Raw genomic sequence first — 144,179 nt, 5'->3', positions numbered from 1 at the left:
TAAGCTGACTATCACAAAAATAACCATAGTTGAGCTAAATGGTACAAAGCAAGAGTATGGACTGTCATGGAATCATACAACAGGGCACTTGCATACCTAAGAGATGATTTGGATGGAAGGTTTTGTATAATACATACTCCCTCTCCTTCTTTCTCAAGGATACTGGATGGAGGTCCTTGCCCCTCTAGGAGCTACAAGTATTTGAAGCAAATCTTCAGACAGATTTTGGGGCTGTGTGCCCAATGAACCTAGAGGGGATCCTAGAGTCCCTGAGAGTGGAAGAGAGACGCTCTTGGAAAGATGAAAGCGATAGAAGCAGGTCCCCAGGGCTGAGATCAGAAAATAAGACTCTAACAACCTCATACTTAGGATGTATGTCAGGATGGCTATTATCAAAAAAGCAAAGGAACAAATGTTGGCAAGGATGTGGAGAAATTGGAACTCTTGTATATTTTTGATGCGAATGTAAAATGGTGTAACTGCTATGGAAAACAGTATGGAGGTTCCTGAAAAATTGCCCAAAAAATTACCATATGATCCAGCAATCCCAGTTCTGGGTGTTTATCCAAAAGCATCAAAATCAGGATCTCAAAGAGATATTTGTACTGCCGTGTTCACTGCAACACTACTCAGAAGGAATCAGCCACATGCCAGAAGGAAAGTCTGACTTTCAACTGTTGACAACAACAAGGATAAACCTTAAGGACACTATGCTAAGTGAAATCTAAAATAGCCAAACTCACAGAAGAGAGTAGAATGGTGGTTGCCAGGGGCTGGGATGAAGGAGAAATGGAGTTGTTGTTCTACAGGTATAAAATTTCAGTTATGCAAAATGAATAACTTACAGAGTTGTAGAGATCTGCTGTACAACACTGTGACAGTAGTTGACAATATGCAGTTCAAAATTTGTTAAGAGGGTGGATCTCATGTTAAGTGTTCTTACAAGGGAAGGAAGGAAGGGAGGGAGGGAGGGAGGAAGAAAAAGAGAGAGAGAAAGAAACAGTAAAAGAAAAGAAAAGGAAAGGAAAGAGAAAAGAAAAGGGAAAGAAAGAAGATAGGACTTTAGACCAGGGGTTGACTAACTGTGGCCTACGGTCAAATCCGGCCTGCTGCCTGTTTTTGTAAATAACACTGTACTGTAACATGGCCACACTCATTTCTTTACATATTGTCTGTGGTTCTTCGGCACTTCAACAGCAGAGCTGAGTGGTTGTGATAGAGGCTGTATGACCCACCAAGCCTGAAATACCTGACCACCCTGTGCAAGGGTGTCAGCTGTTGGCTGTCTTCGGATTCTCCACATTTCTGTTCTTATTCTCCTACAGGAAAACTTGAATCCTTTCCCTTCTGCTTATTAGTTTGTCACTCAACCCAAGGACTGGGCTTAGCCGTTTTTGGCCACAATTCTAATTCACATGCACCTAGGTTGCTACCTGTAGTCACTAGACACACGTGACTATTAAAATGCAAATTGAAAGTATTATAATTACCTTAGGGCCTTCACAAAAGGAATTTTGCCACCCCTTGCTTTGGATTCCTCAGTATTCTCATCACCACACCAGAATGTCTTAAACACCTTTATCTGGGCTGCTGTGGAGGGAGGAGGGCCAAAACCTCAACAAAAGTCCATGTGCTAAGAACATCAGAGCGCACTCATAAGCACCTCCTGTGAGCCAGGCTCTGCTTTGGAAATATCAATGCATTTAAGCCCTCACATTAACTTTTGGAGGTAGGAATGATCATACTGATTTTACACATGAGAAAACAGAGGTTCAGAGATGTAAAGTAAATTGCTGAAGTGGCAGAGTCCTATTCGAACTTAGATCAGTCTGCCTATGCATGTTATCACTACATCCAACTTCCCACACTGCCTGCTGCTTAAACATTTCTATAGAATGACTGGGAAGAATTCTATCACTTTGGATAAAGAGAGGATCAGTAGGAAATACACCAAGTGAATTCATTCTGCATAACAAACAGTATCAGGCTGCCCGCATGGCCCAATGTCACTGTGTTGGTTGGTTCCTTAGAGACTTGGAAGCTTGGAGGGTCAGTTACCACTGGGTTCTTTTGGAATTCCTGTAGCTGTGTGCTGCAGTAAGGGTGCAGGGAGGAGGGGAAAGTTTGCCTTATTATAAGACCATCTTCCTGCCAGTTTATCGTTACCCCAGCAATCACATCATAAAAATTCATGCTCCTCATTCAGACAAGGGAACCAGGATTGGGAGGCAGTTCTGGAAACTACATCAACAAAGGAAATTTACAAGACCTGAGGATGTTTAGTTCAGAGAAGAGAAGCAAGCTAGCTGTGCATTATGTCTTCAGGAAGCCCTGCCATATTGAGAAGAGCAGCCTTCTGTGTGTTCTGTCAGAGTTGAGAATGTAGAACAATAGTTCGAAGTAAAATGAAAGACTTGGGCTCAAAGTTTGAAAGAATGTTCCAACAACTGGAACCATCTAACAATGCAATGCGCTTTTGAGATGGGCTCACTCAACACTGGAGATGTCCAAACAAGAGCTAATGACACTCGTCAGGGATGCTGTGGCATGGATTTCTGAAACGTGTGATGGTTAGACTAGGTCACCTCTACAGCACCCTCCAATTCAAAGAGCCCACGATTCTGTGAACAAGAGATCAGCCTGAGGACCACACTGGGAAAAATCAGTGCTTTGAACCAAATATGTTCTTTCTAACTCCTTCCACATCCTAATCACATCTCACTAAAAGCTAGTGGCTGTTTTCAACCAAGCCCCAGTCACCTCTGGGCATATTCCAGGACTAACTGAATATTTATGACATACCTATAAGAATGATTTTTCAGTTTGTCAAGTGAAACTATAAGATCTCTGGCTTTGGAGGAGGCAGCAGGGAGTGGGTGGTCAAAATAATAATATTAGCTAATATTTACATTAACTTTGCCATTTACGGGGGAACTTACGATCCAGTTAATCTTCACAACAGCCCTGTCGGACATGTTAGTCGTTATCATCCATTTGTGCAGGAAGAGGCTGCCCAGTTCCCCCACAGCTGCAAATGGCTACAGACCTAGTGAGTGACACCTTGAAGGCAGGAGGGGCCACGTTGGTGGACACCATTTTAAGCAACGTCCTACAGAGACTAGCTGAGAGTTTAGGATTATTAGTCAGGATTTGTTTCCAGTTTTTGTAACGAAGGTGGTCATTTTGGCTCATGAAACCTGGCAGAAGAGAATGCATTGCTCAGAACACCGTATATTTACAGTATGTAGTTTTTACAAAACTACCAGTTTTCCAGTGCTTCAATTATGGGAATGAGTTTCACTTTCACATTCTGAGGAGGCATTCAGCTTGGGAGGCTAGAAACTGCAAGAGATAGTTACCAAGGCTCATGCCGTTGAATTATAGGCTGTCTTTATTGCTCATTGCTCACATCAGCAGCATTGGATTTTGTATCCTGTTTACCCATCTGGTCTGGACTGAATCATCCCCTCTTCGGTCACAGCACTTGCCTTTGGAGGCTCCCGGAAGGGAAACAATGAGCAACTGTTAGTTAACCTACGTGAGGACGAGAGGATGCTTGCAGACTGTCACTTGGAGAAACCCTCCAGTGTTGCTGGGGTCCTATAAGCGTGATGAAGGGGCCTGTAAATAACTGGGGATGGCCATCTTTGCTTCTAAAAATGAAAAACATCCCTCATCAGAAACATGCCTTCAACATGTAAGGAAGGCAAAGCTTTTAGGTAAAGAATTGGGTAGACAGGTACAGGGTAAGGCAGGGGGAAGCATTCCAGGCAGAGGATCCACTTGAGTAAAGGCAGGAAGGCATGAAAATGAAATGCCTCTTCTCTTTAACCAGAGGACAGAGTGCATACAGGGGTTCACAGGAGGCTGAACAGGTGGCTTTTAGTTTATAATATGATGCCTCTCCAATGGCAGGCTCCAGAGAGCACATTTAATGCTGGGGTCCAGTGCTTGTCAAACATGCATCAAAATCATCTGGAGGGCTTGTTAAAGCATAGCTTTCTGGTCTCCACCTGCAGAGTTCCTAATTCAGTGGGTCTGCAGTGGGGCCCAAGAATGTGCATTTCTAACAAGCTTCCCACCGATGCTGACACTGCTGGTCCAGGGACCACTCTTTGGGGACAACTTCTACAGCTAGTCAGCAGCTGATAACTGTTCTGAGTAGGGAAGTGAGGTGATCAGAGCTGAGTGCTTACTGTCTTTACCTGACCAGTTTGAAGGGCCGATAATTCTGTGAGAAGATATGTAAGGAAAGGAATTTGTGAGAGAAGGAATTAGCCCAAGCAGTGAGTATATGTTCAGTGGTGAGATCTGATTCAAAGCATCTCATTTTTCACCCACCTGGCAGTGGGGACTAAGGGAGATGAACCACATGACCCATGGTCCTCATAGGAGAACAATGGAATATCAAAAGTTCTTTAAGTTACCAGATAAAGCGTGTCATTTATAAAGCTCTAGAATGGAGTTTTTAACCCCTGAAATGCATTTTCTTTTCTTTTAAAGTATAGTTGATTTACCATGTTGTGTTAATTTTTGCTGTACAGCAAATTGATTCCTATATGTATATGTGTGTGTGTATGTGTGTGTATATATATATATATATATAAAATTCTTTTTTATATTCTTTTCCATTATGGTTTATCACAGGATACTGAATATAGTTCACTGTGCTATACAGTAGGACCTTCTTGTCCAAATGCATTTTCTTAGTGTCAGTTTTTCTAAAGACACTGACCATGTTAGTCATCAATGACCCCACTGGCTGGCAGAAGGAATATTTCATGGCTTTTCTTCCTCTACTCTTGATCTCTTAGGTGTGAAGAAGAATGACAGATGATGAGATTTAATCTAAAACGTCTTGAGTTTCACTTCCATCACAGAAATGGCAACTAGAAAAACACAGGAAAGGCCCAAAGATCTGCCTTGTCTAAGAAATCCTGACATGGCCCAAAGAGGAAAGTCAACATGGTGCACTTCCAGGCTCAACATTAACAAAGATGCTGCCCTAACTAAGGTGGGTATGTGGGTATTTTTAGGGCAAAGCAGAAGGAGGAAAGAAGGGGGAAGGTTTTCTACTGGTAGTAGGGTTGGGAGCAGGTTATTCTTAAATCCTATCCTATTGGCCTGTCACCCTCCACACTAAAGTATTATTGATGATTGGAACTTAATACATGGCTTCATTTTGTATTTTATCAAGGTCTTCTTGAGTCAAGTGCTATAGCCCAGTCTAGCTAGAGAACATTGTATTCTAAGGTTACACTGCAGAAGAGATGACACCCTGACCCAGCAATTGGAGGACTTGGGTTTTTTCCCCTGGTTCTGAAACTCTGAATTTGGGCAAGATCTTATCTTCACTGGACCTCAGATTCTTCAGGTGAGAGAGGACAGAAATTGTACCTGGTTATCTGTATGATCCCTGCCATGACTGGTCTTCAGCAACTCTGTACCACCTATGCTGAAGCCAGCTTTACGGAATGAGAGTGCCCTGAGCAGTGGTCACGGCGCCATCGCCCCCTGGACAGCTGGTTTTACCTGAACCCTGCTAAGTTTAATTCCCTGGTGTCATTAGCATTTATCTCTGTGCTGGCCAAAGAAGACCACGGTGGGAAAATTTCAGTATCAGCTAGTAAGAAAATGATCTAGGACACTAATGATCTCAACTGGTTAGACTGAATGAGGAACACCATCAGTCACTTTAAGGGATTTCCAAGAAGGCCACAACTCGACTCTTCCCATTCAGATCACTAAGGTTGGCCAATCCCATACTCAGCTCACACTCAACACTTTCTCTCCTTACCCATCACCCCAACTCTGTTCACTCCCCTGTATTACATGTGCATGTGTCCGTTTCCCTAGCCACCCATCACAATGTCATTCTCTGTGAGGACCAGGGGCATAGTTCATTCTTCTTTACCTAATCTTAGTTTTCTCTACCCACCAAGTCTGGGGAAACAATTAAGGGCACAACTGTAATATCTTTGAGTCCTGATTCTCCACCCAGAGTCATTGCTGGAAGTCTAAGCTCCCCGTGGGTCCCCACCATTCCCAAACATGCCCCTTGACTCCACTTCCCAAGGATGATGGTCCTTCTCTGTAACTCCTCACTACTACCACGGGAGGAAGAGGAGTCCACAGAGCTCACTGCTGTTGGCAGCAGGAGACCAGGGCCCTGCCTCTGCCTGGCCTACTGCTCACCATGGGTCCGCTCTCACAGTGTTTGCTCTTGTCTCTCATCACAGAAGGGGAAGCTTCTTTTTTCACCAGTGATAACAGTTCCTATGAGACTCCTCCTACCTCCCAAGGAAACCTGCTATTCTTCATTTGCAGCTCTGTCTGCAGGTGAGCAGAGCATTCCCAGAGCTAGACAAGAGGGTGTTGAATGATACACCTTCTCATGTCTTACGCCCACCAACCATGGTAGAATGGGTAAGAATGTAAATTTTCTCCCGCCTCACAATAGGTTCCTTCTCTACCTAAGGGTATTAGGACTTTAGTTTTAGTCAGAAAGTGGCAGAGTTACAATGCAGGGCCCAAGCATTTAAAGCCTAGTTATTCAGAAGCCGGTTAGGGCCTAAATCCGTTCAGTTTTAGGCAGAAACTTGCTGAGGTAGGATCCAGGGCCTAAGCATTTTAAAGCCTAGTTATTCAGAAGAGGGGGGCTTCCGGGAAGATGGCGGAAGAGTAAGACGTGGAGATCAACTTCCTCCCCACAGATACACCAGAAATACATCTACCTGTGGAACAGCTCCTACAGAACACCTACTGAACGCTGGCAGAAAACCTCAGACCTCCCAAAAGGCAAGGAACCCCCCACGTACCTGGGTAGGGCAAAAGAAAAAAGAATAAACAGAGACAAAAGAATAGGGATGGGACCTGCACCAGTGGGAGGGAGCTGTGAAGGAGGAAAAGTTTCCACACACTAGGAAGGCCCTTCACGGGCGGAGACTGCGGGTGGCAGAGGGGGAAAGCTTCGGGGCCGCGGAGGAGAGAGCAGAAACAGGGGTGCGGAGGGCAAAGCGGAGAGATTCCCGCACAGAGGATCAGGGCCGACCGGCACTCACCAGCTCGAGAGGCTTGTCTGCTCCCCCCGCCGGGGTGGGCGGGGCTGGGAGCTGAGGCTCGGGTTTCGGTCGGATCCCAGTGAGGACTGGTGTTGGCGGCGTGAACACAGCCTGAAGGGGGCTAGTGCGCCACGGCTAGCCGGGAGGGAGTCCGGGGAAAAGTCTGGACCTGCCGAAGAGGCAAGAGACTTTTTCTTCCTTCTTTGTTTCCTGGTGCGCGAGGAGAGGGGATTAAGAGCGCTGCTTAAAGGAGCTGCAGAGACGGGCGCGAGCCGCAGCTTAAAAGCGCGGACCACAGAGACGGGCAGGAGACGCTAAGGCTGCTGCTGCCGCCACCAAGAAGCCTGTGTGCGAGCACAGGTCACTATCCACAACCCCCTTCCGGGGAGCCTGTGCAGCCCGCCACTGCCAGGGTCCCGGGATCCAGGGACAACTTCCCCGGGAGAACGCACGGCGCACCTCAGGCTGGTGCAACGTCACGCAGGCCTCCGTCGCCGCAGGCCTGCCCTGCACGCAGTGCCCCTCCCCCGCCCCCCACCTGAGTGCGCCAGAGCCCCGGAAGCAGCGGCTCCTTTATCCCCATCCTGTCTGAGCGAAGGACAGATGCCCTCAGGCGACCTACACGAAGAGGCGGGGCCAAATCCAAAGCTGAACCCTGGGAGCTGTGCAAACAAAGAAGAGAAAGGGAAATCTCTCCCAGCAGCCTCAGAAGCAGCGGATTAAAGCTCCACAATCAACTTGATGTACCCTGCATCTGTGGAATACCTGAATAGACAAAGAATCATCCCAAATTGAGGAGGTGGACTTTGAGAGCAAGATTTATGATTTTTTCCCCTTTTCCTCTCTTTGTGAGTGTGTATGTGTATGCTTCTGTGTGAGCTTTTGTCTGTATAGCTTTGCTTCCACCATTTGTCCTAGGGTTCTATCCGTCCGTTTTTTTTCTTAATAATTATTTTTTTATTTTAATAACTTTATTATATTTTATCTTACTTTATTTTATTTTACTTTATCTTCGTTCTTTCTTTTTTTCTTCCTTCCCTCCTTCCTTCCTTCCTTCCTCCCTCCCTCCCGCCTTTCTTTCTTTCTTTCCTTCCTTCTTTCTACTTCTACTAATTCTTTCTTTCTACTTTTTCTCCCTTTTATTCTGAGCCGTGTGGATGAAAGGCTCTTGGTGCTGCAGTCAGGAGTCAGTGCTGTGCCTCGGAGGTGGGAGAGCCAACTTCAGGACAATGGTCCACAAGAGACCACCCAGCTCCACATATTATCAAACGGTGAAAATCTCCCAGAGATCTCCATCTCAACACCAACACCCAGCTTCACTCAACGACCAGCAGGCTACAGTGCTGGACATCCTATACCAAAAAACTAGCCAGACAGGAACACAACCCCACCCATTAGCAGAGAGGCTGCCTAAAATCATAATAAGTCCACAGACACCCAAAACACACCACCAGACGTGGACCAGCCCACCAGAAAGACAAGATCCAGCCTCATCCACCAGAACACAGGCACTAGTCCCTTCCACCAGGAAGCCTACACAACCCACTGAACCAACCTTAGCCACTGGGGACAGACACCAAAAACAACGGGAACTATGAAGCTGCAGCCTGCAAAAAGGAGACCCTAAACACAGTAAGATAAGCAAAATGAGAAGACAGAAAAACACACAGCAGATGAAGAAACAAGATAAAAACCCACCAGACCTAACAAATGAAGAGGAAATAGGCAGTGTACCTGAAAAAGAATTCAGAATAATGATAGTAAAGATGATCCAAAATCTTGGAAATAGAATGGAAAAAAATGCAAGAAACATTTAACAAGGACCTAGAAGAACTAAAGATGAAACAAACAACGATGAACAACACAATAAATGAAATTAAAAATACTCTAGATGGGATCAATAGCAGAATAACTGAGGCAGAAGAACAGATAAGTGACCTGGAAGATAAAATAGTGAAAATAACTACTGCAGAGCAGAATAAAGAAAAAGAATGAAAAGAACTGAGGACAGTCTCAGAAACCTCTGGGACAACATTAAACACAACAACATTCGAATTATAGGGGTTCCAGAAGAAGAAGAGAAAAAGAAAGGGACTGAGAAAATATTTGAAGAGATTATAGTTGAAAACTTCCCTAATATGGGAAAGGAAATAGTTAATCAAGTCCAGGAAGCACAGAGAGTCCCATACAGGATAAATCCAAGGAGAAATATGCCAAGACACATATTAATCAAACTGTCAAAAATTAAATACAAAGAAAACATATTAAAAGCAGCAAGGGAAAAACAACAAATAACACACAAGGGAATCCCATTAAGGTTAACAGCTGATCTTTCAGCAGAAACTCTGCAAGCCAGAAGGGAGTGGCAGGACATATTTAAAGTGATGAAGGAGAAAAACCTGCAACCAAGATTACTCTACCCAGCAAGGATCTCATTCAGATTTGATGGAGAAATTAAAACCTTTACAGACAAGCAAAAGCTGAGAGAGCTCAGCACCACCAAACCAGCTTTACAACAAATGCTAAAGGAACTTCTCTAGGCAAGAAAACACAAGAGAAGGAAAAGACCTACAATAACAAACCCAAAACAATTAAGAAAATGGGAATAGAAACATACATATTGATAATTCCCTTAAATGTAAATGGAATAAATGCTCCCACCAAAAGACACAGATTGGATGAATGGATACCAAAAGAAGACCCATATATTTGCTGTCTACAAGAGACCCACTTCAGACCTAGAGACACATATAGACTGAAAGTAAGGGGATGGAAAAAGGTATTTCATGCAAATGGAAACGAAAAGAAAGCTGGAGTAGCAATTCTCATATAAAACAAAATAGACTTTAAAATAAAGACTGTTAGAAGAGACAAAGAAGCACACTACATAATGATCAAGGGATTGATCCAAGAAGAAGATATAACAATTGTAAATATTTATGCACCCAACATAGGAGCACCTCAATACATACGGCAAATACTAACAGCCATAAAAGGAGAAATCGACAGTAACACATTCATAGTAGGGGACTTTAACACCCCACTTTCACCAATGGACAGATCATCCAAAATGAAAATAAATAAGGAAACACAAGCTTTAAATGATACATTAAACAACGTGGACTTAATTGACATTTATAGGACATTCCATCCAAAAACAACAGAATACACATTTTCCTCAAGTGCTCATGGAACATTCTCCAGGATAGATATTTTGGGTCACAAGTCAAGCCTTGGTAAATTTAAGAAAATTGAAATTGTTTCAAGTATCTTTTCTGACCACAACGCTATGAGACTAGATATCAATTACAGGAAAAGATCTGTCAAAAATACAAACACATGGAGGCTAAACAATACACTACTTAATAACGAAGTGATCACTGAAGAAATCAAAGAGGAAATAAAAAAATACCTAGAAACACATGACAGTGGAGACATGATGGCCCAAAATCTATGGGATGCAGCAAAAGCAGTTCTAAGAGGGAAGTTTATAGCAATACAATCCTACCTTAAGAAACAGGAAACATCTCGAATAAACAACCTAACCTTGCACCTAAAGCAATTAGAGAAAGAAGAACAAAACAACCCCACAGTTAGCAGAAGGAAAGAAATCATAAAGATCAGATCAGAAATAAATGAAAAAGAAATGAAGGAAACAATAGCAAAGATCAATAAAACTAAAAGCTGGTTCTTTGAGAAGATAAACAAAATTGATAAACCATTAGCCAGACTCATCAAGAACAAAAGGGAGAAGACTCAAATCAATAGAATTAGAAATGAAAAAGGAGAAGTAACAACTGACACTGAAGAAATACAAAAGATCATGAGAGATTACTACAAGCAACTCTATGCCAATAAAATGGACAACCTTGAAGAAATGGACAAATTCTTAGAAATGCACAACCTGCCAAGACTGAATCAGGAAGAAATAGAAAATATGAACAGACCAGTCACAAGCACTGAAATTGAAACTGTAATTAAAAATCTTCCAACAAACAAAAGCCTAGGACCAGATGGCTTCACAGGCGAATTCTATCAAACATTTAGAGAAGAGCAACACCTATCCTTCTCAAACTCTTCCAAAATATAGCAGAGGGAGGAACACTCCGAAACTCATTCTACGAGGCCACTATCACCTTGATACCAAAACCAGACAAGGATGTCACAAAGAAAGAAAACTACAGGCCAATATCACTGATGAACATAGATGCAAAAATCCTCAACAAAATACTAGCAAACAGAATCCAACAGCACATTAAAAGGATCATATACCATGATCAAGTGGGGTTTATTCCAGGAATGCAAGGATTCAATATATTCAAATCAATCAATGTGATACACCATATTAACAAATTGAAGGAGAAAAACCATATGATCACCTCAATAGATGCAGAAAAAGATTTTGACAAAATTCAACACCATTTATGATAAAAACCCTCCAGAAAGTAGGCATAGAGGGAACTTTCCTCAACATGATAAAGGCCATATATGACAAACCCACAGCCAACATCATCCACAATGGTGAAAAACTGAAAGCATTTCCACTAAGATCAGGAACAAGACAAGGTTGTCCACTCTCACCACTCTTATTCAACATAGTTTTGGAAGTTTTAGCCACAGCAATCAGAGAAGAAAAGGAAATAAAAGGAATCCAAATCAGAAAAGAAGGAGTAAAGCTGTCACTCTTTGCAGATGACATGATACTATACATAGAGAATCCTAAAGGTGCTACCAGAAAACTTCTAGAGCTAATCAATGAATTTGGTAAAGTAGCAGGATACAAAATTAATGCACAGAAAACTCTTGCATTCCTATACACTAATGATGAAAAATCTGAAAGTGAAATCAAGAAAACACTCCCATTACCATCGCAACAAAAAGAATAAAATATCTAGGAATAAACCTACCTAAGGAGACAAAAGACCTGTATGCAGAAAATTATAAGACACTGATGAAAGAAATTAAAGATGATACAAATAGATGGAGAGATATACCATGTTCTTGGATTGGAAGAATCAATATTGTGAAAATGACTGTACTACCCAAAGCAATCTACAGATTCAATGCAATCCCTATGAAACTACCACTGGTATTTTTCACAGAACTAGAACAAAAAATTACACAATTTGTATGGAAACACAAAAGAACCCGAATAGCCAAAGCAATCTTGAGAACGAAAAACAGAGCTAGAGGAATCAGGCTCCCTGACTTCAGACTATACTATAAAGCTACAGTAATCAAGACAGTATGGTACTGGCACAAAAACAGAAAAAGATATCAATGGAACAGGATAGAAAGCCCAGAGATAAACCCACGCACATATGGTCACCTTATCTTTGATAAAGGAGGCAGGAATGTACAGTGGAGAAAGGACAGCCTCTTCAATAAGTGGTGCTGGGAAAACTGGACAGGTACATGTAAAAGTATGAGATTAGATCACTCCCTAACACCATACACAAAAATAAGCTCAAAATGGATTAAAGACCTAAATGTAAAGCCAGAAACTATCAAACTCTTAGAGGAAAACATAGGCAGAACACTCTATGACATAAATCACAGCAAGATCCTTTCTGACCCACCTCCCAGAGAAATGGAAATAAAATCAAAAATAAACAAATGGGACCTAATGAAACTTCAAAGCTTTTGCACAGCAAAGGAAACCATAAACAAGACCAAAAGACAACCCTCAGAATGGGAGAAAATATTTGCAAATGAAGCAACTGACAAAGGATTAATCTCCAAAATTTATAAGCAGCTCATGCAGCTCAATATTAAAAAAACAAACAACCCAATCCAAAAATGGGCAGAAGACCTAAATAGACAGTTTTCCAAAGAAGATATACAGACTGCCAACAAACACATGAAAGAATGCTCAACTTCATTAATCATTAGAGAAATGCAAATCAAAACTACAATGAGATATCATCTCACACCAGTCAGAATGGACATCATCAAAAAATCTAGAAACAATAAATGCTGGAGAGGGTGTGGAGAAAAGAGAACCCTCTTGCACTGTTGGTGGGAATGTAAATTGATACAGCCACTGTGGAGAACAGTATGGAGGTTCCTTAAAAAACTACAAATAGAACTACCATATGACCCAGCAGTCCCACTACTGGGCATATACCCTGAGAAAACCATAATTCAAAAAGAGTCATGTACCAAAATATTCATTGTAGCTCTATTTACCATAGCCCGGAGATGGAAACAACCTAAGTGTCCATCATCGGATGAATGGATAAAGAAGATGTGGCACATATATACAATGGAATATTACTCAGCCATAAAAAGAAACGAAATTGAGCTATTTGTAATGAGGTGGATAGACCTAGAGTCTGTCATACAGAGTGAAGTAAGTGAGAAAGAGAAAGACAAATACCGTATGCTAACACATATATATGGAATTTAAGAAAAAAAATGTCATGAAGAACCTAGGGGTAAGACAGGAATAAAGACACGGACCTACTAGAGAATGGACTTGAGGATATGGGGAGGGGGAAGGGTAAGCTGTGACAAAGCGAGATAGAGGCCTGGACATATATACACTACCAAACGTAAGGTAGACAGCTAGTGGGAAGCAGCCGCATAGCACAGGGAGATCAGCTCGGTGACCGCCTGGAAAGGTGGGATAGGGAGGGTGGGAGGGAGGGAGATGTAAGAGGGAAGAGATATGGGAACATATGTCTATGTATAACTGATTCACTTTGTTATAAAGCAGAAACTAACACACCATTGTAAAGCAATTATACTCCAATAGAGATGTAAAAAAAATAAAAACTAAGAAAAAGGGTATTAGGATCACGCATTGTCTCCCCTCCTAATATATAATTATGAAATGTTGACAATATTAGGGCTCAACTTAAGTCCCAAAATTCTTCTATTTTTCCCCAGAAAGGCTTAGGAGATTCTCAGATAAAATAACTGCCAATAGTCTGTTCTGAGTTCCTGGAAAGGTGTATCTTCATTACATTACTTCTCTGTGGTGCCTTTCACAGCACTTGGATCAGAGAAGGTAAATGTTTGACAAGGAAATAAAGGTGTCAGATAATTCACTCTCATTTTGGAAAATGCAAAGCAAAGCTCAGAAGTGTAGGGCCATGGGGTATTTAGTTTGTAGGAAAAAGTGAGTAGAAGGAAGGGTGAACAAAGTCTCACAGTGGGTCTCCAGTCGTCACAGCCCCTAGAAGAGTGCCGAGCACAGGGTCGCCACTTACTGATTGGACTGCCATCACAGACTGGGGACTTCCCTGGCGGTCCAGTGGTTAAGACTGGTGCTTCCAATGCAAGGGGCGTGGTGTTCGATTTCCTGGTCGGGGAACTAAGATTCCACATGCTGCACTTTGATAAGCGATCACAGACCGAAAACCAGAAAGACAGCATGGACCTTCCCATCAGCCTTGCAGGGGAGAGTACAGATTTTGCCACCTTAAAAACATTTCTTCATGCTCAAACACCTAGTCTGAAAAATATCCGTGTCCACTAAGTATTCTTGCAGGACTGTTCAGATGAGAAAGTCAATGAAGGACCTTTTCAAACTTAACCCAGCATCTATTCCCTGAGTGCCCACGATGTGTCAGGCACTTTGCGGGGGCCGGGGCCGCAGAGAATAATGACACGGTTCCCTATTTCTTGGGGCTCACAGTTTGGTGGGGAAAATGGGCATTAAAAAAGAAATTTCACATGTGACGAGGGTTACCAAAGGATCCTCAGAAGTGCTCAGAAGTTGGGCAGCCGGTTCTTTGCTATGGAATTGGCATCTCCTGCCCATCCAGGGGGTGGTACCTAAGGGCCAAAACAGAGACTGGAGGGGGGAAAGCTTCGGTTGCTCCACGAACCATCAGCTACTTGTAAAACAGAAATCAGAGCAGGGGTTTCTGTCAAAGTCAGGCCAGGAAATAAAGGACACATCATACATACAATGAAGCTATAACCTGTAAGGTCCCCATACAGGCTGAGATGCATTTCCCCAAGCGGCAGGCAGCTCTGTTCAGTGTCAAGGCCAGTAACACCCTGGAGAGCTGGAGGCTTAGCCTTCCTCTACCCTCCACCATCTACAGCAAAGCTGTGAATTCCAGAGTAAATGAAGAGGACCTGTAAAGCAGTGGGCTGCTGTCACAAAGCCCACGTGCTGAACTTCTCCAGGGGAACAGAGCCATTGCCGAGTCCTTACTCCTCTGTGAGAAACAAGGCTGTGGATTAGAAGCAACAGAACATTGGCAGCAGGGAGAAATGAAAGTGGAGAATGCGAAAGGTCCAGGAGAATAAGAGCTCACAACACTCTAGCTAACAGGGGAAAAGGGCCAACTCCATGTGTCTCAACCGCCTTGAGACTATCATTGACTGACAGCATTATTGCACAATTTCTGGTATAGATCAAGTCATTAAAATAAAAATTATATTACATTAAATATGTAATATTTAAGAAATCAAGACTATACTACAAAAGTTTAAAATCTAATTTTTAAACATCTAAAAATTAATTTTTTTACTTGAAGAGGTAAATTTTAGATACCAGAAAAAACATGGTATTTGGAATACACCATTGCCTGAGAAGGCTAGAAAGTTGGAAAAATAGAATGTTACTGTATATAAGAACTGGCTCTAAATTTCTGCCTTTTTGTGCATCCTTACCTAAGTAACTAAGTATTAAAGTGGTGATTACAGCAAATAGGAAAAAGAAAGTCTTACACATACAACATTGATGGTGATTACATAATATAGAAATTTGGAAAGTATTCTGGATGTTGTAAATAAAAACTCCTCTGAAGAGCTGATGATAGGCCCTAGGGAATTCTGGTCCTAACAAAGCACCAATAAAACCAGCAGCTACTCCCCAGGTATCAAAGGCTATGATCTCCCCCAGAGGGGTTGCTGACAGCCTGGCCTCTGAAAGAGCTACCAAAATCAATACCAATCACTAGACAATGACATTCAGAGGACATCCAACACTAGAATGATCGTGTCAGGGCACCATTTGCCAGAGCTAAATGCTTGCATTTCCAAACGGCAAATCCTTTTCAGGAGCAGATGTATGACCATGAAGGCCTGGCTGTGCGGAGAGCCATGGAAACTGTTTTGCAAGCTGCTATCATTAAGCAAGTAATAACACTCCTTAAGCCTGCTTCAGTGCATAATTAAGACAGGTTTCAACTCATCAGCCACCACACCTATTGTCTGAAAGCGTCACAAAACGGGTAAGAATGCATGCAATAAAATGAACTAGGGCAAAGTTAACAGCTTCCAGGTAAGCTATGTTGGCAGAAAACTGGGCCTTCTAGAAGCAGCACAACAGAGGCACAATCCACAGCGCCCCGTGACACCACCTGCCTTCAAGGATCTGAACAAGCGGTCGGGTGGACACATAGGGGGCTTGCTGCATCCCCAAAGTACAGGAGGGGAGAGGGACCTGGAAGTGTGATGAGTCTGCCCCAGAATATAAATTCATTCCTTTCCGGAGCTCCTCCACACAGCTGGGAACTAGGAATATGCAGCGTTCTACACAAAAAAGGGTGGGTTCAGCTCAGATAGCATTTCTGCCAAAGGCCAAGGAAAAGCCACTGCATGGTGTCCACCACAAGCAGCCTCAGGGACATCCTTGGGGTGAGTGTGGGTATCACCAACGCTGCGCTAGGCACCACGCACTCTGCATCCCTTTTCAGCTAGGAGCTGCCTCCTCTAGCAGTTTCCACTCCTTTGCCCTCGGAAATCTGAAAAGAGTGGCCAGGAGCCGGTGGGGTGTAGTGGAAAGGGTATGGCTTTGGAGTCAGGTGGACCTGAGTTACAATCCTGGCTCTATCACTTACTTGCTGGCTCACCTCTACCCTTTCCACCCACCTCTCTAGGCCTCAGCTTCCACATTATAAAGAGGGATTAATAATACTTAATCTTTCACAGCTGTTTTAAGAATTCAAGGTAATATCTACCAGAGGGATTGGCATAGAGGAGTTGGTCAATAAAGAGTAGCTATTATTATTACTAATAAATTATCACATGGGGTGTATGACTACGTAGGGATGATTAGAAGAGAGGTGGGAAGAAGAGACATTGGCACAAACAATGAAATAGGCTTCACTTTGAAGAAAGATTTTTCAGAGCACCACGTAGCTCTCCTATAGAAATCCTGCCTCCCTCAAAGGTATTACGCGTGTATAAACACTCTTTACTTTCTTTAAGCAAGTTTCCCACAGCTTTGTTTTCTGCAGCAGGCAAGTTTCATCCTGTTTTCATGGGTAGGAGAAACTGAGGTACAAAAGATCACCTGATTCTCTGAGTGACTCAGAGGAACCACCCAAGCATGAACCCAGGGGTATCACAGTCTCCACTCCTTCTGGACCCAAACTGTTCTAACAAATGATTCATATTGGTAGAAATCCCAATTAAAAAAAAAAAATTAGTCCTACAATGGACAGCCCTATGTTTGGGGCAACCAGGAAGTTAATGTGCAGAAGACCCAGGCTGGGCTTCCACAGTGCATGCTCCAGCACCATCCTGTGCCAACCTTTCCTCTCTCGGTTGTGTCTGGTTCTCAAAGGAGTTGAGCAGAAGCACAAACAGACGGAACCCGCAGTATACCTTCCTCCCTATGGCCTTCTGGCCTCAACCACAGGGCGCCGTGTCCACGCCAGGCATCTGCCTATCCTCAGATCCTGGCTCTTGGACCCCACTCACCGGTTCGTAGGCACACACCTTTCCATCCAGCAGGCTTGTTCAGATTAGGTTCACCCAGCCTGGGCTGAGAACAGGCAGAGTGCCCTGGTTGTTGTTGTAAAAGGAACCAGCTTCATCAGAGGCAAGCCAGCTTCCACCACTTTGTAGAATTTGACATCGGGTTTTGTTTCCTGCTTTGTTAGGTTATTCCCCTACCTCTTTGCCTCCTGCATACACAGCCCTGGAAAAGGGCCTTTCCTTGTGAAACTTGGTAGCCTCACAAAGTCCGGAGGGGGATGAGGCCAAATGGCTATCACAGAGCACTGAAGAAACCCCTTCTCTCATGCCCTTCTATTAGACGGACAGTTCGTGCTTCCACTGGAAGAACTCGAACCTGGGATTCCTTGCTCATTTAGTTGGGTAGTGTCCTTATCTTGTGTATATAAGAGCATTGTACAAGGGAGGCACTTATAAATAGGCACCAGGTTTTGTGCCCAGGAGAGTGACTGGAACATAATAGGGACAAAAATGTCTGCTGAATGAATGTTCATTTTATTGGTATACCTAAGCTCTTTTTTTTTTTTTTTTTTTTTTTGCGGTACACAGGCCTCACACTGTTGTAGCCTCTCTGGCTGCGGAGCACAGGCTCCAGACGCACAGGCTCAGCGGCCATGGCTTATGGGCCCAGCCGCTCCGCGGCATGTGGGATCTTCCCGGACCAGGGCACGAACCCACATCCCCTGCATTGGCAGGCGGATTCTCAACCACTGCGCCACCAGGGAAACCCATACCTAAGCTCTTATTTCATGTCTTGCTACTTTTTAATTGTACATTTAAGTGATGATATACCAGCTTTTAGAAATGCAAATTCAAATTAAGTTCCTTCAGAGAAACCATTAGAATTTAGCTGTGTTGAGGAGAGCAAACTCAAGGACCCAATCACCTATCTCACTAGTAATTTTCCCTGTGAACATGACGCAGAGCTCTGTCAACTGTTATTCTATTTCAGAGACCACAGGCATTCCTCTGTAGTCAGGGAGAGGAAAGCAATGCAACTTCTTGCAACAAGTTCAAAAATCCAAAGAATCTAGCAACCTAGAAAGGTCTCCCCAGGCCTGTACGACTTTGCTGCCAAGGTCACCAAGACAATAGCAACATAACACATATCAGGGACATTAGCTGGCTGGAGAGTTTGCTGTTAAAATACCTGTGGGCTCGGTCCCTGGTACCTTCTCTTTCCACTTTTGCTCAATCTACTGCAGCAGTTCAGAAGCTCTGTGATACGGAACTGCTCGCTCTGCCTGCACATTCCTCATGCCAATCCTCTTTGTAAATGTTTGCTTTAAATATAATCTGCAGCTTTACTAAGATTATGTCCTGAGCACATTTTTTTTTTGTCATCCATATCTGTGCTAAGAGAGCTGATGCCTTCCTGCACCCTCAAGTCTTGCCTCCAGATTTATTCCTCAGGCTTTCCCCAGGCCTTTCTGTTCTGATGCGGGCATTTCAGAGTCAGAACGCTGCAGAATCCTTGAGCGCAAGGATCACTCATTACCCTTCCTTTGTATCTTCTATGTGCCTCACACATAGGAAGCACTTGATAAATATTTTTAGCAAACCAATTTATTCATTGCTCCCTGAACTCGTGAAGCACATTCCCATCCCTGCACTCTTGCTGAAGCCTTGTCTCCTGCCAAGAATGCGCTCTCTGCTCCTTCCCATTTATGCAAATCCTGACTGTCCCTTGGGACCAAAATTAAGCCCTCTGAGCTCTCACAATTAACATACTATTTTTAAAATTAGTCTGGGTCTACATCTCGTCTCCTCAACTAATCTGAAGTCCTGTAAGCTCTGTCTGGGCTGAAGCAAACTGACAGAACCAAAACGAGGTGAGAAAGGGGGTCCAGTGCCAAAGCTTTGCCTCAAGGGTGATGTCAGGGGTCTCTGCAAATCAGACACTGGGATAGCAAATGAAAGATGCCTACTTGGAGGTAGAAACTATGTAAATGATTTAGACTCAAAGGCAAAAGCAAAGGAACAGAACGGGTGCAGAAGCTGAGGTTAGGATGTGGTCAGTCCAGAAGGATGCCCTAGGACAAGGCTCATTGGCCCTGACACTGATATTGGAAGTCCAGGTCCTGCCCCCTCAGGCAGGAGGACTTGGCCCTTAAAGTAGTCCTCCCCAGCTGTGGCACTGACACTGCCCAGCAGGAAGTGCTGAATCCCTTATTAGGACACTTGCAACCTCACCCAGGATCTAGCACAGTGCTATACAAACGGCAGGAAGGAAGGGAAGCAAAGAGGACAGAAGGGAGACGAGTGGACCATTGGTCCACTCCCCTCAGCCAGTTCAGAAGGCCAGAGCGAGCCCAGGCATCCGCCATCCTCTCACACACCCAGTTGTTTTCATGCTTTGGGGATTGCTTTGATCTCTCTGGAAGCTTTTGAGTTCCTCAGGCATGGGGACGTTATCTGCTCTTTTTTGTATCTACCACTGAGGAACAGGTACTGGTTCCAGCCTCCAGGGTGGGCAGGGTGTGGGCGTGCGGTCTCACTGCACTGCTCACAAGGGGCTCTGGGCAAGATTCTGCTTCCAGTTAAGCAAGGGCAGCTGGGACACCTCTGTGGGTTCAGCCACTCTGCCTTTTCCTAGTTTCCCACAGTTGTCTCTTTCTCCATCCCACCCAAAACACACAAGGTCAACCATGCCAAGAGGGGAGCAGAGTCCCGCCTCCAGCAGGGCTTCCCCAGGCCTCTGCCTATTTAGGGATGGGGGTGGGGGACTGGGTCCTCATGATGCTTCCCATAGCCATCAGCAGCGGGATGGGGCCTCACCCCAGGTCCAGTTTATGGACCCATCCAAGCTCTGCCAAACTCATGACTGCCAAGTGCACCAAGAATGGACATGGTCTGAGCATGACTTGAGGCTGGGCCTGCCCTGTCTCCCTCCTTACTGTTTTTCAAGGCAGAATCACACCTAGGGGAGGGGACTGTTAGCATTGTAATGGCTTCTCCCTCTAATCACATGCAAAGTTGAAAAACTAACTGTATCAGGGGAATTCTGAGCAGTAAAAACAAAACAAGGTTAAAAAACAAAACCCAAACCCCTCATAAACAAAAGAATGGGAAGTTCTGCTCCATTCTGTAAAATCCGATTTCAGATCAACTGAGTGAAAAAGGAGAAGATAGTCCGCGTTACAGAAGAGTGAATCCAACAGCCAAGCAAAATCCAAATGGCAAAATGAAGGAGGTGCGTGGTTATTTTTATAATCAATGTGAAAGAGGCAGGACTGCCAGAGAGAGAGGCTGATGGGCCACAGCCACAGAGAAGCAGCTCGCTGAGCAGACAGATGGCTGGGGCGCACCTTTCCTGTTCCGGGCCCTGAGTGTTATTTCTGAGCAAACAAAAGATTGTCTCTCTATCAACAGTGTTGACCCAGCACTTGATGCACACAGAGGCTCCCCCTCGGAACCTGGACCACAACCCTGTGGGTAGGCAGCACAGGGACTGTTAAATCCATTACACAGATGAGAAAACCAAGTCCTAGAATGATTTGCTCCAGGTCTTCAAATATAAAAATGAGATAACCAGAACTTGAATCTGTCTGTTACAAAGCCAAGGTTAGAGCTCCCTGCACAGGCTCAGGGGTCCTGGGACCTCTGCTGGAAGGGAAGGAACTCGGCTGCATGGTCAGTGTGGCCCCCTGGGCTTTTTCACGCCTTCTAAACAGGAAGTGAGAGTACAGACTCCTGTCCAACCTCCAACCTGCACTATTATTCCAGTGAACCCCCAGGCTCAACAGACTTTGGATGGCTGTGAACTGGCCCTCAACCAAAGGCATGAGTTCAGCCACACTCTCCTCTGCCAAAGCTGCTTCTGGTAAAACAAATCTATAAAGAGAGATTTCTCCTAAGGAGGCCCCACCCAGCTCAGCCAAAGGGAGAGAATGGGTGGGTGACAGGGCTTCCTATTTTAGGAAATCCATCAGTTCTCTATCAGCAGAGCCTGGGCCTCCAGCCAACAGGTCCCTGGAGGGAGGAAGAATGAGGACTGGGGTCAGCTGTAGAGAATGAACGCAGGTCCCCAGCAGCGGGCTCCAGGGAGGGGCGGTCTCAGCCCCTCTCAGCTCTGCTACAGTGAGGCTGCTACGGCCTGGCTCCCCTTCCACTTCCGCCAGGCAGAGGCATCGCTTCCCGCAGCCTGGCCTGAGGCCGCTGGGGAAGGGGAGGGGGTGTTGAGGCTGTGCCCCTCCCCCTAGCAAAGTGAGAAGATGCCAACAGGCCCACATCTGTCCTCTACCACCTGGAAGAAGTGGCCCCCTGCTGTGTGACCCTGGGCAATTTCCTCACGTGGAAAAAAGCAGCGACAGCAGCACGTCCTTCATAGAATACTGTGGCACTCACCTAGGAACCACTGTCCCCTCCTCCCAGCAAATACTCTGAATCCTGTGGCCTCAGCCCCTCAAAGATCTTGTTCTGTGTCATCAAATACAGTTTTCCCTAAACCCCAAACACACTTCTCTCTACCCCAGCCACGTACTCCTGTGTGTAGCTCCAGCAGTCCCATTTCCGGCCCTCAGTTGTACTGAAGATTTCATCTACCAAGCACTTATATGCCAGCACCAACTGCACTGGGGAAGAGTCACGGGATGTTTGGGGCAGTGTGGCGGAAGGGAGAAGCCCCGGGTACAACCCTTTTACTTTATCATCACCTAATTAGGCTGCCACCTACTGCTCCCACCAGCACACAAGAAGTGCTAATTTTGCAAAGGAAAATTTGGTGCCTAACCTCATTTCTATCTCCAGATGTAGTATATTTCTCCTCTCGGGGTGTTTTCAAAGTCTTATTCTGCAGATTTCTGATGTTAATGTGTTATCTTTCTTTAAGAACTTCCCTTGGCTCAGCACCCACCCTTCCCCCCCCACCCCCCGACCATTCATCACAGGACTGAAGCAACCTCAAGAGCAGAAGGCAGACTGCTGGTCCAGCAAATGAGTGTGGATGCCCTCTCCTCTCAGACCTCTTAGCTCAGCTAAGGAGGACATCAGTTACAAGCTGGGGGCCGCAGCCGGAGGAGTGAGAGTCAGCAGCTTCCAGAGAATGAAGCAAGACATTTCAAGTCAAAATCTCTGCACGGGGGCTTCCCTGGTGGCGCAGTGGTTGAGAGTCCGCCTGCCGATGCAGGGGACACAGGTTCGTGCCCCGGTCCGGGAGGATCCCACATGCCACGGAGTGGCTGGGCCCGTGAGCCATGGCCGCTGAGCCTGCGCGTCTGGAGCCTGTGCTTTGCAACGGGAGAGGCCACAACAGTGAGAGGCCTGCGTACCGCCAAAAAAAAAAAAAAAAAAATCTCTGCACGGGCCCTGGGCCAGGGCAGCATAGTGCCATGCAATTACAGGGAACAATCTAAAAAAATCAATCTTGAACGGGCAGCCGGTGCAGTGCCTCTGAAAATAGACAACCTCTGGGTCCTCTCCTCTGAGGAGCTGGCATCCACTACCTGCGGCAGCACAAAGAAGCGAACTTTCTAAACCAAAATAGTATCCTGGGTCTGAGAAACAATGAAGGACAAATGCCAGAGCTCAGGAAGAGTTTTATGAAATCCTAAATCACCTCTGCAAAGAGAAGCTAAAATAAGGTAAACCTGCTGCAGGCCTGTCAACCCCCATCATCACTGTGCTCCTATTAACTAGTGATCGTGACAGGAGGAGCTGGTGTTGTGTCCTCATCATCACCATCATCCCCTTCATCATCATGGCCCACCTTCACCGCTGGACGCAGCTCCTATTCAGCCCCTGGGCCTGCCTGCAGGTTTGATGAGGCAAAAGAGGAGGCTAGATTTGTTTAAAGAGGTCGGTGTGGGGATGACAAGAAAGCAAGATAAAAGGAGAGAGATGCAGAAGCACCAATTCCTAGCAGACAAGGCCTACTACCAAGTATTTGAGACTGGGCTGATTCCACCAGAGCCGTGAAGTGGTGGGTGAACCAAGGCAAGGGTTTTGCTTGTCTGCTCCCCTACCAGCACCTGCCTCCCTGGGGTCCTGGAGTTGGAGCATATTTTGAAAGAACCAAGGGACACTAAGTTCCCAAGACCCTGTCTCACAGTTATTTCCTTTTCTGTTTCAACAAGGGCACTATTTTGTACTTGTTTAGTGATTCTTCACAGACAATTTTCTTCTGGACTGAGGCTGGTTTTATCAGATAATCCAGGCATCTACTGGGTGCCCACCAACATGTCCTACTAGGAAATGAGAGCTGTAGGAGGGTTGATTTATGAACTAAACAAAGGAACAACAAAATATCACACACCCGGAGGCGACGGATCTGGGGACAGGAAGGCAGGACTAACTCAGGAGGATTCCCCTTCAGGACAGGCAAAGAATTCTGAACTTCCCCACCATGTGGGAGCCCCTCTATTCCTATGCTTCTTTTTTTCTTTTTTTGTCTTGGAATTTTATTTTATTTTTTTATTGAAGTATAGTTAATTTACAGTGTTGTGTTAGTTTCAAGTGTACAGCAAAGTGATTCAGTTATACATATATATATTCTTTTTCAGATTCTTTTCCATTATAGGTTATTACAAGATATTGAGTATAGTTCCCTGTGCTATACAGTAGGTCCTTGTCGCTTACCAATTTTATATAGGTAGTGTGTTTATGTTAATCCCAAACTCCTAATTTCTCTCTATCCCACCCCCATGCTTCTTGCTCTGAGGCAAATGTCCTGAGAAGACATCCCAGGATTTAATAACCAAGCAGCATGTGTGCCTTTCTCCATTGCTGGGGCCTGGCCTCCCGAGTTCCCAGCAAGCAGAGGTTCCACTGAAAGGGAAAACTCCCCTCTGATGAAATCAGCATATTCATCAGATGCTAATACAGTCCTGCCTGAGCTGCATCCATCACACCTGGCTCTCTTCCTTTTTTCCACCTCCCAGAATAGGGAAGGGTTACTTTTCTGCTGGGCCCACAGCTGATGAGCTTCAAGGTACAACGTGACATTAAACTCCCTGGTGGCAGTCCCTCATCGTGGTTGCCGGATGGTGCCCTGCAGGGCTACTCAGCTCCCTACTCACACCCAGCCTGCAGCTCCTTCGGCAAAAAGGCAGAACCTCAGTACAACTGGAGGTAATGAGCAGGGGCATTGAAATCTCATTTCAGTCAATATATTCCTCATCAACCCCAACAAGCATTCGACTTACTTATATACTCCCTGTCAACCCTGGAGAGCAGAGGTTAAAATAAAACCTCTGAAGGGCAGGACTGGTGAATGGAGAAACGAATACAGAGCACCCTGCCAATCCATAAGGCAGAAAATAAACCCCTGGCACATGGCAGGTACTCAGTAAATATCTGTTAAATGTATAAATGAATGAATAAAAGTAACTCAAGTATGGTTTAGGCCTCTTGAGGGACATTTTCTGAAAAGACACTGTTGGTATTAATAATTGGTACACTTGATGTGACATTTTCTGCCTTCCAAAATGCCTTCCTGTGTTATCACACTTGGTCTCTGCAACAAGAAAGGGCCCTAGAACTGGGCTGGGAAATCATTTCCATTTTGCAGCTGAGAAAACTAAGGCGCAGAGAGGTGATCTACCTGAGTGACTCAGCACTTGGGTGGAGGTTATGGAGGGGAAGCCCTCTCCTACCTCCTCTAATGGCTCAGCCACAGGCCTTCCTTCTCCCCCCGCCCCGGGCAGGAGCCACTGGACATCTGAGAGGGGGCAGGGGACTCAGGTGTGCACCGAAGCCCTGTCCATGCCTCGATTCACTGGAGCCTCGAATGATGAAATATTTATTTGGTGATAAGAACTTGCCCTTCATATCAAGTGGCGGCTCTTGCTTGGATTACCTTACAGTAAAGTAGACCCACTGTCAGTGTCTGCTGCCCCGAGTTGTTGGAAGGTCACTCACTCCAGCTTGCACCTATGCCGCGGAGAACAGCTCCCAGCTCAACCTCAGGCAGGGAAGCAGAACCACCAGGGGGAGATTCCTAGCTCTGAGGAGTCAGAGACAGAGCACAGGCCCTGCGCCCCTGGGCCCAGCCATACCCCCTCCTCAGGACAGCTGGCTTCTGGCCTTTCTGCTTCCCTTTCCTCCCTCAACCATGACTCCTGGGACCTGACCTGATCTTTCTGCAAAGCACCGTCACTTCCCACAGCAACCCACAAGATTCTCTCCCTGACAGGACTGCCTATTGAGCAGAAGACAGCCTTACTGTTGGGAAACATTCAGGATAAAAAGCATTAATTACAAAGGCTGAAGAAAGCCGACAAATTGTTCACAGTCACCGTCCCAGTGACTTCATTTCTAACTGACGTTTAGAGTCCCTTTGGCCTCTAGCTCCTGATGATAGGTTTCAACACGCTTCCCTCTTGTCAGCTCATCAGCCCGAACCCGCCATTAGGCATGAGTGTGCGCTATGCCCACAAGCTCTGGTATTCTGCAGAATCCCAGGCTCAGCCGGCTTTAGAGTACCTATGAGAATTAAATGAGATAACATGTAAGAAGCTATAGGAAATGTAGCTATATGGCAATCAGGTTAGTGGTCACTGTACTGACTGACCTCCATCTGACTCACCTCCACGTGTTCTCAGCCCCAGGAGCTGACCCCTGAGGAAGGCACCATCCTGAGCACCCTTGCTGGCTGGCTTCCGGTTTGGCCAACATGAGGCAGCAAAAACGGGCAGGGATTTCTTCCCCACTCCCTCCCTGCCCTGGAGCCCTGTCTCTGGAGGCCCTTCCTCCACAGCCGCAGTCCCACTGGGTCAGGCACCAAGACTTCCTTCTTCCCTTTGCCCTTTGGCCTTAGGGAAGTAATGGCTCCCCCAACGCAAGTCTTCAGGTACCTCAATGTTCCGTATTTGTTCCCTCAACCCTGCTTGCTGCTCTGTGGATGCTTTTATTAAAGTCTTTCTATTTGAACCACCTGGGATAAATTCTGTATTCCTGCCAGGCCCCTGACTGATAAACTCAGAGACATCCACATCTGTGTCTAATCAGCTAAAAGGCCCAGCCTTGGCCTCATTCATCACTGGGAGCAGAGAAACGATAGTGTCCAATGCTGGTTAAGGTATCTTCAATGCAGAGCTTCCAAACCCCCAGCAAGGCCAGCTGGCCTTTCCTCCCTCCTCTCATCTTTCTAGTGGCCTAGCTGCATGGTCTTATAAAGCAGCTCAGCGTGGGCTGCCAGCAGTCTGACATCAGGATGGAAGAATACAGAGGCCTCAGAGGTTCTGAATTTTCTGCAATCTAATGATTCGCTGATCCTCTGGTGTTTGGCAATAGCTATTTCAGTTTCAAGATGCTTAAATCACTTCTTTGTTCTTTCTGCTGTGTAACTGGGGCACCATTATGAGTCTGGAGCAATTGCTGTTTGGGGTAGAGGCATTTTTATTGGCAGGGGTGGGGAATTATGTGGGTTGTTTTGCTTTTGTTTTTTTCCTTGTTCTGGAGGAGTCAAATCATTCACTTGGAAGAAGGTCAAGTTTGTTTGGGATTTTCTCCTGCAAGAGGTCCACAGCTGACCCCTTCTTCAAATGGCGCTATTTCTGTCTCTCTGTTTCTAACTTTACTTCCTCCTCTGGCTTCAGGGCGGGTGTCTAGTTTGGGAGCTCCAAGTCCTCTCCTCCTCTTTTGTATTTATCTCCCTCCAACGTCCAGGTAGTTGCAGGCTTGGCTGCCAAATGCCATTCATGACATATGTATTTACTGAAGGCCTGCCATTGTGCCAGGTGAGTCGCTGGGCACAGGGAAAAAATGGTGACCAAACACTGTCCCTGCCCTCCAGGATCTCACAGTCTAGCAAGAAGGGAAGACAAGAGGAAGCTCAGGGAAGTAACAGGAGCACCAGGGAGGGGGTACGGGGAGGGTTAGGGGGGTCACACTGGGCTCTGCCTCCTGATAATGAGTGTTCAAGGGCAGAATCAGGTTCACAGCCTATTTTCCACACCTCAGAGGAAATGTGCTTCATAAATAAGTAACCACACCTGAGTTACTATGCAAATAAGCTCAACTCTGCTCTTCAACAGCCAGGTTCACTATTTTTTTTTTTTGCAGTACATGGGCCGCTCACTGCTGTGGCCTCTCCCATTGCGGAGCACAGGCTCCAGATGCGCAGGCTCAGCGGCCATGGCTTACGGGCCCAGCCGCTCCACTGCATGTGGGATCCTCCTGGACCGGGGCATGAACCCGTGCCCACTGCATCGGCAGGCGGACTCTCAACCACTGCGCCACCAGGGAAGACCCAGGTTCACTTTTCCACAAGCTATTTCTCTCCAGCTTCCATGCTCTGTGCTATATTTACTGTATGCAACCCATTTATCATGGTCTGTCATTACTGAATGAGACAGTCAGCCTCAAGAAGAAAGGACAAGATTACAATTACAGGAAAAAATCTGTAAAAAATACAAACACATGGAGGCTAAACAATACATTACTAAATAACCAAGAGATCACTGAAGAAATCAAAGAGGAAATAAAAAAATACCTAGAAACAAATGACACTAGAGACACGAAGACCCAAAACCTATGGGATGCAGCAAAAGCAGTTCTAAGAGGAAAGTTTATAGCAATACAATCCTACCTCAAGAAACAAGAACCAACTCAAATAAACAACCTAAACTTATACCTAAAGCAATTAAAGAAAGAAGAACAAAAAAACCCCAAAGTTAGCAGAAGGAAAGAATTCATAAAGATCAGATCAGAAATAAATGAAAAAGAAATAAAGGAAACAATAGGAAAGATCAATAAAACTAAAAGCTGGTTCTTTGAGAAGATAAACAAAATTGATAAACCATTAGCCAGACTCATCCAGAAAAAAAGGGAGGAGACTCAAATCAATAGAATTAGAAATGAAAAAGGAGAAGTAACAACTGACACTACAGAAACACAAAAGATCATGAGATTACCACAAGCAACTCTATGCCAATAAAATGGACAACCTTGAAGAAATGGACAAATTCTTAGAAATGCGCAACCTGGCAAGACTGAATCAGGAAGAAATAGAAAATATGAACAGACCAATCACAAGCACTGAAATTGAGACTGTGATTAAAAATCTTCCAACAAACAAAAGCCTAGGACCAGATGGCTTCACAGGCTAATTCTATCACACATTTAGAGAAGAGTTAACACCCATCCTTCTCAAACTCTTCAAAAATATAGCAGCGGGGGGAACACTCCCAAAATTATTCTATGAGGCCACCATCACCCTGATACCAAAACTAGACAAAGATGTCACAAAGAAAGAAAACTACAGGCCAATATCACTGATGAACATAGATGCAAAAATCCTCAACAAAATACTAGCAAAAAGAATCCAACAGCACATTAAAAGCATCATATACCATGATCAAGTGGGGTTTATCCCAAGAATGCAAGGATTCTTCAGTATATGCAAATCAATCAATGTGATAGACCATATTAACAAATTGAAGGAGAAAAACCATATGATCATCTCAATAGATGCAGAAAAAGCTTTCAACAAAATTCAACACCCATTTATGATAAAAACTCTCCAGAATGTAGGCATAGAGGGAACTTACCTCAACATAATAAAGGCCATATATGACAAACCCACAGCCAACATTGCTCTCAATGGCGAAAAACTGAAACCATTTCCTCTAAGTTCAGGAACAAGACAAGGTTGTCCACTCTCACCACTATTATTCAACATACTTGTGGAAGTTTTAGCCACAGCAATCAGAAAAGAAAAAGAAATAAAAGGAATCCAAATCGGAAAAGGAGTAAAGCTGTCACTGTTTGCAGATGACATGATACTATACATAGAGAATCCTAAAGATGCTACCAGAAAACTACTAGAGCTAATCAATGAATTTGGTAAAGTAGCAGGATACAATATTAATGCACATAAATGTCTTGCATTCCTATACACTAATGATGAAAAAATCTGAAAGAGAAATTAAGGAAACACTCCCATTTACCACTGCAACAAAAAGAATAAAATACCTAGGAATAAACCTACCTAAGGAGACAAAAGACCTGTATGCAGAAAACTATTAGACACTGATGAAAGAAATTAAAGATGATACAAACAGATGGAGAGATATACCATGTTCTTGGATTGGAAGAATCAACATTGTGAAAATGACTCTACTACCCAAAGCAATCTACAGATTCAATGCAATCCCTATCAAACTACCAATGGCATTTTTCACAGAACTCAAACAAAAAATTTCACAATTTGTATGGAAACACAAAATACCCCGAATAGCCAAAGCAATCTTGAGAAAGAAAAACGGAGCTTGAGGAATCAGGCTCCCAGGCTTCAGACTATACTATAACGCTACAGTAATCAAGACAGTATGGTACTGGCACAAAAACAGAAATATAGATCAATGGAACAGGATAGAAAGCCCAGAGATAAACCCACGCACATATGGTCACCTTATCTTTGATAAAGGAGGCAAGAATATACAATGGAGAAAAGACAGCCTCTTCAATAAGTGGTGCTAGGAAACCTGGACAGCTACCTGTAAAAGAATGAAATTAGAACACTCCCTAACACCATACACAAAAATAAACTCAAAATGGATTAAAGACCTAAATGTAAGGCCAGACACCATAAAACTCTTAGAGGAAAACATAGGCATAACACTCTATGACCTAAATCACAGCAAGATCCTTTTTGACCCACCTCCTAGAGAAATGGAAATAAAACTAAAAATAAACAAATGGGACCTAATGAAACTTAAAACCCTTTTGCACAGCAAAGGAAACCATAAACAAGATGAAAAGATAACCCTCAGAATGGGAGAAAATATTTGCAAATGAAGCAACTGACAAAGGATTAATCTCCAAAATTTACAAGCAGCTCATGCAGCTCAATATCCAAAAAACAAACAACCCAATCAAAAAATGGGCAGAAGACCTACACAGACATTTCTCCAAAGAAGATATACAGACTGCCAACAAACACATGAAAGTATGCTCAACATCATTAATCATTAGAGAAATGCAAATCAAAACTACAATGAGGTATCACCTCACACCGGTCAGAATGGCCATCATCAGAAAATCTACAAACAATAAATGCTGGAGAGGGTGTGGAGAAAAGAGAACCCTCTTGCACTGTTGGTGGGAATGTAAATTGATACAGCTACTATGGATAACAATATGGAGGTTCCTGAAAAAACTAAAAATAGAACTACCATATGACCCAGCAGTCCCACTACTGGGCATATACCCTGAGAAAACCATAATTCAAAAAGAGTCATGTACCACAATGTTCATTGCAGCTCTATTTACAATAGCCAGGACATGGAAGCAACCTAAGTGTCCATCGACAGATGAATGGATCAAGAAGATGTGGCACATATACACAATGGAATATTTCTCAGACATAAAAAGAAACAAAATTGAGTTATTTGTAGTGAGGTGGATGAATCTAGAGTCTGTCATACAGAGTGAAGTCAGAAATAGAAAAACAAATACCGTATGCTAACAAATATATATGGAATCTAAAAAAAAAAAAAATGGTTCTGAAGAACCTAGGGGCAGGACGGGAATAAAGACACAGATGTAGAGAATGGACTTGAGGGCACGGGGAGGGGGAAGGATTAGCTGGGACGAAGTGAGAGTGGCATGGACATATATACACTACCAAATGTAAAATAGATAGCTAGTGGGAAGCAGCTGCACAGCACAGGGAGATCAGCTGGGTGCTTTGTGACCACCTAGAGGGGTGGGATAGGGAGGCTGGAAGGAAGACTCAAGAGAGAGGAGTTATGGGGATATATGTATATGTATAGCTGATTCACTTTGTTATAAGGCAGAAACTAACACACCATTGTAAGGCAATTATACTCCAATAAAGATGTTAAAAAAAAAAAAAAGAAAGGACAATTTGAAGGGTCTTTACCTGGCCCCCTGAGCCTGAGTTCCCTTCAAGGGCCAAAGTTTACCCTGGCCCAGTCTCATGCAAAAAAACAAACAAAAGACAAAGGCTACAGAAAATACCAATAGTGATAGCTAAATCCTCTAAGATTAAGAAAAGGGGAGGGGGACCAGTAGAATAAAACCAGCAGGAAACCACTCTTGCTGCAATGGACTCCCTGAGCATTTCAGGAATTTGGTTACAGCTCAACACAAGCCCTGATTCACATTCACTCACCTCACAGGAGAGCCTCACAGGCAGAGGCTAAGTGCAGCCGCAAGATGGGCTGCTAAGAATTTTCTGATTTCAGTTCAGACTGGTTTCCAAAATGTTCTGGGGATTCTAAACTTTCACTCTCCCAGACATTTCAGAGTGTGCCATAACTAATCCCACATCTTGCATTTATTTGGGAAAGGAGGCTCCAATCTCCTATGTGGGTGGGATAGGAAGTGAAGACTGTGGAATCTGGAATCCCTTTTGGTTCCCATTTTCCTTTGTGAAAATCCTTCAAATTAAAAAGTCATTGAATGTTGGAGTTAAAAAGAGATGTTGGGGATCACTTAGTCCAATGGCCTCTCCTCGTTTTAGACAGCTAATCGAGAAAACAGGCCGTGATCAAAGTCTCACAAGCTAGGGGCTGAGCTAACCCAGGCTCCAGGCCAGCTGCACTACTGTCCTGGGAATTCACGCACAAGGTATTGGCAGAGGGCAGAGGGGGAATATGTGGCTATTAAGGGAATAATGGAAAAACTCCAAAGAGGAAGAAATCAGCTGACACATAACTTGCCATCCAGGCTGGCTGTCAGGAGGCTCAAATTGGAAGCAGGTGAATCTGCCTGATGAGAGTTGAAGGAGGGAAGTGAGGAAGTGGGGGAAGGTGGGAGGGAGGATAGAATACATTTCAGAATCAACAGAATCTGAGACTGCATTTACTCTGTGTACTAACTAGGGTGACAAGGGTTGGATGGGAACAAGATTAAGGGAGATATGTTCCTGGAGGAGGGAAAATGCTTCTTGTATTAATAGGTAAAGGGTAAAGACAAGTCTCAGATGTGAGTAGAAGGTAGGGAAAGCTGCCTGTGGTGAACACAGGGATGCACCCCCAGGTCCCCTTACTTTTATGGAGGGTTTATTCCCCATGGTGGGAATGCTGCTAGAAGAAGACCTCCAGCTGTCAAACCCTCTTTGGGGACTGCCTGGGCTAAAGGAAGCTGCTCTGCCCAAGGTCTTGCCTTCTTCAGGGGCAGTGACTCATCCACAGGTAGATAAAGGCCCAGCCCTCTTGCCTCAACAGGGGACACCTGAAAGGGTCCATTCCAGCCTCTGAACTTGCCATGTGGTCAGCTGAGCTCTTTGTTGGGATTGCTACAGAGCTTACCTTCTCCCTCTGCTGGATCCTACTTTCTCCCCCCTCCTCCCATAGTGTTGAGACCATGGGTGCCACCCTAGAAAATAGCCTCCATCTCAGAATCAGCTTGGGGGAACCCAAGTGGCAGCTCTGATTACAGAGTAAACATACAGAGCCGCACTGAAAGCAGAGAGAAAACCTCCATCTGTTGAATCTGGCCAAGTAACTCACACCTGTGGAAAGCACATGGCCCAAGTCCCGATTTAGAAAATGCAGTTAAGGCTCTGTCTAGGTGACAGGCTGTCACCTCATCGCCATCCACGTGCCTGAGCAGTGAGACCAAAGAGGCCATTCCTCCCCTTGCAGGACCACACCCTACCTGAGCCAGGCAGCCAGAATCCAGTACAGGCAATTCTTAAAGACGTTTAAAGACGATTCCAAAGCCACCCTGGAGCTGGCACCTCATGTAAAGTTGATAAACCTTAATTAACTATCAGAAATGTTCTCCTACAGTAAATTTAAATTCCTCGCATCCTGCATGTATTGATTTCTTTCTGCTATCTTAGGCAGAGGTAGAAAACATAAGCTTATCGGTTTAGTGACATCTCACGATTCATCTTCAATCTTTTATTCAAGGTGAATGATCCCATTTCCACTATTTTTTTTTTTTTTCTGCAAAAGGTTATACTTTCCATCCCATCATCACGTCTGTGGCCTTCTGTAAAGGCCACAAAGGAATCTCTTTCAAATCTTGGTCAATTTAATGGCTATCAATTTTTCTTCTATTAGAGTCAGCTTTATCATCCTGCGTGGCAAATGGCACAGTAACAAGGCACCATCAATAAGTCAACAAGGGCACAGTCCTTGGTTTCTACTCTTCAAAGCCAGCATTCCCACAGCCTGAAGAACCTAACAGGGCTTCTAACTGAAGAGGTGGGAAGGGATCAAGAGGTGGGAAGAAAAAAAGAACTGAGGCTGCATGGTTCCTGGGAACAGAGAAGCCACTGTGCCCCCCAGAGAATGGGAAGGGGTGGGGGGATTCTGCAGAACACAGCCAGAGGCGGGCAGCTCATGTTGGGGGGTCGCATGCTTCTGCCTATGAGAAGAATCTGAGCACATTAGCTATTTCTTTCTTGTCAAGAATCCTTGAGATATTTAGATTTGAGTTACGAATTGAAAGTGAGATAAGCCCTATTTTATTTGCTTGTTTCCCTGCACTTATCTCAGGATGCTTCCTGGATCTGTACAGTAAATAACGATTTATGTAGGAGAGAGAAATAAAGGAGGTACATTCACTTATCTGGCTATCTTTGATCCACTGAATAATTATTATGTTTAACTCTGGATTGGTAGGGTTTTTATACTCATTAGGAAAACTTAACACCAGTGGTTTTCAACCACTTGGCAAGGCCTAGAGACGTTTCGGCTCGTCTTGACTGGTTGGGGTGGCGAGTAGGGAGAGCTACCGCCATCTAGTGGATAGAGGCCAGAATGCCGCTAAACATCCTACGGGGCAAGGACAGCCTCACACAACAAAGAGTTTTCTGTCCAAAATGTTGATAGTACTGGGATCAAGAAAGTCTGACTTACAGATGATTCCATGTCCTCCAAATGTATTCACCTCTTCAAGAGGCTTCAGGCATTGTGGTTTCTCCTCCTCTCCACACAATGGGCCTGGAGAAATTACAAGCTGCTTGACCCACAAGCTCACTGTCTTATTTTTGATGGAGGCAGAGCTGAGGAACAAAGACAAGAGAAACCCAACTGTGAGGTGAAAGCAAGCTTGACCTTGGCTCATGGGCTCCCTTCAAAAGCTATGTTTTATGTTGGGATCTCTGATTAGACAGGCTGAGTCAGAAAATAACAAGGAATTCTCAGAATTACTTCCTAGGTCAGGGTCTTGCTTTCAACTCTGTAATAATCCCACCCCCCACTTTGAATCAAGGATTGAACACTGTGTAAGAAGAATAACCAGGTTCTCTCTTCAATTGGTTCTGAAACCACCTCAATGATTTTGAGAAAACAGACTTTCTACAATCTGGCAGTAAATTGACCAGCCTGGGATATTTTTGTGTATACATTCCTTACTTTTCTAAAGAATAGACTGAACATGCCAGAATTTTTCAAAGCTGAAATTATGGTATAAGCAACAGCTTTGCAGACAGCCTGTGCTTCAACGTGCAGTAGCAGAAACAGAAAAGTCAGCCAGGCCACGCGGGTCTGGTCAAGTGTATAACAGTGTGGGATTGCTGCATAACGGGCAGGATCCCACTACAGTACAGCCTTTGAAATGTCTTGAAAAGAAATCTTTTGTCTAGCAAACAAAGCCCTCAACTCCAGGCCCAAATTCACCCCACTCACTCCACCCTCATCCCTACTTCAACTTGAAAAGCTCAAGAAGAGAAAAAGCACTAGAATTTAAAACATTTGAATGTAGAGTAACTTTTTTTTCTTTAAAGGGCCATCTTCTTATGATTACAAATACTTCTGGGAGGATGACAGAGTAGGAGGCACCAGGAATCTGTCTCGCCTCCTAAACAACAATTGCTCCGGCAGAACCTGTCTGACGCAACTATAGGGACTCTGGAGGCTACTGAAGGCTTGCAACTTCCAGGCGAAGGCTTGGACAGTAAAGTGCAGTTAACTTCAGTCCATTTTAGCTCTTAGTACAGTAGCAGCTACCCATCCCACACCCACAGCCCCATGGCAGGCAGCTGTGCACCTGTTCCTGGAGCAGCTTGCACGTAGCTTGCAGGAGCCAAGGTGGTCAAGAAGAACCATGTCTTCCAGACATAAGGGATTTGTGCTCTGAGTACTGATTGCTGCTCCAGATCTCTAGTTGCACCTCCCTCCACTGTTGCAAGTCCCTCTCCGCTCCAGCTGAAGTGACCTCTGGGGATTTAAAGGGCCAATACTCATTCTTTTCCTCCTTCCATTTTTCTCCTTTTCCCTTTTTGGGGGACAGATATGAAAGAGTAGGACATTCGAAAGCAATTCCATATACAGGAGAAATTAGAAAGTCATCATGCACACTCAAAGGAAAGCACGGGCTCAGAAAAGATCTGAGAAAACATTAAGTTTACACCTCAAGCAGATCCCTGGCACAGAGACAACTTACAACAATCAAAACAGAAACAAAAACAAAAACAGAAACAAAACCAGAAAACCCTGGGGAAGGGAGAGAAGCTGATTTCCAGAGTTACCAAATTATTAGATTCAAATGTCCAGTTTTCAGGAATTCCCTGGTGGTCCAGTGGTTAGGACTCTAGGCTTTCATTGCTGAGGGCCCAGGTTCAATCCCTGGTCGGGGAACTAAGATCTTACAAACCATGCAGCACAGACCAAAAAAAAAAAAAAAAAAAAGTTCAGTTTTCAACAAAAAATCACAAGGCATATAAAGAAATAGGAAAGTATGGCCCATCCAAAGGAAAAAAAGAAAATCAACAGAAACTATCCCTGAAACAGAACTGATTTCAGATCTACTAGACACAGACTTACTTAAAACTGTCTTAAAGTTGCACAAAGAACTAAAGGGAGAGGTGAATAAAGACAAGAAAATGATGGCTGAATGAAATAAAAATATCAATAAAGAGATAGAAAACCTAAAAATAAACCAAAAAGAAATTCTGGAATTGAAAAGTACAATAACTGAAATGAAAAATTCACTAGAGGGATTCAAAGGCAGATTTCAGCAGCAGATAGAAAAATGGAAATATTGAGTCTGAGGAACAGAAAGAAAAAAAAACTGAAGAAGAAAAAAACCAGAGCCTAAGGGACCTATAGGACACCATTAAGGGGACCACCATATACATGTGGGAGTCCCAAAAGAAGAGAGAGGGAAAAGAGAGAGAGAATATTTGGTGAAATAATGGCTGAAAACTCAGATTTGATGAAAGACATGAAATAAATATCCAAGAATCTCAGTGAACTCCAAACAAGATGAACTCAAAGAAACCCACACTGAGACATAATATAATCAAACTTTCAAGAGACAAAAACAAAAAGAGTATCTTGAAAACAGCAAGAGAGAAGTGATTCATCATATATAAGGGATCTTCAGTAAGATTATTGAAGATTTCTCATCAGAAACAAGCTTTGGAGGCCAGAGGCAGTGCTATTCAAAATGCTAAAAGAAAAAAAAATAAAAAATGTCAAGTAAGAATCCTAGATCCAGCAAAACTGTCCTTCAAGAGTGAGGGAAAAATTAAGACATTCTCAGATAAATGAAAGTGGACAGTTTGTTACCACCAGACCTTCTCTGAAAGCAGTGCTCCAGGAGTCCTGCAGGGTGAAATGACAAGACACTAGACAGTAACTCAAAGCCATATGGAGAAATAAAGATCTCAATAAAGTAAACACATAAGCAACTATAAAAGTTCATATTATTGTAACGATGGTTTGTAACTCCCCCTTTTGTCATCTATATGATTTAAGAGACTAGTACATTTTTTTAAATTATTAGTCAAAATGCTAGTATTATTGTTACTTTGGTTTTTTTTTTTTTTGGCTGCATTGGGTCTTTTTTCTGCATGTGGGCTTTCTCTAGTTGCGGTGCATGAGCTTATCATTGCAGTGGCTTCTCTTGTTGTGGAGCATGGGCTCTAGGCGCTTGGGCTTCAGTAGTTGTGGCTCGCAGGCTCTAGAGTGCAGGCTCAGTAGTTGTGGCGCATGGGCTTAGTTGCTCCGCATCATGTGGGATCTTCCTGGACCAGGGATTGAGCCCATGTTCCTTGCATTGGCAGGTGGATTCTTAACCACTGCCTCACCAGGGAAGTCCCTGTGACTTTGGTTTGTAACCCTAAATTTTGTCTTCTACATCATTTAGGAGACTAATGCATTTAAAAGAATTATTAGTTTATGGTTTTGGGCACACAGTGTTTAAAGATGTAATTTAGTGACATCAACAACCAAAATGGGTGGGGACAGAGCTATTAAAGTAGCATGGTCTTTTTTTTTTTTTTTTTGGTAGTAAAATACACATAACAAACTTTACCATCTTAACCATTTTTAAGTGTCCAATTCAGTGGTATTAAATACATTCATAATGTGCTACCATTACTACCACCCATCACTATAACTCTTTCATCTTGTAAAACTGGAACTCTATACTTATTAAACAATAACTCCCCATTCTGCCCTCTCCCTAGCCCCTGGAAACCACCATTCTACTTTCTGTCTTTATGATTTTGACTACTAAGTACCTCGTATAAATAAAATCATACAGTATACGTCTTTTTGCTACTGGCTTATTTAACTTAGTATAATATCCTCAAGGTTCATTCATGTTGTAGCATATGTCAGAATTTTCCTCCTTTTTAAGGCTGAATAATATTCCATTGTACACATATACCATATTTTGCTTATTTATTCATTGGTCAATGGACACCTGCTTCCACATTTTAGCTATTTGAATAATGCTGCTATGATCATGGGTGTACAAGCATCTCTTCAAGACTATGCTTCCAGTTCTTTTTGGTATATACCCCAAAGTGGAATTGCTGGGTCATATAGTAATTTTTTTTTTTTTTTTTTTGCGGTACGCAGGCTCCTCACTGTTGTGGCCTCTCCCGTCGTGGAGCACAGGCTCCGGATGCGCAGGCTCAGCGGCCATGGCTCACGGGCCCAGCCACTCCGCGGCATGTGGGATCCTCCTGGACCGGGGCACGAACCCGTGTCCCCTGCATCGGCAGGCGGACTCTCAACCACTGCGCCACCAGGGAAGCCCCATATAGTAATTTCATGTTCAATTTTTATGCTAAGTGAAATAAGCCAGTCACAAAAAGACAAATACTGTATGATTCCATTTATATGAGGTACTTACTCAAAAATCATAGACAGAAAGTAGAATGGTGGTTGCCAGGGGCTGTGGGGAGGAAAGAGGGAAGTTACTGTTTAATAAGTATAGAGTTTCAATTTTATATACAAGATGAAAAGAGTTATGGAAATGGATGGTGGTAATACATTATGAACGTATTTAATACCAGTGAACTGGACACTTTAAAATGGTTAAGATGTATTTTACCACAATTAAAAAATTAGGGGGAAAAAAAAACAGAATGGTCCTTAAATTACCAAAGATTGCCAACAGAATGCTATATTTTAAAATGTGACTAGCGGGATTTCCCTGGTGGCGCAGTGGTTAAGAATCCGCCTGACAATGCAAGGGACACGGGTTTGATCCTTTGTTCGGGAAGATCCCACATGCCGTGAAGCAACTAAGTCCGTGCGCCACAACTACTGAGCCTGCACTCTAGAGCCCGTGAGCACAACTACTGAAGCCCACACGCCTAGACCCCATGCTCCGCAGCAAGAGAAGCCACCACAATAAGACTGCACACCTCAACAAAGAGTAGCCCCCCAGCTCACTGCAACTAGAGAAAGCCCGCGTGCAGCAACGAAGACCCAATGCAGCCAAAAATAAATAAATAAATAAGATTATATGTAAAAAAAAAATGTGACTAGCAACAACCAGACCAGCATCACGTCTTCCCCATAAAAGCAATTCAATTCACTGAAAGAGGTGAAAGTCTTAGTGGCATCTCTATCGCCATCTACTGAATCGAATTTGTACTATATTCTAGTAAATCCTAACCAACGAAAGGTCTTTGTAATATATGTGCTTTCATTTAAATTCTAGCCACTGGAGCCTCTTGGTCAACGTTTTGCCCACTCTCATTATTGATCCTATTATCAGCACAAACCTGTTTCTGGATGTTGTGTTCAGGAAATGATTATTTTAAGTGCTCACTCCAGAGAAGCTGGGCAAAGATTGCATGCAAACTTTACATGCAGACTATTTGCTCTCTGGTCAGGGTCTGCAATTCAAAACCCATGATCGTTAAACCATAAACACCTAGATCTTTAAGCAACTTGGCAGGGATCTTTGACAATTCAGTCCCATTGCTTCCAAAATGTACACTGATTCTCTGTTTTCAAACTGTGTGAGCGTGTGTGTGGTGAGGAAAGAATTCAGGAGGAAATGGATGGGAGTTTTTTTGGTTTTGGCTGCGTTGGGTCTTCATTGCTACGTGCGGGCTTTCTCTAGTTGCGGCGAGTGTTGGCTACTCTTCGTTGCGGTGCGCGGGCTTCTCATTGCGGGGGCTTCTCTTGTTGCGGAGCACCGGCTCTAGGCGCACAGACTTCAGTAGTGTGGCACGCAGGCTCAGTAGTTGTGGCTTGCGGGCTCTAGAGCACAGGCTCAGTAGTTGTGGCACAGGGGCTTATTTGCTCTGCGACATGTGGGATCTTCCCGGACCAGGGCTCAAACCTGTGTCCCCTGCATTGGTAGGCAGATTCTTAACCACTGTGCCACCAGGGAAGTCCTGATGGGAGTTTATTATTAGACATCTCCATCTGCATATAACCAGAGTTCAAGGGTGACATGCACTTCGTGTTAAGCACAAATCCAACTAAAGCTGGCCTTATTTATAATAGTACATACTGTATGATTTGACCCAAGAAAACAACATAACAGAATATAACTCATGCAACTGTTCCTTGGATGAAAAAGGTGGATCCTCTTCAGAGGCCTTAAGATGTCAATACACATGAGAGCTTGAAGGTACAGTTTGCACCGATTTTTAAAACTATAATATTGCTTCTTTACCAACCTTATGGTAATAGAGTTGGAGAATACTGATGGATTAATTCTTTAGCATGAGAGAAAAAGATGTCAAATTTACTTAAGAAGCATGTTTCTTTTCCTCTTTCTACACACAAATTACATCTGTGCTACTTTCCAAGTTCCTCTGTGTTAGAAATCAAAATGGCCTCCATTCTGGACCAGTGATACATATTATAGTAACTGTAACTTGTAGGTTAAAGAATCCTGCCTTCTATTGCCAGGACATCAGTAAATTGGGCATTCTGTAGCAGCTTTTTCTGAATCAGAAAACATGGTAGCATTTTATTTCCTTTAACCATTCAAAAAGCTTCATTTAAAGTCAATGGAAACAAGAAATTAAATCTGGCCTCCTGAGTTTAGGAAAGAGGTTTTAAATTGGTGGTCTATAGGTCAAGTGTAGTCTGTAGATATGTGTTCTGTGTGGCCTACACAGTACTCTGAAAATCAGGATTGCTCTTGTCAAATCTACATTTCCAGCTTCTGATAGGGTAATTCTAAGTCCATAATCCTGCACGACAAAATTGGCTGGAACCTACCACAATTGTTCCTTTTAAAAAGTCCCTAGATCCCCCTATGCCTGGCTGTGAACCATCTCACTCATTTACAGTAGGACCAGACATCTATAGATACTTGAGAGTGACCTTTTATTTGGAGGCTAAGAAAAGAATATCAAGGAGAGACTGACATAGATTCCCAAGGTATGGAGGGTACCTGTAGATAACTGACAATTAAAAAGAAGCAAAAGGAAATTGCTAAGTAATAGTATCTTTATTATGTATCTAATTTTTTTTTATTCAAGAACATAACAAATTGCTACTACTAGCAAATTGACAACTTTCTATGGGTTCAGTGGTGCTATATTGGTTTACCTTTGTTAAAATGCTGTTTTTTCTGAGAGGGAATGAAAGAAATTATGAGCCTTCTGTAAAATGGGAAAAGTTGAGGGGAATTCCGTGGGCAGTCCAGTGGTTAGGATTCTGTGCTTCCACTGCAGGGGGCATGGGTTCAATCCCTGGTTGGGGAACTAAGATCCCTACATGCCACGTGGTGTGGCAAATAAATAAATAAATAAACAAACAAATAAATAAATAAATAAAATGGGAAAAGTTAAAAAAAAATCATGAGGCCTGTACTCTGACTTTTAACTTATGTTTTAGCAATCTAACAGAATTAAAGGCAACTGAAAAATAACATTTTCATCTGTTAAGGTTAAAAAAGTGATTGAAAATAACGGTTATTTTCTAATTATCCAGGACTTAGAAAAAGTTTTAAATGTTAAGAAAATTTTTTGATTAAATTTGTTTCAGAAAATCTCTAAACCTTTGCAAATGAATGAAATTAATGGAAATTCATTTTGATAAATGCTTGACTACAATAATTAAACAAAAATGTAACTAGTACAATTAAATCTTTCAGACTCTGAAAGAAACATTTTCCTCCCTTCTGTTGCTGTGGTGGACAGAACACCTAATTTGAGTCAGAGAAACTTAGTTCATCATGGTCCTTGCTATGTGATCTTCGGCATGTTACTTTGCCTTCTGAATTACCTTTTCTTCACCTATGAAAATGGGGATAATAATATCTATTTCACAAAATTTTTGTGAGGATTTAATAAGAATACATATTAATAGTACTAGCACAGTGTCTGGCACAGAGAGAACACTTTAAAAATATTTGTTCTCTTCATACAAGGCAGGCAAAGAGGTGCCTTGTATAAAAATGAAAAAAGCAATGGGGGGGACTTCCCTGGTGGTGCAGTGTTTAAGAATCCGCCTGCCAATGCAGGGGACATGGGTTCGAGCCCTGGTCCAAGAAGATTCCACATGCTGCGGAGCAACTAAGCCCGTGTGCCACAACTACTGAGCCTGTGTTCTAGAGCCTGCAAGCCACAACTACTGAGACCACATGCCACAACTACTGAAGCCCACAAGCCTAGAGCCTGTGCTCCACAACAAGAGAAGCCACTGCAATGAGAAGCCAGCACACCACAACAAAGAGTAGCCCCCGCTCAATGCAACTAGAGAAAGCCCGCGCACAGCAACGAAGACCCAATGCAGCCAAAAAATAAATAAATAAACAAATAAATTTAAAAAAAAAGCCATGGGAGATGAATAGGTAAAACACAGAGGACTTTTAGGGCAGTGAAACTATTGTGTATGATACTATAATGGTGGATACATGTCATTATAAATTTGTCCAAACCCACAGTATGTACAACACCAAGGGTGAAGCCTAATGTAAACTATGGACATTGCATGATAATGATGTGTCACTGTAGGCTCATTCATTGTAACAAATGCACCACTCAGAGCGGGGTGGGTATTGATAACAGGGGACGCTATGCATATGTGAGGACAGGGGGTATATGGGAAATCTCTGTATGTTCTGCTCAATATTGCTGTGAACCTACAACTGCTTAAAATAATAAAATCTACTTTAAAGCCATGGGTTTAGAAAAATATGACAAGTTTTGGATATTTCTAACCCAATGGAGAATTTCTATTATAGCTATTTCATTACAGCTGTCAGAGAACAATGTCATAAATCAAACATTAATGCAGTGTTGACCCTGAAAATTATAGCTACTAGTATGACCTAATACCCATCAACATACAACCTAAAAAATAAAGCAGGAATCCAACAGAAATGCACATATATGTTCATGAACAAGACATGTACAAAAATATTCATGAAAGCACTATGTGTATGTGCTACGCTGGAAACGTAGATGTCCATCTATGGTAGAACTGTGGTATACTTACACAATGGAATAATAAATAGTGATGAGAATAAACAACTGCACATGACATGGATGAATACCACAAAAATAATAAAGAACCAAACACACAAAAATAAATACATTATGATTTCATTTATCTAAAATTCAAACTCAGGCAAAACTCATCTAAGGTATGAGAAGTCAGGATAGTGGCTATCTCTGGGAGGGGGATAATAATGACTGAAAGGGGGCTTCTAGGATTCCACGGGTGTTATTTCTTCATCTGGGAGTTGGTTACATAAATGTGTTGACTTTGTGAAAAATTATTGAGCTGCACAGTTATAACTTGTTCAATTTTCAGAATTTATTATTGTGTATATGTATATATCAATAAAATTTACCAACAAAATAAAGCTAGAGTAAAGCTAATTCACAAGATTGGCATTAAATATGAAAGATTCCAGGTCCAACTTGGTATTTATTCATTGACCTGCTTATTGCAACTTACTTTGTACCCAATACTGTGTTTGATTTTGGTGATATAATGGTAACTGTTATGGGTTGAATTGTATGTGCCCTCCCAAAATTCATAAGTTGCAGCCCTAAACCCCAGTACCTCAAGATGTGACCTTATTTGGAGATAGGGTCTTTAGAGTTAAAATGAGTTCATTAGGGTGGGTCCTAATTCAATATGACTGGCATACATATAAGAGGAAATATGGACACACATAGAGCACATAGAGGGAAGATGACATAAGAGATATAGAGAAGGTGGTCACCTATAAGCCAAGGAGAGAGGCAAAGGTCTGAAGCCAATTATTCCCTTACAGTCTTCCAAAGGAACCAACGTTGCCAACACCTTATATCAGACTTCTGGCCTCCAGAACTGAGACAAATTTGTGTGGTTAAGCCATTCAGTTTGTGGTACTTTGTTTCAGCAGCCCTAGAAAACTAACAGAGTAACCTTCCCCCATTTTCCACACCCTCAAAATGTGCTGTCCTTGCCATCAATAAAAAGTACTGTCCCTGACTGTAACCATGATAATAGCAATAAAGGACAGCCTAGAAAAAAGAAATGTGACATAATTAAGGAAGTCATAAAAGGTTTCCCTGAGGAATTTTTAACCAAGCTAAAGCCTGAAGTAAAAGAAATTATTAACTAGGTAAAAAGAAAGGGATGAGCCTTCCAGGTAAAAGAAACAGCATATTTTCAAGCCCCTTACAAGAGGAACAGAAAAAATACAAGTGTCTGGCTCAAAATAATGTGTAATACGGTAGGAGATGAGTCTGGAGATCAGCTGGAATTCAGATTATGCAGAATTTGTTAGGCCATGTTAAGGACTTTGGATGTTATCTCAAAAAGCAATGACATGAGACAACTATTTAGTGCATGATAATATAATGAAATGTGAAATACTCAGCATCACCTATGAAGCATACTTGCCAAAATAGTTGAAACTAAATCTAGTTAAGTTTTTACAGCTAGCTTCCATTTACAGGAAATATGGGAAAAAGAAAAACAAGTTAAATAATACCATAAGGAAGCAATCAGACAAATTTAAAATGTGGAACATTCCCAGTAACAACCAAGCCAGTCCAGTCAGTCAATGGCAAGAGAGAGAAAAAGAGAGGAAGAATACCCTATATGCAGAGACACAACCACCAAAGAGAATACATGGACCTTGTTTAGCTCCTAACTGGAACAACTCAACTGTAAAAAGGCATGTTTAAGCAATTTGTGAAATGTGAATACAGACTGGATATTAGATAATACTAAGGAATTATTTTTAGTTATTTTTACAATATTCTGTCTCTTCCCACTGAAGCTGTAATCTTGATAGCAGAGACCATACACAAAACAGGTATCCAGAACATGCTGGGTTTGTTTTTGTTTTGGCCGCACTGTGCAGCATGTGGGATCTTAGTTCCCTGGCCAGGGAAGCGCAGGGTCTTAACCACGGGACCGCGAGGGAAGTCCCCACAATATGTTGCTGATGCTGGTGTTGAATCCTGGTATTTACAATTTAGGCAGAAGGTGAAAAAGCACTGGGAAATCATCTGTGGAACTACTGAATTTTTGAGTTGTGAATGACAAATGGAATTATCTAGCCAAAATAAATTCATGAGGAAAAGGACACAAAAATAGATCGTGGTAGAGCTGGTCTAGCACAGGCTCCTATGCCACGAGGCTCATGTTATACCTCTTTCAGTGCAGCTTATAGGGAGGTTCTCACAACTTCCAAGCCCTGTACAGCTCACAACTCAACTATTTCTCCTTCCCCCACTTGACTTTATATTCTTGCTCTTCCTCCCAACTCCATCTCCAGGCATTTTAATTTAGATTCACTTGACAAATTTCACTTTCCTTGGGTAAACTGCCAAAGGTACTGCTAACAAAGAAGAAGAATAATGAGTGGAGGAAAAAACATTTTAAAACCAAAGCAAAATTAGCAGTAACACCAACAACAGCTTCTGTTTCAAGCTTTTTCCAGATTTCTGTACCTAATTCATCCTCTTGGCTTTCATGAACACATTTTTTTCCAAGTTCTGTCAACAGATACATAGTAGCTTTCTATCAATCATACAAGTCTCAAAGAAAAAAGGGTGGTACATAAAGAATCAGTGCTGCTGAAATACCCTCTCCTTCCCTTCCTTTTTTCCATCCTTCATATTTTCTTTTCAAAAATCATAGCTAAGGACTTCCCTGGTGGCGCAGTGGTTAAGAATCTGCCTGCCAATGCAGGGGACACAGGTTCAATCCTGGTCTGGGAAGATCCCACATGCTGCGGAGCAACTAAGTCCATGCGCCACAACTACTGAGCCTGCGCTCTAGAGCTGACAAGCCACAGCTACTGAAGCCCACATGCCTAGAGCCCGTGCTCTGCAACAAGAGAAGCCACTGCAATGAGAAGCCTGCGCACCGCAACGAAGAGTAGCCCTCGCTCACCGCAACTAGAGAAAGTCCATGTGCAGCAAAGAAGACCCAATGCAGCCAAAAACTAAACTAATTAATTTAAAAAAATCATAGCTAATATGAAGGTCAGAAATAAAAATATTATTAGTTATTATAAGCCTTTTATAACTAAACTGCAATTTAAATTGCTTTTAAAATTGTACATAGGTATTACTTTTAAAAAATATTACATTTTAAGTGCTCAGAACAGTGGGCACTAAGAATGGTTTGTAGCTGGACATCACCAAAAGCTGCGTGAGGGAGCACCTTGTTTCCACGTGCACTTGCAGTGGGAGCTGTGCGCAGGCCCTTGAAGACTTTGATATTTTCTTTATAAAATAAAGCTCATTGTGAGCATTAAAAGAAAAAAATTACATTTTAGAAAACTGAATTATAGCTATCCAGTACTGTGGTTACCAAGATACAGAAAAATTGAGAACTCAGCCAGTATTCTTCTGGATTTGTAAGATAAGCCCAGCAACCCAAATATTAGTGGAAACAGATAGCTTAATATAGGCAATAAGGTATGTTATATCAAATACTCCAAAGAGGGATCATTATACAAGTACAAATGCATAGATATGTGGGATTTGGGAAGTATAAACCAAGTAGAGGAATATGTGTTTCTGGGACCTATTACATTGAAATAAGGGTTATCTTCTATTAAGTTCTTCCACTATGTAATATATTTATATTGCACATACATACCACTAAACCTTTTGGGGAGATATTACTGCCCATATTTTACAAAGAGTAAGAAGAAGAATTTGAACTTGAATATGAAGCTGTCCGATTCCAAGTTTACATTCTTTCCACTATAAAATAACATATATACATTCAGTTTAAAATTAGGAGGGGAAAACTTATGCTCTTTTATTCTATCTAACAGCAGCTCACTTTTACCATGTTCCATGATCAAGGCTGACATTCTGGTATGGCATAAGGGCTGAAAGCTGTTCTGATTAGTTGGGTATCTGTTGTTTGATTGGTGCCTATGCCATGCTGATCATTAAATATTTTGAATATCACACCTGTCCATGACACAGAACTCTGAGTTTTCAATCAAATACTTACTCAGACACTTGAAATCATCTAAAACCACTTCGTATGACATATTCCATGCCTACAGGTATCCTGGGTCTAAGATGTAGAACTACTACTTCTTTGCAAAATTTGGCTATTCTCTCTCTAGATAAGAACATGCTGAAATTCCCAAGTTTTATAGCAGAAGCTTAACATTTGCCATTTATATATACCAAAGCATGGAGCACATCTTTGAGTCAGTAGTACAAAATTACTATACTCTAGGTTTTTGCCAGTGAAAACCTTGAAATGGCATCCTGCCTTACTTGTTACAAGTCAGACTTATAGCATTTGATATTTGGGCAATCAGTCTGACAGATACTACTCACACCTTCCTCAGTTCTTGCTATTAAATTAGATCACCAGAAAGGAATATATTTAGACATTAACTTATGCACTTAGATAGAAATGCCTAAACTGAGATTTATACACTTACATTCTTAGACTTTATCAAGATTCAATATACAGGAGGGATAAATTAGGAGTAGCATATACACACTATTATATATAAAATAGATAACCAGGGGCTTCCCTGGTAGCGCAGTGGTTAAGAATCCGCCTGCCAATGCAGGGGACACGGGTTCCATCCCTGGCCCGGGAAGATCCCACATGCCGCGGAGCAACTAAGCCAGTGCGCCACAACTACTGAGCCTGCGCTCTAGAGCCCGTGAAACACAACTACTGAGCCTGCGTGCTGCAACTACTGAAGCCCACGTGCCTAGAGCCCGTGCTCCACAACAGGAGAAGCCACTGCAGTAAGAAGCCCGCGCACCGCAATGAAGAGTAACCCCCACTCGCCACAACGAGAGAAACCCCACAGGCAGTAACAAAGACCCAGTGCAGCCAAAAATAAATAAATAAAATAAATAAAATAAAATAAAATAGATAATCAACAAGAACATACTATATAGCACAGGGAACTCTACTCAATATTCTGTAATAACCTATATGGGAAAAGAATGGATATGTGTATTGGGTTGGCCAAAAAGTTCATTCAGTTAATGAATACATTGTTCAACAAAGTTCTTGACGAAAATGAAAAATGCCTTTTATTTTTACTTAAAACCGAATGAACTTTTTGGCCAATCCAATATGTGCATAACTGAATCACTTTGCTGTACATCTGAAACATAATATTGTAAATCAACTATACTCCAAAATAAAATTAAAATTAAATAAAAAATAAAAATTTTAAAAAAGAAAAAATAAAGTACATAGGAATTTTAGAAAGATTCAATATACAAAATGACCATATAAAAAAAGGAAGCAATGGTGTAAATATTTCAAGGACAAATCTAAACGTCATCATAAAGAAGCATGATATATTTCTGAGAACTTCATACTCCAGATTTATTTATAAGTTAGTTATACCAAAATCAGTTTGCCTAACTGATATATATAAAATGTTGTACAGGCTCCCTCAACTGGTTAAGATGTAGAACTACCAAAAAACATGCTGCATCAAGTTGACTTTATCATCCTCTTCAGAAATTTCTGTAACCCCAGCTAGAGATCGAAGAACAGACATGATGTCATTAGATAATTTGTCAAAGCCATTCTGTAAACATATATTTGCTAATTCTTGCCACTCTTCTAGGGAGCAAAATGGATCATTTATCATAAGATGTTCAACTGCATCTGAGGAAATAAAAATACAATATTATAATATAGCGCTTATTTGATAATCCATACTTAGCAATTCTTCAAAAATAAAGAGATATCATTTCAACTCCATTACTATTAGACCTGATTCCTTTAAGTGTAACGTGGCATGCCTAGTCGAGCTCATAGTAAGTACTGAAGTGTTAGTTCCTTCTCCTCCTCCTTTTTCATTAACCTTTTCATGCCTCAATTCAACTCTCCACCATTTCTCACATTACCTATTCTTCCACTCATCTCCTTCTTGGTAAGGTCAGCAGATGCTGAAGGCTGAAAGGAAGGGAGCTCAGAAAGTGAAGAATGTGGGCTCAGCCTTATTCACAGTCTATAAGGTACCACTAGGAACTATCAAACAAATCTGATGGTCAAGTTTTCATGATCCTTCAAACACTTTTATAAATGCCCTATAGTGCTAACCTAAGGGTTTAAAAAACTTTGGCAAAACCTCCATCCTATCTCTAGACAGAGACCTCTTAATGATGGGCCTGCTTTAACAAATATTTTTCTAAAGGAAATAAAAGAAGGATTTTGTTTATTAAAGAAAACTAATGATATTATTTACTTTTGAAAATCAATTATAGTGACCCTCTTTGGAACTATTTATGGAACTCGTTTATCTACTACCTGCATTACTTATAATACTTGATGAAAGAGGATCTCTATTCAGGTTATTGTAATCACTATCATTTTATTTCTACCATGATTACTATTTTTCTATCAAATAAAATATTTTAGTTGATATCTGTAATGATAATTTCTAAATTATCTTCCCCACTATGTTTTCATGTAATTTACTATTCTTTCTTTGGCCCCATATGATAATTTAAAATCAACCTGTCTGCTCAAGTTTCTATATTAAATTAGAGAAAGGAAAGAAAAAAGTGAGATCTAATTAGTTATTCCTGATCCCACTCCAGAGTGAGGTTCAGAGTAAATAATATATGTAAATAATATTTTCATATATATTTGGTTTAGTAATAAAAAACATAAAGTTTATCTAAATAACATTTTAAAAAATATATATAAATTATTAAATATATACATGTTAATATATATAAAGAGTTTACAGTAGTCATAGCTATTATAATTATTATGATGTTACCCTCAAGCTTCAGAAAGAGTCTCTCTTCATTCTAATTCTCTCAACAAATATATACTACTGCCAACAGATTATTATTAACATGGTAATCTTTACATTTATAAACACCTAAAGTTAACTCTTGCCAAGAATAAACTCTTAGGAAGATAGAGTTAACTCAAACATAATAATCTTAAACCTTTCCCTAAATAACCCACTACTATTTCTTTCACTACAAAATTTTACTTCACTTACCTTTCCCATCTTTATTTATTTCTTGAAGTAGCTTAATGCCAACTTTTTTCATATCTACAGAGAACAGGTGAAGTACAGCAAGACCAAAAGATAAATATGGTGGTTTCCCATTCCATTCTTTAGTGAGACACTGAATTAATTCAGTGTGGGGACATAACTTTATTAGCTGCATCAGGTCATCTGAAAGCAAAAATGAAAAACTGTGTCTCAACATCCTAATATGATACATCAACTAGAAACTGGGACTAGCTAATGTCTATATTTGCCAATCAACTCTTCTTTTTCCAATCCTTCCAAAGCCCTCAATGAATTCAACATTACTATCTCCAATCCAAAAAAAAAAAAAAAATCATACTCAGCATCGCAGAAAACAAAGGAAAACTACCTAAACATAGTACCAGGAAAAAAAATTTATCAGAGAACAGTCTTGGAAAGAAATGTGGTATAAAAAAAGGACCAGGTTGACAATCACGAATCCTGAATTCTAATCATAGCTCAATCAGTCACTTAATCTTTTGGACCTCAGTTTTTGTATCTTAAAGTGCTAGAATTAGTATCTCCACAATTTCTAAGCTCCCATCTAATACTACGTTATTTTTGTCTACATCTTGTTGCTCATTTGGGGGCCAACTTCTACTGAGTATATCTTTCTTGCTGTGCCTTGCACAGAAAAGGGGCTCAGCAATTTTTCCTAAAAATATCAAGTATTTAGAAACCCAAATATGAAGATTTTAAGAAGCTGCTAGTTCAAGTAGCTAGAGGTTGAGCCATATGAAGTTGCCTACACTTGACCATTTTTTACTTCAAAAAAAAAAGCAATTTCATATGGTTTAATCTACTAGTTAACCATTCAGATAATCTAAAGCTACAATCATGATTTATATTCTTAAATTTATAAACTTTGTGTTAACTTACTAAATTTTTTTAAGTAAAAATATTCTTGAGCCACAACAGAGGTAATTTTCAGAATAATTTTTGAGAGCATTTCAAGAACTACGTGTAAACATACCTGCACTCTAAAAGGTAATACAAGGTAATCTAGTGTTTATTAAACACATATTTATTGTACTGTGAACTTACATATATTAAATTACTACACCTAATATTCAGTATAAGTCAGATATTATTATTCTCACATTACAAGTGAGGAAACAGGCTTAGAGAGGTTAGTTTTCCCAGAATTAGACACACAGTCTAAAGAAGAACAGTTCATCTGACCCCCAAAGTCCATGACCTTCCAATCTGTGGTGCTGCTCCTCCAAAATAATAAATATGTATGTGTGTGTGCATTGTGTGTATGTATATATATATACATGCATACACACACAAAGAGAGAGAGAGAGAAGGAAAGAGAAATGGTAAAAGATGAAGCAAGGAATAGCAGAATATAATTCTATATCAATGAAGTCAAATAATTTTTTAAAAATTTTCCCTAGAAAAGAGGTAGAAGTTTATGATTTGGGTCGCTCAATCTGGCCTCCACTAAGGTGAAGTTATTTATATAGGACAACCCTGTCTCCAACATTTCACAACTCATCCATCTCTCTCCATTTCATTCAATCAAGTATTCAAATACTCTTCTCCATTAATTGATTAACCAATATTTACTCCATTATGTACAAGATATGGTCTCTGACTAATTAGAAAGGACACAAGTTCAAATCCTATGAACCTACCCCTCTACTTACTTCAGAATGCATTTCCTTATTCCTTGGTTTGACATGTAATAATGATCGTTATTTATCTTGTATGTTCTATTTTAATAAGGTTATAAGGGTCTATATATCAACCATGGTACTGTTTAACTCACATATACCTAGATACTTAGAACAGTGGTTCTCAAAATATGGTCTAGGGTCCATAAAGTCAGAACTATTTTCATAAAAATACTAAAATTTGCCTTTTTTATTCTCCTTCTCTCACAAATATACAGTGGTGTTTTTCCAGAAGCTACATGACATATTACAATAGTCTGAATATAGGATCAGATATGGGAAGCCAGCTATCTTCTACTAAACCAGACATTACAGAGATTTACAAAAATGTAAAACAGTGTCACTCTTTTCCTTAAATTGTTTAGCTTTGGAAAAGTTACTTTTCATAAAAATATTTTACTTATGACAATACATAATTGGTTTATTGCTGTTGGTTGTTTTTGCTTTTGTTTTTGGCCTTGCGGCACAACTTGTGCTATCTTAGTTCCCCAACTAAGGATTATTAAACCTGCACCCTCAGCAGTGAAAGCACAGAGTCCTAACCACTGGACTACCAGGGAATTTCCTATTGTTGTTATTTTAAACGTGAAATTTTGCCATTTGCAGCAACATGGATGGACTTGGAGGGCATTTTGCTAAGTGAAATAAGTCAGACAAAGAAAGACAAATACTGTATGATCTCACTTAATATGTGGAATCTAAAAAAATAGATGCATCTGACTCACCTCACTCAGCTGCACCTGGGGAAGAGCCAGCGGACCAGCCTGCAGACTGATGTGACACTGCCCTGGCTGGACACCCTGATTATATCCCACAATAAGCTGAGAAGCCTGCCCTTGCTGGGATGGGCACTGCCGGCACTCAACACCACGGACGTCTCCTTCAACGAGCTGGCCTCATTGTCTCCTGATACCCTGAATGGCCTGAGCCACCTCCAGGAGCTCTACCTGTGTGGCAATAGGCTGCAGACTCTGCCCCCCAACTCCTCTCCCACCCCCCCACCCCCCAGCTCCTGGCACCCACGCTCCAGCTGAAGAAGCTCAACCTGGCTGAAAACCAGTTGAGAATAGAACGAAACAGAAACAGACTCACAGATATAGAGAACAAACTAGTCATTACCAGTGGGGAGAGGGAAAGGGGGAGGGACAATTTAGGGGTAGGAGATTAAAAGGTACCAACTATTAAGTATAAAATAAGCTACAAGGATATATTGTACAACACAGGGAATATGGCCAATATTTTATAATAACTATAAATGGAGTATAACCTTTAAAAATTGTGTATCACTATATTGTATACCTGTAACATATAATATTGTACATCAACTATACTCCAATAAAAATTTTTTTCTGGTTTAATTTCTTTTTTGTTAAAGTCTTTATTGAATTTGTTACAATATCGCTTCTGTTTTCTGTTTTGGTTTTTTTTTTGGCCGCAAGGCATGTGGGACCTTATCTCCTGGACCAGGGATCGAACCCACACCCCCTGCATTGGAAGGCAAAGTCTTAACCACTCACCACCAGGGAAGTCCCTGGTTTAATTTCTAATAGGATAAATATCAATTGGTAGAACCCACATAGACAAAAACTCTTTGGGATCTTCAATGTTTTTTAAAACTATGAAGGAGACCGGAGACCAGAAGGTTTGAGAGCCTCGGATCTAGAATAACCCAGTTTCTAGATTGTTTCTAGCCTCGGAGTCTAGAATTCCATATCTAGAATATAACCAGACAGGTACATTCACTTGTTTAATGACGATGGGGAAGGTGAACAAACAAATCATTTCAGGCTTTATTCTAGAAATCATTAGGGAGGAAAAACGAAGTGTTTTTCCTTCTAAAACAGATGCTCTATGAGTCAGATTTATGCTTTTGGAACAAAAGACCTTTTTAGGACTTCACCGTTTTTGTTCTGTTTCTTTGATTTGTAAATGTAAAGTTGACAGTCTAAATCTGAGAAAGACCATTTTCTTCTGAAACCAGAAAGTATTAACAAACTGAGTCTGTCCCCTGAGGCCAAGGATGATCCTTTGGAAAGCTGTGGTTGTTTGTCATTAAAAAGTAAAATAAGCAGAGTAATTTTTCAAACATTGTTTCTACCTTTTAAGCTTAATTTTCCTCAGGTTATTATTATCTTATTATGTTGTACTAAATAAATTCTGAGGATAAATATCAAGGTTCTAATTACATAGGAGAGTTAATATTTCTTACATTAGTACAATATACAGTTGTCCCTTGATATCCACGGGGTTTGGTTTCAGGACCCCCTGCAGATAGCAAAATCTGAGTATGCTCAAGTCTCTTATATAAAAAGTCTCTTATACAAAATGGCATAGTATTTTCATATAACCTACACACATCCTTCCATATACTTTAAATCATCTCTGGATTACCTAATACAATGTAAATAATATGTAAATAGTTGTAAATACAATGCAAATGTTATGTAAATAATTGCTGGTGCACAGCAAACACAAGTTTTGCTTTTTAGAACTTTCTGGAATTTTTTTTCCCTCAAATATTTTCAATCTGAAGTTCACTGAATCCATGGATGTGGAACCCATGAATATGGAGGGCTGACTGTATAATTATTTTACAGTGTAATGCACTACTAGAGGAACAGGATAATATGATAATGAGTCAATCATATTTCTGTATACTCATGCAAGGCAAATTTTGCAAGCAAAAAAAGAAACTTCACATTTCATTCAATAAAAATTCCAAGAGTAATTAAAACCTTGATTTCTTGACTAAAATAATTCTATGGAAAAATAATACTTAACACAGAAACTGAATCTGTATAAATTAGATAATATTAATAAAATATATAATTCATTCAACAAATATTGTGTCGTAACTACTCTGCCAGATTCTGTTCCATCGCTGTGTCTATATAGGCAAATTACTTACCTCTCTGTGCCTTAGCCTCTCTTTGGACACAGTTATTTTTCATCTATAAAATAGGGATGGGCTTCCCTGGTGGTGCAGTGGTTGAGAGTCCGCCTGCCGATGCGGGGGACATGGGTTCGTGCCCCGGTCCGGGAAGATCCCACATGCCACGGAGCGGCTGGGCCCGTGAGCCATGGCCGCTGAGCCTGCGCGTCCGGAGCCTGTGCTCCGCAACGGGAGAGGCCACAACAGTGAGAGGCCCACGTACCGCAAAAAAAAAAAAAAAAAAAGGGATAATAACAAACCTAGTTCATAGAGTTAACATAAGGATTAAGTGAGGTAAGGCATGTAAAAAGCTGAACTATAGCTATTATTACACTAATAATATCGGGCATGCTGTTACATAATGAATGAAAAAAATTAATAACTCTAAAAAACAGATTCTAAGTAAAAGTCAATTTACTCTTTGAAAATGATCAGATTCGACAACCATAAAAGATTCTTTTTCCTGGAAAAATGTGACCTAAAAGTGCTATATTTTGTTCCATTGTGCAATTTCTTAGAACTGGAGTACACAGCTTGCAAAATCAGGATTGACATAGGCCTGGGATTTGGGGATATGTCAGGACTGCCTGTACATTAAGGCTACTGCTGAACTAGACTATAAGAAGAGATCAGCTCATTCAACTAGGGTCACCCTGAGGCTTCCCTGGTGGCGCAGTGGCTGGGAGTCTGCCTGCCGATGCAGGGGACACGGGTTCGAGCCCTGGTCTGGGAGGATCCCACATGCCGCGGAGCGACTGCGCCCGTGGGCCACGGCTACTGAGCCGGCGCGTCTGGAGCTTGTGCTCCACAACGAGAGAGGCCGCGATAGTGAGAGGCCCGTGCACCAAGACGAAGAGTGGCCCCCACTCGCCGCAACTAGAGAAAGCCCACGCACAGAAACGAAGACCCAACACAGCCAAAAATAAATAAACAAAATTAAACAAACAAACAAACAAACAAAAAACTAAGGTCACCCTAATGTCCACAATTCTCTCAGATCACTGCCCAGCTGCAACTTAGGTGTTTCAAACTTTTTAAATCAACATTATTTCACTAATTCTTCATTTCTAATGCTTATATTATAGTTCAGAATGATATATATAAGTTCAGTTATTTTTTAAAAATCCTTTAAGTAGCATGGTCCAAATATCTGCAAGTTTACTAAATGTTTATGTACTGAAGAAATATAAAATGTATTTGAATGTCCACCATCAAAGTCAATCAGCTTCAGCTTACCTGTTTTCACTAAAAATTACAAAAGAAATCTACTTACCGGTATACACAAAACAAGCTTTATAATGTGTAAGTCCAAAATTTTGCCTACTATCATGGGTGATCTTAAATTCAAGTCCAGAATTCGAATGTATACAAATAATAGGCTTTTTCACTTACCAGAAGTAAAGGCCTTGAATTGTTGTATGTACTCCATGGCCCCTTGAATTTGACCCTGTTTACACAGGCAAAGGAGAGCTTTCTTGCGCAGGCCACATTCACTATAGATAATCTGAGCTAAAGCCAGACACTTGGCCTTGTTATAAGTATCCTGCTCCCCATAATCAAACATCACATCCCCAGCCTCCTCAGAAAATGTCAGCCTAGAGCAAGCAGATCAATAGGGCACACATTAGTGAGCTCTTGATGAATGGATGAGAATGAAATATTTGAAAATTCAGCACAGTAGAACTGGATTTTCTATGGTCTATAAGGATTCCAACTTAATAGGCAACTGATGAAATTAAACATATCCAAGACTTAACAACAAGAACAAAACCAATCACCATGTCTTCCTTTGGGGAAAGTAATTTTGGTGAAACTGAGCTCAACTTTTAAAAAAATCTACAAACAAGGTTAAAATTCTCCTGAACAGATTGGTGGGATTTAAAATTTCAAGGTAAACAAAAATCCTCTCATAATTGAGGCTCTCAATGTTCTTAGCTGTTATGTAGATTCCAATACCCTGCAGAATGTAAGAACTTATTAAATGTTGGTTAAAGATAGTGACAAAATCTTTAGCTCAAAATTACCAACAGATCTTGCAAGCATTTGTACTAAAACGAAAACAGAAAGTGCGACAGCAGTTGTTTTTTTTTTTAATTGTTATAGATTTGAAAGAAACAACGGGGGGAATAAAGGGACTTGACTGTGTCTATTAGGAGAGACTGAAGAAACAGTTCTTTTGAGATGGCTCAAGTAAGTAGATTTCACTTTTCATCAATTTTAGTGCACCATCTTCATACACAATTGAAGGGAACCATCTGTACTACTAACTCCACCTAGAAACTATCAGCATAAGCCAAAAAACATCTGTGTATCATTAAAGATATCACTTCTAATTACTGGCTGTACTGAAATTGGGCTTTATTGTTTGGGTGTTTTTTGGCCACGTCATGCAGCATCCAGAATCTTAGTTCCCTGACCAGGGATCGAACCCGTGCTCCCTGCATTGGGAGCATGGAATCTTAAACACTGGACTGCCAGGGAAGTCCCATAATTATATTTTTAATTAATAGCTACAGAATAACAACAGTCACATAATATTAGTGTCTGTATACATGTAATATAATGCCAATAACAATAAAATGAAATCATGAAACTCCTACAAAATGTCTCTCTATTGAAAATTAAGTAGATAAAGCCCTCTGTGTTTGTTGGGGCAGGCAGCAGAGAGGTGGGTTTAAAAGCAAAAGGCAGCTCCTGAGTACAAATCAATTATTTAGGAAGCAATTCCCCGACTTCCACATTTTAATACCAAAATATAAGTTTTGGTAGTTAAAGCCACAACGTTTCCTGAGACTGAACAAGTCATTATTTCAGTTGTTGTAGTGACTGCATTACTGGAGCAACATGAAAATACCAGTATCTTAGTATTTATTTCTTATTAATACCATTATTTCATTATTTTCAGTGGTCACCCTCACGATGCTGTTCCACCTGAGAGAAGGCCAGAGTTGAGACTAAGGTTTGCTCTGCCTTCATTTGTCACTTTCCAAAAGGATGATCAGAAGCAAAGAGTATGATTAAAAAGAAAATTATCCAAAAGGAGGAGGAGGATCAAGCCCCAAAATGGAATTGGCCCCAAAGGAAAAGCAGGCGGCGGGTGGTAGTGGGGGGTGGGGTGGTGTGTGTGTGTGTGTGTGACGGGGGTCAGGGGGTGAGAAAAACAAGGATTCTAGCCCTGGGGTAAAAGAGGTAGCAGTCAGACACCCAAAACAAGGTTTTGCCTTGTTTTCAGTCTGTAGCACATTTTCAGTAGTAGTCATCCAATAATTTTTTTGAAAAAGGCCAGATTTTTGTTTTTATGAGTTTCTAATGGAGACCTGAAATGTATGAATAGGTATAATCCAGTTATCCAAAGCCTTCTAATTTTAGTGCATAGTTTTACCACACAGTTCCATCAAAGCTTAAGAAAAAATAAAAATGCTGCCAGAAGATTCAAATCTAATATTTTAAAATTAATCACTACCAATATGGTATGGAGTAAAGCCGTAATGATTTTTATAGTGTCTAAGGTATCTAAATAGAAGAAACCCAAAACATGGAAAATCCAAACAATATTAATTAGCTCATGAATGCGCTAGAGTTGAGTGGGTTAAAGAAAATTGTCCTATTTAGAATAAAGACATTTATGCTAAATGGTATGTCCAGAAAAATACAGAAATACAAATATGAATAATTCAGGAAAAATGCAGTGGTATTTTCCCACTTTATGCACTCAGGGAAATGCATAAGAGTTTAAATTCTTACAACTAAGAGGTAGAATGGGCCAAGTATATGTAAGGAAATTAATCTTGTCTGAAGTGTCTTTGAACTAGATAACAGGTGTTAGTAATGAACATGCACTTTCTGACGCTGTCCTCATGCCTGCACCATTTCCAGGGCTCCCTGACAAGTACTTTTTGTGGGGAGTGTAGAAGTGTGACCAGGCAGGGAAAGAAAGGAGGAGGCAAAGGCTGAAAAGAGGGGTACACATATGAAGAAGTTTCCTAAAACAGGAATTACGTGAACATAATTATTATTATGTGAATAATTAATTACTGTGTGAACAGTAAGTGAAGGCATAACAAGACAGGGTGAGAGAAAGCTACTTTGCGCTGGGAAACAATAGTGAGATCAACCCAGGGCAGTTTTATGACTATCCACAGTTGTGCAGGGAAATGATGAATTTGAAATGTGTAGCAGTAGGTAGTAGTATGCAAACTTGCCATTTTTGTTTGGGACATTTCTAAGTCATGGATTTGTTATTTAGGGAGTGCTTACATTTGTCCATCTACTCCCTTATGATACAATTCTTAAAGATGAGAACTGTACCTAGTCTCTAATATGTATTCTATGTCCCTATGCATTTAGAGCCAAGAAAGCATAGCCCTCAGGCTGCAAAACAAGAAGGCCATGGCTACTAGAGAGAAGACAGGGAGGCCTTTCGTCACTCTGCCTTCCAATACTCACAGCCCAACCCATGCCCACATAGACCCAGCAAAAGGAGCTGTTATCTATTTCCAGATTGATCTTCATAAGCTGGTAGACACAGTTTTGGTGCCTACTCAGGTCCCCTTTACTGTGCCAGTGCCCCTTCTCCAGCTGATTATTGACAGCTCATAGCTGCCCCTCCTCCAAAGAATTGCCTTCAGCTGACTGGAGCCACCTCACCTAGAAAGTTATGCCTATCTTTCAACCCCTTAGTAATCTAGAGCTGACGACTGACTAGTAAGGGATAAAAAAAGCCAGTCCCATAAAAAAGCGGTAACAACTTTGCGGTATGGCTTATGCTCCACAGCTCTCTCTTTATAATACTAATACTAGACTTCACCTGAGTTCACATCCTTGCTTGGCTCTTTCCCTATCCTGTCTCACTCCTTCCGTTATAAAATTTCCCAAGCAGTAAATGACATCAGCTAAATCCAGGTATCATACTCTCTTCAAGGGCATAGGGAGCCTGAGTGCCAAAAATATTCCCCTTTGCCCCATTATTTAGCAATAGTCCTGCCTTCTCATGATAAAGTCAATCAGGACTTCCAGACTCACAGAGCCTAAAGTTGCAGGCAAGGGAAGCACAAACTCCCTGTGCTGATGGTTCATTCTAAGTGTCAACTTGATGTTGTTGGTCAAATAATATCAAGTTGACACTTGATATTATTTGACCAACAACAGATATTTGGTCAAATATTATTTTGGGTGTGTCTGTGAGAATGTATTTGAAGAGAGTAACATTTTAACTGACAGGCTGAGTAAAGCAGATTGCTCTCCTGAATGTGGGTGGCCCTCATCCAATCGGTTAAAGGCCTGAATGGTACAAAAAGGATGACTCTTCCTCAAGAAAGAGGGAACTCCTGCTGCCTGACTACTTAGCTGGGACATCAGTCTTTCCTGCCTTTGGGTCTCAAGGCTGCCGGCTTTCGGACTGGAAGTTACAGCATTGACTCTCTTGACTCTCTGCATTGCTGATTGCAGATCTTGGGACTTCTCAGCCTCTATAATCATATGAGCCAATTTTTTATTTATATATATTTTTTCTGTTTCTCTGGAGAATCCTGACTAACACACTCTCCAAGCAGGCTCCTGGGAGTAATAGTTGAGCAGGGCCACTCTTCATTTCCCAGACCCAAGTATTCTACGTATTGGGAATACAGCACTATATAATTATCATTGGTTTAAGGAGTACATGTCTTCCTAAAGGATGTTCCTCTGTCTTCAAAAGATGAAGTGACAAGTTGGCATCACCTGGACACCATCTGAACCTTCCATGAACCAAATTTGGGTTTGTTTTTTTTCTTCTCCTGTCTGTTGGTCTTTGGTAACCCCACCCTTGCATGAGCCCATAGGTGTGAGCTGTGGAAGTAGTGTCCATCAGGCAATGGTAGTTGACATGGAGTCTGGGCCACTTATTCATGAAGCTTACTTGTCTGGGTAGTCCCAAGACAACTGAACACTGTTAGTGGGTAAATCAATAACCATGGTTTATCAATGGGAAAAGAATTTGGGGACTTCCATGGCGGTCCAGTAGTTAAGACTCTGTGCTTCCACTGCAGGGGGCACAGGTTTGATCCCTGTTCAGGGATCTAAGATCCAGCATGCCATGCAGCATGGCCAAAAAAAACAAAAAAGAATTTCGAAAAGAATAGATATGTGTGTATATGTGTACCTGAATCACTTTGCTGTACACCTGAAACTAATACAACATTGTTAATCAACTATACTCCAACATAAAATCAAAATCAAGAAAAAAAAAAAAAGATGGTTTGATAAAGGCATGGTAACCACAGTCATTCTACCAGACAAGCTATCAAGACCAAAACTGTAAGTAAGAAGAATCTATAATGAGTTATAGAGAAAGATAATGAGTACTAATTAATATGTATGAATCTCAAAATAAATGTAAGTGAAAGAAGCCAGACCAAGGAGAGAAAAGAATATACAATGTGTGATTCCATATATATAAAATTCTAGAAAACGAAAACGAATCTAGAATAACATGAAGTAGATCAGTGGTTATTGAGAGGTGGTGGAATGAAGGAGGAGGCATTACAAAGGTACATAAGGAAACATTTGAGGGTCATGGATATGTTTATTATCTTGATTGTGGTGATGATTACATGGATATATATATATATGTCAAAACTTAAATTGTACACCTTAAATATGTGCGGTCTACTGTGTATCAATTGTGTCTTAATAATGCTGTTTTTAAAAAACTAATCAAATTGTACACTTTAAACATGTATAGGTTATTCTATGTAAATTATATCTCAATAAAGTTGTAAAAAAACTGAATTACAGCCCTAGGACCTAGCAACAAGGGCTATAGTTCCTCCTGCTAACCCTCCTCTTATAAGTTTCCCCAAGAATTGACCACAAAATCCTAGAGAAGATATGCCTGGATGGAGTGAACTTAATGTGAGAAGCATATAGATCTGTATTGTGCAAATGGTTGACTAAGGCAGATGCTGTTTTGGCGTCCTGCCCAAATCCTCCTTACTGGGCCAACGTACCCTTCCCCAGCTGCTCTGGGTGTTGGCTGCCAGTGGCTCACAGGTCCTTCCCTTCCATAGGGAATTGCCCTGGGCTAGTGGGAGCCACCATGCCCAGACTTATGTATTCCCATCTAGGCAGCCCACAGCCCTTGACTGACTGATGGAGAAGAAAGGAAGGCTGGCCCCTTGCCTCAAGTGAGAACAGCTCTGTGATGTGTTTTATGCTTCAGAGCCAACCCGCTATAAGTAAGGCCAAGGTTAGAACTTGCCTGAGGTCATGTCCTTGCTTGGCTATTTCCCCTTCCCTGTTCTGTTTCACTCAGTCCCTTATAGGTTTTTCTTCAGAAGCCCTCCTTCTATCAACCATGTACACCCAAATTCCTGTTTCAGGCTTTGGTTCCAGGGAACCCAATCTAAGGGAACCCCGGTACAAATCTGCCAATTTGTGCCGAGACTCAACTCCAAGAAGCCACCTCCTGCCTGTCCTTGCTGGTTTGTATTTTCTTTTAAATGCTACCTTGGGTCCATGTCCCTCCTGCTTACAAGTTTTCTCCTGGGTTTACCCTTTACATGTATCCACAGCCTGCCTGAAAACAGGTTCCTGCCTTATCCCTCTGAGCAGCATGATACTGATCAATCCTTTTCTATCCTTACCTATCAACTTCCATGCACCATTAAGTGGTCATGAAACATCTTGTCAGCTGCCTTGAGTCAACTCCTGATCTGGGCTCATTGTGACTAGGCTCTATTACTCCATCCATGAATGCTTAGTAAATACTTTGTGACTGATTAGTTGCAACAGAGATTTGAAATAAATGCTCAAATAATGTACTGATAAGAAAACTATTAAAATTTGAAAACAAAAAACTTTATTAAGCAAATTTCAAAATTAAGTTAAAAGTTTAACTTTGCTTACCTTTCCTGGGTGACCCAATTGATAACTAAATCTAAACGTTTTTCAGATAATCCACATTTGATTCCTTCCAGGGTTAGTTCTGCATCAACAGGATGTTTAAAAGCATGACTTATGCTAAAGATAGCCTCAAAAAATAAGAGTAATGGGAAAGGCTTTCCTCTAGTTTTTCCAACAGCTACAAAGAGAAGAAAAGTTTTTGAGTCAAATACTTTTAAGTAATAGTTTGCTTTTCCTTACTTCATATTCTTATTTTCATCTCATTGCATTTTCTAAAAATTTTAATCTAAAATTACGTATTTATAATTTTTAAGTAATGCTTGTGGATTAAACTTTATATTTTGGATAATGACTAAATATCATATGCTATGTGAAAACCTAGGCAGAGGTTGGAGTGATGGGTCTACAAGCCAAGGAACGCCAAAGATTGCTGACAGCTACCTAGAAGCTAGGAGAGCAGCATGGAATGGAAATCTACTTCAGAGCCTCCAGAAAAAGTTTAAAAAGCTATAAAATGGGAATTCCCTGGCAGTCCAGTGGTTAGGACTCAGCGCTTTCACTGGCATGGGCCTGGGTTCAATTTCTGGTCAGGGAACTAAGATCCTGCAAGCTGCATGGTACAGCCAAAAAAAAATTTCTTTTATTTAAAATTTTTAAAAAGCTGAAAGAATATACTACCAGCAGACCTGTACTATAAGAAAGGTTAAAGGTAGTCCTTCAAGCAGAAGGAAAATGACACAAGACAGGAAAACAATCTACACAAAGGAATAAAGACCAGAAATGGTAAATGCTATGAATATAAGCATTTAGAAGTAGAGTTGATCCCTGAACAACGCAGGGGTTAGGGGCACTGACCCCCACTCAGTCAAAAATCCATGAATACGTGTATCCACATGGGTCCTCCATATCCACAGTTCCACAACCACAGATTAAACCAATGATGGGTCATGTATTACTATAACAAGTATTTATTGAAAAAAATCCACCTATAAGTGGACCTGTGCAGTTAAAATTCATGTTGTTCAAGGATCAAACTGTATACTGTTTTTAAATTTTTTTTTTTTTTTTTTTTTGGCGGTACTCGGGCCTCTCACTGCTGTGGCCTCTCCCGTTGCGGAGCACAGGCTCCGGACGCGCAGGCTCAGCGGCCATGGCTCACGGGCCCAGCCGCTCCGCGGCATGTGGGATCTTCCCGGACCGGGGCACAAACCCATGTACCCCGCATCGGCAGGAGGACTCTCAACCACTGCGCCACCAGGGGATGCATGAAGTAGTACATAATCACCTGAGTGTAGAATGTGATAAGTTAAAGATATAACCCATAAAGCCTAAAGCAACAACCAAAATAAGACAACAAAGAGTTATAGGCTCATAAATCAACAAAGGAGAAAAATGGAATCATAAATAAATTCAAATAATCCAAAAGAAGGTAGAAGAAGAGAAAAAAAATAACAGAGATGAGAAAAAACAGAAAACAAATAAAAGTCAACCATGTCAACAATCACATTAAATGTAAATGATCTGAACACCCCAATTAAAAGACAAATATTGTCAGACTGTATAAAAAAGCAGGATCCAAGTACATGTTGCCTAGGAGACACTGACTTTAAATACAAAGACACAAATTAAGTAGATTAAAGTAAAAGTATGGAAAAAAGATACACCATGCTAATACTAATCAAAAGAAAGATGGAATCACACTTCCAATTTCAAAACTTACTACAAAACTACAGTAATCAAGATAGTATGATTGCACAGGATGGACATCTAGAGCAACAGAATAGAATTAAGAGTCTAGAAAAAAACCTCAAACATTTATGGTTAATTGATTTCTTACAAAGGGGGGCCAAAACCGTTTAATGGGTAAAGAAAAGTCTTTTCAACAAATGGTGCTAGGAAAACTGGATATCCACATGCAAAAGAATGAATTTGGACCCCTATCTCACACCAAACAAAAAAATTAACTCATAGTAGACCACAGACCTAAATGAATAAAACTCTTAGAAGAAAACATAGGATCTTAAGTTAGGCAAAGATTTCTTAAGATACAAAACCAAAAGCACAGCCATTAAAAAAGATCGGTAAATGGGACTTCATCAAAATTAAAACCTTTTGCACCTCAAAAAACACCAACAAGAGGGACTTCCCTGGCGGTCTGGCAGTTGGGACTTTGCCTTCCAGTGCAGGGTGGGTGGGGGTTCGATCCCTGGTAAAGGAGCTAATATCCCACACACCTCGTGGCCAAAAAACCAAAACATAAAACAGAAGCAATATTGTAACAGATTCAATAAAGACTTTAAAAATGGTCCACATCAAAAAAAATTTAAAACAAACAAATGAACAACAACAAAAAAACCACCAACAAGAAAGCAAAAATGCAATCCACAGACTAGAAGAAAATATTTGCATATCATCTATCTGATAAGGGATTTTTACCTGGAATTAAAAAGAGCACTTGCAACTCAATAATAAAAGCACAAATAAAACAATTATCAAATGGGCAAAGAATAGACAATTCTCCAAAGAAGATAAAATGGCCAACAGGCACATGAAAAGATGCTCAACATTGTTAGTCATTCGGGATATGCAAATTAAAACCACAATGAGGAAAAAAAAAGAGATACCACTTCACACAGATTAGAAAGACTTTAATCAAAATGACACGCAAAAAAAAAAAAAAAAGACAGACATTGGGCTTCCCTGGTGGCGCAGTGGTTGAGAGTCCTCCTGCCGATGCAGGGGACACAGGTTCGTGCCCCAGTCCAGGAAGATCCCACATGCCACGGAGCGGCTGGGCCCGTGAGCCATGGCCGCTGAGCCTGTGCGTCCGGAGCCTGTGCTCCGCAAGGGGAGAGGCCACAACAGTGAGAGGCCCGCATACCGCAAAAAAAAAAAAAAAAAAAGAGAGAGACATTACATGTACCAAAATGTTCACTGCAGCTCTATTTACAATAGCACAAAGATGGAAACAACCTAAGTGTCCATCATCGGATGAATGGATAAAGAAGATGTGGCACATATATACAATGGAATATTACTCAGCCATAAAAAGAAACGAAATTGAGCTATTTGTAATGAGGTGGATGGACCCAGAGTCTGTCATACAGAGTGAAGTAAGTCAGAAAGAGAAAGACAAATACCGTATGCTAACACATATATATGGAATCTAAGAAAAAAAATGTCATGAAGGGGCTCCCCTGGTGGCGCAGTTGTTGGGAGTCCGCCTGCCGATGCAGGGGACACGGGTTCGTGCCCCGGTCTGGGAGGATCCCACGTGCCGCGGAGCGGCTGGGCCCGTGAGCCGTGGCCGCTGAGCCTGCGTGTCCGGAGCCTGTGCTCCACAGCGGGAGAGGCCACAGCGGTGAGAGGCCCGCGTACCGCAAAAAAAAAAAAAAAAAAAAAAAAAAAAATGTCATGAAGAACCTAGGGGTAAGACAGGAATAAAGACACAGATCTACTGGAGAACGGACTTGAGGATATGGGGAGGGGGAAGGGTGAGCTGTGACAAAGCAAGAGAGTGGCATGGACATATATACACTACCAAACGTAAAATACATAGCTAGTGGAAAGCAGCCGCATAGCACAAGGAGATCAGCTCGGTGCTTTGTGACCACCTAGAGGGGTGGGATAGGGAGGGTGGGAGGGAGGGAGACGCAAGAGGGAAGAGATATGGGAACATATGTATATGTATAACTGATTCACTTTGTTATAAAGCAGAAACTAACACACCACTGTAAAGCAATTATACTCCAATAAAGATGTAAAAAAAAATACACAAAAAAAAAGATAGACGTTACAAGTATTGGTAAGGATGTGGAGAAATGAGAACTCATACACTGGTGGTGGAAATGGAAAATAGTGCAAAGTTTAGCAGTTCCTCAAAGTATTAACACAGAGTTTCCATATAACCCAGAAATTCTTATTTATTTATTTATTTGTTTGTTTGGCTGTGCCAGGTCTTAGCTGTGGCAGGCAGGATCTTTGCTGCCACACGTGGGATCTTCATTGCAGCCTGTAGGATCTTTAGTTGCGGTACACAGAATCTTTAGTTGCAGCATGCAAACTCTTAGTTGCCGCATGTGGGATCTTTAGTTGCAGTACACAGAATCTTTAGTTGCAGCATGCAAACTCTTAGTTGCCGCATGTGGGATCTAGTTCCCTGACCAGGGTTCGAACCCAGGCCCCCTGCACTGGGAGCTCAGAGTCTTAGCCACTGGACCACCAGGGAAGTCCCTAACCCAGAAATTCTATTCCTAGGTATCTATCCAAGAAAAATAAAAACATATCCACACAAAAACTTGTACAGAAACGCTCAGTTGCATTATTCATAATAACCAAAAAGTAGAAACAACTCAAATGACCATAAGCAGATGAATGGATAAACAAAATACAGTACATCCATACAATGGAATATTATTTCACCATAAAAAGGAATGAACTACTGATACATGCTATGGCATAAATGAACCTCAAAAACATTAAGCTAGGGCTTCCCTGGTGGCACAGTGGTTGAGAGTCCGCCTGCCAATGCAGGGAACACGGGTTTGTGCCCCGGTCCGGGAAGATCCCACATGCCGCGGAGCGGCTGGGCCCGTGAGCCATGGCCGCTGGGCCTGTGCGTCCGGAGCCTGTGCTCCGCAATGGGAGAGGCCACAACAGTGAGAGGCCCGCGTACCGCAAAAAAAAAAAAAATTAAGCTAAGTGAAAGAAGCTAGTCACAAAAGACTATTTATTGTATTATCATATTTATATGAAAGGTCCAGAATAAGTAAATCTATACAGACAGCAAGTAGATTAGTGGTTACCCAGGGTTTGGAGGATAAGCAATAGAGAATGAGGAGTTAATTGGTACAAGGTTTTTTTTTTGGAATAATGAAAATGTTCTAAAATTAAATTTCAGTAATGGTTATACAACTCTGTAATTATAATAAGTTGATTAAATTTTGTGGCATTTTCCCCACATATGCCATATGCATATGCTAATTTAAACCTCAGACTTATGAAAGTTACTGTTTAACACCCAAAATGCCCTGTGTCAGCATTCATGATATAAGAATACTTTTGCAGTGTAACATGATCTGATAATCACTCAGTTATTAAATTGTAAATAATTGGGATGGTTTCTTGACTTCAAGTCCACTGAATAAAAACTATAAAATTACACTCTGTGTTACAGTGTACTAGGATCAAATACTGAAAACTGTGTGGGCAAAAATATGAGACACGCCCATTTGCACACAATTCATAGTCATGCGATCTCCATAAATACATATGTTTATATACACTGTGTAGACAACAGATTTTCTGTGTTCAGGTAAAAGCATGTTTTTGTTCAAATTGCTGAATTTAAAGGTATTTTTAAGAAATTTATTTAAAACAAGCTGTATATATTTGACATCAAGAATTTCCACTTAGAACTAAGATAAGACTAATTAATCTCTATATTTGTAAGCTACATTTAGTATACCTCCCCTTTATGTATACCCCTGCATCTCCTTCTGAGCTTCTCATCTTTTAAAAATGCATCTTAGTTTTAAAATAAAAGAATATTTTGTGATTCTCAGAAACACTCAGTAAGTACCACCAGTCTAGTATTGGTGAACTTCTCAGAATAAAATCCACATACCTATAAAATGAATAAAAGTTGGCTGTTTTCCAATTTCACTGTAATTATATTTATTTAAGCATTAATTGCAAGCACTGAGTTTTACTTAAACTTGCAATCCCTACTTTGAGTAGACCAAGTCAAAGGGAGAAGAGAAAGAAACTCAGGAATATACTAATATCACTTAAAAAATTTTTTTTAATTTTTTTAATCACTTTTAATTTATGCTAAATTCAGAGCACAGCCAAAGAAAGAGTTCCTGGGTATTTATAAGATGTCTGAAACTTCTGAGTAAAAATTAAACATTTTAACATTTAACATTTAAAATTAAACATCAATGTCAAAAAAACAAAACAAAAAAAACCCTGAACACTAAAAACTACAAAATATTGCTAAAAGAAATTTTAAAAGACCTAAAAAAAATGGAGAGATATACCATATTTAAGGGTTCACTGGATCAGAAAATTCAATACTGTTCAGTGTCTGTTCTCCCTAAGTTGAACTACAGAGTCAGTGCAATCCCCAGCAGGTCTTTTTGTAGAAATTTACAAGCTGATTTCAAAAATTTAAACAGAAATACGAAAGACCTAAAATAGCCAAACCAAATCTGATAAAGTACAGAGTTAGAAGACTAACACTATCTGATTTCAGCACTTACTATAAAGCTACAGTAATCAAGACAGTGTAGTACAGGCATCAAGATAAATAAATAGATCAATGAAATAGAACACACCTATGGACAACTGATTTTCAACAAAGGTACAAAGGCAATTCAGTGGAGAAAGTCTTTTTAATAAATTATCCTCGAACAACTGAATAGCTCTCAGCAAAAAAATAAACTTTGACCCATACCTCACACCATATATAAAAATTAACTCAGGGGCTTCCCTGGTGGCGCAGTGGTTGAGAGTCCACCTGTCGATGCAGGGGACGCGGGTTCATGCCCTGGTCCGGGAAGATCCCACATGCCGCGGAGCGGCTGTGCCTGTGAGCCATGACCACTGAGCCTGCACGTCCAGAGCCTGTGCTCCGCAACGGGAGAGGCCACAACAGTGAGAGTGAGAGGCCCGCCTACTGCAAAAATAATAATAATAATAATAATTCAAACTGGATCATAGACCTAAATGTAAACCTAAAGCTATAAAATCCTTAGGAAAAAAAAAATAGGAGAAAAATCTCTGCAGATTAAGCACAGATTTCTTAGGTACGACACTAAAATCTCAATCCCTAAAAGAAAAAAACTCATAAATTAGATTTCAACAAATTAAAGACTTCTACTCTAAGAAAGACACTGTTAAGAGAATGAAAAGACAAGCCACAAACTGGGAGAAAATATTTGCATCATATATCTGGTAAAGGATTTTTATTCATAGAATGGAACACTACGCAGCAAAAAAAAGAATAAATTATTGATAGATGCAATAACATGGATGAATTTCAAAATAATTAGGCTAAGTGCAAGAAATCAGTCAAAAAAGGATACCTACTATATGATTCCATTTATATAAAATTCTCGAAAATGCAAACTAATCTTTGGCGACTGAAAGCAGATTAGTAGTTGCCTGGGGACTTGAGGGAAGCTCTGGGAGGGAGACCAATGGGAGGGGTGGGGAGTAGTGGGAGGGAGGGATCACTGAGGGAATGAGGGAACTTTTGGAGGATACATATGTCAAAACCTAACAAACTGTACAGTTTATGTACAATTTAGTGTATGTATGTCAACTCACCACAACAAAGCTGTTTTTTAAAGGAAGTGGAGCAAATCTGACAAAATATTAACATTTATTAAAACTTGATAGCAAGTACATGGCTGTTATTTATGTTTCTCACACTTTTCTGTATACTTAAAATATTTCATAATTTAATTTGGAAAACCTAATCAAACCCCTTAATGTTACAGGTAAGGAAACTGAGTAAATGGTAGACCTTGTTTCCCAGTTCAATACTCTTCCCATTCTATCAGGAAAAAAAAAAGTATAATTAGCATACATATGTAAGGTTCAGAGAGAAATGCTTACCCTTAAATTTACTCACTGTCCCAATGTTTTGAAGAATTCTTCTAGGACTGTTTGCTGCAAAATAAACTGCCTTTTCATATTCTCCAAGTGAGATTAATTCATTCAACCTACAGCCAGTGCATTTCATTATATAGTAGTACACAAAAAAAGAAAAGTGATTAGAAATGTCTAATACAGACTAAACATAGTAGCATAGTAATACAGAAAAGCACCTCTAATAAACTATAACTAGATTCATTCACTCTGTGAGATACTCTTTCACTTCCTTCCCTAATATTGTTTTTTGTAGCCTCAGAATAAGACTCACCTGCCAGGTGACGTGAACCTGATCCTGTACCTTATTCCTATAGTGCTGAGAGCAAGCCATAGAAAGAGCAACTGAATTTATTCCGTTGAAAGAACTTCAACTGAATTTATAATGAGCTCAGATTTTTTTTCTCTCATATTATCTCCAGAAGAAAAGAGGAACCAGGGGAAAGAAGGGCAATCTGCTTAAAGGCTCAGCCTAGGGGAAATATTAATTGCACACAAAGCCTGCCAAGTTGAAGATCAAGAAGTGTCCTTGGTATTCAGAAGCCTTAGTTGTTCGGCCAGGAATCAGACTCCCAACTAAATGTGAGACTAATTCAAAGAAGAAAAGATAATAGTTCAGATACCTTAAGTTTCTACTCCTCTTCCTAGGGCAAAACATCCCCAACTCAGTCCTTACAATTAAAACTATGGCGGGGGGAATCGGGAAGATGGCGGAAGAGTACGACACGGAGATCACCTTCCTCCCCACAGACACATCAGAAATACATCTACATGCGGAACAACTCCTACAGACCACCTACTGAACGCTGGCAAAAGACCTCAGACCTCCCAAAAGGCAAGAAACTCCCCACGTACCTGGGTAGGGCAAAAGAAAAAAGAATAAACAGAGACAAAAGAATAAGGACGGGACCTGCACCAGTGGAAGGGAGCTGTGAAGGAGGAAAGGTTTCCACATACTAGGAAGCCCCTTCGCGGGCGGAGACTGCGGGGGGCGGAGGGGGGAAGCTTCCGAGCGGCGGAGGAGAGCACAGCAACGGGTGCGGAGGGCAAAGCGGAGAGATTCCTGCACAGAGGATCGGTGCCGACCAGCACTCACCAGCCCGAGAGGCTTGTCTGCTCACCCGCTGGGGCGGGCGGGGCTGGGAGCTGAGGCTCGGGCTTCGGTCAGAGCGTAGGGAGAGGACTGGCGGCGTGAACACAGCCTAAAGGGGTTAGTGCGCCACGGCTAGCCGGGAGGGAGTCCGGAGAAAATTCTGGACCTGCTGAAGAGGCAAGAGACTTTTTCTTCCCTCTGTTTCCTGGTACGCGAGGAGAGGGGATTAAGAGCACTGCGTAAAGGAGCTCCAGAAACAGGCGCGAGCCGGGGCTAACAGCGCGGACTCCAGAGACGGGCATGAGACGCTAAGGCTGCTGATGCCGCCACCAAGAAGACTGTATGCAAGCACAGGTATGGACACCCCCCTTCCGGGGAGCCTGTGCAGCCCGCCACTGCCAGGGTCCTGGGATCCAGGGACAACTTCCCCGAGAGAACGCACGGCGCGCCTCAGGCTGGTGCAACGTCAGGCTCGCCCCGCATCCGCACCCCTCCCTCCCCCCGGCCTGAGTGAGCCAGAGCCCCAGAGTCAGCTGCTCCTTTAACCCCGTCCTGTCTGAGCGAAGAACAGACGCCCTCAGGCGACCTACACGTAGAGGCAGGACCAAATCCAAAGCTGAGCCCCAGGAGCTGTGCGAACAAAGAAGAGAAAGGGAAATCTCTCACAGCAGCCTCAGGAGCAGCGGATTAAACCTCCACAATCAACATGATGTACCCTGCATCTGTGGAATACCTGAATAGACAACGAATCATCCCAAATTGAGGAGGTGGACTTTGGGAGCAGCGATATATATATATATATATATTTTTTTTTTTTTCCCCTTTTTCTCTTTCTGAGTGTGTATGTGTATGCTTCTGTGTGTGATTTTGTCTGTATAGCTTTGCTTTTACCATTTGTCCTAGCGTTCTGCCTGTCCATTTTTTTCTTTTTTAAAAAAATTTTTTCTTAATAATTATTTTTAATTTTAATAAATTTATTTTATTTTATCTTACTTTATTTTATTTTATTTTATCTTCTTTCCTTCCTTCTTCCTTCCTCCTCCCTCCCTCCCTCCCTCCTTTCTTTCTTTCTTTCCTCCTCCCTCCCTCTCTCCCTCCCTCCCTCTCTCCCTCCCTCCCTCTCTCTTTTTCTTTCTTTCTTTCTTCCTTTCTTCCTTCCTTTCTTTCTTTCTTCTCCCTTTTATTCTAAGCCGTGTGGATGAAAGGCTCTTGGTGCTGCAGCCAGGAGTCAGTGCTGTGCCTCTGAGGTGGGAGAGCCAACTTCAGGACACTGGTCCACAAGAGACCTCCCAGCTCCACATAATATCAAACGGCGAAAATCTCTCTGAGATCTCCATCTCAACACCAGCACCCAGCTTCACTCAATGACCAGCAAGCTACAGTGCTGGATACCCTATGCCAAACAACTAGCAAGACAGGAACACAACCCCACCCATTAGCAGAGAGGCTGCCTAAAATCATAATAAGGCCACAGACACCCCAAAACACACCACCAGACGTGGACCTGAACACCAGAATGACAAGATCCAGTCTCATCCACCAGAACACAGGCACTAGTCCCCTCCACCAGGAAGCCTACACAACCCACTGAACCAACTTTAGCCACTGGGGACAGAATCAAAAATAATGGGAACTACGAACCTGCAGCCTGCAAAAAGGAGACCTCAAACACAGTAAGATAAGCAAAATGAGAACACAGAAAAACACACAGCAGATGAAGGAGGAAGATACAAACCCACCAGACCTAACAAATGAAGATGAAATAGGCAGTCTACCTGAAAAAGAATTCAGAATAATGATAGTAAATATGATCCAAAATCTTGGAAATAGAATAGACAAAATGCAAGAAATATTTAACAAGGACCTAGAAGAACTAAAGATGAAACAAGCAATGATGAACAACACAATAAATGAAATTAAAAATACTCTAGATGGGATCAATAGCAGAATAACTGAGGCAGAAGAACAGATAAGTGACCTGGAAGATAAAATAGTGGAAATAACTACTGCAGAGCAGAATAAAGAAAAAAAGAATGAAAAGAACTGAGGACAGTCTCAGAGACCTCTGGGACAACATTAAATGCACCAACATTCGAATTATAGGGGTTCCAGAAGAAGAAGAGAAAAAGAAAGGGACTGAGAAAATATTTGAAGAGATTATAATTGAAAACTTCCCTAATATGGGAAAGGAAATAGTTAATCAAGTCCAGGAAGCACAGAGAGTCCCATACAGGATAAATCCAAGGAGAAATACGCCAAGACACATATTAATCAAACTGTCAAAAATTAAATACAAAGAAAACATATTAAAAGCATCAAGGGAAAAACAACAAATAACACACAAGGGAATCCCCATAAGGTTAACAGCTGATCTTTCAGCAGAAACTCTGCAAGCCAGAAGGGACTGGCAGGACATATTTAAAGTGACGAAGGAGAAAAACCTGCAACCAAGATTACTCTACCCAGCAAGGATCTCATTCAGATTTGATGGAGAAATTAAAACCTTTACAGACAAGCAAAAGCTAAGAGAGCTCAGCACCACCAAACCAGCTTTACAACAAATGCTAAAGGAACTTCTCTAGGCAAGAAACACAAGAGAAGGAAAAGACCTACAATAACGAACCCAAAACAATTAAGAAAATGGGAATAGGAACATACATATCGGTAATTACCTTAAATGTAAATGGATTAAATGCTCCCACTAAAAGACACAGACTGGCTGAATGGATACAAAAACAAGACACATCTATATGCTGTCTACAAGAGACCCACTTCACACCTAGAGACACATACAGACTGAAAGTAAGGGGATGGAAAAAGATATTACATGCAAATGGAAACCAAAAGAAAGCTGGAGTAGCAATCCTCATATCAGAAAAAATAGACTTTAAAATAAAGACTATTAAAAGAGACAAAGACGGACACTACATAATGATCAAGGGATTGATCCAAGAAGAAGATATAACAATTGTAAATATTTATGCACCCAACATAGGAGCACCTCAATACATAAGGCAAATACTAACAGCCATAAAAGGGGAAATCGACAGTAACACATTCATAGTAGGAAGACTTTAACACCCCACTTTCACCAACGGACAGATCATCCAAAATGAAAATAAATAAGGAAACACAACCTTTAAATGACACATTAAACAAAATGGACTTAATTGATATTTATAGGACATTCCATCCAAAAACAACAGAATACACATTTTCCTCAAGTGCTCATGAAACATTCTCCAGGATAGATCATATCTTGGGTCACAAATCAATCCTTGGTAAATTTAAGAAAACTGAAATTGTATCAAGTATCTGTTCCGACCACAACGCTATAAGACTAGATATCAATTACAGGAAAAGATCTGTATAAAATACAAACACATGGAGGCTAAACAATACACTATTTAATAAGGAAGTGATCACTGAAAAAATCAAAGAGGAAATAAAAAAATACCTAGAAACAAATGACAATGGAGACACAAAGACCCAAAATCTATGGGATGCAGCAAAAGCAGTTCTAAGAGGGAAGTTTATAGCAATACAATCCTACCTTAAGAAACAGGAAACATCTCGAATAAACAACCTAACCTTGCACCTAAAGCAATTAGAGAAAGAAGAACAAAAAAAACCCAAAGTTAGCAGAAGGAAAGAAATCATAAAAATCAGATCAGAAATAAATGAAAAAGAAATGAAGGGAATGATAGCAAAGATCAATAAAACTAAAAGCTGGTTCTTTGAGAAAATAAACAAAATAGATAAACCATTAGCCAGACTCACCAAGAAAAAAAGGGAGAAGACTCAAATCAATAGAATTAGAAATGAAAAAGCAGAAGTAACAACTGACACTGCAGAAATACAAAAGATCATGAGAGATTACTACAAGCAACTCTATGCCAATAATAGGACAACCTGGAAGAAATAGACAAATTCTTAGCAATGCACAACCTGCCAAGACTGAATCAGGAAGAAATAGAAAATATGAACAGACCAGTCACAAGCACTGAAATTGAAACTGTAATTAAAAATCTTCCAACAAGCAAAAGCCTAGGACCAGATGGATTCACAGGTGAATTCTATCAAACATTTAGAGAAGAGCTAACACCTATCCTTCTCAAACTCTTCCAAAATATAGCAGAGGGAGGAACACTCCCAAACTCATTCTACGAGGCCACCATCACCCTGATACCAAAACCAGACAAAGAAAGAAAACTACAGGCCAATATCACTGATGAACATAGATGCAAAAATCCTCAATAAAATACTAGCAAAAAGAATCCAACAGCACATTAAAAGGATCATACACCATGATCAAGTGGGGTTTATTCCAGGAATGCAAGGATTCTTCAATATATGCAAATCAATCAACGTGATACACCATATTAACAAATTGAAGGAGAAAAACCATATGATCATCTCAATAGATGCAGAGAAAGCTTTTGACAAAATTCAACACCCATTTATGATTAAAACCCTGCAGAAAGTAGGCATAGAGGGAACTTTCCGCAACATAATAAAGGCCATATATGACAAACCCACAGCCAAAATCATCCTCAATGGTGAAAAACTGAAAGCATTTCCACTAAGATCAGGAACAAGACAAGGTTGCCCACTCTCACCACTCTTATTCAACATAGTTTTGGAACCGTTAGCCACAGCAGTCAGAGAAGAAAAGGAAATAAAAGGAATCCAAATCAGAAAAGAAGTAAAGCTGTCACTGTTTGCAGATGACATGATACTATACATAGAGAATCCTAAAGATGCTACCAGAAAACTACTAATCAATGAATTTGGTAAAGTAGCAGGATACAAAATTAATGCACAGAAACCTCTGGCATTCCTATACACTAATGATGAAAAATTTGAAAGTGAAATCAAGAAAACACTCCCATTTACCATTGCACCAAAAAGAATAAAATATCTAGGAATAAACCTACCTAAGGAGACAAAAGACCTGTATGCAGAAAATTATAAGACACTGATGAAAGAAATTAAAGATGATACAAATAGATGGAGAGATATACCATGTTCTTGGATTGGAAGAATCAACATTGTGAAAATGACTGTACTACCCAAAGCAATCTACAGATTCAATGCAATCCATATCAAACCACCACTGGCATTTTTCACTGAGCTAGAACAAAAAATTTCACAATTTGTATGAAAACACAAAAGACCCCGAATAGCCAAAGCAATCTTGAGAACGAAAAACAGAGCTGGGGGAATCAGGCTCTCTGACTTCAGACTATACTACAAAGCTACAGTAATCATGACAGTATGGTACTGGCACAAAAACAGAAATATAGATCAATGGAACAGCATAGAAGGCCCAGAGATAAACCCACGCACATATGGTCACCTTATCTTTGATAAAGGAGGCAGGAATGTATAGTGGAGAAAAGACAGCCTCTTCAATAAGTGGTCCTGGGAAAACTGGACAGGTACATGTAAAAGTATGAGATTAGATCACTCCCTAACACCATACACAAAAATAAGCTCAAAATGGATTAAAGACCTAAATGTAAGGACAGAAACTATCAAAATATTAGAGGAATATACAGGCAGAACACTCTATGACATAAATCACAGCAAGATCCTTTTTGACCCACCTCCTAGAGAAATGGAAATAAAAACAAAAATAAACAAATGGGACCTAATGAAACTTAAAAGCTGTTGCACAGCAAAGGAAACCATAAACAAGACCAAAAGACAACCCTCAGAATGGGAGAAAATATTTGCAAATGAAGCAATTGACAAAGGATTAATCTCCAAAATTTACAAGCAGCTCATGCAGCTCAATAACAAAAAAGCAAACAACCCAATCCAAAAATGGGCAGAAGACCTAAATAGACAGTTTTCCAAAGAAGATATACAGACTGCCAACAAACACATGAAAGAATGCTCAACATCATTAATCACTAGAGAAATGCAAATCAAAACTACAATGAGGTATCATCTCACACCAGTCAGAATGGCCATCATCAAAAAATCTAGAAACAATAAATGCTGGAGAGGGTGTGGAGAAAAGCAGCGAACACTCTTGCACTGCTGGTGGGAATGTGAATTGGTTCAGCCACTATGGAGAACAGTATGGAGGTTCCTTAAAAAACTACAAATAGAACCACCATATGACCCAGCAATCCCACTACTGGGCATATACCCTGAGAAAACCAAAATTCAAAAAGAGTCACGTACCAAAATGTTCATTGCGGCTCTATTTACAATAGCCCGGAGATGGAAACAACCTAAGTGCCCATCATCGGATGAATGGATAAAGAAGATGTGGCACATATATACAATGGAATATTACTCAGCCATAAAAAGAAACGAAATTGAGCTATTTGTAATGAGGTGGATAGACCTAGAGTCTGTCATACAGAGTGAAGTAAGTCAGAAAGAAAAAGACAAATACCGTATGCTAACACATATATATGGAATTTAAGAAAAAAAAATGTCATGAAGAACCTAGGGGTAAAGCAGGAATAAAGACGCAGACCTCCTAGAGAACGGACTTGAGATTATGGGGAGGGGGAAGGGTGAGCTGTGACAGGGCGAGAGAGAGTCATGGGCATATACACACTAACAAACGTAGTAAGGTAGATAGCTAGTGGGAAGCAGCCGCATGGCACAGGAATATTGGCTCGGTGCTTTGTGACAGCCTGGAGGGGTGGGATAGGGAGGGTGGGAGGGAGGGTGGGAGGGAGGGAGACGCAAGAGGGAAGACATATGGGAACATATGTTTATGTATGACTGATTCACTTTGTTATAAAGCAGAAACTAACACACCATTGTAAAGCAATTATACCCCAATAAAGATGTTAAAAAAAAAAAAAAACTACAATGATGTATCATCTCACACCAGTCAGAATGGCCATCATCAAAAAATCTAGAAACAATAAATGCTGGAGAGGGTGTGGAGAAAAGCAGCGAACACTCTTGCACTGCTGGTGGGAATGTGAATTGGTTCAGCCACTATGGAGAACAGTACGGAGGTTCCTTAAAAAACTACAAATAGAACCACCATATGAGCCAGCAGTCCCACTACTGGGCATATACCCTGTGAAAACCATAATTCAAAAAGAGTCATGTACCAAAATGTTCATTGCGGCTCTATTTACAATAGCCAGGAGATGGAAACAACCTAAGTGTCCATCACTGGATGAATGGATAAAGAAGATGTGGCACATATATACAATGGAATATTACTCAGCCATAAAAAGAAACAAAATTGAGCTATTTGTATTGAGATGGATGGACCTAGAGTCTGTCATACAGAGTGAAGTAAGTCAGAAAGAGAAAGACAAACACCACATGCTAACACATATATATGGAATTTAAGAAAAAAAAATGTCATGAAGAACCTAGGGGTAAGACAGGAATAAAGACACAGATCCACTGGAGAACGGACTTGAGGATATGGGGAGGGGGAAGGGTGAGCTGTGACAAAGCAAGAGAGTGGCATGGACATATATACACTACCAAACGTAAAACACATAGCTAGTGGAAAGCAGCCGCACAGCACAAGGAGATCAGCTCGGTGCTTTGTGACCACCTAGAGGGGTGGGATAGGGAGGGTGGGAGGGAGGGAGACGCAAGAGGGAAGAGATATGGGAACATATGTATATGTATAACTGATTCACTTTGTTATAAAGCAGAAATTAACACACCATTGTAAAGCAATTATACTCCAATAAAGATGTAAAAAAAAAAAAAAAAAAAAAAAACTATGGCAAACAGGATTTAAAGAGTGTCGCAAATGAATGTGGAACCGCAGAGGAGAAAAACACCAAAGTAACATTAAGCAAATTACATAAAACTTTTAACCTCAACCAGGGTTTTTCTCTCGTATCTGAAGCTGATAGACTTAGAGGTGTAAGGAAATAATCCAGGTTTTGGTGCTCCTCAAAATCATCTTTACCCCTTTTTTGTACCATATCAACAAGCAAATCAACAGCTGAAAACTATTTAACATAGAAGACTAGGAATATTACATATATTCACTACATACTGGCCTCATAGCGTATGAATTAACCTCTTAAAGAATAAAGTCTTAGATCTCTAACCCTCTACTATAAAATATATATAATAATTTAATAAGTATTAGGGGGAAATATGCCTTCCTAATATGTCATAGGATGGAAATAATGAGAAAAAAAGGACTAAATTGGCTAGGATAATCTGACACAAGGTCATAAAAAAATATAAAATATAAAAATATAAATAAAACTTAACACTACAATCCACCTATAACCTCTGAAAAATCTCCTAGACCATCAATCTGGTATTTTTTCCACAAAGAATCTATTTTTTTTAAATTCTAGCTTATTTTCTAATTTGTCTACTAGAGTAGAATTTTAAAATACGAAACCTAGAGACTACAACTCAAAAAGATGCAACATAAATGTGAAACATTTAATATCTTTAAATAAATATTAAATAAATGCTATAATATCTTAACAAGGAAAATCAAAAAGCTTTTTAAATATTTGCCTTTCAACGTAGTATAGCAAAATTTCAGCCTCTTTTGCCTTGCCTGGGTCATCTTCAAGTAGTTCCTCAACAATGCCTTGTTCACCTGTAAATATTGAAAGCACCACTGGATGATATTTAAGGTTATCAATCAATAGAAAATAACAAACATATAAATGTTTAATACCAACAACTTAATGCTATAGTTTCTAATAGCACCAACCTCTTCCTAAACTGAGTAGCTTCCCCATCCCTTTCTTCCTTATTTTCAGGTATTCTCTCCTTGGCTAACCAAGTCTACTCTTTACCAATTATTTGTCAGCTGTTGAAGGAAGAAGCCCACAGGGTAACAGAGACCTAACAGAAGTAAGTACATTTTTAGTTTCTTTAAACTCAGCCTAGGAAAATCCCCATTCTTTAGCTTTCTGGAGAAAAAAAATGTTTTCCATTATTCATGTGAATTAATAAATATAGATCCTCTACCGTGTAAATCTTTATTTTTCTCAGTGTGCTCCATGAAGTCCTCAAATGATCTGCTCATATCAGATTTTACCCACAAAGTAAGTGCCTGTGAAATAATCTGCAGTCTTTGATGACTATAAAGATAAAAAACATTAACAATATACTGAACCTAAAATCAAATAGTGGAATCTTAAAATAAACACAAATAAAAGCTTCAAACTGTAAAAAGTATATATTCAACTTTCATACCGGAACTGTAATTCATTGTTCAGATTTTCAGCTAAATCTCGCCGTTCTAATACCACAATCATTTCCTCATCTAAATCTGCCTTCCTCTGAGCTGGTAAATATTTTTTTGACATAAGTTGCTCAATTTCTGCATATTTATCTTCAAGATGTTTCAAGTATTTAGTGAGAGCATCTAAACTGACAGATTCTTGGAGAGTCATGCCTAAGGGAAAAGGGAACAAATCAAACAAGCCAAGCCACGTGTGGGACTCTTGTGCTCAAACAGCAAGTCTTAGCAAAATAGGTCAGATGGTTGGCTATGTTAAGAAATAATTAAGAAATTGTAGCATGAACTTGAAGATTATTGAACATAAACAGAATTAGCATACATTTCTAAATGGCTGGTAGTTTTAAACAAATCATCAATGAAGACTTAGTGAAGACTGATGGTCCAAACCTTAGCATTTTAAGAAAAAAAATTTTCAGGACCGCATCACCACATCTTGCAAACCCCTAAATATCAATCTTATTCAGTAACACCAAGAACTTTTGCCTAATAATTCAGGATTCCTGTTCAATGATTTTTCCCTAACCAAACTTTCCATTAGTCTACTACAACTAACCCCAGGGTAATCTGTTTATTCTCTCCAATGCAAAGTTTATAAATGCCTGCCAAATCTTCAGTCCTTTCTCCCTCGGTCATTGTCCCCTCTATTCATTATTCATAACTGCCCCCCACATACACACACACTTCAAATGACTTTCATTCTCATTCAGATCAATTGTTGCCTTTAAAGGCACACCTCAAAATTCTCTTCAAGAAACCCCCCTGGATTAACCCTAATCAATTTCAGTCATTCCCTTACACCCTGTATCCCTTCAGCATTTAATCAATTTGTCAGCTATTTTGTACTTATTCATATGTATCTTATTTGTAGTCTGCTAGTCATAATTTTATACTTGAAAGTGAATCTAGTCCCTGCTTCAATCAATCATAGGATGATCATTCAACCTCAGTCAAAATCCTCTGGTGTGGGGTAGCTCATTATCTCAAGACATAGCTTCTTCCATTGAAACCAAATCTGACTTCCTAAAATTTCCACTTATTGATTCTGCCTCTGGATAAACACTAGTTGGAATTTTGAAAAGTTTTGAATGCAGTTATCTATTCTCAAAGTCTTTCTTTACTCCAGGATGTATATTTGCAATTCCTCTATCCATTCATCATACAAATCTCTCAATATTCTGGAGGAATTCCAGGATATACTCCAATTTCTTAAAATGTGGCTTGGCTGAAAATGAGGAACCAGTGAATGCTGACATCAATGTGAATCAACAATATTCACCATAACTTTACGTACCACAGTTTTTTCACATATTTCATGGGTTCTCAAACTATAAAATGCATCAGAATAACCTGGAGAACTTGTTAAAACACTGACTGCTGGGCTCCACCACCCGACCCCGACTCCCATCCCTGGAATTTCTGACAGAGTAAATCTGCAGCAGGACAAAAAAATTTGCATTTCTAACAGGTTCCCAGGTAATGCTGACGTTGATGTAGGAATCACACTTTAAGAGCCACTGTACTATACTTTATATAATCCAGCCAGACTGGAACTCTTTCAATCGTTTAGGGTTGTTAAGTTTTCTCATTCCCTTGTATGTACCTAGAGGCCAGACTAAAGCTGTTTGTAAAGTCTGGCTAAAGTCCCGATATACTTGGAAGATATATACATGGTAACACATATATATTAATTTGTGTAACTGGAAACAGTTGGAATTTCTCTCAAATATTTTAAACAAAATACTGTACCTGGAATAGGTTTTGAAGGATCTTTGCAGTAAATACAACATTGTTCTTTTGTGTCATACTCTGCCCTAAGTTGTTTCATTTCATCTATTTGCAATTGAATCTTTGAGGAATTATTTTCAATAAGCCTCATCCTGAAAAACAGAAAGGCTTTTTTATGTTTCTTTCAACGAATTATTTAATCATACAATTCAAAGTAAAACAGGTTAAATTATTACTTTAATTTGGCTAATTATCATTTTGTACCGTTATGAACGTAGACGGAAGTTTACAAAAGAATGCCTAGGAAGTTAACTAACCTCACAAGTGAGGAACAATTTTCTTTCAAAGCATCAATAAAATCTTATACTGCCTATGATTCGTAACCTTATTGGAAATTTGTAAGTATTAAACATAATAATCTAGCCACAAAGTACTATGTCTATTCCCTTTAGTTGAAAATTACCTTTGCAATTTAAAAATTATTTTTGTTAAGTAATTGTATTAGTTTCCTGTTGCTGCTATAACAAATCACCACAAACTTGGTGGCTTAAAACAGCAGAAATCTATTCTTTCACAGTTCTGGAGGCCAGAAGTCCAGTATTAGTATCAGTGGGCCAAAATTTGTGTTTTTAGGATTGTGCTTCCTCTAGAAGCTCTAGGGGAGCATCCATTCCTTGCCTCCTCCAGCTTCCAAGGGCTGCCGGCCTTCTGTGGCTGCATCACTTCAATCTCTGCCTCCGAGGTAATGATGCTTTTTCCCCTTGTGTCTGTGTCAATGCTCCCTCTACCTCTCTGTATAAGGACACTTGTGATGGTATTTTGGACCCACCTGCATAATCCAAGATAATCTCCCTAGCTCAAGATCCTTAATGTAATCATATCTGCAAAGATCCTTTTTCCAAACAAAGTAACATTTCCAGGATTAGGACCTATTTCTTTGGGGACCATTATTCAGCCTACTCTATTAATTTTGATTCTAGAGCTAGAGGAATGATAGCATCTTGAGATAAAACTGAGTTCATCCAGAAATGGAGGTTTTAAAGACCAAGAAGTAAATAAAACCTTCTTTTAAGCATTATTTGAAATTTACTTCCTAGTTTATCACCAATATTTTGGCCCAGGGAGGAAATAATAGATTAAAATCAGTTAGCTACATAAATGTTACAAGAGTTTTGGTAAATTAAAAACAAGTTTGTCAGTAGATAACCGCTACCTAAGTCTGATTACTATATAGAGTTCTTGGTAACTACAGATGGCTCAGAGTAGGAGCTTGCAGTATTTATGAAAGAGGGACTGTGGAAATAAAATATCCTTGGCTTTCATCCAAATAGTTATGCTTTAGGAAGAAAGACATGTTAAAAGTAAACAGACTTTCAAAAAAATTGAAAGCAGGGACTCAGACAGATACTTGTACATGAATGTTCATGGTGGCACAAGTCACAATAGCCAAAGGTGGAAAAAACTCAAGTACCCATCAACTGATAAGTAGATGAAATATGGTACATACAAACAATGGAATATTATTCAGCCATAAAAAGGAATTAAGCTCCAATACATGCTACAACATGGATGAGAAGGTATCCAGTCATTGCTCCTATCCACAGCTACTTTTATGATCTCTTTATCTTTGACAATTTCACTACAGTAAATCTAGTTGAGTATTTCTTATTACTTACAATGGGATTCTTTGGTCTTCCAGAATCTGTGAATTGATATCTTTCACCAGTTCTAGAAAATTCTCAGCCATATTCTCTTCAAATATTGTCTCTGTCCCATATTCTCTTCTCTTTGAGTTGTGATTAGACATAATAATATAACTTTCTCACTCTGTCCTCCATGGTTTTTTTATAATAGCTTTATGGAAATATAGTTCGTATACCTTAAAATTCACCCTTGTAAAGTATACAATTCAGTGAATTTTAGCATATTCAAAGAGCTGTGCAAATACTACCATTTCTATTTCCAGAACATTTCATCACCCCCAAAATAAGCCCTGGATCTGTTAGCAGTCTGCTAAGCAGAAGGCAATTTTCCATGCAGTCCTCAAAGGTGGAGCAGTTTACCTCTTGTTCACTCTTCAAGGGTGTAGCCCTTTATCATCCCAGCTTTATATGGGGAGGATTTCCCAGTAGACTACACCCCTTGGGCAGATAGATCCTGGGCTCTGTCTTTTGTACCCCTGTGCCACAGACTAAAAACTAAAGCTTATGGTCACTAGTTTTAATAAATGCTTTCAGGGTCAAAGAAGTTTTAGTGCTTCTCTATCTTTTGTCTTCTGTTATGATTTTGCCCTAATATTTCTGTCACTGCCCTGTCAGCTTCCTGTTACTTTTGGAAAAAAATTTCTTTACCATCTTATGTAGCATATTTTCCCAATAGGAAGATCTATCCCAACATCTAGCAAGCCACATTACCAGAAGTGGAGGTCAAATTTTACATAATTTTCCAGGTTGACTTGAAATTATCTGTAATAATTTACCCATCAATTACCAAATGGAACACTGAAAATCTGAGACTACTTAGCAAGAATGAGCATTTTATCCTCTCCCAGTAGGTTATTTATCTTTGTGCATCAGAGCATTAAGTGCTCTATTTCAGATGGTAATCATGAAATTGTACTATTAAACCTTCCATGCAAGAAATCACCTGGAGCAATTATCTGTATCCCTCATTTTATGATACTACAATGTGCCTCCAATTATCCTAAGAGATATTATAAAATTCTCAAACAGAATTAGTATTATTTTTCAAGTAAAAATATAGTAATTTCAATAAGAAGGGTAACATAAAAACATGGCTTTAAAATAAAATTGAAATTGAAAAAGAGTAAGAACCACTGGTTATAGTTACAATGGCTAGTTAATATAACAAAGTAACAATTATCACTTTTGGGCTACTTACAAATATACTTACTTTGCTTTAAGTTGAGTTATTCTTTTCCTATGATATACCAATGCTGTGGGCTCTCCTGCCAAAACTTTAAGTTTTCCATGAAGATGAAATGCAGTTCTCTGGCTTTTCTTTATTGTCTCAATAAAGGCATCGTATTCTTTTTTGATTGAAGTAAGAATGGATTTGTATGCAGTGACATACTCTATTACCTAAAATATGATTTTTTTCTAGAAGACTATGGATCAAAAGACTTGCAAATACAGATTATAGATTTTTTTTAATGAAACATGATGGGCAATTATAAATCTAAAATTTTACAAATTTGAGCTTGCATTCATATGCAAATACCACTATTAAAGACAGTTAATTGTTACTGAATATATGCTCTTTGTGAATCATTACAATCCTGTGAGCTTAAATATGAGAGAGAGAGAAAAAACCATGTTTTTTGCTCTACTAGGAATTAACACATACATTATATGAGGTCAGATAAAACCAATACCAGATCTAATTATCTCAATTCTGGATCTCTTAAATACCATTACATATCGTCCCTCATTACCTCCAAGTCTAGTCTCTGAAGGACTTCATTCAGACCTTAAAATCCTGGACTCCTTTCTCTTCCCTGTTTTTCTAACCCATCTGCTCCAACTAGCTGATCAATACTCTCAATTCCAAACTGCATTTCTAATCCCAAGATGTCAAGTGCAACTGGAGAAAACCCTTCATACCTTACATTCATGGTTTACAATGGTGTTTAAGTACATAATAACTCTGGAAGGATAATGGAAGAGAATGGAAACCTACAGAGAAGGAAAGGAAAACAGAAACTTACAGAGAAGGAAACCTACATAATATCTCTGGATTGTTAATAGAAGAAAACAGAAACCTACAGAGAAGGAAAGGGAAGTAGGGTCTAAGATGAGAAGGACCAGACTTTCCACTGTATACTCTTATTGGTTCTTTTACTTTTCTTTTCTTTTCTTTTTTTTCCTGGTTAATCTTGTGTAGGCATTACCCATACAAAGAAACAATAATAACTAAGGAGCACTTTAAAGAAGTTAAAAAACAAAAAAAATTAAAAATAATTTATGGTTGCCAAATTCTGCTCACAAGGATTTTGGAAGGTGTCAAGGCATATAAAGAATAGATGTGATCAATCCACAGTTTTCTCTGAAAGATACAATTAGGCTTTCTACCTTTACTATATCTCTAGTCTCTGGTATACCACACTGTTAGCTAGAAAATACCTAGAAAAAATTATCCAGGTAGACATCTGGTCTATCAAGAAATTGTATAAGGAGGGGAGTTCCCTGGTGGTCTAGTGGTTAGGATTCGATGCTTTCACTGCCATGATCTGGGTTCAATCCCTGGTAGAGGAACTGAGATCCCGCAAGCCATGCGGCCAAAAAAAAAATGGTATAAGGAGATAATTGCTCAATGCCAAGCACCAGGAAAGGATATCTGAATGGGAGATATTGGTCATCTTTTTGACATGACCATACTACCTAACCACCCAAAGGACTGCCACCCAGCAACTTTCAATAAAATAGAGGTCATTAATCTGTGGTCTTCCAAATTAAATACCCCACGGTTCCTGGCCATCCTCTATTCCACAAGCCTCTATGAGGTGCTGCAACAATTCAAAACAACTCAGATATGTTGATGGATAGAAAACAGACTTGTAGTAACATCATGATCAGCTCCCACATGGTTTTGCTAGAAGAAATAGATTTCAGAACACCCATAGGAATCTTTAAGAATGCACAGAAAATGCATTAAAGTAAAGGAGGGAAACTTGTATGCCAGAGGTAGAACAGTTTTGCTTGGTCTACAAAATATTTTAAAATTTAGGAAATTTCACCCCAAACCCAAATTTTCAGGTTCTCTTGAAAACTGAAAAATCTACCAATGTGGAACCCCCATTCCTTAATGGCAGTAATCAGCTGGAGCTTTAGATTGGATTGTTTTTTCATTTTACCACCGTCCCCATGATTCCTTATTCTGTTAAAGCCAGTACACTTAACTCTTTTATATGACCTTCTTGGCCTCTAGGGATTCAAGTTTCAGACTCCGGTATTAAGGTTTCCATTAACTCCCCCCAAAACAGAGCCATCCTTACCAGGTACAGGGATCTGAGGGAGAGGAGGAATGGTATCCATTCCACCTCAGCCCCTACACACGAATATACACTATTTGTACAACACGCTACCAGGATGCAAAAGGCCAGTCACTTTCTGGAGTCCAATTACCTCCATAATTCACCCTTATCTGTTGAAGCTCACTCTTCCTAGCTTTGGTTTTCTTTGCTTACTAAGTCCTTTGCTTACTAAGTCCTTGGCTCTCTCTGCAACGTACCCTCAACTCTTGTTACACAGCCTCAGGTCCTCCTTGCTTTGATTTAGGCATGGTTCTCTAGGCCAAATCCTCTATCTTTGATTTTAAACAGAATTTGGTATTTGTTCTCTGGTTCTAAGTACTCAGAGATGCAAGCTGACACTTTCATCTTTTACCCAACCAGATCCTTCCGAGAAGGAAGATTAGAGAAGGCAGGCATTAATAGTTTATTAACAATCAAATGTGTTGGAATAACATGAAAATGGAAAGGCAGATTATCTTATTGAGAAGCTAGAATAAAAGTTTCTCTAAGTACCAAATGATTTCTATTTCAGATCCCCTCTCAGTACTGAAGAATAGGATACTTCACAATGTACAAATGTACCATTTGTAACTGTACAATGTACAAACAGTCCAAATGGAAATCCTGGGGGGTAGGGAGAAAAGGACTAAAGATACAGAAATTATCTTTTATTTAATCCCATGTCTTTTCTCTAAGAATTAAATTTACCAAAGCTCCTCCAAAATGACGTCACTATAACTATACTAATTTAAAGCAGAGAGCTCTTCATGGAAGAAAACTTCTGACAAGTGTTAGCATTTAGACATGCAAAGATAAGTATGTTACAATTATGATAACTTTCCTTTGCTGATTTCACACAAGTAGAGTCTCAGCATGATTCTTGATATTTATAAAACCTATTCAATACACTACCTTCAGTACCTTTAAATATTCACCTAATACATTCCTTAATGACTAAAACACCAAAACAATTTCATTGATCATAACAACTTATAAAATGAAGCTAATCTGCCAGTGTACCAGTTCCAAAAGACAGATTTTCCAGATGACTTAAAAGGAAGAAAAGATTTTTTCCATTTTATACTTTTATGGATATGCATCAATTTTCTTAATTCCACTTGTAGGTATATATCACTACTTTGTGTTCACTTTTCCTTAGAGTGAGGCACTATATTTTTATTTAGAGGAGAAATAAGACTCAGTGTGTAATGTTTAAAATTTAAACAAAACACTGAGTTCCTATTTTGCCTATGGCTGTTTTACTCAGAGACCAATAGTTTACAGAAGTCTTCACATAAGTAATAATTTCTTCTAGGTAAGGAGGAAAGAGTGCTGACTTCACTGATTTGACTGTCAGGGCAACTTACGTGGGTAAAAAAAAAAAAGTGAGATAAAAAAATGAGGATCGGTGGCCATATTGCAATTGTTGTTAAGGAAAAGCAGGTATTTCTAGAACCTTGAAAAGCAAAATCAAATGTTACATAAAGCCACAGCATTTTCTTACCTCCATATTTCCAACATTCAGTGCAGTTAAACCCCTTGTTTACCATGCCTATCTAGACCTCTAATCTACAAGGAGTCTCAATTTAATATGCTAGATCAAATCTAAACCAAGATTTTAATTATACCACAAACCAACCCAAAACAACAAAGAACTACCAGGTTCATGCTTACAGCCCAATTCCTAACAAATCAGATAATGATTTGAGATGGAAGGTCAAAGTGATATCAGAGGGCACAGCTAGGTTGTTGCTCAAAAACTGATAGCCTGCACTTAAGCTACAATAACTGAAACTCTCATTAACTGTCTAGTAATATAAATCCAGCATTGCATTTTCCCCATTCATCCCTTTCTGACAAATTGGATGAACTTCTCAAAACTGACAAATGGAATGTAGTCAAACAAGCAGTGCTGTTACTAAGGCAGGAATATTAGGTGTCAAGATAGACCATTTCTACTACATAAAAAATCTGTTGTCTTAAAGCATTATGATACCTTATCAAAAACGTTTCGGTATATGATGTAATATTCATCAGCAGGTCCTTCCTCATTACAGCCCACTCTTTCAGTTTCTGTAATTATGTATCTTTGCATTCTTTCCAAAAATTCCTTGTCACTTCTATTAATGATAGGAGGGAGAACTGCATGTTTATTTATTTCTTGGACAGACATATGTCACAGCCTGCACACCTGTTCACCAGAGAAAAGTCTTGACTTGCTTTTGCAACAAAGCCAAAACTTTTATAAGCCTGAAAGAAAAAGACCATCAATTAATCTAAAGCTTAAAATAAATTAAGTCAAATATTGATCTAGGGCTTCCCTGGTGGCGCAGTGGTTGAGAGTCCGCCTGCCGATGCAGGGGACACGGGTTCGTGCCCTGGTCCGGGAAGATCCCACATGCCGCGGAGCGGCTGGGCCCGTGAGCCATGGCTGCTGAGCCTGCGCATCCGGAGACTGTGCTCCAAAACGGGAGAGGCCACAACAGTGAGAGGCTCGCGTACAAAAAAAAAAAAAAAAAAAGACCTTATTTATCTTTATATTGATGAACTGGATAATGAGAAATCAATTATAAGTGAACATAAAGTAGTTCCAACAAAGCAATAATCCATAAATGGATCAACAGTTTTCCTAAATAAGAAATCAATTTTTTTATTCATTCATTCAACCAATATTTACTGAGTGTCTATTAAGTGCCAGGCATTGTTTTATAGCTAGAGATTCAGCATTCCCCATTATCCTTCCCCACCCATATGCACTCCAGTGCATAATACAGTTATAAATAATATAAAGTCCCTGGTTCCTTGATAGCTTACAATCTATTAAGGGAGACAGACTATAAATAATGTAATTTCCGGGAATTCCCTGGCCGTCCAGTGGTTAGGGCTCAGCGCTTTCATTGCCGTGGACCCAGTTCAATCCCAGGTCGGGGAACTAAGATTTTGCAAGCCGAGCAGCGCAGATGGAAAAAAAAAAAAAAAAGTAATTTCAGATAGTAAAAGATAAAAGTCAAAGGAGGAAGGAATGGGTGTGATCACTGGGGAATGGGTGGTCACATCTGAACACCAGTGGCTTCCTATTACCCTTAGGATAAAATCCAAGTTCCTTTCCTTAGTCTATGAATGCCCTATAGGAACCAGGGACTTTTTCTCTGACCAAATCTAGTTTTTTCATGTCCCTGTCCTCCTCATAACCCCCATACGCTCCTATAAACTTGCTCTCTTACCTGAGGGTCTTGCATAATTCTCTCCCCATCCCTGCATTCCCTTCCCGCATCCTCACCTCTCCTCCATAAGATACACACAGTACTTCCACTCTCATTTACTTGGCTTTATTTTTCAGATCTCAGCCTATACAGCTCCAGGAAAGCTGCCCTGGATTCCCTTAAATTTGATCAAGTGCCACTGCTATGTTCTCCCATGTACTGTGCACTTCCTCTATCATGATATTATTACTCAGAATTCTGGTTATATTCTCTACCTCTCTCAGTAGGCTCTAAATTTGATAAGATCAGGAACCAAAATGTTCTCATTCCCCATCTTCCTTCCCCACACATATGCATTCCAGTGCATAATACAGTTTCTAGCAGAGCACATGATGTCACCACCCACCCCACCCCCCAAAAAAAAGAAAGTTGATTATTAATCAGTAATCACTGAGCAATAATCTGGTCTGCTCAGAAGACATGACTTGTGCCCTCAAATCAGAACACAGCTAAAGTGATTGTTTCTCAGCATCTACAAAATGCCACTGAGTTACACAGAACAACTCAGATTACCTTGCACTCACTCATTCAAATTAGACACTTAGGGATACAGAGGAAACAAGTCACAAGGGCTCCTAGACAAGTATTGATTCTAGTTAAATGAACCTCTGCCACAGAGCAGAGAAGGCAGTGTGACCAGTGGGCACAACGGGCTACAAAAGCCCAGAGGGGCACCTCACTAGTCTGTGGGAGAGGGCAGGGAAATATTAGGGAAAACATCTCATGAAACAACATCCAGGACAATGCTTAATCTGTGCTGCATTTATTTATTCAATAAATATTGGGGGGGGGGTGCTTCCCTGGTGGCGCAGTGGTTGAGACTCCGCCTGCACGGGTTCGTGCCCCAGTCCGGGAAGATCCCACATGCCGTGGAGCAGCTGGGCCTGTGAGCCATGGCCGCTGAGCCTGCGCATCCGGAGCCTGTGCTCCGCAACGAGAGAGGCCACAACAGTGAGAGGCCCGCGTACCGCAAAAAAAAAATATATATATTGGGGGGGGGGGACCTACTGTGTGTCTGCCGCTATTCTAGACACTAGAGATATAGTACTAAACAAAACAAAGTCCCTAACTTCCCAGAGGTTACATTCAAGTAATGAGACAGAAGACACAGGAGTAAAAAACAGTATAACAGATGGGGGTAAGTTGTATGGGGAAAAATAAAAGAAGGAAAGGGGTATAGAGAGTAAGAAAGGTGGGAGGGTGCCATTTTACATAAGGCATTAAGTCAGGAAAGAGAATAGCCCTCACTGATAAGGTGACATTTCAGAAACCTGAAAAAAGCAGGTAATGTAGATTCCTGGGAGGAGAGTGGTTGAGGCAGAGAGAGATGCAAGTCCAAAGGCCTCAAGGCAGGATAGCATATCTGCCAGCAAGAAGGCCAGGAAGACTAGAAGAGAATGAGAAAAGGAGAGAAGAAAGATGAGGCCAGAGAGGTAGCTGCCAGATCACGTAGAATATAGGGCCTTAAAGGTAGGAGCACTACCAGCCCATGGGGCACCTTTGTGCAGGTTAGAAAAAGATGCTCCTTTCTCTGGGAAGACGTGGCAAGAGGAACAATGAGCTGAACTGTGGCCTCCAGTCATTCCAGTGTGGGAGTGACAGCCTTGCTTATAGGAACTTAGGCTTAACTCAGAGAGAGATAAAAGCCATTGGAGAGCTGTGGGCAGAAGAATGACAACTGACTTCCATTTTCAAAGAATTGCTCTTGCTGCTCTGTGAAGACAAGAGTCAAAGCCAGAAGAGCTACTGGGAGGCTACTACAATAGTCCAGACAAAAGATAACGGTGGCTTGAATCAGAGTGGTAGCAGAGACGGTGCAAAGTGTTCTGCATATACATTAAAAGTAAAACCAAGATGTGCTGAGGGATTCGATGTGGGTATGAGAGAACAGTCAAGGATGACCATAAAGTTTTTGGCCTCGGCGATTGAAAAGATGAAATTGCCATTTATGAGATGGGAATATCAATTTCATAAGATCAGGAGTTTGGGCCTCCCTATTAGACATGTTGAAGTTCAGGTGAGTCTGAGTGAGAAATAAGTTTATAAGTTATATGCATATAAATGACATTTAAAAGTTATGAGACAGAATGGAAAATGATCTGGGAAATGTCAACAAAGCAGAGGTCCAAGGACTGGGCATTGGGGGCACTCCAAAGTTTAGAGGCCTGGTAGATACAGAGGAAGCAACAAAACAGCCTGGAAAAGAGCATCCAGAGAGATGGAAGAAGAGAGATGGAAGTCGGGTGAAGAACGTGTTTCAAAGAGGAAAGAAATGATCAACTGTGTCAAATGCCGCTGATAGGTCAAATAAGATTAAATGACCATTGAATTTCACAACACGGAGGTGATCAGTAACTACAAGAGCTATTCCACTGGAATGGTGGAGACAGAAGCCTGATAGGAGTGGGTTCAGTCAATGGAAGGAAAAGAATTAGAGACAATGAGTATAGACAAGTCTTTCGAGGAGTTTTTTTTGTAAAGGTGGAGATTACCCGGCAGAATATGGTAGGAGAGCGTTCCACAGAGAAGAAACGTTTTCTTCAGAAGTGCCAAAGCATGAAAGAGCTTGTCAGGAACTTCAATTAGCTCAGTGATAAGTGAGTAATGGGTTTGGCAGACGAGGCTGTAAGGAAGGCAGAGGCTATCACACTAAGGAATCTGGATTTTATCTTGAAGGTGAAGTAGCATTAATGACATAATCATTTTTACTTTTTATACGTTGGAGGCAAAAGTGAAGGTGGGTTAGAAAAAAACTGGGGACAGAGAAAATTAAGGAACCTGAATTTGGGGATGGAGATGCAGAGAGGAGGGCACAGAGAGATAAAGAGAGAAGACATTAGGAAGGTGCACGCACAGGATTCTGTGGTTGCGCAGCGGCGAAAGGCCAGGGGAAGGGAGTTAACTCGCCCGCCTTGCCAGGACAGCCCCCCACCCATAATCCAAAAACTTCCTCTTAGGACTTTCACCACAACTCCCAACTCCAAACTTGGAAATTCTACAATAAATAAACCTTTCCGCGGGTTTCCTTCCCATGTGGCCTCATTTGAAAATTTGAAAACTCCAGAGATTTTCAACATATTAAACCGTTTCACACTGCGTAGTGACATATAAGACAGAATCTTCCTTAAACTAGGAGAACATCCGGGGTTGAAGGCGGGGAGGGGGTACAGGCCGAGACAAGGACGGACAAGCGGTTTTGAAGATACCACCTATCTTTCAGCTTGCCTGGAGTGGCCACAGGTGTGCCCTTCCCTTGAAGGCCCAGGGGAGCGTCTGGTGGTAGATCGCTGATCATCCGCCCCTCACCGCCTCAGTAAGTGGGTGATGACACTTTCGGTCCCCCACTCTTCCCCAACCTCTTAACCTTCCCTCCTAGTCACTTCCGACCCGTTTCCACCTTCCCCGAAACCATTACTGCGCTTCACCCTTGCTCCCTCCTCACCTTAACCCCTTCCTCCAAATCCCGACGCCAGGGTTAGGCGATAGTAACTAGGGAGCCCAGGGCTGTGGAACTGCATCTTGGGACGAGTAGTCCTAGAGAAAAGAAAGCAGCGGAAAACTACAATTCCCAGAAGACACTTCCATTTCCTCCGTTTTCCTCATGAGGCCCCCCTCAACCCCACCCCCTTTTAAAGACCCTCTTAGCCACGTCAACTACGGTGGAAAATTCTTTTAAAGACATTTTTAACTTGCTTAAATCTGCTATTTCAAGAGCGTTCTGAAAGCTAAAGTGAGAAATAAGCCAGGCTACCGGAAGGAGAAATGAGGTCACGACCTGGTCTGGCACGTGGCTGGACAGCCGCTGCGACAGCACTCAGGCACTTGACGTGGCCGCCTAGGAGGCGGGGCCTCCGCGGGGGCCCCGGGAAAGCCCGTGGGCCGGCACGACGCCCTTCTTTTCGGATCCGCCATCTGCGGTGAGTGTGTACTCTCGGCTGTTCTGCGGCCCGCGGCCTGTCGTCGCACCTCCTCTGTCCCCAACGTCACCGTTTCCTCCTTTTCCTCACCCTCAGGTGGCACCGCCGCCAATATGCAGATTTTCGTGAAGACCCTGACGGGGAAGACCATCACTCTCGAGGTACGGGCCAGGCGGTGGGAGAAGTCGCGGCGTGAAGGAGGGGGACCTGAGGCGGGTTTCGGCACGCGCGCTGCTTTCCGCCTTAGAATACGTTTCCGAACCTGGGTTCTAAAACTTGGCCGTAATTGAGCTGGGGATTAGGGCAGGTTTCCGATGCCTAAAGTCCGAATCTGTTGCCTCTGGTGGTTCCCGCCAGGTAGCCGCTGCCGGGGTCGCGAGGCGGGAGGGTAGCGCCCCCCGCAGGTGGGCGCGAGCACGTGTGGCCCGGCCGCCGCCGCCGCCCGGGGCTGGGGGAGGGAGCGTGCGCGCCGGGGAGCCTGTCTCCAGCTGCGTGAGCCAGGGGCTCTACTAGGTAGGTTTCAGCCCCCACCGCCTCGGCTCCCTGATGACTTTCCAACTGAATGGAGCGATTACTCTAGTTCCTGATGGTGTTACCTATACGTTTGCACTTCAAAACTTCTAGGTCGAACCCTCGGATACAATAGAAAATGTAAAGGCCAAGATCCAGGACAAGGAAGGCAAGTTAACATTTTCTGATTCAGAAAAACTAACCTGCAGAGGCCCTGTCAGGCGCTAGACATACCTGCTCTTTGTGGGGTGGGAAGAGGTCAGATTGACAAAAATGGTTTTGGAATAACACAGTAGACAGACGTTTATCAGCGTGGAGCCAAGCTGTAGTACTTTTCACGTGTGTGATTTTGGACGTGTTAGTTAATTTACACATGTATACTTATTTGTAAAGTGGTTAACATGTATTAGGATTAAATGAGATAAACCGTTTAAACATTTACAATTACACTTTCCCTGTAGTAAGAACTCACTGATGGATGTTAGTACCATTTATTTGATTCAAGATTATAAATCTTGAGCAGATATGCTTGTTTTGCAGTCACTTAATTTGTTTGTTCAACTTGTTTCCCATTAGGAATTCCTCCTGACCAGCAAAGACTGATCTTTGCTGGCAAGCAACTGGAAGATGGACGTACTTTGTCTGACTACAACATTCAAAAGGTTTGTTTGGAGGAAAGCAGCCCTTTAAGTATAATTTATTTTTTTATTTTTGCCTGTGTTGGGTCTTTGTTGTGCTACGTGGGCTTTCTCTAGTTGCGGCGAGAGGGGGCTACTCTTCGTTGCGATGCGCGGGCTTCTCATTGCGGTGGCTTCTCTTGTTGCGGAGCATGGGCTCCAGGCATACAGGCTTCAGTAGTTGTGGCGTACGGGCTCAGAAATTGTGGCTCGCGGGCTCTAGAGCACAGGCTCAGTAGTTTTGGCCACGCGCTTAGTTGCTCTGCGGCGTGTGGGATCGTCCTGGACCAGGGCTTGAACCCGTGTCCCCTGCATTGGCAGGTGGATTCTTAACCACTGCGCCACCAGGGAAGTCCCTTAAGTATGAATATTTGTATCTTAATTTGGAAATTTTGACTAATACTCAAAAAGTGGGGAGAATAGCATTAGATTAGCAGATTCCCAGGTGATTGATACACCAACATTTGAGAAATGCTGCTATAGTCTTCTACGTTTTAGATTTTGCATATTGCATTCCATGGTGTAATTTAATGTGTTCCTTAATCTGTCTATGAACTAAGAGTTTACATAGGAATCAGATACCTCTTTTTTTCTGACTCCCCCATGTGTGGGTGTACTTCCTGTCATATCCAGTTAGAATGTGCATGATGCTGGTTGTCCATTCTCCACGGAGCAGTAGCATTAATGTAACCATTTTTAAAGGCTGTTTTGTTCTCTGTTCAATAACAGGAGTCCACTCTTCATCTTGTGTTGAGACTTCGTGGTGGTGCTAAGAAAAGGAAGAAGAAGTCTTACACCACTCCCAAGAAGAACAAGCATAAGAGAAAGAAGGTTAAGTTGGCTGTCCTGAAATACTATAAGGTGAGCCAAATTATTAAAGATAATAATTTATCTCTGGTTTCAAACTCTTTAATATAAAAGTTTGGGGTTTTTTCCTGTTTGGTATTTGAATAAGCTCTATATAATGGGGTTTACCTCTAGGTACTTTATTCCAAACTAAGTTTCTGATTTTGAAGTCAGATCTGGGTTCAGGTCTTAACTCTGTCCACTTCTTGCAAGGCTGGGCTTTAAAAACTGATCTTTTTTCTTGTAGTAATTATTGGTGAGAATTTGGGGTGCTTCGGTTTGTAAGTACTAAGAAATATCACTGTTGTGTGATTAAAAGGTTAAATACTTTGAGTCATTTAAGCTAGACTTCACAGTATGTTGTAAGATTATCTTAACAGCAAGTTTATGCTTTTTAGGTGGATGAGAATGGCAAAATCAGTCGCCTTCGTCGGGAGTGCCCTTCAGATGAATGTGGTGCTGGAGTTTTTATGGCCAGCCACTTTGACAGACATTATTGTGGCAAATGTTGTCTGACCTATTGTTTCAACAAACCAGAAGACAAGTGATTGTATATTGGTTAATAAAAGATATGAACTAATGAACTACTGTTTAAATGTTGAGTTTTATTTCAGTGATTTTAAAAGTGGGTTTTAAAGATCAAATTGATCGCACTATTTTCTTAGGTAACCTGTACTTGGCAGAATTATGTTGTATTTGATACCAGCTGTCTAGATACAGGTCAGTTTCTTTGTACCTCAGCAGTACTGACTTTTTTTTTTTTTTTTTTTGCTGTACGGGGGCCTCTCACTGTTGTGGCCTCTCCCGTTGCGGAGTACAGGCTCCGGACGCGCAGGCTCAGCGGCCATGGCTCATGGGCCCACCTGCTCCGCAGCTTGTGGGATCTTCCCGGACCGGGGCACAAACCAGTGTCCCCTGCATTGGCAGGTGGACTCTCAACCACTGCACCACCAGGGAAGCCCCCAGTACTGACATTTTTGACTGATAATTTTTGGTTGTAGGGACTTTGCTGTATATCACAGGGTGATGAACAGTATCCCTGGTCTGTACCCACTTGCTGCCAGTAGCACACTACCCCTCCCCACAACCAAAAGTATCCAGACATTGCCAAATGACCCCTAGGGGTGGGGAGGAACCTCCGCCACCCCCAGATTGAGAAACATTGGTTTGTGTGAATTGGTATTATAACCTTGCCTAAAAAGAAGCTACAATGTATTGACACTTGCTTCCGACAAAGGAAGTTTAAAGGCGGCAGAGCTCGCAAGTTACCAGTTAAAAAATTCATCTGCATATGGCTGATTTACTTTGTTTTACAACAGAAGCTAACAGTATTGTGAAGCAATTATACAACAATAAAGATCTGTTTAAAAAAAAAATCACCCAAAGTCCTTTAATGTTGAGTGTGAACTCCTCTTTGGAATTTTAAGTTCTGAGGTTTGCTCATTGGTACTGCTGACACTGAAAAATAATGGTTTCACAGTATTTGACTGGTACCATATTTTATCTATGGAGCACAGTTTAGGGAGGCTTGCTTCTTGATATCAATGAACTAAAGTAAACACTTCAAGTTTATTAAACTGATTATTAGATTCACTGATACACCAATAATTAACAATTCCCTTTAGCCATATTCTTTCCCTACTCCAGGATTTCTAGTTGGACGCGTCCTTAAATAAGGTTTCCTAATTCTGTAGCATTTTGACAGTTAACACCTGTTAATGCTCGGCAGAACTTTCTGACCAGTAGTGAGTGGTGAATTATTACCTTTAGTAAGACGAAACTAGTTGCTCTGTAATAAAGCAAAACATTTAATTATTTACATTTTTAATACAATTTTAAAATCCTGGATCCCAAGAAGTCTTGGCTAGAACTTCCTTTTCTTCATAACAGACAATATCATCTCCCACTTTAAATTCTATCTTTTCTTCATCCAAACTAAGACCACAATCCATTCCAGTTTTGATGACTGAAATATCATCTTTATGGTGTTTCAGTGAGATTAATGAGCCTTAAAAAAGAGAAAAAAACTTATGGTTCATATAACTCAAATAAGTACCCAACAAGTGCAGTTGTAGTCTGGTGTTAAAAGGAAAAAATTACACTGAAATTCTTAGATTTTACAGTCCTGTCATGTTAAAAGATGGACGAAATACCAGGGAAACCAAAGAAAAATGAAGTTTGCTATAAACAAGATGTGATTTGTAGCGAAAAGTACTGTCTCCCTTTTCAAAGGTTAACACTTTACAGGGGATGGGGGTTATACTCAGGACTTGAATGAGTTACACCAGGATGAAGACGATGCAGGCACAAGCTTGTTAAGAAAGGATGAAAATATAATGATGTGGATCCAAGTGTAGGAGAGACATGGCTGGAAAGGTAGTTTGGGGCCAATTTTTAGAACCTTAGAAAGATTTGGGGACTAACAATCCTGGGAGAGTCATTAGGACTGGAGGCCAGATATGAGTTAGCAAGAAGTGGCACCTGAACTAGGATTATGGGAGTGAAAGATTTCAGTTACCCAGGATCATCAGGTTTTGGTGACTGGATATGATATTATAGAAAGAGTTTTATGTTGCTTACCCTTCCAAATAACATGTCCATTACGTATTAATTTAAATTTTTTTTGTTTTTCTAACTGTCCCTTTTGGACTCTGCAGCCGGCCACAGGAACTTTTTTCTTCCCTTCTGTTATAGAGAAGGTAGCTAGTATAGAAGCCTCACCTTTAGGAAGAAGAGAACATTAAGTATACAGAAAACAAAAATTCTGAGAAATACATAATTTCTGACATTAGGCAGAGTAACAGTTAAAGGTGTGAGAAAAATTACAAACTCGTGCAAGAAAGTCCTAATTTTCTCTAACTCAACCAACTTTACTTTCCTGGCCAATATTAGAAATAAAAACATGAAAATCCTTGGGTATTCTTGGAAAAGAAAATCAACAAAACTACATGTGCTTACCAAAAGAATGAAAAATAAATGAAATGTTCACTTTTTTTGGATGATTAAAATGCAATAGAAGATGCTATCAGTTGATAAGATTAGTATAATTCCTGTCTGCTCCATGAAAACCTGATTTTCAGTTGTCCCTCAATATATTTTCTTGAATGGACCATCCCTTGTTGCCTGATTTATTTTTAATCTCACCATGGGTAATTTATATACACTTAAGAGTACTAATTCTGTGAGTCAGCTTAATTTTTTTTTACTGACTGAAATTTAAAACAAATTCCAATAATGACATGGTACCACACACTATAATGTACCAGTTTTCTAGAATTAGTGTTATTTGGTGCTCTCACTTACCCCTGGAAACCCTCATATGACTCAGTTTTCCAAATTGCTCTTAGCACAAGAACATACAAATCTCTGTGTGATCATGTTAAGTAGGTCAGAAAAGCCTAAAATAAACCTGTACTGTGGACCAAAAACCTGTACTGTGGACCAAATACTGAGTCTCATCATGAGGAAACAGACAAATCCAAATTAAAGTACATTCAACAAAATCACTGGCCTATATACACGTCAAAAATGTCACGGTCAAAAGACTGAAGAACCTAATCTGTGATCCTGGACTGAGGGAAAAATATATATTTATAAAGTACATTATATAGGGACAATGAACAAAATTGGAACATGGACTGTGACTTAGATAAGAGTATTAACGTTCAATTTCCTGAGTTTGATACTTGTTGACTTAGATAAGAGTATTAATGTTCAATTTCCTGAGTTTGATACTTGTTCTGCAGTTTTATACGAGAACATCCTTGTGTTTAGGAAATGCAAATATTTACAGGCAAATGAACACAATATCTCAAATTTACTATCAAATGGCCCAGAAAAAAAATGTGTGTGTGTGTGTGTGTGTGTGTGTGTGTGTGTGTGTGTTTGAAGGGGGAGGACTAAAACAAATGGGGCAAAATGTAAACAACTGGTGAAGTGGGAGGGAGTTGCTTATACTTCTCCAGTAATTTTTCTGGAAATATAAAACTATCATCAAAATTAAAAGTTAACCAAAAATATCCGGATGTGGGGAGGAAAGAGAAGAGATAAACTGATTCAGTCCATCTGAAATAAATTTAGCCATTAAACTGGCCAAGGGATATGTTAGAAAAAAATATTTTTAAATGTTTAATATTTAAATGTAAATTTTCTTCTCATGGTGGATTTCTTTGCCAGCTGCTGGACAAAATCAATGGCTCCTTCCACAACACTGTTAATAATGTTTATGCCTCCCATCCCAGTCTACTCTGTATTACAATTAGTGGTTTATGTCTAACTAGAGGGCAAGTTCTTACTGCCTTATTTGCCTTTGTATCCTCACAGCCAAAAGCACAACACCTTGCAGAGGGCAGGTGTTTATAATTCATACGAAGTTACACTGAACCTTTATCTATAGTAGTCATTTTTTTCTAGAACACAGGATATGTGTTGGAACAGTGAACATATTTAAACAGCAAAATACATTTCCCTTAAACTTTGCTTTCAAGTGTTATTTACAGCAGGTTAGATACGAATGTTTAAACATTCAGTGAACACTCACCTATTGTGTGCTCTTCCACAATGCAGGGCAATCTACTGCTCAGTTCCTCCTGCAAATCTTCAATAAGACGGTAAATGATTTTGTGAAGTTTAATTTTTACTCCTTTTTTTGCAGCCGACTGCTGGATAACATTGCCTGCATTCACATTGAAGCCGTATATAACACCTGGAAAGCATAAATACAATAAAGTAGCACAAATATTGCATTAAACAGTTTGTCTTCCAAGCAAAAACTCAAATCTAAATTTTTTGCTTCTATGTAAATTAAAAGTGAGTAGGAGAGGTAAATTCTTTAATTTTTTCTCATGAAAACTAGTTAATTTTTTAAATTAATGAAAGGATTTTATAAATTCTACTGTGGCTTATTAAACAAGGAAGATTTCTTTATGATTTTTAAATCCAATCATTTAAGGAACATTATTTTAAATGACCATTATGTGCAAGGCAATATGCTAAACGAAGCTTTCATACCAGAGAAATAAGAAAAAAATGATTAGAACTGAAATACTACATTATTTTAATAACAATTCTGTTATTAATTATAATCTTATAGTCTACAACTTTTGTTGTTTGCTTTTAGATATTCAGCTGGCCAAAAGATGTTCAAAAAATACAGATGACCCTTGAGCAACACAGGTGTTAGGGGCACCAATCCTCCGTGTAGTTGAAAATCCGAGCATAATTTATGGTTGGCCCTCCATATAATTGCGGTTCCTCCACATCCGAGGAGTTAACCAACCTCGGATCTTGTAGTACACTGTAATATTTACTATTGAAAAAATCCACGTGTAAGTGGATCCGCAGTTCAAACCCGTGTTGTTCAAGTGTCAACTGTAGTTACTTAATTGGTAAAGTTCAAGAGTTGTTTAAGAAATGAAAGAAGTTCCATGGAGCTGACCATTTTACCAAAGAACAAATAATGTATTTAACTGCAAATACGTTGGGGGTGTGAAAAAAAATTTATGCAAATGGCTTAATCAGGAGAAAAACAGAACCACCTTGAAAGTCTTATTATCATTAAGAAATCATTCAATGCATCATACTATCTGCATTAATAGAAAAGTCAGTGCCCATAAAATACTTTGAAATAACCAACATTATTGAAAACATCTTTTCAGTAGTAGAGGTAACATCTAATTCTAATCAAGTTAGGTCATGAAGTACCCCCTTCCTAAATGATTCATTAATCACTCAATAACACTGGTGCTTTGCCTAGATGTTAAACCTAGTTAAAGCGACAGTCATGCAGTCATGAGTCCCCTTTCCATGTATCGTAAGTTTGACTCACAAACAGTCCCCTTGTCTTCAAGGCATATAAAGCTAAAAAGAGCTTTTGATTTAAGAAAAATATAATTTGTAAAATTATAAGTAAACAAAAATAGGCAACCAAAAGTAAAAGATGAAGGAAAGTACTGAGTAGGCTGATTGCAGATTAAAGAGCATTCAAAAAGTCTAAATGAAAGAGAGAGAGAGAGAGAGAACCAAGCCTGGGTTGGGGGGGAACCTGGAAGTGGTGAGGAGGCAGTAATGGTACATTCAAGAAATACTACTGGGGCTTGAAATAGTTCCCCAAAGTTTCAGTACAACAATGACAGCCACAGTGGAGCTGTGGCTGCAATACTGCACATCCCATTTGCCCTCAATCACTAGCTGAGACTGAACTGCAACAGGAAGGGGGATACTGATGGGGGTAAAATGTCAGGTGTGACTAGCCCAGCAAGAAAAGACAGAAGCAAATGGTTCAGAGTATGCTCTAGGGAACACAGTTAAACAAACAGGAAATGGAATCCTCACCATGAAATGTTTCAGCAAGGTTAACATCATTTTCACTAATATCACCCACACCAGAATGTACTAACTCTAGTTCACACTCATGTGAAGCATCATAGGTATCCATAATGTTCAAAATGGCCTCTACGGAACCGTCAACATCACCTAAATGCAGCAAAAGTTTAAAATTATTGGTGATAGGAGTTAGAAATTAACAGACACAAAAATGACAATAATCTATTTAAAGCAATAATAGGAATAGCATTTACCACAAAATCCACTTTTCTTTAGGTTTAGCATTATAAATATCTACTTAACTGAATAAAGTATAAAGAACCAAATGTACATTTACAACAAAATCCACTAGATAAATGTTTACTAAGGAAATCTCCCCCAGTGAGGGGGTGGGCAAAAAGGGTGAAGAGGGTCAAAAGGTACAAACTTCCAGTTATAAAGTAAATATGTCATGGGAATATAATATGCAGCACGGTGACTATAGTTAATAACACTGCACTGCATATTTGAAAGTTGCTAAGAGAGTAGATATTAAAAGTGCTCATCACAAGAAAAAAAAATTTTATAACTAAGGATGGTGACAGATGTTAACTAGACTTATTATGGTGATCATTTCACCATATATGCAAATACTGAATCATTATGAAACTAATATAATGTTACATGTCAAGTATATCTCAATTTTTTAAAAATCCCCCCCAAAATACTGAAATCATTTTGGCTTAAATTTAATGGCCCAAATTAATTGTGAGAATGACGAAATACATATATTCCTAAAATGAGATGTAAAGTAAAATCTTTTAAAAGTCACCTTTAATAATTATAGGAAGTACATTTGAATCTCCTCCTGCTTTTTCTTTTGGCTTTAAGGGTTGCTGCTGTTTTTTTATTTTGTACTTTATAAATGACCTCGCCTTCCAGTGCAAAGTGCCATACTTCTCGCGGGCTTTCCGATGTGCTTCTTGGTGTTCCTTTCGTTTTTCTTCTATTAATTCCAGATCCTCTTTATTTTTCTCCTGTTCTTGCTCATACTTCCTCCAGTGAACAACTTCACGTGCCCTTGGCTTTATTGGGGAAAAAAAAAAAAAGGGAATTATTTAACTAAATAGAAACCAGTAACTGCTGGTTTTTTCCTCCACTATGAAATTAGCCTAGCTCATATATGAAACCACTAATTTTAAAGTTTTAAGAAACTTACAAAACTTTTATATGGAGGCTTTGTGTAAATTTGAAATTATTTAAAAATCTTATCTCAAATTTTAAAAGCCAAATTTTACAGCCAAACTCTAAAATGACATCACTAGCCCCCCCTCACAGCCCGTTATAGTACTGAATTATTTATTACTTATTTGGTATAACATTATAGATTGATATTTTAAATCATTATATCATATCTACTGTAGAGGAATTAAGCTTGATATACCTCAGATTCTACTTCAAGAATTTCATCTCCTGCAGAAGGGAAGTCTCTCCAGCCTATAATTCCCACTGGCATGCTGGGACAGGCCTCATTGATTACTTTGTCATTTTCATCAAACATTAAGCGTACTTTTGCCCAACTCTTTCCAGCAACCAGAATGGAGCCTTTTCTCAAAGTTCCTCTTTGAATTATAGCTGTAGTAACAGGACTAATATGAAAATAAAAGTATATACTCTTAATGCCATAATCATGATGTAATGGCACTTTCTCAGTAAAGATATCTTTATGAGATTAAAAAATATATAATTTGAACACACAGGGTTAATTCCACCACTTCTCAACTTCTCAAACAGTTTTTCATACTATAAAGACATTTCTTCAAAATTACAAGCTAAATGTCCATCAATGGAAGAATGGATAAAGAACATGCAGTATATATGTATAATGGAATATTATAAAACCTTAAAAAAAGAAAATCCTGTCACATGCTAGAATACGGATGAACCTCCTGGACGAACATATGCTAAATGAAATAAGCCAGTCAAAAAGGACAATATTACATGATTCCACTCATATGAAGTATCTAAAGTAGTCAAAATCATGGAAACAACTACTGAAAGATAGCTGCCAAAGGCTGGGTGGAGGAGGGCGGGGAAATTAGTGCTTCATGGGTACAGAGTTTGTTTTGCAAGATGAAAAAGTTCTAGAGATCTGTTGCACAACAATATGAATATACTTAATACTACTAAACTGTACGTTTCAAAATGGTTAAGATGGTAAATTTAATATTATGCAATTTTTACAATTAAAGAAAAAAGAAAACAAAAAACATTTCTTGTAAGGTTATGGTAGTGAAGGGTGCAGACAGCTAAGTGTTCTGACAGAATCCTAATCTCCTTTCTATAATTTGTTAAGCAGTGAAAAGACCTCTTTTGCTAATAGGGAGGGAAATTAAAGAAGAGAACACTATTCCAACAATCTTACTATATATTAATGGGTAAGAACATAAAGAATTTAGAAACCCTAAAATGCAACAATTGCCATTTTATTCCAAGTTATGTTAGTCTATAAGGCTTTAGCAATTCAGTTAAGTCAGTGGGGAGAAAAAAAGATACCAAGCAAATTGAACTACTAAGTCACCTAAATATGACTACTAAATGTATACACATATTCGCTAAGATCTACTGATAACTGCATGTTTGTGTTCTGTGTGCCAGTGCAATAAAATACTTCTTATTTTTATTTAAAAAAATATACATTTTTTGGCTGCACCGCAGTGGCATGCAGAACTTCCCCAACCAGGCGTCGAACCCGTGTCCCCTGCAGTGGAAGCGTGGAGTCTTAACCACTGGACTGCCAGGGAAATCCATATTTTTTAAAACAAATGCTTTGAAAATATTGTTCAGGGATTAACAATAATGTGCAATAAACATAAGATACTGTTATATAATCAAGTCACAAAAACAATGAAAATTATTAGAAAGCAACCATTTTAACAGACCTACCCTCTTCCTTTGTCTGTGAAAGATTCTATTACTGTTCCTTCAACTGGACCAGTAGGGTCTGCTTTCAATTCTAACATTTCTGCAAGAGCAATTGTTGCCTCTGCCAAAGCCATCATGTTATCGCCCTTTAATAACAAAAAACCTGTTAATATACATTAATAACTAATATCTGTAAATATAAATACCAGGATCAGAAAGCCAAATAATTCTCGACAGTTAACACTTTTCTCTTTAAGCATTAAAAACATGAATTACACAATACTACGAGACTAGATATCGATTACAGGAAAAAAATCTGTAAAACATACAGACACATGGAGGCTAAACGATACACTACTTAATAACCAAGAGATCACTGAAGAAATCAAAGAGGAAATAAAAAAATACCTAGAAACAAATGACAAGGAAAACACGACAAACCAAAACCTATGGGATGCAGCAAAGCAGTTCTAAGAGGGAAGTTTATAGCAATACAATCTTACCTCAAGACACAAGAAACATCTCAAATAAACAACCTAACCTTACACCTAAAACAACTAGAGAAAGAAGAACAAAAAAACCCCAAAGTTAGCAGAAGGAAAGAAACCATAAAGATCAGAAATAAATGAAAACGAAATGAAGGAAAAAATAGCAAAGATCAATAAAACTAAAAGCTGGTTTTTTGAGAAGATAAACAAAATTGATAAACCATTAGCCACCTCATCAAGAAAAAAAAGGAGAGGGCTTCCCTGGTGGCGCAGTGGTTGAGAGTCCGCCTGCTGATGCAGGGGACACGGGTTCGTGCACCAGTCCGCTAAGATCCCACATGCCATGGAGCAGCTGGGCCTGTGAGCCATGGCCGCTGAGCCGCACATCTGGAGCCTGTGCTCCGCAACAGGAGAGGCCACAAGAGTGAGAGGCCCGTGTACCGCCAAAAAAAAAAGACTCAAATCAATAGAATTAGAAATGAAAAAGCAGAAGAAAGAACTAACACTGCAGAAATACAAAGGATCATGAGAGATTACTATAAGCAACTATATGCCAATAAAATGGACAACCTGGAAGAAATGGACAAATTCTTAGAAATGCGCAACTTTCCAAGACTGAAACAGGAAGAAATAGAAAATATAAACAGACCAATCAAAAGCACTGAAATTGAGACTGTGATTAAAAATCTTCCAACAAACAAAAGCTCAGGATCATATGGCTTCACAGGCGAATTCTATCAAACATTTAGAGATGAACTAACTCCTATCCTTCTCAAACTCTTCCAAAATATAGCAGAGGGAGGAACACTCCCAAAATCATTCTACAAGGCCATCACCCTGATACCAAAACCAGACAAAGATGTTACAAAGAAAGAAAACTACAGGCCAATATCACTTATGAACATAGATGCAAAAATCCTCAACAAAATACTAGCAAACAGAATCCAACAGCACATTAAAAGGATCATACACCATGATCAAGTGGGGTTTATCCCAGGAATGCAAGGATTCTTCAATATACGCAAATCAATCAATGTGATACACCATATTAACAAACTGAAGAAGAAAAACCATATGATCAACTCAATAGATGCAGACAAAGCTTTTGACAAAATTCAACACCCATTTAAGATAAAAACCTTCCAGAGGGTAGGCATAGAGGGAACTTTCCTCAACATAACAAAGGCCATATATGACAAACCCACAGCCAAAATCGTCCTCAATGGTGAAAAACTGAAAGCATTTCCACTAAGATCAGGAACAAGACAAGGCTGCCCAGTCTCACTGCCATTATTCAACATAGTTTTGGAAGTTTTAGTCACAGCAATAGGAGAAGAAAAAGAAATAAAAGAAATCCAAATCGGAAAAGAAGAAGTAAAGCTGTCACTGTTTGCAGATGACATGATACTATACATAGAGAATCCTACAGATGCTACCAGAAAACTACTAGAGGTAATCAATGAATTTGGTAAAGTAGCAGGATACAAAATTAATGCACAGAAAATTCTTGAGTTCTTATACACTAATGATGAAAAATCTGAAAGAAAAATTAAGGAAACACTACCATTTACCACTGAAACAAAAAGAATAAAATAGCTAGGAATAAGCCTACTTAAGGAGATAAAAAACCTGTATGCAGAAAACTATAAGACACTGATGAAAGAAATTAAAGATGATACAAACAGATGGAGAGATATACCATGTTCTTGGATTGGAAGAATCAACATTGTGAAAATGACTCTACTACCCAAAGCAACCTACAGATTCAATGCAATCCCTATCAAACTACCAATGGCATTTTTCATAGAACTACAACAAAAAATTTCACAATTTGTATGGAAACACAAAAGACCCCGAATAGCCAAAGCAATCTTGAGAAAGAAAAATGGAGCTGGAGGTATCAGGCTCCCAGACTTCAGACTATACTACAAAGCTACAGTAATCAAGACAGTATGGCATTGGCACAAAAACATAAATACCGATCAATGGAACAGGATAGAAAGCCCAGAGATAAACCCACGCACAAATGGTCACCTATCTTTGATAAAGGAGGCAAGAATATACAATGGAGAAAAGACAGCCTCTTCAATAAGTAGTACTGGGAAAACTGGACAGCTACCTGTAAAAGAATGAAATTAGAACACTCCCTAACACCATACACAAAAATAAACTCTAAATGGATTAAAGACCTAAATGTAATGCCAGACACTATACAACTCTTAGAGGAAAACATAGGCAGAACACTCTATGACATAAATCACAGCAAGATCCTTTTTGACTCACCTCCTAGAGAAATGGAAATAAAAACAAAAATAAACAAATGGGACTTAATGAAACTTAAAAGCTTTTGCACAGCTAAGGAAACCATAAACAAGATGAAAAGACAACCCTCAGAATGGGAGAAAATATTTGCAAATGAAGCAACTGACAAAGGATTAATCGCCAAAATTTACAAGCAGTTCATGCAGCTCAGTATCAAATAAACAAACAACCCAATCCAAAAATGGGCAGAAGACCTAAATAGGCATTTCTCCAAGAAGATATACATATTGCCAACAAACACATGAAAGAATGCTCAACATCATTAATCATTAGAGAAACACAAGTCAAAACTACAATGAGGATCACCTCACACCGGTCAGAATGGCCATCATCAAAAAATGTACAAGAATAAATGCTGGAGAGGGTGTGGAGAAAAGGGAACCCTCTTGCACTGTTGGTGGGAATGTAAATTGATACAGCCACTATGGAGAACAGTATGGAGGTTCCTTAAAAAACTAAATGTAGAACTACCATATGACCCAGCAATCCCACTACTGGGCATATACCCTGAGAAAACCATTGTTCAAAGAGTCATGTCCCACAATGTTCACTGCAGCTGTATTTACAATAGCCAGAACATGGAAGCAACCTAAGTGTCCACAGACAGATGAACAGATGAAGAAGATGTGGCACAGTTACACAATGGAATATTACTCAGCCATAAAAAGAAACGAAACTGAGTTATTTGTAGTGAGGTGGATGGACCTAGAGTCTGTCATACAGAGTGAAGTAAGTCAGAAATAGAAAAACAAATACCGTATGCTAACACATATATATGGAATCTAAAAAAAGAAAGAAAAAATGGTTATGAAGAACCTAGGGGCGGGACAGGAATAAAGATGCATACGTAGAGAACGGACTTGAGGATACGGGGAGGGGGAAGGGTAAGCTGGGACAAAGTAAGAGTGGCATGGACTTATATACACTACCAAATGTAAAACTGATAGCTAGTGGGAAGCTGCCGCATAGTACAGGGAGATCAGCTCAGTGCTTTGTGACCACCTAGAGGGCTGGGATAGGGAGGGTGGGAGGGAGATGCAAGAGGGAGGAGATATGGGGATATATGTATAGCTGATTCACTTTGTTATAAAGCAGAAACTAACACACCATTGTAAAGCAATTATACTCTAATAAAGATGTTTAAAAAAAACCCCAAAACATGAATTACCCTATTTGACAGGAGGAAAGAAGGGAGGGAGGAAGGGAGGGAGGGAAGAAGAGATAAGCAAGAAAATCTGACCCAGGGACTGATCTTGCAACGAACAGTGGCTATACATGTATAGATAGATATTATATATACATAATATATATATTATCCATTTATCTATCTATCTATATATTTTTAAGAATATCTACTAGAGTCCGTTAATACCCTTTTTTTTTGCGGTACACGGGCCTCTCACTGTTGTGGCCTCTCCCGTTGTGGAGTACGCACAGGCCCAGCGGCCATGGCTCACGGGCCTAGCCGCTCCGCGGCATGTGGGATCTTCCCGGACCGGGGCACGAACCCACGTCCCCTGCATCAGCAGGCGGACTCTCAACCACTGTGCCACCAGGGAAGCCCTGTTAATACCCTTTTATAAACACATGCTCCTTTCACCCTCTGTCCTCCACCTGTTTCTACAATTGTGTTTTCTTCCTCTCACTTTCTTTACAGTGCTACATTACAATTGAAGTTCTATCCAATTGAACAAGCTTTCACTGATTTCATCTGATCCACTCAAGAATCCTGTAAAATAAGTAAATCAAACACTACTTACTCTTATTAAATAAATAAGGAGAAAAAGCACTGACTAGACCCAAACTATAACCTATACTCTGCAACTACCCAGCTGTACAACCTTGGAAAATCAGTTCACCTCCTGGATCACCTTTCCTCAACTGTAAAATGAAGGAGCTAGATTAGATGATTCTTTCACCTTTAATGATCTATGTCTACTATGCTTTCTAAGTCTCCAAGATCATGCAGCTGATTAACGGGTGATGGAACTGGAACTGATAGACAAGGGATTTTTCCATTCTCCATGTCAGCTAAGAGCTTGCTCACAATTGTTACAATATAAAGCAACAGAAACAACTGTAACAAAACAAACTAAACACTTTTCGTACCCATCTACTTATTCCTAGTATTTATTCCAATTTACAAAATGCTGCTCTGAAAAGTAGAGCTGGGGTTGTTTCTTTGCATGAAGAGTCCTCTATTCTTCATCAGAAAAGAAGGCCTCATCTTACTTCCCTGCCACTCTCTTACCTCCATTCCCAGGATTCATCTTTGCCATGCCTCCAAATTTGCCTAAGCAGCTTTACATCTATCTATCTACTCATCTAATATCTGGGCAGAAAAGGTGGTCATGTCTTCAAATGTTCTAATCTTGCCATCTGGTTTTCACATCGTAGTAACAATCAAGGTATAGTAGAAAGAAGACAAGTAAGGTGGCATTTTATGAGTTTCAGAGAAAAAGAGGCATAATTTTACTATTAACAGAGGCATAACTTCTAATCATCTTGGAGGTAACAAATTTAGGAAAAGTAAAGATAAAATGAGACTTAATTGGAGGAAGGTGGCCAAATAAAGTACAATTTCTTCATCGAATGATCAGAAGGAAAAAAGTCCATATTACGAGTAAACCATGGAATATGGTAAGAATGGACAAAAAAGGAAATTTTTACTTAGCAGCAACCTGTATAGGACAAGAGAATTGGAAAATGCTATCACAAAGCAGGTACTGAGCTTCCTTGGTGTATTTTATCCAGAAGAGAATAATTGGTAATTTAAAAGAAAATGGAATTCATCATAAATAACATTATAAAACTTACAGCAATTTAGTTCACAGAAACACTGAGTCAATCAATAACAAACTGAACCCAAATATTTCAACACTGTATTAGTAAAAAGTTTTATTTGTTTAAATTTCTCTTAAATGCCCCAAGACCTATTCTATAGTTTTTCACTTTAAAAACAAGCACTTTTTATTACCAACTGAATTTCGTTTCTGCTTAAAAGTCTTTATCCTACTATTATCCTATCCCCACATCATTCACCACTTATTCTCCTCATTCTAAGTACCTCGTAGTAAGAAAAGAATAGGTAAACCTGACCCCTCTGGATTGATGACTAATCTTTCTGAGCCTAATTTCTAATCTGCTAAACTAGGATAATGATACCAGCTTCGCCTAGTTCTCAGAGAATTTTTAAACAACAACAGAAATTATGGATGTCAAAATGTTCTCTAGGTATAAGGCACTATGTGCATGATGTGTAGCACTCCCATCTGAACACACTGTCTCTGAGGTGCCCGCACTTACCGTGAGTGCAGAAACATGCACTGCTTGAACGTCGCCTCCATAATCCTCACATACCACATCATAAGCTAGCAGTTCTTTTTTCACTTTCTCAGGATCAGCCTCAGCTTTGTCACATTTGTTTATGGCAAGGACAATAGGAACTGAAAGAGACAGAGTTAAGAAGAGTGCATATGATGACACTTCAACTCCAGGTATTCACAATGAAAGATGCCAACGTTTTCTGGCCTTCTCTTGACCCAGCGGATGTATTTATCTAACAAAAGACCTAAAAAGACCCACTTTACACCCACCTACTCTGCTTTATACACATGAAGGATTCCAGATGAGAGATGTCAAAACTGCAATTGTAAGATTCTGTATTAAGAATACGCAATTATGATTATTAAAAAACAAAAACAAAACACACAACAGTACTTAGGGTAGAGAAAGGACTATCCTTAAATCTGAAAGCAAGATCAGCAACTGCACTAGAGATAATCTCCAGAAAAAAAAAATCAAGAGAAGATTCTAATTCTAATACCACTAGATCATTTGCCTCTTCTTTCCAGGAGTTCCCTGTTAAAACCCAACATCTCACCCTGGGGTGAAACTAAGTACCATTATTGTAAACTTTCTTTTAGGATTTACAGCAACTCTTTCTTCATACACACTTAGCTGAGTGACTGACACAAAGTAGATTCTCAATAAATGTTTACTTAATGAATGAACCAAATAATCTTATAATCTACTTGTCATTACTAAACATACCCTTTCATTAGAGAACTCACACAAAATTCTAGGAGATAATTCTCTGATTGAGTTTCACCAACTCTGCAATTTTCTCAGGTATCAAAGGAATAGAAATTGAAAATAGACACGAAAGAGCTATGCAATCCACAGCCTATTATTAGGAAAAAGTACATTCTATATCGATCAGCTGGAACTTAACAGGCACCAAGAGAACAGGTACAGAAAGCATGATGTAAGGAATTCATCATATCTCAACCAACTGCTTTGTTACAGGGTCCCTGACAGATTTACCGTTCTTATTTTTATTATATTCCCTAGGATCATTAAGAACATAGCCCATTCCACAAAGGTAGTTTTGAGGAATTAAAAAATAAAGAGAGGAACACAAGCTAGAAGACCGGATTCCAAATGCAGGCATGTTGCAAATTAACTGTAACTGGGGAAGTTCCCGCCACCCTCTGGGTCTTAGTTTTCATGTTGTGAGATGAAAAAAACACTGGACTAGATCAATGATTGTCAACCCTTTCTTTTTTTTCTTGCCAACAAACCTAGGGGAATATGATGCATTCCTTCAGGTACATTTTCTCAAGACAACAGTATTTTCTCAGTGGGTGTAGGGTCATATCACAATAAGAATGAATGTACAAAGTATGTGTGTGGGGTTTATTATTACAATTTTTTTTTCTTGGCCACGCCACGTGGCTTGCAAGATCTTAGTTCCCCAACCAGGGATTGAACTCATGCCCTCGGCAGTGAAAGTGTGCAGTCCTAACCACTGGACTGCCAGGGAATTCCCTATTATTACAATTTTTAAATGGAGAAATAAGGGAGAATATAGCCAAGTATTTTCCAAAAGTTTCGATTTTATACCTTTGACCAAATAAGAACTTATTTAAAGCAGATGAGGGAAAAGTCTCTTGTAGAGAAGAATTCCAGATAATAAATGAATAAGGAATAACAATTAGAATATCACCACTTTGTAACTCCTAATGAATTGAGGTGATGGGTACATAGGGGTTCATTATCCTAGGCTTACTTTTATAGCTGTTAAACATTAAAACGTTTTTTAAAAAGTCATTTGAGACTGTTAAATTGTCACATCATGCCAAGTAAGTAAACAGTAGAGGAAGGAATATACTTGTGGTCACAAGTCCCAAGTTGAATCCTGCTATACTCTTCTTAGTAGTTAATGTCTTTGGGAAAACAATTCAACTTTCTTTGCACCTTACCTGTAGAACAGGTATAATAATTCTGGGATTGCCAGGAAGATTAAATGAGCGACATGTAAAAACAGTGACTTTGTAGTAGATCCTTTAAAAAAAAGAAAGCAACTTCCTTCCTGATACATGTAAGTCAGCCACACAGTACCTTGAGCATCTTTGGCATGCTGAATGGATTCTATGGTTTGTTTCATCACTCCATCATCTGCAGCTACAACCAATATGATAATGTCAGTGACCTGAGCACCTCTGGCTCTCATTGCTGAGAAAGCAGCATGTCCTGGAGTATCAAGAAAGGTTATCTTTTCCCCAGAAGGCAGAGAAACTGTGGAAACAGAAATCCAAGAACTCTAAGCACTCAAATATATACTTCATTAATATAAAGGAATATACATGACCTTATCAACACAATCAATAATTCTTCAAAATAATTTTATTCTTTCCATTAACCTTAATCAGAACAATGCATTTGGATCACTCCACAATGAAAAGTGATAACATACCAGTGAGACCTTTAGGGTTTTCTTTTCATGTAATAATTTCAAACTAAAACTCAACCTATTTCTAGAATATAACTATTTTCATAAATGTACCAACTGGAATATATTCTGGAGAAAAAACCAGACTGATAGTTGTCTAGGCAGCCACTCCTGCATTAGCAAACACCAGCTGCACAACTGTCTTGAGCAACAGAGGCAATTTAGTACACAGTTAGAAACTCAGGATTTGAGTTCAACAGCCTTGGGTTTAAATGCTGGCTTTGCCACTTTACTAGCTGTGTACTTTGAGCAAGTAACTCAACCTAAACAAGCCTCAGCCTCCTTATATGTATGTAGGAATACTAATACCTACCTCATGATGTTGCGAAGATAAAAAAAGATAAAGCATATAAGGTGCTCAGAACAGTGCTGGGCACATGCTAGGCGTTCAGCAAATGACAGTTGTTACTCAATTATGAGTGGTAACATTATGACAACCTAGCATTGAAGAGTCTTAGGCTCATTAAACCAAACTAAGAATGAGCTAGAATACAAAAGGTATAACTTTCTTCTTATACACTGTACAAAATAACCTTTATTAACCACCAGCTCTACATTTCATCAAACCAATGGCTTTAGGCTTTAGCCTTTCTTTTACTTTAAATTCATATATTTCATACGGTGACACTATTTTAAGAAAATAATATGTGGGGTTCCCAAGCACATTGTAAGGTGATCTGTGTTCATACCAAGAAAGGCACCAATGTGCTGAGTGATGCCTCCAGCTTCCATTGCTGCCACTTGAGTTTTTCGCAGTTTGTCAAGTAACGTCGTTTTTCCATGATCAACATGGCCCATTATAGTAACAACTGGGGACCTTGGTATTAATAAAGCTGGATCTGCCTGGGGCCTACAATTAACAGCAAAGGAGTTTAATTTCTTAAATATCAGAAACACTTTATAGCCAGTGAACTGATCTGCAGTAATCTCTGTGAACTACCATTAACAATAAAACCCAACATTTAGCTTTGATTAGACATAACTATTTTCCTCTCTATACATACAATGACTTATGATAAAATAATAATGACTGCCCACCTACTGTAGGTATCTTCATAACAGTGAGCAAAACTGAAAAAAATTTTAAAATTCAGGATCAATATATACACTCAGCAAACTAAGAAAAATAACTCTTAGAGTTTTATAATATACTTTTTGATACTTTAAGCACTTTGAAGAAAAGTTTAACCTATACTCACACATCATTTTAATTGCAAAAGGAATTTTACGGCAAATGTTTCCATTAAAAAGTGTGAATAAAACAATGTGGTCTCCTTCCCCCAATTTATACAGTTAAGTTTTACCTTTTTACAGCATCTTTATTTTCTCTGACTTTGTCCTGTTTTAATTTGCTCCATTTTAACTTCATCCCTGACTTCTTTATCACTTCTTTGATCCAGACTTCATCTAAATGTGAGTGTGCTTCTAGTGAATCTATGTCAACAGCAGTGTTCAATAAAGATTCATATACACAATCTGGGTGAAACAAGATAAAACCTTTTAGGATCACAAATTAAATGTTCCAGAAAGTGACCTCTATTGATAAACATCTATATAAACAATACACTCAATGAGAGGAATAACTATATAAGCTATCCGTTTCTCTAATGTTAATGAATCACAAAAAAGTTGAAAAGAAAATAATCTTTAAAATATGATACAGGGAGTTCCCTGGCGGCCCAGTGGTTAATACTTTGCCTACCAATGCAGGGAGCGCGGGTTCGATTCCTGGTCGGGGAGTTAAAATCCCACATGCCTCGAGGCCGAAAAACCAAAACATAAAACAGAAGCAACATTGTAACAAATCCAATAAAGACTTTAAAAATGGTCCACATCAAAAAAAAAGGAAAAAATATGATACATTTATATTAATTGATATTTCTGCATATTCATAAATATTTGAATATTTACCATGTAACTTATGAACTACTTGAGCAATTAATAAAACATTAAATTGCATGTCGATTCTCATTATTCAAGGTAATTATGTTCTATAAACTCACTGGGAACAGTGAATTAGCAAATACTGAATCATTGCTCTGAAGGGAAATACAGGGTTACGTTCCTTCAGCCTCTGGTCACAACATTTTCATCAGCTATATCTTGTTTTATGTGTTTTTGTTTAAAGACATCTTATTCAATATATGTTGTTGATTCATTAACGTTATACTCACAGTCAACAGCACTATACTATAACTAATGCCTCAATAAAGCTTATCTAACACATGTATTTTCTCTGTAAGGCACATTACAGCCTTCTTGTAGTTAGTAACACTAAACAGCACTTCAGCACCATGCTGAGGGGCCATTTTAAACAGCGAAATCACCAAAAAAAAGCACAAAAATGAGAAAAACATGGCACTAAATAAACCACAAAAATGACACTTGTTTACAGTATGAGAGGAGAAAAGGCAGAGTGTTGCCTTGTTTGAACCTCAGCTAGTAATGCGTGATCAGGTCAGGCAACTCAAATTTTTCACCGCTCTGTGCATGTCCAGGAATGACTACAAAAGCATTTCAAGTATCAATTTTGGGGCTACAAATACATTTTAGGGAATTCGCCAATTCAGAATCCCCAAATAATAAGGATTGACTATATTTACATATGTATATACATAAATATATGCACACACACACATACAGTATCACAGAATACATGTACACACTATTTATGTATCTATTTAGGATGCCCAAAAAGTAGCAAAACATAGGAAAAATAATTACTTGTTGTTTTCATTTTATTTAATGTGCTTTAATTCCAGTCATATTTTCCTGTGGGTAATAAATAAAGTATCAGTGGTGATAATGAAATAACTAGTTTTATGCTTCCAGACTTTCAGTCACCCTATAAATATATATTTTGAGAGACAGATATAAAAGAAAGGCATCTTCAAACACGCAGAATATTACACTAAAAGAACTTCCTATTCAGTAGTGTGCTGGTAAATGTTTACTCTGAGGCTCCTAAAAAAAAGTCCTGATTTATAGCACTTTCCAATTTCCATGGTACAAATACCCGCCACCAGGGGTGCCCAACCCCCTGTTAGGAACCAGGACGCACAGCAGGAAGTGAGCGGCTGGGGAGTGAGCAAAGCTTCATTTATATTTACAGCCGCTCCCCATGCTTGCATTACCACCTGAGCTGCGCCTCCTGTCAGATGAGCGGTGGCATTAGATTCTCATAGGAGCACGAACCCTATTGTACACTGCACATGCAAGGGATCTAGGCTGCAGGCTCCTTATGACAATCTGATGCCTGATGGTCTGAGGTGGAGCTGAGGCAGTGATGCTAGCACTGGGGAGCGGCTGCAAATACAGATTATCATTAGCAGAGAGGTTTGACTACACAGAGACCATAATAAACCAACTGCTTGCAGACTTAATTCAAAACCCTATCAGTGAGTGGCAAGTGAAAACAAGCTCAGGACTCCCACTGATTCTGCATTATGGTGAGCTGTATAAATATTTCATTATATATTACAGTGTAATAATAATAGAAACAAAGTGCACAATAAATGCGCTTGAATCATCCTGAAACCATCATCCCCCCAACCTTACCCACCCCCGTCAGTGGAAAAATTGTCTTCCACAAAACCAGTCCCTGGTGCCAAAAAGGTTGGGGGCTGCTGTCCCCCACCATGTCTGACTTCAAGCCACCAATATGAAGTCACTGAACACAGAGATGAAAAGAGATGTGAAGCAGCACACTATTAAATAGTATTTCCACCATATAGGTACAATAAACGTAAATAACCTCAAGATCATAGATTAACAGTAAAATGCAGTAAAATAATTAAGAAGTGAAAATATTAATGACTGTTTATTTACCTCCATTTATGACTTAATTTTTTAAATGGTTGTGTTTACACCAGCTCACATAATTCCTTATAATTTAGCAATAGGCTCACAAACTGGTACAAGCCAGCCTCAGCACCTCACTGATCCTACTCCATAATAATGCCAAGAAATGCTTTCTTGTGTATTTCCCTACCACATTTTCCCCCAAGAAAACACATTTTAAATTAGGAGTATGGCACTATTGATACTATGTATAAAATAGACAACTAATGAGAACATACTCTATAGCACAGGGAAATCTACTTAAGGCACTGTGGTGCCCTAAATGGGAAGGAAATCCAAATAAGAGGGGATAAATCTATATGTATAGCTGATTCATTTTGCTGTACAGTAGAAACTAACACAGCATTATAAAGCAACTATGCTTCAATAAAAATTAACTTAAAAAAATAAAAATAAAACATAAATAAATTAGGAGTATGGGATTAACATATACACACTACTATATATAAAATAGATAATCAACAAGGACCTAATGTATAGCACAGGAAACTACTCAATATTCTGTAATAACCTATATGGGAAAAGAATGTGGAAAAGAATGGATATATGTATATGTATAACTGAATCACTATGCTGTACATCTGAAACTAACACAGCATTGTAGATCAATTATACTCTAATATAAAATAAAAATTAAATTAAAAAAAGAATGCTACAACATAAATTTCCTATATGGATATGCTCTCAGAAAACAATAAAACTCTAAACGTAAAAATTATAATGAGTACAATTCTGTTTCTAATAATGCTAAAAATCCTTAATAATCCAGTAACTATAGTTTTCTAATATGTTACCCTAAACTTTTGAGAGGTAGATTATACATAGGGATAATCTTTTTCCCTCTACATTAAATGCATATAGTATCAACATATTATTTTATCTTTATCCAAGACTTAAATATTTACATGCAGAAAAGTACCCAAAGCATTTTAACCAGAAATATTACATCAATCTTCTTTTTTGGCTGCACTGCACAGCTTGCAGGATCTTAGTTCCCCCACCAGGGATGGAACCCACACCCCTGGCAGTGAAAGCGCAGAGTCCTGACCACTGGACCGCCAGGGAATTCCCACATCAAGTTATTTTAACTGAGCCGGGGCAGGGGGCTTAGGATGTATGTATGTTGCTAATATAGCAGTTAAAAATACTCACCATATGAAAACTATCTTAAATTCAAAAGAGGTATGATTATAATATGAAATAAGTTTCAAATAGATAACTTTTATTTAAATCATAGCAAATCAGTTTTGGATTTAGAGCACTGATCCACAGGATTAAACCTGTATTTTAATTATTCTATTTATTTGGTGATACAAAGGAATTATGGTTATGCGTGTATGTGTTAATGTTTAAAAAAAAAGAATTATCATTTAGCAATATGTAAGTACTCATGGATTAAATGATATATTAATAATTGTTACCACTGGCTCATGCAAACATTATGCTTATCATTCCATTCTTTCTGCTTTCATATATATATGAAAAATGCCAATAATAAAAAGTTCTAAAAATCAAGTCTGTTATCAATATCATTTATAAAATCATATCAATACAGTTTTCCTTGGAAAAATTCTGAATGACATGGCCATGTCCATTTGTTCTCTTAAAGTTTTCTAGTTATAAAATGATTACATAATCCAACGCCAAGTTTAAAAAAAACACAAGATAGAGTGCTAATTTTCTATTCTTTGTGAGGATGTACTGTCACAAATAGTGGTAACACTTTCAGGCAGGATACACATTAAAACTCTAGCTCTGCTGTGATTTACAAAATAACAATTCCTGAGAGAAAATTTGGTCTGTGAATAAGAGCATCTGCTCTGGAGCCATAGTCCCTGGGTTCAAAATCCTGGCTCCACCACATAGTAGCTGTGAAATCCTGGGCAATTATTTATCCTCTCTATGCCTTGGTTTCTCAATCTATAAATGGGGATAATAATCATACCTGCTTCTAGAGAATTGTGAGAATTATATGAGTTAATACATATAAAGTTTTGGTATATAGTAACAGCTCAATAAATATGTTATTAGTAGTAATTTTTTGCCAAGTCTGCTTCACTTGTTACTTTATTTTGCTACAATAATAAGCTATTTCTTGTTTACTAAATTTTAATGTCAGTTTATAATGAAAATGAAATGAAAATTTTGTTCCAACAATCCTAAATTGGTAATAAATACAGTAGTCCCTCAGTATCTGCAGGGGCATGGTTCCAGGACATCCCCTGAATACCAAAATACATGGACTTTATATATAAGTCCCTTATATAAAATGGCACAGTATTTGCATATAACCTACACACATCCACCCATATATTTTAAATCATCTTTAGACTGCTTACAATAACTAATACAATGTAATGTTATAGAAACAGTCGCTGATGCATGACAAATTCAAGTTTTGCTTTCTAGAACTTTCTGGATTTTTTTTTCTTTTTTTTAATATTTCTGATTCACAGTTGGTAGAATCCACGGATGCAGAACCCTTGGATACAGCGGGCCAATTACAATTTTTATTGCATTTCTAATAAAAATGGTATTATGAAAAGTTGTAGTTATGGACTTCCCTGGTGGTGCAGTAGATAAGAATCCGCCTGCCAATGCAGGGGACATGGGTTCGACCCCTGGTCTGGGAAGATCCCACATGCTGCAGAGCAACTAAGCCCATGCGCCACAACTACTGAGCCTGTGCTCTAGAGCCCACGAGCCACAACTTCTGAGCCCGCGTGCCACAACTACTGAAGCCCGTGTGCCTAGCACCTGTGCTCCGCAACAAGAGAAGCCACCGCAATGAGAAGCCCGCGCACCGCAACGAAGAGCAGCCCCTGCTCGCTGCAACTAGAGAAAGCCCACGAGCAGCAACGAACACCCGACTCAGCCAAAAATAAATAAATAAATTTATTAAGGAAAAAAAAATGTTGTAGTTATTACTACAAATATTTTTCTGCTGGCACTACACTACAGAAATTGTCAAAATGAGTGCAATTAGAGAATTATAGAGAAACAAAAGGAAAGTCAATGAGTATAAATACGGTCCCTCAGTCCAAAAGCATTCTTTGGACTTATTCTAATAGCCCACGAGATTTCTGAGCAAGAAAGGTTAGTTCAAATTAAAAAAATCTTTTCCACTTTTATTAAAAGCAAAATCTTAGAGAACTAGGTTTGGCAAAGAGCCAAGAAACTAATTAGGATTTGTCATCTAAAGTGAAAAATATTGGAATTACTTAACATCTTTTTAAACCACTAGTCTAATTTTCATCCTTGAATGCCTTAATCTCACTGCAAATAAAATACCAGGTATTCCACGTTTCCATATTTTTCCTTATAAAATTATCTGGCTCACCTATGTCTTTTTCCATTGCTCTGGCCAGCTCCTCAACAGTCATTCCAATCCATACCTCCACCTCCTTTTTAGATTTTGTTGAAGATAACTGAGATTTCTGCGATTTTTTTTCCTATTAAATATTCAGAACACATAAAGAAGGAAGAAAAAACTTTGAGATTTATTCTGGAATATCTACCACAGTCAGGGCTCCTATTTCTACCAACAATCCCGTAAATTGTTAAACCTTAGACTAAAATTTAAAATCCTGATTCCTTAATTCACTGTTATACACTGATATAAATAAGCAAATTAATCAACATTACTAACTAGAACCTCCCTTCCTCACAAAGATTTATTGCCTGGAATGTAGCATTAAGGCATAAAGATTTCAAAAATGACAAAATACTCAAAATGGATTTCTACTCATGGCTCTAGGCACTTTTATCTCAGACCAAATAATAGAGAAACTCAGAGAAATCTAGAACTACCTTCTTTGTCACCAGAAGCCTATGTTGAGATAAAGCGGTCCTGATGAGCGCATGTGTCTGCCAGGGCTGGGGGTACAGCTGAGCTGTCCACACCAGGTAAGCAGATGAAAACACGTGCCTCCACTGTGCCAACATTCTTCTTTGATACAGGCTGTGCAGCTGCCTACAAATAGTGTGAAATCGTAGCAAGTTCTCCAACTTAAGTATCTTCTGGTTCATGTTTCTCCTAGGAAAAAAGTTTTCAAATACTATTTTGGTTAATATTGAAATCAAGTTAGTAAATATTAATTGGATATCTACTACACACAAAACACTGTGCTAGAGTTATAACAATGAGTAAAACTGGGTTCTCGCCCTGAAAGAGCTCACAGTCCAGAGAGATGGAATTCCGTACTAAGTACTCTCTAGATATTAACTAGAACTATTGTTAATGTTCCTGCCATAATAACACTGAAATACAATAACAAACTTATAAGGGTTCTTTTTTCACTCCTGAAACATCAACTAACCAAATCACAACTACAGTCATTTTTTTTTAAATGCAAATTTGCACTCATCAACTCTTTGCCAAACATTCTTTGGGAGGATGGGGGGAGATTATCCCTAGTTTAATGTACAACTTCAAAACATGCTATATAAGGACTCATTATCTGCCTTCTGTTAATCTCTCACTCCATCTCTTACGCTCTTATAGTTCCCGCACTCCTATCTCCCAAATTTTTGTTATTCTGTCTCACCTGTAATCTCCAACGTCTTCTAATCTTTGGAACTTTGCATATGCTCCCTCTACTTGGAACTGTCTTTCAACCCTAACATTTTCCCCTTTTCCCAACCCCCCCAAAAAAGATGCTTTAGAGTGGGAAGAAGGCACCCAATAAATATCTAATGAATAATGCCAATAAATACCTATTGAATAATGCCTTTTGAGTATTACTCTTGGGACAAAAGAAGAGTTTACTGAGAGAAAACCACAACAGACCTCAACAGTGTAGCTCAGAACTCAGTAGTATAGTCTTTTCCTCCTTGAGTCTTCTATTTCTTCTGATCACAACACTGCATTTCTACAGCTTTGCTTTTCAGTGTTTAAGGGAAGGAGCAACTAAAATAACATAAGTACTAGTTTTCTCCTCAGCAGACATTTCATGAGCACCATCTTCCAGGCACTGCATCTGAGGTTGTTGATTCAAAGTTTAATAAGCAAGAGTCCCTTCCTTTGGGGTCCACTGTCTTTAAAATGTTCCAATATAATGATTCTTAAACACCTCAAGAATGGCACATTTAAAGAATCTTATTTAGGTACATTTCCCTGAACTAAGAAGTAAAGGGTGCTCAGGAAGCACAGAATTCCTTAGGGGAAAAAAAAATGTTTTAATGACTCTAAAACCAGATTTAACAAGGACACAGATTAATATAATGGGAGGAAAAGTCCTACACGGAGATTAACCAAAGCACAACTATTTCACTGACGCAGGGATTCGAAAAACACATTGGGGGTCAATAAACCAAATACCAAAACTGAAAGGAACCTTACTTACTACTTATTCCAAGCCCCTCATTTTAAAGAAAAGGAAAATGGAGTCCAGAGAGGTCAAAAAGCCTTCTCCAATGTCATACCGCTAGTTAATGACCGTCACGACTAGAACCCAGGCTTTCTGACTCCCAATTAGGTGTTCTTTCGCCGCTAGTATATTCTTATCATGGAACCTGAAAAAAGGATGTTGGAAATAATGTAGTTGCGCTGGTGAAAACATCTGAATGAAACAGCTAGAAGCCTTGGGAGTTATCTGAAAGGTAAAAAGAAGTCACGGTAGAATGTCGGATCTAGGGTGGCTTCGCCTGGAACCCGAGCCCAAAAAGCCTTGGGCACAGGGTAGGTCGGGGCGTGGAGGACACCTGCCGCGGCGCGCAGGGAGAGCAAGCAGCCGGCCGCTTCTGGTTGGATAGCGCTTTCGTTATGCCGAAAGTAACAATCACGTATGGATTAAGTGCACAATGGAAAGCCTCCCGAATGCGCAATGCTTGTCATCTGTGCCGCTAACACTTTAGGCCAAACAATACACGCCACCCGGGACGACACGACTAAGAGACCCCACTCACTTAGCTCCTACGTAGGGTCCAGGGCGCCGGAATTCTGACACAGGGCAAAGATCACCTTCCGGACCCGGGAGGACTGTCAGTAGGCTAGTCCGTCTCAAAAATGGTTCCCCGCGGGCTTCCGGAGGAGGCGGTTCTACCCGGAACTCAGAAGTCCGATTTCGGAACAGCCCTGTTGCCGCTGGTACACTCGCGGGGTGTACCCGGGTGGCGTGTCAGCAGCGCGTTTCTGCAGAACCCTTCGCTTTCTAGGAAGTAAATTACTGCTACTCTGGGGCTGTGAGCGGCCTCGATGTGTACAACTCAAGGGAAAGTTAAACGGGGAAATGTGGGAGAAATGATAAGTCCTTAAAAGACGTACTAACAAAAAGGGAAAAATGCAAGGGAACGTGGCGATAGACCCAGTTAGTACTGGGCGAGGAGCAATTTCTTTTTCAAAAGTCACCTCATGTGGGTGGCATTTAAAGTAATAAAGCTAGAGTGGGTTCCAATCCCAGCTCATTCCCACTTGTGTAGACTTGGGGACGTTATGTAAACACTCTGTGCCTCCCCCCGGCCCCCATAGTCTGGTCGCCTAACTCATGGCCCTCCCCTTTTTTATGTTTGTCTCTCCAGTGCCACCGCAAAGATGTGTAATCAGTGTTGTTGAATGACTAAATGGAAACCTCTGTCCTGAAAATCTTTTTAATGAACCTAAACACTCACACCCTTGAAAACTATTGAAGTGCATTTCAATTGCTATCATTTTACTTACCTTTCACACTCACTGAAATGCCAATTTCTGCAAGAAAGTATTCTTTGCTCTCTCTGCCTTGCCAAGTAGTTGAGAAGCAGAAATAGATTGAATTGAACATCAAAGTAAGTCATACCTTTTTTTCCCAATATTAAAGTGAAAATAACCAATATGTTTCTAATCATGAAGAAAATACATACTAATGTGGAAAATTAAAGCAATACACTAAAATATAGAAAGTGGAGGGAGGGAGGGAGAGCCAAAGCTGGAAACATTTGAGCAACAAAATAACACAGTATTAGATTATAACAAATAAATGGGGGAGAAGGGACACATCCTCCTTACAGAAAAATTCCACATAATATATGTGTATAACTTCTACTAGGAGGTAAAGCTTCACCACCACCACCACCCCACCCGCCTTGAGTGTGGACTGGACTTAGTGACTTGCTTCCAAAGAATAGAATATGCAAAGGGAAAAATAGTACCTTCATAATGGAGAAAATTGGCAGACACCGCCTTAACCAACTGATCACGGTAAACATCACCAGCAATGTCATGTTGATATAATGTACCCCGAGAAATGTGATGAGGACATTTCATCTCTAATATTTGTCCCCAAAACCCACAACCCTACTCTAATCATGGGGAAAACATCAGACAAACCCAAATTAAAGAGCATTCTACAAAATATCTGAGCAGAACTCTTCAAAGCTGTCAAGGTCATGTAAAGCAAGAAAAGACCTGGGTGAAAACACAGTACCAAGCGTTACTCATACATTTAAAATGATGCTCCATGTAAGTGACCTTAAAATGCCCCACATGTCTTCATTTAACAGACATCTATTCACTCTTCCACGTCCTTTGACCACATGCTGCCAATATATGGGGTTCCTTTCCTAAATGGTTTCCACTCATCCAGATCACTAGCAACTTGCCGTGCAATGAAACCATACAATGTTTGCTTTCAAAAATTCTTTTCTCTCCCCACCTCCCTCACATACACACACACACACACATAGGGGTAACTATTTTCCTAGACTAAGTTGTTTATTCACCTCCTTTCTGTCCCTTTTTGCTTCTCCCCTTCCACCCTGATATACCATCATAAAAAAAGACAAGAAACAAGAAGCTATCACAGATCAGACAGAAAGAAATGTGATGACTGAATGCAGTGTGGGATCCTGTATAGAATCCGGGAACAGAAAAGCACACTAGTGGAAAAACTGGTGAAATCTGAATAAAATCTGTAGTTTAGTTACTTGTAATACCCCAGTGTTAATTTTTTAATTTTCAAAAACATATCATAGTTAACATAACATGTTAACATTAGAGGAAATTGAGTGAAGGACATTCAGGAACTCTCCACTACCTTTGCAAATTAAAATTTATTTTTTTACTAAAGAAAGTGAGTCAAATCCTATATCCCACCTCTCTGGAAGTAACCACTTTGTGCGTTTGTGTGTGTACACATCATTCCACTTATCTCTGTATAAATACATGTATACATACACTTTTATGTAAATGAGATTCATGTTATAAATGCTGCTTCTTATCTCTGCAACAATATATACCAGAAATCTTCCACACTGATGAACATATATCCATATCATTCTTTTAAATGATTTTGAAAGATTCCATTGTTTATAAGTGCCATACCCACATAGATGGACATATATGTTGTGTCCAGTAACTAACATAATATTGCAGTGAATATTCTTGGGCATACACTTTTGCATGCCAGTCCAGTTCTTTCTCTAGAATAAATTTCTAAAAATGGAAGCCCTATTTCCTTTCAGTGAAGAATGGTATTTATAATCTAGGCTCAGGGTGTCAGGTATGTTCATTGTTACTGGGGTTTTGATGGTCTCAAGCCCTCCCATTGGTCAAAGCTGGGGAATATTATACACATGTGTGCACACATTTCCATCTACATACATTGAAAACCATGCGTTCCTACTGATATTGTGAAGTCCAATCTAACACCATAGGGTTCAAACTAGGCTTTTCCCTTTATATGTATGTAACTTCCTTTTCTGGCCGTGGGAAACCTGACTGGCATCAGCCTTAATATATTTACTTATTTAAGCAATTCCCCTGTGTGAAACCAATCTCCAATCTGGCCACCACCCCATCTCCTGCACTCATGCCCTCCTTACCTCTCTCCAGCTTGGACTCCCAAGGCCAGTTCACACCTTGAAGTGGACATCTTCACCCTGATTGGATGTAAAATGTTAACATTTGGGGAACCTGGGTAAAGGGCATTTGGGAACTTTCTCCAGTATCTTTGCAACTATTCTGTAATCTAAATTTACAGCAATACAGGGCCACTGGAGCCCCCCACTCCTGCCCTACATCTGTGGAAGGCCTGCCTTGCCCTTGCCCCTGATGGCTTTAGGACTGAAAACTTGCGGAAGGGGAGGGATGAAGAAGGGCTCCTATTCCCACTTCACCTTATGTCCTTTGTTGGTCTTCTAATCTGATCATATTAATTATGGAACATAATAAGTTCAGAGACAGGTAGAGCCAACTTGACCACAAATAATGTTTCATATTGCCATCTGCTTGGTAAGAGCTATGTCTCAGAAGTATTAAATGATAGGTCTAAAACACAAACTCAATGAGAAAACTTGAAACCAAAGAACAGTGGGAAAAAAAGGAAGGGAAGAAAGAAAGAAAAGAAAAGAAAGAAAGAAAGAAGGGAGGGAGGGAGGGAAGGAGGGAAGGAAGGAAGAGAAAAAGGAGCTGTATTGTGGCTATCCCTTTCCTATCTAGAAAATGGTTTGAACTCTTGTTAGTTCTGACTTTCAACTTGTTCCCTCTCCCAACCTTTTTTTTTGCCTTTCAAGATCTTGGCAGAAAGCTCCTTTTTAAGGGGCTAGGTCACTTCAATATCCAGACTAATTATAGTTCTTGGTGATAATTAGGGGTAAACTGCCTTCTTGCAAGAGGGATAGGGTATGAGTTGCAGCCCAGCACACACTGGCCTGACAGTACTAGAAGGAACTACAGTCATGTCTCTGGGCTTATTCTAGGAGGAGGAAATCACAAGGAACAACACAAGAATTAGGTATCTTCCAAAGAGAAGCTGATCAGGGCTGCAGTAAAGCAGAACAAAATTACAAGGTTTAAATCTGTTTTGTTTTCTGTCTCAACTGTCATTTGTTGGCTTCACAAAATAAAGCAAAACACCCTGCAATATAATTGCTAGAGGAATGGTACCAGGAATTTTAAAACTAGAAGAGACTTGAGAACCTGAATCATGGCAATCTAAAATTATTGGTAATAGTTACGATCATAACTATTATTTTCACTGCCATTTATGTACCAGTCACATAAATATTTTGTTATACTTAATATGTTATACAGCAGTTCTTGGCACATTAACAGGTCTGAGGCCAATTGACAATTCAGTTTTCCTTGCTTCTGATTTGACAACTTCCCCTAGTGAAAAACTGGTAATCTAGCAGTCAAATTTTAGTAAGGTCAATTTATTTTAAATGTGTGGCTTCGTGGAAGATCACTATACCTTAATAATAGTAATAATAATAGCTATCATTCATTTGACATACTCAGGATGAAGCACTGTTCTTAATGCTTTATCATTATCATCTGATTCAAGCCCGCAAGATTCAATGTCTTACTTTTGAACATCAATTTTAACAAACCAGAGGGATTGTACTATCACTGGAGAAGTTAAGTAACTTGTCCCGGTCACACCCTTAGTGATCGGTGAGATGGACCTAAATTCAAGTCTGTTTGATTCCAAGACTGTTTCTCAACTGCTGCCATAACTGAAGAAGTTGAATTAAAGATCTTCAGAGAAAAAAAAAAAAAGGTCTTTAGGGTCCCATCCATCTTTGAGATTTTACCTTTTGAACATATGAAAATAAGCATTTTTAAACTTAAATTTGATATCAATCTTTACTACATGATATATGGTAAATATTTGTGTTTCTATTAGTATTGAAGCTTCTATTAAAGCAACAATTTTCTTTATGGAAAACAATAAGAGTAACAATTCTGTATATTTCTAGTGGAAAACATGGCATTCATCTCCGGTAACCTCTATATCAGTACTGATTAAAGATCTGTGCATTGGATTTTCATCAGCAATGAGATAGTTATCTCTTTACCACTGGCATTCAAATTATACAAAGCATTTCTTGGGTTTCCTCTTGAGTCTCATCAAATTATGCTTCACTGATTTCTTCATACATGATTACATCTCTTACAAAAATTTTTTTACTATAAAGTCTTTTGTTTCAGTTTTTCCCAGCTTTATTGAGGTATAATTGACAAAATCATAAGATATTTAAAAGTGTACAATGTGAAACAGTGTACAATTTGATATATAAACACATTGTGAAACAACTTCCCCCTGAGTTAATTAACCCATCCATCACCTCACATATTTACCTTTTTGTTGTTGTCATGGTTGAAAATGTTATGTTCTATTCTCTCAGCAAATTTCAATCATACAATATAGCATTATCATCTGTAGTCACCATGTTATACTTTATATCCTCGGACCTTATTCATCTTATAACTGAAAGTTTGTACCCTTTTACTAACCTGTGTTCCTTATTTCTACATTCTTGTCCCATCTCTTCCACTAACTAGTATTACAACTTTGAATAAGACAGCAACCTTTCTGGTGTTCAATATCTTCATCACAAAATTAAAAAGGTTACATTCTTGCAGTATTATTTCTGGAAAGTTTAAAAATATAACTTTTAAATAAATATAAAATGCGTATGTGTCTAAAGATGTATTTAACTCATTAATGGGGGATCCAGAAAAATGGTAAGCCTTGGTCAAAGAGAACTGGGGAGTGCCACATATTTACAGCTGCTGAAAGAATGAATACTTGAATAAGACTGCTAATATAGGTACAAAAGCGGTTAATATCCTGCAGCACAATAAACGGTTACCTGTTCTATGGGACAAAAATCATCTGCACCTCTACTGGACAAAATTCAATTATATTACTATCAGTTTTCTACATGTTAAGATTTACCCTTACAGAGTTGTACAGTCCTCTGTACTAAAAAATGATAAATATCAAGTCAAACAAAAGCGCACATTCCTGGAGAATCAGACAATCTCAGGAGTGCCTGCTAGACAAAACGCAGCAGGACACTGAAAGAACAAATAGTCATCCCTTCACCTATTTCCAAGTTTCAGATCATTTTTCTTAATAGAATTAAGAATCCTCTGAGTTTTAAAATTCTCTCTTAGGAACCAGCGCCAAAAATGTAACATCACTAAGAATTACAACACTAGCACACCCCAGTAAGCACACACTGATTACATTTATTCTACTTAGGACTGTCATTTGCCATTTTAAACCACCAGCCTAACTGAAAGGCTGACTGTAATTTGCTGATATTTATGGCTTCCAGGAAAGCTTTACAAACGATGTGTCTCATCTTATGCTGAAATTAAGTAGTTTGTTCAATAATTAATAAATATATATTAAGAATGCATCATGTACCAATCACAGGTTTAGGATAAAACAGAGAAATAAAATAGATGAAGACTCCTGTCTTCAAGAAGATTATATTCTTGTAGTGAGAAATTCCATATGAATTAAACATTTAAAGGTTGAGTAAAAATTAGGAGACAACATAAATGATATCATTTATAAACCTGTGTGGGAAAGACCTTTCCAGTCAAAATTCTAAAATCAGAAACTAGGGAATTCCCTGGTGGTCCAGTGGTTGGGACTCTGCTCTTCCATTGCAGGGGGCCCCTGGTCTGGGAACTAAGATCCCACAAGCTAGGCAGCAGCGCGTCCCCACCCCCCAAAATTCAGAAACTATAGGGGAAAGAACCATTAGTTACACGAGTGATTCCCAAACTTGAGCAGGTATCAAGTCACCCGGAGGGCTGAATAAAGCACAGATTGCTGGCCCACCCTCCCAGAGTATCTGATTCTGTAAGCGCAAGGTGGACTAGGAGAATTTATTTCTAACAAATTCTCAGGTGATGACAGTAACGCTGGTCTGAAGACTACATTTTGAGAACCTGGATTAGAATACATAAATATTTTAAATGTTTGTACTGTCAAAACATTATAAATAAATAAATAAATAGCTATAACTGGGAAAACTAGCAATCAATGATCAATTAATGGTGTAAATTGGGAGCATTTCTTCTCTATTCTTGAAGTTCTACTCTTCTCTACTCTTGAACTCTTGAAGTTCTTTTCTGTGAAAGGAGCTCATTTCATGCGATTCTGGGCCTTTTTCTGCCTCTTTACTCATTCTGATTTCGAGGATATGGGTCCAATTTACTAAATTTGAGACTAATTGAGCATACATTCAACTCAACTTCCTTTCCCTCGGGGGAACCAGTCTGCCACTGGCAAAGACAGCAGACAAAAATCACTGTGCTCTCCAGCAATTCTCCTTACATTCTAGTGGAGAAGTTTATATTTTATCTTTATGGTACTAAGTTGATATTTAACAAGTACAGACATACCATCCTACATCAGTAAACATAAAAGTGATATTGATATTTTTCCTAAATCTTAAAAACACAGTGCAAATGTGTGTTTGCTTATTTAATAATTTTGACTCTGGTAATCAAATAATTGCTAATAAAGATGTGGAGAATGGAATGTTCTTGTACTGCAAATTTATAAAACCATTCTGGAAGGCAATCAACAATATTTATCAATTTAAATGTATAAACTGTAACTTTGCAGATTCTAAGATTTATTCTAAGGGATAAATGAAATAATTATGCAAAGATATATAGATATAGAACTATAGATACTTACCGTAGCCTTCTTTATAATACTATGAATAATTTGGAAATTATTAACATATAAGTCATTGGACATTGGACATTCCCAAATTTGGAGCTGGGTGAATAAATGAAATACTATACAGCCATTACAAGTGATAATGTAGTTCTCTGTTGACATGGAAAGATGCCTACTGGATGAAAAAAGGAAAGATCATAAAATATCATACGTTATATAATCAGATAAAACTAGAAATAAACAGCATATATAGAGTATACGTACACATCATACATGTGGTGTGCATATATATGTATATATACCTGTGACATAAATGCTTGTGCATCTTGTTGTGTGGTCTGATTTTTTTTCAATAAACATGTATCTTTTTATCTTCTGTGTTTCTTTTTAAAGTATGATTTTAAAACATTTATTTAAAGAAATAAACATACAACTTGTTAAAAAAACATTGAACAGTATTTTTACACTCAGAAAAAGAAAGCTACTTTATGTTTTGGAGGAATGCTGAATATGAGTTTGTTTCTGATTGACCTGGCTCTTTTTGTTCTTACATTATACCCCATACTTTTCAAAAATATATTTATTAATATTTACTGAAATCAGCACTTATCATAAATAGGTAAATCAAATCAGCAAGGGTAGAGGAATAATATGTGATTAGGAGTAATCTGGTCTCAAACTTATATTTTATTAAAATTTATGCAAATATATTCAATTTACAAGTTAATTTAATGCATTAAAATCACAGGAAATTTCTCTTTTTAGCCAGTAAGACTAGGACAGAAATTCCAAAGTAGTTCCCATAAACCTAATCCAATCAAACTAATTATTCTGAAATGCTAGATCTAAAGAAAATATTCCCCAGTCCACATGCAAAGTAAGAAAAAATAATCTACCCCATAGTAGTTTTGTATAGAAGTCAGTTTTCTTGGGTTGCTGTGAGAACCACCTACAGACCATGTAATAACAAGGAGTATAAGTCTCCATTCATTCATTTAGTGGTTCACTAGGTCCAGAAAGGTAAGACTGTTTTGAAGAGCAGCTCAGAGCATGTCTTGCTGGCCTGGCCTCCTTCTGCAGGGGTTCCTGAATCACAGCAATTGCTGTTCCACCTGGTTCAGGGTTAGGAGGTCGGAGCTACTCACCAGGTATTTACAGTACAACCTGGGGCTCACAGCAGTGTCTGGAAATACTTTCTTGTCCAAAGTAAAGCTTCCTTATGACTATTTAATTTTAAATGAGTGTTTAAAGTGAACAAAAGAAAGAAACCTGCTACTTCTCTGCTTACTGCATGTGCTTTTTTCATTTTGTATGAAACCAGTATTTTCCCAGACAAGAAAACTGAACATCTTTACCCGTTTCATATTTTAATTTGGAGGTAATTAAATTACATCTGCCCACTTATTAAATTTTTTATACCTTAACTTTCTTCTCTTTTGAAGTCGTTTGAAAATACCCTCACGTGATCTTAATTGTGGAGACAGTTTACATTTCCCTTTGTTTGTTTAATAACATTTTTTGATCTTTTTCAGATTTGGTTTACATTTCTTTATTTTTAACTTATTGATTCCCCCCTCCCTGTTATTAGCCGGTGATAACCGCCTCAAGAAGTGTATTTTTAGCAGGTAAGCATTTTAGTTCTGATGAAACAAAAATTCACATTTTAAGGCAAGACAAAAAAAATTTAAACATAAAACTTTTAATCTACTCTCTGGCCTCCTACCTTCCTTCTAGTGTGCATTGTGCATCTGCATTATGTGTTAACCAGAACTCCCCAGTGGCAGAAATACCTGCTCAACCATGAAGATCAATTTTCCTTATTTTGGGGCCAGCCATGTAACTCCTCAGAAGATAATATTCCTTCCTCAATCCTGTAAGGGGTCACAATGAGCCACCACTCACCTGGTATGTGCAGACATCTTTGGTGAACAATGCCAATATACTATTTCCCTTAAAGATAGTGATTGGTGCAGAAGAGACACTTAAAGGACGTTCTTAGCTTGAATACTTACTTGTGACCTTATTAATGTAACTAGCTATATTACTTGTATTCTGCCTATTTAACAAGATCATTGTTTCTTGCATTACCAAATGTGTGACGAGCCTCAGATAAAACTAATGATGATTAGGCTAACTGAAATGATTGCTCAAACATAGTTCCACAAGATCAGTGATTGTAATAGTGTAATTCTAGATGTGAGAAGAAGCAACAAGAGGGAACCACTTCCTGGACCATAACAGACCAGTAAGACAGGCAGTCCAGAGGCTTTTGGTCACGGTTAACAGGGTGTAGTCCAATTACAGTAGCACGTTGAGTGGCCTATCAATGAAATCCTCACCGGGCCTGGGAATCGCCATTAGGCAAACTGGTCATGAAATGCCTTCCAAACATTGTCAAAATTAAGACCAAAAGGGAGGGGACTGTCAAAAAAGAGTATTGCCAACCGTCCAGTTCTACAAGAATCAAGTCATTAGCTACTGCAGTCGCTGACCTACAGTACATCCTGAAAGGAATTCAGGGTGGAAATCAGGATGAGACACTTTGTATACTGGAAAACTGACAGAACTGGCCCTCAGATAGATCTTTTCAGGAGAAAATTTTATGAACCTAGTTTCCTGCATCTTCCCATACTTAGAAAAGCACTAAAACCATTAACTAAGATATCTCTTCCTCTCGAATAGCAGTAACCTTCTACTAAGATGAGTGCTTGATGGCATGTACCACTTTGCCAAAATCATACATACTGGCCTCACCCTTTACCTCTTTGGAACAGTCCCCAGAGCTTTCTGAAAGACTGCCTCCCAGGTTATAATCCTCAGGTTGGCTCGAATAAAAGTTTCCATGTCTGTCTTAGACTGACTAGTGATTAATTTTTTCATTGACAGTTCCCAGCTTCAGTGTGTAGGAAATGAACAATGTCCCCAGTCCCCGTGCTCTTTGCATGCCAACCACACTGACCTCTTTCAGTACCTCTGCCTTGGTTTGCTTCCTCCCACCCTTGCACAAGGTGTCATGCTGTTTCCTTTGCCTGGGACACTCTTCTCTCCTTGCTTTGCCCTCTTAATTCCTACTTATCTTTCAGATCTTAAATTTCACTTCCTTGACCACTCTGCCCTCCCCTAAACTAGATGCGATTCCCCTATTATATCCTTCTTAGCACTTGTCACCCAGGCAACCTAGCATTTGTTTCTGTATTTGACTAAAGCTGTACCCTCCGAGAGACTGTTTGCTTTACAAGGTCAGTGTCTCTGTCTGGTTTTGCTCACCACTGTACCTTGAGCACTTAGCTGATCTTCAATCATATTTTACTGAATTTAATTAAATCTGGCCCAACTCCCACATGATGGAGCTGGAAGGAAAGTTAACCTGAGGCTATTACTGAGATTTTCTCCCTTCTCCATGGTATCATGCAGGAACCTAGGAGAAGCCAGGGAACTGGACTGTGGGATTATTGTCCTCTTCTTCACGGCTCCTCATTGAGCAGTGGTGCTCAGAGGGTGCTTTGGAAGGGCTGCCCCAGGTGGACTGCCTTCCACTGACAGCAAGTTCCCAACTTGCCACCCACTGGAGGGACAAAGTGCCAAAAAAGGAACTGTCCTCCACCATCCCATCTTCCCCACCCCAGTCCTCACTCTCTCTTCTGACTCTTAGGAAACCTAAATTTCCTCTTGGATGCAGATGCTTTCCCCTCCGTTGCTCTAGGAACTAACCTCCATCGTCTCCTGTCCTGGGATGAATACTCCTCCACGGGCCTTTAGAAACCAGTTTTCCTGGAATGGGTTAGAGAAAGAGGATGCTAATAACAGATTTTTTGGTTTGTTTTCATTTTTTTTTAAGTTACTCTCCTCTACAGGTATGTGTATTTTGAAGCAAAATTGGGGGCATATTGTCTATACCCTTCTATAACTCATTTTCCCCATTTACCAAACTGTACTTCCCTATAGCCTTAAATATTGAGAGCATGATTGAGAATATAGAATTCCCTAGGAAGAAGTCACCTCATTTATTTAACATGCCCCTTTATGGTGGGATACTCCTGGTTCCGTAGCCTGACAGTTAGGATCATTTGTGCCTAGTTCTAGCCTCGTCTCCTGCTGGCAGGCCTCTCATTCTGCTCTATTGTCACACCAAATCATAACGCCCCAGGACACGTCATGCTTCTTCTCCATTCTTCCAGAGTTTCTTCAGCTGGATCCCTTTTTTTCTGATCAGCTCTTACTTATCCCTTCAAATTGGTGTCATCTCCTACTGCTTTCCCTGACATACCACCCCTGTCTTCTTAGTGCCCTTCTGGGCTCCCAAAGCATCCTCATTATGCCACTCTCATTGCTCTGGGCATATTTTCTTGGATTTATCCTCTGTGAATGTTTCAGTCCTCTTCACTAGACTTTAAGGTCTCTGAGGGCAGAAAGCATGGCACATATAGATGTGTTATAGTGTACCTGGCACATAGAGTTGTTCCAAAAGATTTGTTGAAGAGACACAGATTGCAAGAAGCATTTTGCTTTTTAATTGCCTCGCTTTCTTTTTGGGTATGCACAGCTTCTTACGATGGCTTTGAACTTACCTGTCCTGGAATTGCCCTTTGTTTTATGCAATTATGGGGGTTTCTAACATTCTTCACCTAATAAACGCAGTGATGCCCAGTCCCCTTGGTGTTGATAAATATTTTCAATTTTGGCCTTTTTATTTCCTTTGCCAGGTAGGCTACAATTGTAGCTGTTCCTTTACTTTGAGCAGACGTAAGATGAGGTTCCCTTGTTTCATGGACCCTGGCACAACTCCATCTTCCAGATCTCCTTTTCAGATTCGTTCCTTGTCTGTCAATTATCCACACTCTTCCTAAGGATAATAAGAGTCTTTCCCTCAGTGTGTTCTTGGAGAAATGCCAGAATACTTCTTTTTGTTTGTTTGTTTTGGCTGTGCCATGCAGATCATGGGATCTTAGTTCCCGGTCCAGGGATCGAACGTGGGCCCTCAGCAGTGAAAGCCCGGAATCCTACCCACTGGACCGCCAGGGAATTCCCCCAGAAGACTTTTTAGTAAGTTTTCCCCTGTTTGTAAAATAATTTGGTAACCCCCATTTATCAGCTACTACCCCTTCTCCTAGAATCATGAGATTTCATATTCAAGTTCTGTGACTAGATGTCTAGTTTCTCAAGTTCATGCTGATAATTTTGAATTTAATGTTTCATGTTGTTTTTTCCAATGTAAATTTGAGATTGTATTTGAGGACAAGGGACTATGCAAAAGATAGCATTTCTTTTGTATTTAATACAATGTTGACACGTATGTTTGATAAATAAATATAAATATGCATTAAACTTGGGTTAGGATAGTTTCTAAACAGTGATATAAGGTTCTTTTACCATAGACAGATTTAGCTTCATTTTATAATAAAAATCTTTGGTGGTAAGACTCATTGGGAGCAGGGTACTTGGTCATTCAACCACAGGTAGACTAAAATTAAGAGAACATTAGTGTAGACCAGGGGGAGATGATAGTCATTTGGGCTAGAGTGATGGAGGTGGTTAGAAGAAGAAGGATTTAAGAAACTGAACTGTGATGGATTAACTATGGGTCGGGGGAGGGATTCACACATTGCATACCTGATGGATGGCAGTTCATCCAAAGAGATTTCCAGATCAGAACACCCTATTTGCCTAGACAATGTGCTGGATGCCACGGTCAATTTTTCCCCTCTGTGTTCCTCCTTCGTAGCTGTCATGTAGACCTTATTCTGGGTTAACTGTTTCCCTAGTTTTGGACATGATTCACATTTCTTAGTCACAATCAGATTCCAATTTTTTCCCGTTTATGCTCAGGTCAATGTGGTTGAATCTGGGTATTCTTGAAAGTCTTCAAATATTTTAAGGACAGTCATTTGCAATATGTCATATCTTCATATAGGTGGTCTTTGGTATTCTAATGCTTTCATTCTTAGACAGAAACCTAGTGAAAAAAATGAGCCTCACCACATCTTATACGCCAAAGTAAAATTTAAATGAATTAATGAATTGAGTATTAAGAAAATAAAAAAGAAAATAGATCGAATAGTCTATTGCTGGAGGTTAGCTTTCTATACTTAGATCAAAATAACTTAAAAAGAATGACATTTGGTTACACAAAAATAAGTAACTTCTGTAGATAAAACCAAACTTTAAAAAAAAATCCCTTCTTGGGGGCTTCCCTGGTGGCGCAGTGGTTGAGAGTCCGCCTGCCGATGCAGGGGATGCGGGTTCGTGCCCCGGTCCGGGAGGATCCCACATGCTGCGGAGCGGCTGGGCCCGTGAGCCATGGCTGCTAAGCCTGCACGTCCGGAGCCTGTGCTCCACAACGGGAGAGGCCACAACAGTAAGAGGGCCGCGTACCGCAAAAAAAAAAAAAAAAAAAAAAAAAAAATCCCTTCTTGGGAATTCCCTGGCGGTCCAGTGGTTAGGATCCTGGGCTTTCACTGCCAGGGCCCATGGTTCGATCCCTGGCTGGGGAACTAGGATCCTGCAAGCTGCGCGGTGCAGGGGAAAAAAAAAAATCTCTTCTTAAATGGGAAAAATGAAAACCATTTGGAGGATATATGACAAATAAAAGGCACATAACTTGATTATTTAAACAGCTCATGTAAACCAGTGTGAAAGCCATTAACATTCACTCCATAGCTAAATGAGCCAAGACATAAACGAAGCTAATTCACAAACGGAGAAATAAAATAATAAACATGGAGAAAATGTTCTGAGTGATCCGTTCCCCCTTATCTAAGTTTTCTAAATACTCTGTAATGTGGTACATTGCTTTTGCTGTTGACCTGAATTTAGGTGGCCACGGGCAGAGGCCTGTTGTTGGTTCTATAATCAAGGATCAAACAACTGGATGGACTGTTTGAAGGAAAACATGGCTTAATAGTTTTAAGAGGTGGGTTAAGCTTAGAACTTTTAAAATTGTATTATCCAAGGCCAATTCTGGGTGAAATCGTGAAGTTGGCTCTGATTTCCTCGTTCACAGCTTCCTCCAAGGTTGTCATGTGGGTGAGGACTCAGATATTACCCTCCCTCAGTATCCAAGGGGGATTAGTTCCAGGGACCCCCCCAACAGATATGAAAATTTGTGGACACTCAAGTTCCTTACATTAAATGGCATAGCGTTTGCAAATGACCTATGCACATCCTCCTGTATATTTTATTATTTTTTAAAAATAAATTTACTTATTTATTTTTGGCTGCGTTGGGTCTTCGTTTCTGCGTGCGGGCTTCCTCTAGTTGCGGTGAGCGGGGGCTAGTCTTCACTGCGGTGCCCACGCTTCTCATTGTGGTGGCTTCTCTTGTTGCGGAGCACAGGCTCTAGGCGTGCAGGCTTCAGTAGTCGTGGCATGCGGGCTCAGTAGTTGTGGCTCGCGGGCTCTACAGCGCAGGCTCAGTAGTTGTGGTGCACATGCACAGGCTTAGTTGCTCTGCAACCTGTGGGATCTTCCCAGACCAGGGCTCAAACCCGTGTCCCCTGCACTGGCCGGCGGATTCTTAACCACTGTGCTACCAGGGAAGTCCCTGCAGTGTCTTCTTAAGAGACTTCCTCACCAGGCCTTCAATTTGCACCCCAGAAATGACCTAAATATTATATATTCCTACTAGAATTAAACGTCCCTAGGAATATCTACGTTTTATCTGGGATTCTATTCCTGAATTGGTTGATTTGGCCTGCCCTGGGGTCCTAGCCCAAACTGAGACCCCTTGTCTCAGTCAGGGAGGTTCTTTTTCCGATCGGATTCACACAGCCAATTACAAAACCTATGCTGAGACTGGAACAGCACGAGCTTTATTTAATGGCTAAAGAATGGAGAAGCGGAAACCTCGTTTGCAAATCAACTTCTCTACCCAATTCCAGGGGAGACACTATGTTTATAAGAGGGTCGAGGTAGAAGGGAGGGAATTGGAAAGAGTGGGAGGAATATTCATGACTTATCCGAGAACGGGGGTGTGGTTTGGACCTGGAACTGATGCAACTCTCCTTTTCGGTCCTTGTATGGGCTTTTCCAGTTGTTGTCATGGCAACTGTCAGCTGTCATTGCACCGGTCGGTGTGTCATTTAGCATGCTTAGGTATTACAATGAATGTATCATGAGGCTCTAGGTCTACTGGAAGTTAAATCTTCAGCCATCTAGTGCCTAATTGGTTCTAACCAGTTCTTGTGTTTTTCTTTGCAGCTTCCTCCCAAAACTTAGGTTAAGAGCAACTGGTTTCCATTCAAGCCCGGGACAAGAGTATGATTCTGGGGCAACAGCTTTGGTAACAAGTTGAGGCTTAACCTAAACTCATAAGTGAAACTCTAGTGGAATTTCAGGCCTCGTTCAAGGTGGGGAGTGAGGGTTTTTGCAGGATAGTGGAAAACACCTCACAAAGAGGTAGGAAAAATGCCTCTGAAAAAGGTAGAGTTGTGGTTGCCACAGCTGATTATTTAAAAGGAGAGGGATTTTGGCTCCTTCTCTCCCTGTTGGTTCACGACCTCAGGTAATTCCCCAGGTGAAACCTCCGCCCCCACACCAACACACACACACACACACACACACACACACACACCCTAGGAGGTAACAGAATGACTGAAGAGGCAGGACATTCCATATTGATAGGTGGCAGTTTTAGTAAGCAAGGGAACTTACATAGGTGGTTTGTCTTGGATATCCACTCGCCAGAATCTCAACAGTTTATACAGCGGCCTTAAGTGGGGGAAGGGGGGTTGCACTTACCAAAAAAGTCCAGATGGTTTCAATGACACCTTACTCTCTCAAGGCTGCATCCTTCAAGTAGCACCTAGCTCAGGAACAGCGGGCAGAAAGTACATTCCAAGGACAGAACGGGTAAGGAGCCTCTGACTGCCTCAGTCCACCTCCTGAGTCAAGCCGAGCCCACGTCCAGTTGATTACTCCCCCAACACTCCCTAAGCTGAGTTGCTGTGTGGCTCTGATTCTGTTTAAATGGAAGATATGCTGTATTTAGGAAACCTGAAGCGAGGCTAGAGAGGGCTGTGAGAAGGCAGGCGCCTTCCTCTCGCAGGACGCGGGGCAAGGAACTCTGCACGTCTGGTAAGTCTGTCTCTGCGGACGCAAATTTCAAGCACGCGGGGAGGTAACGAAGCGAACCCAGCGCAACTCCGCCTCCGGAAAGCGCCCACTCTTGGGCTTCCGGCACCGCTCCTGTCCCTCCAGGCACTTCCGTCTGGGCTGGCAGTTCGTGGACTGCGGGAAGCCACGCCCAGTTCTTCCGTTCGGTCTCTCGCCACCGCGTCCGTTAGCGCCACGAGGGTAGCATGGCAGGAGGCGAGTTGCGGGCAGCGCTGGAGCAGCGCCTCGAAGCCCTGGCTATCCGCACGGAGGTCGTGGAGCACCCGGAGGTGAGGCGCTCCCGCCGGGACCACCCCGGGAAGGGGTGGGCTCTGCTGCAGCTTCTATGGGGCGAAGGCGCTAAGCCTAGACGTCCCAGGGGTAATGTGCCGCAGAAACTTCCGTTCTAAGGCATTTGCCGGGATCCAGAGTACGAAAGGGACCTGAAAGTACCATCAAGGGCCTCTCCACTTCGGACGCTGATGTTATTGTGAAAAAACCTCATGTTTTCTTCTTGGAGTGATTTTTTTTTTTTTTTGGCCGCGCCACGTGGGGTGCGGAACCTTAGTTCTCCACCAGGGATCCAGCCCGTGACCCCTGAACTGGAAGCGCGGAGGCCTAACCACTGGACCGCCCGGGGATTCGGAGTGATTTTTTATGTTGAGAACTAGTACAACATATTGAGAACTTGCGCATCTCAAACTGGCTAGGGGTGTTTGGTCAGTGTGTTAACTTTATGCGTATGTAAGTTGCCAAGCAGTAAACCCGTTTTTGCAGTGGCTGCACGTGCATACAGGATGCCAAGGTTAGAGTTTGGTATTTTTTAACATCATTTATTGATGGGAAGATTTTTTTTTTGCACATATCTGACGGAGCCAGTACGTAACCTGAGTGGTGCAAGGGCAAAGTTTTTGCCCAACTTTTGAGTAACAGCTAATGACAATTAGCTAGATATGGTGATGATCTTCCAAGTTTAGAGAAATTCATCAAAAGTATATTCTTTGATCCTTTTGCCTCCCTTATAGTCCACATACTCTCCTTTTTACTGCGCGTATTGCCAGCTTTTCTGATTTTTTCTGTATATTAGTCCAGGGTCTCATTCCCTGCCCTCACTCCCTCTCTGCGGTTATCTTTTTATAGAGTGGAGATCGTCATATGGCCTGGATGTAATGGAATGCCAAGGAATAGGAGTCTGGGCTGCTATAAACTTTTTAAAATTAATTTTTATTGGAGTAGAGTTGATTTACAGTGTTGTCAGGGCTGCTATAAACTTTACCAAAAGTTTAATGGAAAAACAAAAACATTTTAGGAGTGTGAAGGCTTGGCCTGCACATTGGAATGGAGAACTGGTCTAAGAGAAACTATCAATACTTCCTGAGGCCCTGAGATGAGATATATTTGCTAATGGGCTGGGGATGGATCTCTACCAGTGAAATCCAGGTCATTGAGTACTCCCTAACCTTACACCCACCAGGCAATATACAGATAACTGTATGTGTGCAGTGTGTGTATACATGCATATTATTTTTAAACTTCTCATGTGATATTTCACAGGTGTTTACAGTTGAAGAAATGATGCCTCATATCCAACATTTGAAAGGAGCACATAGTAAGAACTTATTTCTTAAAGACAAAAAGAAAAAAGACTATTGGCTGGTGACAGTTCTTCATGATAGACAAATTAATTTAAATGATCTTGCCAAGCAGTTAGGTGTTGGAAGTGGAAATCTGCGGTTTGCTGATGAAACAGCCATGCTAGAAAAACTGAAAGTTGGCCAAGGCTGTGCCACACCGTTGGCACTCTTCTGTGATGATGGAGATGTGAAATTTGTTCTGGATTCTGCTTTTTTGGAAGGTGGACATGAAAAGGTGTACTTTCATCCAATGACGAATGCTGCAACCATGGGATTGAGCCCTGAAGACTTTCTCACATTTGTGAAGGAGACAGGACACGATCCCATAAGACTAAATTTTGATAAAAACTAATTGGGCTAATACATTTACTTCTGAAAGCTGTTTTTCTCACTTGTAATTATAAAAAGCATTAAAAGTGGTAAGATATATATAGCACCTTGGTTTGGTGACTACCTAAACTACTTAAGGAGCTATTTAACTATTTCATCTTAAAGGAGCTGTTTTTAAGAAGATATATTGAGGTAGTTTTAGTCAGCTGAGAGATTCCACCCTCCTCTTCCCCCATGACAATTACTTGTTACAGGAATGCCTTCAACAATTAAGGATGAATTAACACAGGGAGTTCCCTGGTGGCCTAGTGGTTGGGATTCCAGGCTTTCACTGCCTTGGCACGGGGGAGCAATCCCTGGTCAGGGGAACTGAGATCCTGTAAGCTGTGTAGCAGCCTATATTAATTAATTAACATCAAAACTAAGATTAGTTAACTATCTAAGATTAACTATATTACATCTTCTGTAAGGTGTTATACTTGAAAAAAGCAAACTGCAAAAACAGCATATATAAAATTATATAGATGACAGTGTACATACAGGGGAAAAAGAGGAATATGGGAATATATTCAACTGTTAATAGTGGTTATCTTTGAGGAATGAGGATTAAGGAATAAGAATTCCCCAGCAACATAATTAAACAAGGGGGCAAGGGCAAAACCTTCCTATTACCGGGTGTTTGTTTTTAAACCAATGCCTTTTTTTTCAGTGAAAAATAAGCTAATTTTTAAATAAAATTCTATATAAAATTTTAATCTAGAAAAACAAAGTAGGGATGGAAAATGTTATGTCATAATCATTATACTAATGAAATTATATTTTAAAACTCAGGAGCAGAAAATACATAGGCCATTAAGAAGGATTTGCTTAGTCTTCAGAGGTTACAAAATGTGAACATGCTTGAACAAGGTTCCTTTGTCCTCTAGGCTATATTAAATTTTACTCATCCCCTTTCAACTGTGGCATCTAAAGCAGTATAAGAACCCCGGATTATGTATTGGCAGTTGTCATATAGAGGCTAGTTCAAAAACAGAGGAAAATCGATGTACTTTTCCAACCTCACTTAGATTCAAACAAAACCCCAGTTGAGGGTCTGACTAGACTAGGCTACAAAATAGCCTAGAGGTCTTAGGAAAATTCTCGTTTCCTCTAGAGTACAATCAAGTGGGATATTTGAGAAATAATCATATTTTCCTAAGGTTGAACACTCAAAAAAATATTTGC

The 144,179-nt window shown here is 40.0% G+C and overlaps 4 protein-coding genes across 14 annotated transcripts; 2 read left to right on the top strand and 2 right to left on the bottom strand.

The window, feature by feature from the left end:
- Positions 1-48,657: 48,657 nt before the first annotated feature.
- On the bottom strand, positions 48,658-94,398 carry CLHC1 (clathrin heavy chain linker domain containing 1). Of its 4 annotated transcripts, none has more exons than XM_049695971.1 (11): positions 94,293-94,398; positions 85,469-85,656; positions 82,577-82,707; positions 80,782-80,983; positions 80,554-80,666; positions 80,092-80,176; positions 70,476-70,582; positions 62,856-63,030; positions 56,364-56,566; positions 50,325-50,504; positions 48,658-48,970 (listed from the first exon to the last, which is right to left on the bottom strand). In XM_049695971.1, exons 3-11 carry the CDS (start codon positions 82,704-82,706, stop codon positions 48,774-48,776), a joined length of 1,392 nt encoding a protein of 463 aa, XP_049551928.1. In that variant the 5' UTR covers position 82,707; positions 85,469-85,656; positions 94,293-94,398; the 3' UTR covers positions 48,658-48,773. The 4 variants fall into 4 exon arrangements, with proteins under 4 accessions (XP_049551928.1, XP_049551929.1, XP_049551926.1 ...); XM_049695972.1 differs by having other exon boundaries at positions 85,469-85,604; positions 94,293-94,390; XM_049695969.1 differs by lacking the exon at positions 94,293-94,398 and adding an exon at positions 89,584-90,084.
- Positions 94,399-94,743: 345 nt separating this feature from the next.
- On the top strand, positions 94,744-97,384 carry RPS27A (ribosomal protein S27a). Its single transcript, XM_004284376.3, has 6 exons — positions 94,744-94,767; positions 94,864-94,928; positions 95,392-95,446; positions 95,854-95,939; positions 96,684-96,815; positions 97,199-97,384. The coding sequence occupies exons 2-6, from the start codon at positions 94,881-94,883 to the stop codon at positions 97,346-97,348; spliced, it is 471 nt and encodes a 156-aa protein (XP_004284424.1). The 5' UTR covers positions 94,744-94,767; positions 94,864-94,880; the 3' UTR covers positions 97,349-97,384.
- Positions 97,385-98,588: 1,204 nt separating this feature from the next.
- On the bottom strand, positions 98,589-140,980 carry MTIF2 (mitochondrial translational initiation factor 2). Of its 8 annotated transcripts, XM_049695958.1 has the most exons (16): positions 140,638-140,980; positions 135,614-135,673; positions 127,290-127,346; positions 122,304-122,529; positions 121,834-121,945; positions 115,937-116,108; positions 115,322-115,482; positions 114,242-114,418; positions 112,145-112,284; positions 106,050-106,174; positions 104,548-104,752; positions 103,936-104,188; positions 103,134-103,274; positions 101,341-101,505; positions 99,381-99,521; positions 98,589-98,808 (listed from the first exon to the last, which is right to left on the bottom strand). In XM_049695958.1, the coding sequence occupies exons 3-16, from the start codon at positions 127,337-127,339 to the stop codon at positions 98,636-98,638; spliced, it is 2,241 nt and encodes a 746-aa protein (XP_049551915.1). In that variant the 5' UTR covers positions 127,340-127,346; positions 135,614-135,673; positions 140,638-140,980; the 3' UTR covers positions 98,589-98,635. The 8 variants fall into 8 exon arrangements, with proteins under 8 accessions (XP_049551915.1, XP_012393924.3, XP_033270096.2 ...); XM_012538470.3 differs by lacking the exon at positions 135,614-135,673; XM_033414205.2 differs by lacking the exons at positions 127,290-127,346; positions 135,614-135,673; positions 140,638-140,980 and adding exons at positions 123,283-124,007; positions 124,401-124,471.
- Positions 140,981-141,121: 141 nt separating this feature from the next.
- LOC101273342 (prolyl-tRNA synthetase associated domain-containing protein 1) lies at positions 141,122-142,990 on the top strand. Its single transcript, XM_004284378.4, has 2 exons — positions 141,122-141,281; positions 142,546-142,990. Exons 1-2 carry the CDS (start codon positions 141,198-141,200, stop codon positions 142,975-142,977), a joined length of 516 nt encoding a protein of 171 aa, XP_004284426.1. The 5' UTR covers positions 141,122-141,197; the 3' UTR covers positions 142,978-142,990.
- The last annotated feature ends 1,189 nt before the right edge of the window (positions 142,991-144,179 follow it).

The sequence above is a fragment of the Orcinus orca genome, chromosome 13 (genome assembly GCF_937001465.1).
Source record: "Orcinus orca chromosome 13, mOrcOrc1.1, whole genome shotgun sequence".
In the NCBI taxonomy this organism is placed as follows: Eukaryota; Metazoa; Chordata; class Mammalia; order Artiodactyla; family Delphinidae; genus Orcinus; species Orcinus orca.
The sequence above is the reverse complement of the archived record's forward strand: the minus strand, read 5'-3'. Positions and strand labels throughout refer to the sequence as shown.

Bases quoted from the DNA above. Each gene is read 5' to 3' on its own strand.
- MTIF2 (XM_049695958.1), bottom strand. From the start codon at position 127,339: ATGTCCACTTCAAGGTGTGAACTGGCCTTGGGAGTCCAAGCTGGAGAG. The intron at 116,109-121,833 runs GTGAGCCAGATA...TGTTTCACCCAG, and splicing joins AGCAATGGAAAAAGACATAG to ATTGTGTATATGAATCTTTA. The intron at 104,753-106,049 runs GTAGGTCTGTTA...TTTTCATATTAG, and splicing joins TTCACAGACAAAGGAAGAGG to TCCTGTTACTACAGCTATAA.
- LOC101273342 (XM_004284378.4), top strand. From the start codon at position 141,198: ATGGCAGGAGGCGAGTTGCGGGCAGCGCTGGAGCAGCGCCTCGAAGCC. The intron at 141,282-142,545 runs GTGAGGCGCTCC...GATATTTCACAG, and splicing joins AGGTCGTGGAGCACCCGGAG to GTGTTTACAGTTGAAGAAAT.
- RPS27A (XM_004284376.3), top strand. From the start codon at position 94,881: ATGCAGATTTTCGTGAAGACCCTGACGGGGAAGACCATCACTCTCGAG. The intron at 95,940-96,683 runs GTTTGTTTGGAG...GTTCAATAACAG, and splicing joins CTGACTACAACATTCAAAAG to GAGTCCACTCTTCATCTTGT. The intron at 96,816-97,198 runs GTGAGCCAAATT...TATGCTTTTTAG, and splicing joins CTGTCCTGAAATACTATAAG to GTGGATGAGAATGGCAAAAT.
- CLHC1 (XM_049695969.1), bottom strand. From the start codon at position 89,760: ATGTCTGTCCAAGAAATAAATAAACATGCAGTTCTCCCTCCTATCATT. The intron at 56,567-62,855 runs GTAAGCAAAGTT...TGCTTGCTCTAG, and splicing joins AATTGGGTCACCCAGGAAAG to GCTGACATTTTCTGAGGAGG. The intron at 50,505-56,363 runs GTAAGTGAAAAA...TTTTGCTTTCAG, and splicing joins ATTCAAGGCCTTTACTTCTG to ATGACCTGATGCAGCTAATA.